This window comes from Bos grunniens, chromosome 3 (assembly GCF_055505025.1).
Source record: "Bos grunniens cultivar Pamir isolate PY7600 chromosome 3, Bosgru_T2T1.0, whole genome shotgun sequence".
Lineage (NCBI taxonomy): Eukaryota > Metazoa > Chordata > Mammalia > Artiodactyla > Bovidae > Bos > Bos grunniens.
This window is the reverse complement of record NC_141167.1, coordinates 108,588,322-108,732,500: the sequence shown is the minus strand read 5'-3', so window position 1 is coordinate 108,732,500 and position 144,179 is coordinate 108,588,322. Positions and strand designations below refer to the sequence as shown.

General features: G+C 42.1%; 1 protein-coding gene and 3 pseudogenes across 8 annotated transcripts; 3 read left to right on the top strand and 1 right to left on the bottom strand.

Annotated features, from left to right (window-relative positions):
• Positions 1–10,768: 10,768 nt before the first annotated feature.
• LOC147376731 (uncharacterized) lies at positions 10,769–67,220 on the bottom strand. Of its 5 annotated transcripts, none has more exons than XR_015161201.1 (5): positions 66,933–67,220; positions 66,133–66,317; positions 38,628–38,742; positions 28,412–28,700; positions 10,769–13,729 (listed from the first exon to the last, which is right to left on the bottom strand). XR_015161201.1 is itself a non-coding variant. In XM_086393470.1 (5 exons), the coding sequence occupies exons 2-5, from the start codon at positions 38,699–38,701 to the stop codon at positions 13,675–13,677; spliced, it is 492 nt and encodes a 163-aa protein (XP_086249596.1). In that variant the 5' UTR covers positions 38,702–38,742; positions 66,133–66,271; the 3' UTR covers positions 10,769–13,674. The 5 variants fall into 5 exon arrangements, 2 of the variants coding, with proteins under 2 accessions (XP_086249596.1, XP_086249597.1); XM_086393470.1 differs by lacking the exon at positions 66,933–67,220 and adding an exon at positions 37,345–37,418 and having other exon boundaries at positions 66,133–66,271; XM_086393471.1 differs by lacking the exons at positions 10,769–13,729; positions 66,933–67,220 and adding exons at positions 17,926–19,913; positions 37,345–37,418 and having other exon boundaries at positions 66,133–66,271.
• On the top strand, positions 46,021–48,290 carry LOC147376732 (eukaryotic initiation factor 4A-II-like; annotated as a pseudogene). Its single transcript, XR_015161686.1, has 2 exons — positions 46,021–47,120; positions 47,604–48,290. The product of XR_015161686.1 is annotated as a eukaryotic initiation factor 4A-II-like (transcript).
• Positions 67,221–78,757: 11,537 nt separating the features above from the next.
• On the top strand, positions 78,758–112,881 carry LOC147376730 (SLAM family member 8-like; annotated as a pseudogene). The gene is made up of 6 exons (XR_015161416.1): positions 78,758–78,812; positions 91,705–91,815; positions 101,787–102,167; positions 110,070–110,369; positions 111,946–112,058; positions 112,817–112,881. The product of XR_015161416.1 is annotated as an SLAM family member 8-like (transcript).
• A 317-nt stretch (positions 112,882–113,198) lies between these two features.
• Positions 113,199–136,300, top strand: LOC147376729 (SLAM family member 8-like; annotated as a pseudogene). Its single transcript, XR_015161415.1, has 5 exons — positions 113,199–113,202; positions 130,921–131,297; positions 132,882–133,178; positions 134,839–134,953; positions 135,118–136,300. The product of XR_015161415.1 is annotated as an SLAM family member 8-like (transcript).
• The last annotated feature ends 7,879 nt before the right edge of the window (positions 136,301–144,179 follow it).

Here is a 144,179-nt window from a genome sequence, read left to right as displayed (position 1 = left end):
TTGGCCACAGCAATCAGAGCCGAAAAAGAAATAAAAGGAATCCAAATTGGAAAAGAAGAAGTAAAACTCTCACTGTTTGCAGATGACATGATCCTCTACATACAAAATCCTAAAAACTCCACCAGAAAATTACTAGAGCTAAACAATGATTATAGTAAAGTTGCAGGATATAAAATCAACACACAGAAATCCCTTGCATTCCTATACACTAATAATGAGAAAATAGAAAGAGAAATTAAATAAACAATTCCACTCACCATTGCAATGAAAAGAATAAAATACTTAGGCATATATCTACCTAAAGAAACTAAAGACCTATATATAGAAAACTATAAAACACTGGTTAAAGAAGTCAAAGAGGACACTAATAGATGGAGAAATACACCATGTTCATGGATCAGAAGAATCAATATAGTGAAAATGAGTGTACTACCCAAAGCAATCTATAGATTCAATGCAATCGCTATCAAGCTATCAACGGTATTTTTCACAGAGCTAGAACAAATAATTTCACAATTTGTATGGAAATACAAGCAACCTCGAATAGCCAAAGCAATCTTGAGAAAGAAGAATGGAATTGGAAGAATCAACCTGCCCGACTTCAGGCTCTACTACAAAGCCACAGTCATCAGACAGTATGGTACTGGCACAAAGACAGAAATATAGATCAATGGAACAAAATAGAAAGCCCAGAGATAAATCCATGCACCTATGGACACCTTATCTTTGACAAAGGAGGCAAGAATATACAATGGAGAAAAGACAATCTCTCTAACAAGTGGTGCTGGGAAAACTGGTCAACCACTTGTAAGAGAATGAAACTAGAACACTTTCTAACACCATACACAAAAATGAACTCAAAATGGATTAAAGATCTAAATGTAGACCAGAAACTATAAAACTCCTAGAGAAGAACATAGGCAAAACACTCTCCGACATACATCACAGCAGGATCCTCTATGACCCACCTCCCAGAATATTGGAAATAAAAGCAAAAATAAACAAATGGGACCTAATTAAACTTAAAAGCTTCTGCACAACAAAGGAAACTATAAGCAAGGTGAAAAGACAGCCTTCAGAATGGGAGAAAATAATAGCAAATGAAGCAACTGACAAACAACTAATCTCAAAAATATATAAGCAACACCTGCAGCTCAATTCCAGAAAAATAAACGACCCAATCAAAAAATGGGCCAAAGACCTAAATAGACATTTCTCCAAAGAAGACATACAGATGGCTAACAAATACGTGAAAAGATGCTCAACATCACTCATTATCAGAGAAATTAGAATCAAAACCACAATGAGGTACCATTTCACGCCCGTCAGAATGGCTGCTATCCAAAAGTCTACAAGCAATAAAAACTGGAGAGGGTGTGGAGAAAAGGGAACCCCTTACACCGTTGGTGGGAATGCAAACTAGTACAGCCACTATGGAGAACAGTGTGGAGATTCCTTAAAAAACTGGAAATAGAACTGCCTTATGACCCAGCAATCCCACTGCTGGGCATACACATCGAGGAAACCAGAATTGAAAGAGACACGTGTACCCCAATGTGCATTTCAGCACTGTTTATAATAGCCAGGACATGGAAGCAACCTAGATGTCCATCAGCTGATAAATGGATAAGAAAGCAGTGGTAAATATACACAATGGAGTATTACTCAGCCATTAAAAAGAATACATTTGAATCAGTTCTAATGAGGTGGATGAAACTGGAGCCTATTGTACAGAGTGAAGTAAGCCAGAAAGAAAAACACCAATACATTATACTAACGCATATATATGAAATTTAGAAAGATGGTAATGATAACCCTGTATGCAAGACAGCAAAAGAGACACAGATGTACAGAACAGTCTTTTGAACTCTGTGGGAGAGGGAGAGGGGGGATGATTTGGGAGAATGGCATTGAAACAGGTATAATATCATACATGAAATGAATCGCCAGTCCAAGTTTGATGCATGATACAGGAAGCTTGGGGCTGGTACACTGAGATGACCCAGAGAGATGGTACGGGGAGGGAGTGGGAGGGGGTTCAAGATGGGGAACATGTGTACACCCGTGGTGGATTCATGTTGATATATGGCAAAACCAATACAATATTGTAAAGTAATTAGCCTCCAATTAAAATAAATACATTTATATTAAAAAATTGAACCAATAAATGTTGGATTGCTTTCAAATGGGTACTATTTGATGAATATTAATTTTACCACTGAGTCATATCTTATTTTATTTAATCATTACAATAATTAATGACTCCTGTCCTGTTAAGATCCTCATTAGGCTCATGAGAAATCAGAAGTTTGGGGTCACACAGCAGGGAAGGCAGGAACCCAATTGTGAGCACTCAGGGTGAGAACAAGACAGGAAGCACCCTACAAGTTCCAGAGTGCTGTGCATCCATCAGCCCAGGCTGTCTCCAAACTGACCTGAGAGGCAGGAGTGAACCTGTCCACATTCTATAGAAAAACAGGGCAAGTAAAACAAAAACAAAACTGCTCACAGAAGAAATGAAGTGAGGATTTACAGGGAGACAGAGATATAGTTGGGAAAGCCAGTCTCCCCACCCTCCTCTCTGTGGCAGCTCCACCTCAGAGCTCTCTTATCTGGATCAAGAGCTCAGATCTGAGACATGGGATTCTCAAGGGTCCCCCATATCCAGTGATACCCACCATATTCCCAAGCTGTACTATCTCCCACATGAATCTAAATCCCACCACAAAGTATTAACAATTCTCACCACCATAATCATGAATGTGAACCCTCCATGTAGGTTATCCCACTATGACTTCTCACCTAGGCTCATATTGCCCAGGGACCTCACCCCTAATGCCTGAATCCAGGCTGCGTCTTTACATCTGAATTAAGGCTTCACCTTCAATCCACCTCCCCACCCCCAACACATCTAGTTCTAACCACACCTATAAGCCCCTGACTGCTGCTGCTGCTGCTAAGTTGCTTCAGTCGTGTCCGACTTTGTGCCACCACATAGACGGCAACCCACAAGGCTCCCCCATCCCTGGGATTCTCTAGGCAAGAATACCGGAGTGGGTTGCCATTTCCTTCTCCAGTGCATGAAAGTGAAAAGTCAAAATGAAGTCGCTCAGTCGTGTCCAACTCTTAGCGACCCCATGGACTGCAGCCTACCAGGCTCCTCTGTCCATGGGATTTTCCAGGCAAGAGTACTGGAATGGGGTTCCATTGCCTTCTCATAAGCCCCTGAAGGCAGTGTTAAAGGCTGAATATTTGTATCCCCACACAATTTATATGTTGAAGCCATAACCCACAATGTGGTGGTTTTAGGAGGTGGCCCTTTGGAAGGTGGTTGCTTTATGATCAAGTCATGAGGGTATAGCCCCAAGGATGAGATTAGTTCCCTCATTAGAAGAGGAGGGGAGAGCAGAGTTTTCCCGGTCCCTCATGTAAAGATACAGCGAGAAGACAGCAATCCTGGAAGAGGGCCCTCGCCAAAAAATACATCAAACAGCAGCTTGATTTTGGAATTCATAGCCTCCAGGTCTATAAGAAAAGTAATTACTATAGTTTATGCCATCCAGTCTATGGGATTTTGAAATAGTCTTCTCAGAAGACCAAGCAGTAAGTCTTGGAGAGAAAAGGGAATGACTTCACGACCCACCAGAACCAGTTGCAACCAACATTCAAGCATCCCTCAAAGCATCTTCCTTCCCAACTGTCTAGCTTCCCTGGTGGTTCAGAGGGTAAAGAATCTGCCTGCCATGAAGGAAACACAGTTTCTCTCCCTGGGTCAGGAAAATACCCAAAAGAAGGGAAAGGCTACCCACTCCAGTATTCTTGCCTAGAGAATTCCATGGACAGAGGAGCGTGGCAGGCTATAGTCCAGGGGGTCACAAAGAGTCTGACACCACTGAGCGACTATCACTTTTGCTTTCACTTTTCCCAACTCTCCCACAGCACTTGAGCATTGGTGCCATCTGGCAGCTGAAGATCAAACTGTCCTAGAGATTTCCTGAGTGTGTCTTCTAATATTAGGTCAACATTCAACAGATGTATAACATGTGTCAACTGTGTGCAACTGTTTGTCTTTGGGATACAGAAACGGGAGGAAAAGTCATTGTATTAGGGGAGTCCAAACTTCAGTGGGGGAAGATGGAAGCAGAAATCACTTCACTGCTGATTGTAAGTGCCACAGTACAGAGGCTCTTAAGAAACATTTTCTTTCACCAAAGATAACAAAACAGAACATGTGAAAACTGAAGGAAAAAAAAAAAAAAAACTAGAAGGCTTCTTGGAGAAGGCATGCGGGATGACCTTCAGAAGACAAGCAGAACACACACAGCCACAAAGAGGGGAAGGGGTTACAGAAATCACAAGTGATGCAATTTGGGGGAGGGGGGCGTGTGAACAGGGTGTCTGTTCCTGACAGAGACCACAGCAGGTACAAACTGGAGGAGACTGGTCCAACATGTGGAAATCAGGCTCCTGGGTCTGCATGTAAGTGCTCTAGGGATATGAGAAATAGCCGAAGCAGAGGATTTAGAGTTAATTTAAAAACAGGGGGAGAAGTCAAGATGGAAGATTAGGAGGCAGGACAAGTAAGAACTACACACAGGGTTTATAACCACAGCTCTGTGCATCCCAGTCTGAGTTGTGAATTGCTTGCTGTAGAGGTGGTCTAGGTGCTGAAAAGTAGAATTTGGAGTGTGGACTCAGGGAGGGGACAGCTGCTGGCTATGGAAACATAGCTTGAAAGGACAGGAGTAAGTAGCTTCACAACCAAAAAAGAATGTGAAAAAAGCCTGGGACCCCATAGAAGTTAGGCATCATTGTTGAGTGGTATGCAAGTGGCAGGTCCACCATTACTACCCATTTCTCCACCTTCCAGCTTCTTCGGCCTCCCAGGCACCTAGAGGGCACCCATCTGAGCTGGCTGGCCTGCTCCTCAAGCCAAGGCCTACTCCAACAGTGTAGGCTCTGGGGTCCTGAGCACCATCCATCCCAAAGCCTCCTTGTGAATCTGCCCTGAGTGCCTCTGCCTGAGATGGAAATCCGTCAGTGCATGCAGGGACTGAGCGCTAAAGTGTTGGGTTAAGAGACAGAATCCTGGGAGAGGACTGTTGTTTGCTACATAGACACAACAGAGGGGATGGGAGTGAGGGGCTCCATGGCTGGGAATGGTCCTGGAGGAACCTTGGTCTGCTTAGGAAATGAGGCACCACTGTTGAATGGTGCATGGGGGGCGGGGGGCAACACTGCTCCCCACTCTCCAGCCCCAGCCTCCAAGGCACTGGGAGGGATTCCACCCAAAGTGAGCAACTGCAGTCTGTTTCAACTTTCTACCAGTCCCCACCACAACTCGCCTCCACTGCAAGCTAGTTGTGGCCACCTTGTGCTAGCCAACTGCCTGCCTGTAAGTGTGCCTCATGCAGTCCCTGCTTTGACTCCCTTCCACCAGAGCAGGAAAAAGATACTTGAGGGTGCATACATTAAAAGGTTTGGTCAAAACCAAAGCTGAGCCTTGGGGGTGGTGCAACTAAGAAAGAAGAAAGGAAATCTTTCCATGCAGCTGCACAAGTCATGGAGTAAATCCCACAGGTCAGCTTGGCAAATCTTGCATATGTGGAATACCTGAACAGACAAAGAGTATTCCCACAATTCAAAGCTATTTATACTTAAGAGCAGGGAACTTTGAGGGCAAGTACATGTGGGAGCTGGGCCAGATCAGAGTGTAAGCTGGTCCCAAAGTGCCTACAGCAGGTGCACAGACTTATCTAGAGATATTGGAGGGCCTTCTGGGGAAGCAAGAATTGGCTCTGTGTCACTGAGAAACTGACTGAGGAAGCCCCAGGAAAATATTCTTATTAGTATTATTCTTTCCTTTATTTTATTTTATTTTTTTTTCATTCGCTGGTGTTGTTTCTGTTTTCTTATTTTGTTAAATCAGATCAGATCAGTTGCTCAGTCGCTCTTTGCGACCCCATGAACTGCAGCACGCCAGGCCTCCCTGTCCATCACCAACTCCCAGAGTACACTGAGACTCACATACATCGAGTCAGTGATGCCATCCAGCCATTTCATCCTCTGTCGTCCCCTTCTCCTCTTGCCCCCAATCCCTCCCAGCATCAGAGTCTTTTCCAATGAGTCAACTCTTCCCATGAGGTGGCCAAAGAACCCCCAGGGCTGATCTCCTTCAGAATGGACTGGTTGGATCTCCTTGCAGTCCAAGGGACTCTCAAGAGTTTTCTCCAACACCACAGTTCAAAAGCATCAATTCTTCAGTGCTCAACCTTCTTCACAGTCCAACTCTCACATCCATACATGACCCTGGGTAAAACCATAGCCTTGACTAGACGAACCTTTGTTGGCAAAGTAATGTCTCTGCTTTTGAATATGCTATCTAGGTTGGTCATAACTTTCCTTCCAAGGAGTAAGCATTTTTTAATTTCATGGCTGCAGTCACCATCTGTAGTGATTTTGGAGCTCAAAAAAATAAAGTCTGACACTGTTCCCACTGTTTCCCCATCTATTTGCCATGAAGTGATGGGACCGGATGCCATGATCTTCGTTTTCTGAATGTTGAGCTTGAAGCCAACTTTTTCACTCTCCACTTTCACTTTCATCAAGAGGCTTTTGAGTTCCTCTTCACTTTCTGCCATAAGGGTGGTGTCATCTGCATATCTGAGGTTATTGATATTTCTCCCAGCAATCTTGATTCCAGCTTGTGTTTCTTCCAGGCCAGCGTTTCTCATGATGTCCTCTGCATAGAAGTTAAATAAGCAGGGTGACAATATACAGCCTTGACATACTCCTTTTCCTATTTGGAACCAGTCTGTTGTTCCAAGTCCAGTTCTAACTGTTGCTTTCTGACCTGCATACAGGTTTCTCAAGAGGCAGATCAGGTGGTCTGGTATTCCCATCTCTTTCAGAATTTTCCACAGTTTATTGTGATCCACACAGTCGAAGGCTTTGGCATAGTCAACAAAGCAGAAATACATGTTTTTCTGGAGCTCTCTTGCTTTTTCCATGATCCAGTAGATGTTGGCATTTTGATCTCTGGTTCCTCTGCCTTTTCTAAAACCAGCTTGAACATCAGGAAGTTCACGGTTCACATATTGCTGAAGCCTGGCTTGGAGAATTTTGAGCATTACTTTACTAGCATGTGAGATGAGTGCAATTGTGCGGTAGTTTGAGCATTCTTTGGCATTGCCTTTCTTTGGGATTGGAATGAAAACTGACCTTTTCCAGTCCTGTGGCCACTGCTGAGTTTTCCAAATTTGCTGGTATATTGAGTGCAGCACTTTCACAGCATCATCTTTCAGGATTTGGAATAGCTCAACTGGAATTCCATCACCTCCACCAGCTTTGTTCATAGTGATGCTTTCTAAGGCCCTCTTGACTTCACATTCCAGGATGTCTGGCTCTAGGTGAGTGATCACACCATCGTGATTATCTGGGTCATGAAGATCTGTTTTGTACAGTTCTTCTGTGTATCCTTGCCATCTCTTCTTAATATCTTCTGCTTCTATTAGGTCCATACCATTTCTGTCCTTTATCGAGCCCATCTTTGCATGAAATGTTCCTTTGGTACCTCTTATTTTCTTGAAGAGCTCTCTAGTCTTTCCCATTCTGTTGTTTTCCTCTATTTCTTTGCATTGATCGCTGAAGAAGGCTTTCTTATCTCTTCTTGCTATTCTTTGGAACTCTGCATTCAGATGTTTATATCTTTCCTTTTCTCCTTTGCTTTTCGCTTCTCTTCTTTTCACAGCTATTTGTAAGGCCTCCCCAGACAGCCATTTTGCTTTTTTGCATTTTTTTCCATGGGGATGGTCTTGATCACTGTCTCCTGTACAATGTCACGAACCTCATTCCATAGTTCATCAGGCACTCTATCTATCAGATCTAGTCCCTTAAATCTATTTCTCACTTCCACTGTATAATCATAAGGAATTTGATTTAGGTCATACCTGAATGCTCTAGTGGTTTCCCCTACTTTCTTCAATTTAAGTCTGAATTTGGCAATAAGGAGTTCATGGTTTGAGCCACAGTCAGCTCCTGGTCTTGTTTTTGCTGACTGTATAGAGCTTCTCCATCTTTGGCTACAAAGAATATAATCAATCTGATTTTGATGTTGACCATCTGGTGATGTCCATGTGTAGAGTCTTCTCTTGTGTTGTTTGAAGAGGGTGTTTGTTATGGCCAGTGCATTTTCTTGACAAAACTCTATTATTCTTTGCCCTGCTTCATTCCGTATTCCAAGGCCAAATTTGCCTGTTACTCCAGGTGTTTCTTGACTTCCTACTTTTGCATTTCAGTCCCCTATAATGAAAAGGACATCTTTTTGGGGTGTTACTCCAAAGAGTCTTGTAGGTCTTCATAGAACCGTTCAACTTCAGCGTCTTCAGCATTACTGGTTTTTAATATATATATTTTTAAATGTTTTATTTTTATCTTATATTTTATTTGTGTTTTTTGCTTGCTTTTAACTTTATTGTTTCTTTTTTATTGTTTTTGTGAGTTTGTTTTCTTCCATTTTTCCCTTATCTTTTTATTTTCCTCTTTTTGTTTTGTTTTGTTAGTTTGCCTGCATGCGAAGTTTGTTCTGTTAGTGTACCTGCATGCTAAGTTGCTTCAGTTATGTCCAGCTCTGTGCAGTCCTATAGACTGCAGCCTGCCTCGCTTCTCTGTCAATGAGATTCTCCTGACAAGAATACTGGAGTGAGTTGCCATGCCCTCCTCCCAGGGGACCTTCCAACCCAGGGATCCATCCCACATCTCTATGTCTACTTGCATTGACAAGTGGGTTCCTCACCACTAGCGCCACCTTGGAAGCTCTTTTGTTAGTTTAGCACTTACTGATTGTTCTCATTTTTTAAAATATATTTATTTTTCTATAAAGGATAACTGCTTTATAATATTGTGTTGGTTTCTGCCATACATCAACATGAATCAGCCTTTGGTATACATATGTCTCCTCCCTCTTGAACCTCCTTCCTACCTCCCACCCCATCCCATCCCTCTAGGTTCACAGAGCCCCAGGGTGAGTTCCCTGAGTCATACAGCAAATTCCCACTGGTAATATATTTTACATATGGCAGTGTATATATTTCCATGCTACTCTCTCCATTTGTCCCACCGTCTTCTTCTCCCCACCCCACCCCCAAGTCCATAAGTCTGTTCTCTATGTCTGTGTCTCAATTGCTGCCCTCCAAATAGGTTCATCAGTACCATCTTTCTAGATGCCATATATATGTGTTAATATACGATATTTGCTTTTCTCTTTCTGACTTACTTCACTCTATATAGTAGGCTCTGGGTTCATCCACCTCATTGGTACTGACTCAAATGTGTTCATTTACATGGTTGAGTAACATTCCATTGTGTATATATACTACAGCTTCTTTATCCATTCACCTGTCAATGGACGTCTAGGTTGCCTCCATGGCCTAGCTATTGTAAATACTGCTGCAATGAATATTGAGGTACATGTGTTTTTTCGATTATGATTTTCTCAGGGTATATAACCAGTAGTGGGATTATTGGGTCATATGGTAGTTTTATTCCAGTTTTTAAAGGAATCTCTATATTGTCTTCCATAGTGTCTGTTTGAATTTACATTCCCACCAACAGTGCAAGAGGGTTCCCTTTTCATTGCATCTTCTCCAGCTTTTAATGACAGCCTTTCTGACTGGTGTGAGGTGGTATTTCACTGTAGTTTTGATTTGCATTTCTCTAATAATAAGCGAAAATTAACAGAGTCAGACACAACTGAGCGACTGAACTGAATAAAGAGCAATGTTGAGCATCCTTTCACGTGTTTATTAGCCATCTATACTTCTTTTTTGGAGATATGTCTGTTTAGGTCTTTTGCCCACTTTTTGACTGGGTTTTTCTTTTTTATGGTATTGAACTGCATGAGATGCTTGCACATTTTGGAAATTGGTCCTTTGCCTCTTGTTTCATTGGCTATCATATTCTCCCATTCTGAGGGTTTTCTTTTCACCTTGTTTATAGTTTCCTTTGCTGTGCAAAAACTTTTAAGTTTAATTATAATCCACTTGTTTATTCTCATTTTTATTTCCATTACTCTAGGAGATGGGTCATAGAGGATCCCTTTGCTGTGATTTATGTCATAGAGGGTTCTGCCTATGTTTTCCCATAAGAGTTTATAGTTTCTGATCTTACATTTAGGTCGTTAATCCATTTTGAGTTTACCTTTGTGTGTGGTGTTAGGAAGTGCTCTAATTTTATTCTTTACACATAGTTGTCCAGTTTTCCCAGCACCACTTGTTGAAGAGGTTGCCTTTTCCACATTGTATATTCTTGCCTCCCTTTTCAAAGACAAGATCCCCATAGGTGCATGGGTCTATCTCTGGTCTTTCTATCTTGTTCCATTGGTCTATATCTCTGCTTTTGTGCCAGTACCATACTGTCTCGATGACGGAGCTTTATAGTATAATCTGAAGTCAAGAAGGTTGATTCATCCAGCTCCAATCTTATATCCCAAGATTGCTTTGGCTATTCAGAGTCTTTTGTGTTTCCATACAAATTGTGGATTTTTTTGTTCTAGTTCTGTGGAAAATGTCGTTGGTAATTTGATAGGGATTGCATTGAATCTGTAGATTGCATTTGGTAGTATAGTCATTTTCACAATATTGACTCTTGCAACCCAGAAGCATGGAACACATCTTCATCTGTTTATGTCATCTTTGATTTCTTTCATCAGTGTCTTACAGTTTTCTGTATACAGCCCTTTTGTCTGCTTAGGTAGGTTTATTCCTAGATATTTTATTCTTTTTGTTACAGTGGTAAATGAGATTGATTCCTTAATTTCTTTTTCATTGTTAGTGTTCAGGGATGCAAGTGATTTCTGTGCATTAATTTTTTATCTTGTGACTTTACTAAATTCATTGATTAGCTTTAGTAATTTTCTGATAGTATCTTTAGGGTTTTCTATGTATAGTATCATGTCATTTGCAGACAGTGAGAGTTTTGCTTCTTCTTTTCCAATCTGGATTCCTTTTATTTCTTTTTCTTTTCTGATTGGTGTAGCTAGGACTTCCAAAACTATGTTGAATAACAGTTGCAACAGCGGGCACCCTTGTCTTGTTCCTTAGAAAAAAATCTTTCAGTTTTTCACCATTGAGACTATTGTTTTCTGTGGGATTATCATATGTGGCCTTTATTATGTTAAGGTAGGTTCCTTTCATGACCACTTTTTGAAGATATATTATCATAAGTGGGAGCTGACTTTTGTCAAAAGCTTTTTCTGCCTCTATTGAGATTATCATATAGCTTTCATCTTTTTATTTGTTAATATGGTGTATCACACTGATCGATTTGCATATACTGAAGATTTCTTGCATCCCTGGGATGAACCCAACTTGATCATGGTGTATGATCTTTTTAATATGTTGTTGAATTCTGTTTGCTAGAATTTTATTGAGGATTTTGAAACTATGTTCATCGGTGATATTGGCCTGTAATTTTATTTTTTTTCTGATGTCTCTGTCTGGTTTTGGTATCAGGATGATTGTTGCCTCATAAAATGAGTTTGGAATTGTTCCTTTCTCTGCAATTTTTTGAAAGAGTTTCAGAAGGACAGGCATTATGCTTTCTCTAAATGTTTGATAGAATTCATTTGTGAAGCCATCTGGCCCTGGTCTTTTGTTTTTGGGGAGATTTTTGATCACTGTTTCTATTCCAGTGCTTATAATTATAGTGTTCATAATTTCTATTTCTTCCGGGTTCAATCTTGGGAGGTTGAACTTTTCTAAGAATCTGTACATTTCTTCCAGGTTGTCCATTTTATTGCCATATTTTGCTCATAATAGTCTCTTTGTATTTATGCATTGTCTAATATAACCTCTCCTTTTTCATTCTTAATTTTTTTGATTTGATTTTTCTCTCTTTTTTTTCTTGATGAGTCTGGCTAGTGATTTGTCAATTTTGCTTATCTTCTCAAAGAAACAGATTTTAGTTTCATTAATCTTTACTATCATTTCCTTCATTTCTTTTTCATTTGTATCTGCTCTGGTCCTTGTGATTTCTTTCCTTTTACAAATTTTGGGGGGTTTTGGTTCTTCTTCCAGTTGTTTTAGATGTAAAGTTAGGTTGTCTTTTCTACATTTTTCTTGTTTCTTGAGGTAGGATTTTATTGCTACAAACTTCCCTCTTAAAACTGCTTTTGCTGCATCCCATAGATTTTGGAACATTGTGTTTTCATTGACATTTGTTTCTAGAGATTTTTTTTTTCCCTTTTATTTCTTCAGTAACCTGTCCATTATTTAGAAACAATTGATTTAATTTCCATGTGCTTGTGTTTTTTACATTTTTTTTTTTCCTGTAATTGATACCTAGTCTCATAGCATTGTGGTCAGAAAAGATGCTTGATATAATTTCAGTTTCCTTAAATTTACTGAGGCTTGATTTGTTTTCCAAGTGTGGTCTATCCTGGAGAATGTTCCATGTGCACATGAGAAGAAAGTGTATTCTTCTGCATTTGGATGGAATGTCCTGAAGATAACAATTAGGTCAGCCAGTCAGTCAGTTCAGTCACTCAGTCATGTCCGACTCTTTGCAACCCCATGAACTGCAGAATGCCAAGCCTCCCTGTCCATCACCAATTGCAGGAGTGTACCCAAATTCATGTCCGTTGAGTCCATTGATGTCATCCAACCATCTCATCTTCTGTCATCCCCTTCTCCTCCTGCCTTCAATCTTTCCCAGCATCAGGGTCTTTTCAAATGAGTCAGCTCTTCGCATGAGGTGGCCAAAGTATTGGAGTTTCAGCTTCAACATCAGTCCTTCCACTGAACATCCAGGACTGATCTGCTTTAGGATGGACTGGTTGGATCTCCTTGCAGTCAAGGGACTCTCAAGAGTCTTTCCCAACACCACAGTTCAAAAGCATCAATTCTAATTTATCTGATACGAGTATTGTGACTCCTGCTTTCTTTTGGTCCCAATTTGCCTGGAAAATCTTTTTCCAGCCCTTCACTTTCAGTCTGTATGTGTCCCCTGTTTTGAGGTGGGTCTCTTGTAGACAGCATATGTAGGGGTCTTGTTTTTGTATCCATTCAGCCAGTCTTTGTCTTTTGATTGGGGCATTCAACCCATTTACGTTTAAGGTAATTACTAATAAGTATGATCCCATTGCCATTTACTTTATTGTTTTGGGTTCGAGTTTATACACCATTTTTGTGTTTCCTGTCTAGAGAATATCCTTTAGTATTTGTTGGAGAGCTGGTTTGGTGGTGCAGAATTCTCTCAGCTTTTGCTTGTCTGAAAAGCTTTTGATTTCTCCTTCATACTTGAATGAAATCCTTGCTGGGTACAATAATCTGGGCTGTAGGTTATTTTCTTTCATCATTTTAAGTATGTCTTGCCATTCCCTCCTGGCTTGAAGAGTTTCTATTGAAAGATCAGCTGTTATCCTTATGGGAATTCCCTTGTGTGTTATTTGTTGTTTTTCCCTTGCTGCTTTTAATATTTGTTCTTTGTGTTTGATCTTTGTTAATTTGATTAGTATGTGTCTTGGGGTGTTTCGCCTTGGGTTTATCCTGTTTGGGACTCTCTGGCTTTCTTGGACTTGGGTGATTATTTCCTTCCCCATTTTAGGGAAGTTTTCAACTATTATCTCCTCAAGTATTTTCTCATGGTCTTTCTTTTTGTCTTCTTCTTCTGGAATCCCTATGATTTGAATGTTGTAGCGTTTAATATTGTCCTGGAGGTCTCTGTGAAAAGGCTGTGAAAAGAGACAAAGAAGGTCACTACATAATGATCAAAGTATCAATCCAAGAAGAAGATATAACAATTATAAATATATATCCACCCAACATGGGAGCACCGCAGTGTAAGACAAATCCTAACAAGTAATATCATAAAAAACAAAGAAATGCTGTAAAAGTGTTCCAGATTAAAAGAGACTTTATCAACATGACAATGAAATGCAATATCTGATCCTGGACTAGATCTTGTACTAGAAGGAAAAAGTGCTAAAAAGGACACTGAGGGTCAGTTAACAGTATTAGAATACAGACAGTAGATTTAATAAAAGTATTTTATCCATGTTAAAAAAAAAAAAAAAGAAATAAGACCCAAAGACATAAAACATATATTGGTGTTTTATAATTATGTTTGAATTTTACAAATGGTTTATGTTATTTCAGGTAATCATAGTATTAAGTATATTAAATGAAGAAACTTCAAATCGAGGTTACATACTTTAGTTGTATTATAAAATGTAATACAAATGTAACAAAATGTATACAAATGGTAAAAAAAATAAATAAATAAAGGCTTTACCTGGCACCAAAAAAAAAAAAAAAAGCATCAATTCTTCTGTGCTCAGTTTTCTTTATAGTCCAACTCTCACATCCATATATGACTACTGGAAAAACCATAGCCTTGACTAGATGAACCTTTGTTGACAAAGTAATGTCTCTTCTTTTTAATATGCTGTCTATGTTGGTCATAACTTTCCTTCCAAGGAGTAAGCATCTTTTAATTTCATGGCTGCAGTCACCATCTGCAGTGATTTTGGAGCCCCCCAAAATAAAGTCAGCCACTGTTTCCAGTGTTTCCCCATCTATTTGCCATGAAGTGATGGGACTAGATGCCATGATCTTAGTTTTCTGAATGTTGAGCTTTAAGCCAACTTTTTCACTCTCCTCTTTCACTTTCATCAAGAGGCTCTGTAGCTCTTCTTCACTTTCTGCCATAAGGGTGGTGTCATCTGCATATCTGAGGTTATTGATATTTCTCCTGGCAATCTTGATTCCAGCTTGTGCTTCTTCCAGCTCAGTGTTTCTCATGATGTACTCTGCATATAAGTTAAATAAGCAGGATGACAGTACACAGCCTTGACGTACTCCTTTTCCTATTTGGAACCAGTCTGTTGTTCCATGTCCAGGTCTGTTGCTTCCTGACTTGCGTACAGTTTTCTCAAGAGGCAGATCATCTGGTCTAATGTGTCACTAAAGGCTTGTATTTCCTTATTAATTTTCTATTTTGATGACCTGTCCATTGGTGTAAGTGGGGAGTGAAAGTTGTTTACTAATACTGTGTTACTGTCAGTTTCTTCTTTTATGTTTGTTAGTGTTTGCATTTGTATTGAGATACTCCTATGATGGGTGCATAAATATTTACAATTGTTATAGCTTCTTCTTGGATTGATACTTTGATCATTGTGTAATGTCCTTCCTTATCTCTTCTAATGTTCATTTTTAAGGTATATTTTGTCTGATATGAGAATTTCTACTCTAGCTTTGTTTTGATTTCCATTTGAATGGAACATCTTTCTCCATCTTCTCACTTTCAGCCTGTATGCGTCTCTCAGTCTGAAGAGGGTCTCTTGTAGACAGCATATACATGGGTCTTGTTTTTGAATCCATTCAGCCAGTCTGTGTCTTTTGGTTGGAGTGTTAAGTCCATTTACATTTAAAGTAATTATTGATACACATGTTTCTACTGGAATTTTCTTGTTTTGTTTGTTTTGATAGGTCTTTTGCTTCTCTTGTGCTTCCTGTCTATAAAAGGCCCCTTTAGTATTTGTTGTAAAGCTAGTTTAATGTGAAAGTCGTTCAGTCGTGTCCAATTCTTTGCCACTCCATGGACTTCTCTCAGTCCACGGAATTCCCCAGGCCATAATACTGGAATGGGTAGCCATTCCCTTCCCCAGGCGATCTTCCTGACCCAGGAATTGACCAATGTCTCCTGGATTGCCTCCGGATTTTTGTTTTTAACAACTGAGTTATCAGAGAAGCCCTGAGAAAACTAGTTTGGTGCTAAATACTCTTAACTTTTTCCTACTGAATAGTTTTGATTTCTCCGTTAATTTTGAATGAGATTCTTGCCAGGTAGAGTAATCTTGGTTGTACATTTTTTCCTTTTCAGTACTTTAAATATATCCTACCATTCCCTACTTGTCTGCAGAGTTTCTGCTCAAAGATCAGCTGTTAATTGTATGGGGTTTCCCTTGTATATTACTTATTGCTTTTTTATATTAAAATTTCAGCTTTATTGAGATACAGTTGACATGAAACATATTGAAAGTTTAAGGTGTTTAGTATGATTTGATACTCATATATATTATGAAATGATTACAACAATAAGTTTAGTTAACACCATACAAGCAGTTTTCTTTTTAATATAATAGATGTACATTTAATTAATTTTATTAATCTTATATCCTATGCAAATATATTTAAAATTTTGTATTTCATACATTGCTATTAAATGTCCATAGGGCATTTAGAAAACCTGGCAACAAGATAAACATTACTAAATTTCAAAAACTAGAATTCTTTTTTTGTGTGTGTGATTCAGTTATACATATACACATATATTATTTTGGAAATTATTTTCCATTATAGATTATTATAAGATATTGACTATAATTCTGTGCTATAGAGTAAACATCTGTTGCTTGTTTCATATATTATTTTTAATTTAGAAATTTAATGTTCTATTTACACTGAATCAAACATATGGAATCAAAATGTCATAAATTTTTTAGTTATGCAAAAATTCATGTTTTCTAAATATATAGAATACATATTATTTATATATGTACATACAAAGCTTTTCTACTACACTGGATGAAGGCTTGAGACAGAACATTTTTTTTTAAAAAGAGATGGAAAAACTGGAAAACATAAACCAAATGAAAAGGGAGTACTGAATATGAACTAGGAAAAATGAAACAAACTAGATAAAAGTAAAAGACTCTCATATAGCCCAGTTGTTTTTAAACATATCTGTTCATTGGAAACATATCTGAAGCTTTGGCAAAAAAAAAAAAAAAAAAGAATACCAGGCATTTGTATTTTTCAAAAAAATTCCAAGATACTCTGATATGCATCTGGGTTCAAAAAAGTGATAACGGGTTTTTCTGTTAATTGGTAGTTTTGATGATATGTGCTGTGCTGTATTTAGTCACTCAGTTGCATCTGACTCTGTGAACCCATGGAATGTAACCCACCTGGTTCCTCTGTCTATAGGGATTCTTCAGGCAAGAATACTGAAGTGGGTTGCTTTGCTCTCCTCCAAGCGATCTTCTCAACCCAGGGATTGAACCCATGTGTCCCACATTGCAGGTGGATTCTTTATTGTCTGAGCCACCAGGGAAGCCCTAGAATACTGGAGTGGGTAGCCTATCCCTTCCCCAGGGGAACTTCCAGTTCCAGGAATCAAATTAGGGTCTCCTGCATTGCAAACGGATTCTTTACTAGCTGAGCTATCAGGGAAGCCCTTTGATGATAGAGAATTCTATTATTTTTCTGTTGACCAATCATGATACGATGGTATTAACTAATAGTTACATAATCACAATAGTAAAAGATGTTTATCAGTTTTCACAATCAATAGCTAGATAAAAATTAACAGACAATTACAGTTGCAAGCCATAATGGAAACAATTAACCTAACAATATAAAATAATTATGTACAATTTGGGGGATCAAACAGAGTGATGTGGTAAGAGCATACATTTACATGTCTTCATCCTCTCTGCCAGTCTATGTCTTTTGTTTGGTGCATTTAATCAATTTACATTTAAGGTAATAATTGAGATGTATGATCCTATTACCATTTTCTTGATTGCTTTGGGTTTATTTTCTGTAGGTATGTCTCTTCCTTCTTTCTTCTTGCCTAGAGAAATTCCTTTAGCATTGTTGTAAAGCTTGTTTGGTGGTGCTAAATTCTCTTAACTGTTGCTTCTCTGGAAAGCTTTTGATTTCACCAACAAATATGAAGAAGAGTCATGCTGAGCAGAGTATTCATGATTGTAGGTTCTTTCCTTTCACCCTTAAATGTGTCATGCCATTCCCTTTTGGCTTCTAGTTTCTATTGAGACATCAGCTGATAGCCTGATGGAAGTTCCTTTGTATGTTATTTGCTGCTTTTCCCAAGTTGCTCTTAATATTTTATCTCTGTCTTTAATTTTTGTCATTTTGATTACTATGTGTCTCAGTGTGTTCCTCCTTGGTCTTACCCTGCCTGGGACTCTCTATGCTTCCTAGACTTGGTTGACTATTTCCTTTTCATGTTAGGGAAGTTTTCAGCTATTATCTCTTCAAATATTTTCTTAGATCTTTTCTCTCACTCTTCTCCTTCTGGCACCCCTCTAACACAAATGTTCATGCATTTAATGCTGTCCCTTAGGCCTCGTAGAGTCTCTTCATTTCTTTTTTTCTGTATTCTGTTCTATGGCAGTGATCTCCACCATCCTGTCCAGGTCATTTATTTGTACTTCTGCCTCATTATTCTGCTATGGATTCCTTCTAGCATATTATTCATCTCTGTTTACTTATTTTTTAGTTCTTCTGGGTATTTGCTAAACATTTCTTGTATCTTCTCAATCTTTGCCTCCATTCTTTTTCCAAGATCTTGAATTATATTCACTATCATTATCCTGAATTATTTTTCTGGGAAGCTGCCTATCTCTGCTTCATTTAGTTGTTTTTCTGGGAATTTATCTTGTCCCTTCATTTGGGACATAACTTTCTGCTTTTTCATACTGATTAATTTTCTGTAATGATTGTTTTAGTCACTATGGGATTGTGGCTCTTCTTGCTTTTTCTGCCTGCCCTCTGATGGATGAGGTTAAGAGGCTTGTGTAATGTTCCTGATGGGAGGAACTGGTCTGGTGGGCAGCACCTTGCTGAGTAAAACTTTAATTCAATTATCTGCTGATGGGTGGGGTCGCACTCCTGCCATGAGGAAACCCAACCCTTGAGTCTATAGCTCTATTGGTTCAATTCAGTCTCTCAGTCGTGTCTGACTCTTTGCGACCCCACGGACGGCAGCATACCAGGCTTCCCTGTCCATCACAAGCTCCTGGAGCTTGCTCAAACTCATGTCTATCAAGTCAGTGATGCCATTCAACTATCTTATCCTCTGTCTCCCCATTCTCCTCCTGCCTTCTATCTTTCCCAGCATCGGGGTCTTTTCCAGTGAGTCAGTTCTTTGCATCAGGTGGTCAAAGTACTGGAGCCTTACCTTCAGCATCAGTCCTTCCAATGAATATTCAGGACTGATTCCCTTTAAGATTGACTGATTGGATCTTCTTTCAGTCCAAGAAACTCTCAAGAGTCTTCTCCAACACCAAAGTTCAAAAGCATCAATTCTTCAGTGCTCAGTTTTATTTATGGTCCAAGTCTCACATCCATACATAACTGCTAGAAAAACCATAGCTTTGACTAGATGGACCTTTGTCAGCAAAGTAATGTCTCTGATTTTTAATATGTTGTCTAGGTTGATCAAAGAGTTTCTTCCAAGGATCAAGCATCTTTTAATTTCATGGCTGCAGTCACCATCTGCAGTGATTTTGGAGCCCAAGAAGATAAAGTCTGGCATTGTTTCCCCAACTATTTGCCATGAAGTGATGCTCCAAAACAGATACCATGATCTTTGTTTTTTGAATGTTGAGTTTTAAGCCAGAGTTTTCACTCTCCTCTTTCACTTTCATCAAGAGGCTCTTTAGTTTTTCACTTTCTGCCGTAAGGGTGGTGTTATCTTCATATCTGAGGTTATTGATATTTCTCCTGGCAGTCTTGGTTCCAGCTTGTGCTTCATCTAGACTGGCATTTCTCATGATGCACTTTGCATATAAATTAAATAAGCAGGGTGACAATAGACAGCCTTGGCATACTTTTTTTTGTGTAGGTGGTTTTTTTTGGGGGGTGTCCATGGGAATCCTCTCTGTTGATGACTGGATTTATGTTTCTGTCTCACTTGTTGTTTGAGTGAGGCTTCCTGTACTGGGTGCTGCTGGAAATTGGGCAATGTTAGGTCTTGTATACAGGTGGAAGCCTTCATGGGAATTCTTACTATTTAATACTTTCTGGGGTTTGGAGTTCTGTGGCAGTCAGGGTCCTGGATTCAGTGCTCCTGCTCCAAAAACTCAGGACTGATCTCTGGCTAGAAAACTGAAATTGCACAAGTCATTTATTATGGCATTAAAGGGGGTTAAAACACACACACACACACACACACAAAATGAGAAGCAAAAGACAAACCCCAGATAAATGGTACATACAAAGTCAGACATTAAAAACAAAAACAATGGAACATACACACACATACACACACCCAAAGAATACCAAAACAATCCAAAGAAAAGAAAGTACAAGATAGTGACCTGGCAAACAAAGAAAACCAAAAATGATATAAACCAATTAAAAACAAAACTGACTAAAACACAAACTAGAAAGCAAAACCAAAACAAAGTGCCAACTGAGGAATAAAGCAAAGAAAACTAAACAAACTAACAAACATGTTGAAAAAAAGAAAGCAAGGAAGGAAAATAGAAAAGCAAAGTTAAATAGAAGTATATAAAAAAGATATATATATATATATATATATATATATATATATATATATATGAATAACTACAGCAGGAAAAGAACAATAAGAAAAAACAAAACCAAGGGGAAACTTTTAAATTAGGAAAAAGATTTTTAAAATAAAATTATATATTAAAAAAAAAAACAACCCAAAGAACTGCAAAAGGCCAACATAGATGTAGAAGTATATGAAGGAAATAAAAAGTGCTATTTAAAAACAGTTCTCAAAAGCTTAAATATGCTAATAGTAACAATCAAATCAACAACCACAGCAACAGAGGAAGAAGAAAAATCCAGAACCAACTGCAGAACAAATCAAAATATAAGAATAATAATAGATGTTTTTCTCAGATATCATCTGCCAGTGTCCTTTCCCTTGCTGTGATCACAGTCCACCTCTGTGTCCCTAGGATGCCCTCCTATACTGGGCTGCTCTCTGGACCTGCTATGGGGACAGCTCAGACTGTAATGTGGTCACACTTTGCCTCGAAAGTGCATATCTGCCAGAGCTACTGCTTTTTCTTTTGTGGGGCCTCGCATTGTCCTTTTATATATTCCATAGACACAGAGTCTACCTAGTTGGTCATGTGGATTTAATCTGTAACTTGTACAGCTGGTGAGAAGGTTTTCTATTCTCTCCCTTATCCACACTGCCCCTGGATTTCAACTGTGGTTTTAACTCCACCTCTGCATTTGGATTCTCCACAGGAGTTTTCTCCTTAGGCTGCCCTGGAGGAGTTGGGTCTGACCCAGTGAGGACCTACAAAATGGACTATTGGGAAGAAATGGGTAAATTTTTGAAAAGGTACAGTTTTCAAAGATAAAATCAAGAAGAATTAATAATATAAATAGACCAATCACAAGTAATGAAATTAAATTTTAGTTAAATATCTTTCAACAAACAAAAGTCCTGAATCAGATGGCTTCACAGATGAATTCTCTCAGACATTTAGAGAAAAACTAACGCATATCCTTCTCAAACTCTTCCAAAAACTTGTAGAGAGAAGAACACAAGGCCAGACAAAGATATCACACACAAAAAAAATTACAAGTCAGTGTTAGAGACACAGTCACAAAAATCCTTAACAAAATACTAGCAAACTGAATCTGACAATGCACCAAAAAAAAATCATACAGTACAATCAAGAGAGATTTATGCTAGGGAAGCAAGGATTGTTGACTATATGGAGTTCAAGAGCTTTAGAATCCAACACTTAGATTTCAACTCCAGCTCTGCCACCTATTAGCTATGTGCCATTTTCTGGAAATAATAATGGTATTTGCATGATAGGATTGCAGTTTATTCTTTGAGGCCTCAATACCAACTGTCTTTAAACAACAGCCCAGAATAACTGTACCCTGTCACACAGCCTTGTGAAAGTACTACGGAGAAAAATAGAGCATTAAGGAGGAAAGAGGCCACCAGAAAGAGTTTGCAGTTTGATACAGGGTGGTTAGGGGTCTTACTGAGAAGTTAACATCTGAACAAAGGCCTGAAGTAGGTCAGGAAATGAGACATGTGGATACCTGGAGAGAAAGAATTCTAGAGAGGAAGGAGCATGCACAGAGTATTGGAGGAATAGCAGGAAGCCCAATATCCTAGAGTACATTAAGGAAGGAGAGGAGTAAGGAAGATGAGGTCAAATGATATAGGACCTTCCAGATAAAGGGAGCTAATGGGGTAGTTCCGAGCTCACGAGTAATGTGATGCAACTTAGGTTTTGAAAAGATTCATCTGGGTGATATTGTGAAAATAGACATTAAAGGATTAAGTACAAAAGTGAGAGACTCTGAGGCAACTGTGATAATCTAAGTGAGAAACCATGACCCAACTGGACCAAGGAGGTGGTGAGAGGCATTTTGTTATAAACATATTTTTTTTCATATAGATACACAAAAATAAGTATTCAAATATATATAGAATGCTGAAATATATTTTCTAATAGAGAGTGAAAAAGAAATGAAAATGAAAAAGAAGAATGAAGTCAAGGATAAACCAAGGTTTTATCACCAGAAAAAAAAAAATGGAAAGATTGAGGTGACATTTGGAAGGATGAGAAACTCTATAGGAAGAATGTTTGGGGAATTTGAGTTTAAACATGTCAAGATGGAGATACCTATTATACATGCACATGGAGATGTCAAGTAAACAGTTGCATATTCACACTATGGAGTCCAGGGATAGATTGCATCTCTAGTCCTTTTTGCCACAGAAGGTCACAGGATTACTGCATGGCCAGAGCATCAAAAAGAAATGAGTGTAGACAGTGAAGCGAGGTCATGGCTATGAACGTTGGCAATTCAAAAATTTAGAGGTTGGAATGATACTGATAAAGGAAACTTCAGAGCAACCATCCAGTAGGTAGAAAATAATGGTGACTGCAAAGTGAAAATAGTGTTTCAAGAAGTATAGGTCCACTGTGGCTGAGAACTTATGGGAAATAAGGACTGAAAATTGACCACTGGATTTAACAATATAAAGTCAGCATTGTGACCAGACACAAAAGCAGACTCAATGGAGAGGTAGGGCCAATGCATAGAAAAAGGGAGAACGAAATTGAGAGAAAGAAATTTCTTCAAATAAGGCATACAAATTATTAGTTCAACATGAACAGTTTAAGAAAAGCAATTCAGGACCACAAGCAGTTTCCACTTCATCAGCACTAGGATGGCTAAAATAAATAAATAAATAACGAGAGATTGAGATGAAGTGAAGAAATTCTCATATATTGCTGGTGGAAATGTAAAAGTGTTGCAGCTGCAGGTGGAAGATGGGAATAAGAGAAGAAGAGCAAGTAGAGGAAGATTTAGGAAGGGTAACACAACAGATGATAGTAACTGTTTGGGTGTCTAGAATGATAGACAAAAAGAATTAAAATGAGTGAAATTATTATACCCTCCCTGATATTATGCCTACATCACTTACAACTAGGGAGAGTATTTAACATCAATAGACTTTAATTTTACATTTGTATATTGGGGATTTCAGCATCACATAATTCTTGAATATTCATGAATAATAATGGAAAGGGAAGCTGACTTGAGAATAGGGATACTGAAATCCACAACACACATTGTATGAGAGGAAGGAACTCCCACAAGACCAAGAAGAAGCAGCATCTCTGCTTCAGGTGTCTTCTCTGAGCCAGAGGGCAGGACCTCTCATTGCACGTCTCCCACCCGCATCTACCATCTCATTGTTCCCCTGAGGAGCAGTTCCACTTTCAGCCACCAACTGTTTCATCCATCATCAGGGTGAACTCATTCCACTTTGAGGCACCTGAATCAGAAGCAGGATCCTTGGAAGAGGAGCAAATGGAAGATTATCTCTGAATACTCCAAGATTCCAAGGTCTTCAGTGACCATGTGGCAAAGGATAAGATATGAATGCTGGAATTATCTAACATTAGATTTAAGAATTTGCTCTGATACCAACTATATATTGTCCTGCAAAATAGGAACAGTAATATCTAAAGAGTTCTTATAAGAAGAAATAATATTTATTAAATTCACAGGACAAAACCTGGTTCAATACAGGCTTGGAATGTTGAGTTCTTTTTCTTTTTCTTTTTTGTCTAATGCTTTGAGAAGCGAGGTGGTTGGGAGGGGGTCAATGGGTCATCACACCTTACACTGCTTTTGGACTGGTGGCACTGATACAAGCCATGACCGATCACCTGGGATGCCAGTGAGAGAGGTCATCTTCTCTCTTAGCCTTCTGTTCAGCCTGAGCTAAACAGGCTAAAACAGCCTTATTATAGAAACTCTATTTCTTCATTATCCATGTACTACCCAGCAGGATACTAGCATTGGTTCCTAATGCTCAAGCTTTTAAGTCATAATCTTGCTCTCTACAGTCAAAAATGAAGCAGCTAAGCTTGCTGAGGTGAAAGTGGAATCAAGAGACCCAGACATCTAGATCAGCAGACAAGGGACCACAAATCATAGAACTACAGTGAATCTATCTCTGACTCAAGAGCTGGAACTCAAGACAGGAAGCAAAGGCTTTGATGAGGTGAGGACCCTCAGGAAGAGGAGAAGCTCCGACACAATTCAGTGCAGGCTGCCTCAGGTCATCAGGAGGCTGGAAGTGGAAAGGGAAGCCAGGCAGAGTGGTTGAAGGTCATCACGTTAATTTTGCTTCCTTGTGGACTTATTTTCAAAAAACTTCTGTAGACTGTGCTCTGGGTCTCAGTCTGCTGAGTCCTTGTGGGAGCTAGGTGGAGGGTTGCTTACACCCTTCACAGAGAGGGGTGCTTATCTCTTGGCACTGACCTCCTAAAGACACAGCACACTTCTGAGGGAGGTACAGGTGAGGTTAGCAGAGAAGAGTGATGACTAACCCAAGGCAAACTATGGTAGGGACTTGGTTTTGTCAATGCGTCTGAAAAGGTTAGATGTGGAAGAGACCATTTCCAAATTTTAAGGAACATATAGAACAGGTGACCTGGAAGGGGCTTTGGGTTGGATGGTAGAATTCAAACAACTGGGATGAGAGGAAGGGACAGGGCAGGCATCACCATTTCAGGCAGAAGGATGTGAGTGAGCAAAGAGGAGGCTAACTAGGATATGAAGCCAGCAGGTTGTGGGAGCTGAGCGTCAGAAGAGGCAGGAGAGGGCTGGTTTGGGTCTTCCTTAAACTTCACTGCTTACAGCAGCTTCATCAGTGTGTGTGTGTGGGGGAGCACCCTGCACTTCCATTCTAATGACCCCCACCCCAAACAAGAAAGGCCTGAGGCTGCTTTCCTAAGAATACAAATCCAGCCTGGGTCCTTCTCTGAGACACAGAAGGTTTGGAAGGGCTAGAAACAGTACAAATTCCTCTTCCCACTCCACAGGAGGTATATTTGAGGTCCATGAACTGAGGCTGAGGTTAGTACTAGTGATCAGGAACAAGGGTTGTGGCACAGGGTATAATGTACACTGGCTACTCCCCCAATGTACATACAGACACACAAACACAATGCCCAACACTCAACTTTTACCCTACACAGGGTGCAAAGCAAAACTCAGGACAGTCCTTTATGGACTCCCACCAACCCATGTGGCTTCCATAGACTTCCAAATCAGCACCCAGCACCAATGTCCTAACCTCTTCCTCCGTGGTCTGGTAAATATCTTCCACACAGTCCCCATGCCTGAGCTGATGTCTTCAGAAAGATATACACCACCACACAGGAGAGGCTGTGGGGATTATTATGTGTAGGAAGGTCCTCTTTGGAAAGCTTCAGGAGAAGAGGGGCTAGGCACTGAGTTGATGATGGAAGAAGAGGATTCATCCGGGACGGTGAGGATCCTGAGTGGCAGGGCAGCTTGGGGAGGTGTTAGAGGATGTCAGAAGGACACATATACCCAGAGAGTTGGCAGCAGGAAAGTCAGAGTAACAGACCAGGGGCAGCTGGAGCCAGACCAGAGCTGGGGGAGGCAGGTGCCTGCTGGAATCAGGCTGTGAGTGGAGGTGTCCTAGGAGTGCCGAGTCTCCTGCTTCCTCCAATTAAATTATCTATGTGGGCTCACTTTCTGGCTTGTGGACCTGACTGCACACTCTAAGCTCTTTTTCTTCTAACTATGTTCACCAATTACCTATGAATGGAAGACAGAGGGTTTCTAAAGAGCTGAGAGAGGCCCTAGAGTGATCCACATGGAACCAATGCTGCTGATATGAACTGCATGTGAATTCCCCCAAAGTGACCAGCTCTACATTGGCCCCAAGTTTGAAATGTTTTTCATAAATACCACTGACCACGTGCTGAGAGACAGCAGGGCCAGGAACAGCAGATGACTGGATTGACAGACCCAGGAGAAAGACCCATAAGAGCCCAGGCTGGGCACAGCTCCCAGTTCTCACTTTGTATGTGGCCTCTCCATATGCCTGCTGGCTCAGCTCTGCATACTGGTCTCCACCATCACTGTCCCTCAGATTCTCCTGAAATTCTATACCTGAGTCATACACAGAGTGAAGCTTGATCTTGGCCTTGAAAACATATACTTTCCCCCATGGCAATGAACCCCAAGGCCAAGCCTATACCCACCTTCCCCTTCCCCAGAGATAATTGTTTTGAGCAGCAAAATAAAGGAGGAAGGCAGCCAAAGGTTCAGTGGGGGAAGGACGGGATGTGGGGCCAGAAGGAAAAGTGAAACCTGCCTCTTCCAGTCTCTATCTCCCTCTTCTTCCCTCGTGTCTTCCAAAGGAACAGTCCAACTCCAGGGATCAACAGCATAACCACAACAGCCTTTATGATGCATGGCAGGGGGTCAGCACTGACCTGTCCATGTGAATCTGTTTTCCTCACACAGAGAGAATGAAGAAAGTTAAGGAAAGATACAGCTTGTAATACCTTTTGCCAAAGGGAGATATAGAGAGAGGAGATGGTGAAGTCTGAGCAAAAGAGGAAAGAGTGAGGCAGTATCATTCATTCACCCAGGTCCCGAGCTCCTGCTTGATGCCAGGGATGCTGAGAGGAGCAAGCTGGGGTCATACAGGGGGAAGACTGAAAATACCAAAGTCTTCCAGCCAGAGAGATGGCAGTGCCATAGAAGTTTATACCTTGTACACTGGCCTTCAAGGAGGGCCTCCCAGAGGAGGTGATGCAAAAACTCAGCCTTGAGGGAGGAATAGGAGTTTACCAGACATTCAGACTGGGCACAGCTTTCCAAGAAGGAGTGAAATGGCTGTTTCCACTTCCATTTGTTTGTTCCATGACAAATCTCCAGCCCTAGGGGTTGCAGTCGCCCTAGACCAGCAAGCAGGAGAGGATAGGGCACGGGCGAGCTGGGCAAGGAGGATCAGAGGGAGGAAGAGGCTCTTTCCAGAGGGTTTTATGGGTCATGCTGAGTGTTGAACTTTATCTGAGACTCCAGAATGGGACCAAGGGAAAGGTATAATGAGATTTTAAGTGATGCTGACATATCAGCTCCCACCAGCAGCTCATGGGAGACAGTTAGAGGTGCTGGACTGCACACAAGATACCAGGTCATTCATTCAGTGAAATATTAACTCAGCAGTGCTAAAAGTTTTGTTTGGTGTAAATTAAAAGAAGAACAGGACAAGTCCTCTGCCCTCAAGGTGTTCCAGGCTGTGGAGAAGACAAACCCATCAATAGCGTTGCTACTCAATGTGGGATGGCCATGGACTGCTCCTTAAAGGGGATGATGCCTGAGGTAGGACAGTTACAGCAGCTGCAACATGAGCTTGAGCCACCCTTAGTTTAACTTGATTCATAATGCTACTATAACCAAGTGCAGGACACTGGTTACAGGCCCGTGACCTGAGGAAAATCCTTCAATAGCAATAACTATGGACATGAGAAACTCTTGACTTGGGCGGTTTGATGGTAGAGGAAACAGCATTTCCAGAGGCTCAGAAGCTTGCAATTGCAGGACACATTCAGGGAAGCCAAGCAAACAATTCAGTGTGAAGTGTGTGAGGTAAGGAACATGGGCAGAGGAGCTTTGCAGCCCTGAATCCTTCAGGGAGTCCCTGGGTCAGACTCCTACAGATGATACAGACCAATCACAAAATCCGATTGCTTTTCAAAAGACTACAGTGGATGACACACTATGGATAATGAATGAGGTAGGAGAAGTGCTGGAAAACTATTGCCCTGGACCAGACCTGACACTGCCCTGCAGCATGTGGGAGGGAAGGAGCTCCCCAGAGGGCAACAGGCAGGCAGGTGCAGGCAGCAGGGAGCATGGGTCAGGAGAAGGGTGAGCCCTCAGAGAAATATATCTCTAGTGAATGCTTTTGATGTTGCAGCTCTAGTTCTCTTTGCCTCTCCCCCACCACCCCTGGTCTACCTCCAGGGCCAGCTAGGACAGGGAATAGATCATCTTCAGCTGGGTGGACAAGATTTTCATTAAAGAAATCCCTGTTTCTTGAGAGAAGTGTAGGAATGGAGTTGGACTGGCAGGCAAGGTCTTGAGAGACAGTTAAGCAGACATGCTACGGCTGTACCTATCAGACTCCTTTATCAGGTGACCCATTAAAAGGTGGGGCTAATAACATGGTAGGGAGAAAAGCCCATGACCCTCACCCCTGAGCTCTGACAGTGCCCCTCCCCTCTAGCAGGTGCACTCACCAGAGGCTCAGACTTCTCCCAGGTCTAAGATGGCAGTTTTTTGATCCACCTGATTGCTGACCACACAGGTCAAGCTGGCACTTGGTTGACTCAGGGGCAGGCTCAGAGTCAGGGTCGAGGAGTGTGAGGATGGATCCAGCGTTATTCTCTGCCCCCTGGGAAGGCCCGTGCTCCCCCAGGTCACCTTCAGGTCCTGTGTCCCCTGAGGCTGTGCACTCCAGGGTGGCATTGCACCAGCCTGGTGTGACAGATGCTGATTTGACCATAATCTGGGGAAGGGGTGCAGGATCTGGGAGAGAAGAGACAAAAGAATGGGGCTCACATGATTGGAGAACATTTCAGTCTGCACATTCTCATCTATTATCTCACTGAAACCCTGGCATTCTCCCCTTAATGATAGTGAACACATTTTACAGATAAAACACAATTTGCAGAACTAGAACAAATAATTTCACAATTTGTATGGAAATACAAAAAGCCTCGAATAGCCAAAGCAATCTTGAGAAAGAAGAATGAACTGGAGGAATCAACCTTCCTGACTTCAGGTTATACTACAAAGCCACAGTTCAAGACAATATGGTACTGGTCCCTAAACAGAAATATAGACCAATGGAACAAGATAGAAGGCTCAGAAATAAACCTAGGCACCTATGGGTACCTTATTTTTTAACAAAGGAGGCAAGAATATACAATGGGGCAAAGACAGCCTCTTCAGTAATGGTGCTGGGAAAACTGGTCAACCACCTGTAAAAGAATGAAACTAGAACACTTTCTAACACCATACACAAAAATAAACTCAAAATGGATTAAAGATCTAAACATAAGACCAGAAACTATAAAACTCCTAGAGGAAAACATAGGCAAAACACTCTCCAACATAAATCACAGCAAGATCCTCTATGACCCACCTCCCAGAGTAATGGAAATAAAAGTAAAAATAAACAAATGGTACCTAATTAAGTTTAAAAGCTTTTGCACAACGAAGGAAACTATAAGCACGGTGAAAAGACAACCCTCAGAATGGGAGAAAATAATAGCAAATGAAGCAACTGACAAAGAATTAATCTCAAAAATATACAAGCAGCTCCTGCAGCTCAATGCCAGAACAATAAACGACCCAATCAAAAAATGGGCCAAAGAACTAAACATTGGGCTGCAACAGCAAAAGCATTCACTAAAGAACTAAACTTCTTTCTCCAAAGACATACAGATGGCTAACAAACACATGAAAAGATGCTCAACATCACTCATTATCAGAGAAATGCAAATTAAAACCACAATGGGGTTCCATCTCACACCAGTCAGAATGGTTGCTATCAAAAAGTCTACAAACAATAAATGTTGGAGAGGGTGCAGAGAAAAGTGTAAAACTTTTCTTACACAGTGTAAAAACCCTCTTACACTGTTGGTGGGAATGCAAACTAGTACAGCCACAATGGAGAATAATGTGGAGATGCCTTAAAAAACTGGAAATAGAACTGCCATACCACCCAGGAATCTCACTGCTGGGGAAAACAGAATTGAAAGAGACACGTGTACCCCAATGTTCATCGCAGCACTGTTTACAATAGCCAGGACATAGAAGCAACCTAGATGTCCATGAGCAGATGAATGGATAAGAAAGCTGTGGCACATATACACAATGGAATATTACTCAGCCATTTAAAAGAATGCATTTGGATCAGTTCTAATGAGGTGAATGAAACTGGAGCCTACTATACAGAGTGAAGTAAGTCAGAAAGAAAAACACCAATGCGGTATACTAATGCATATATATGGAATTTAGAAAGATGGTAATGATGACCTGGAGAAGGCAATGGCACCCCACTCCAGTACTCTTTTGCCTGGAAAATCCCATGGATGGAGGAGCCTGGTAGCTTCAATCCATGGGGTCGCTAAGAATTGGACACGACTGAGCAACTTCACTTTCACTTTATACTTTCGTGCACTGGAGAAAGAAATGGCAACCCATTCCAGTGTTCTTGCCTGGAGAATCCCAGGGACATGGGAGTCTGGTGGACTGCCGTCTATGGGGTCGCACAGAGTCGGACATGACTGAAGCAATCTAGCAGAAGCAGCAGCAATGATGACCCTATATTCGAGACACCAAAAGAGACACAAATGTAAAGAACAGCCTTTTGGACTCTGTGGGAGAAGGCAAGGGTGGGATAATTTGAGAGAATAGCATTAAGACATATATTATCATATGTGAAACAGATTGCCAGTCCAGGTTCGATGCATGAGACAGGGTGCTCAGGGTTGGTGCACTGGAATGACCCTGAGGGATGGGATGGGGAGGGAGGTGGGAGGGGGGTTCAGGATGGGGAACACATGTACACCCATGGCTGATTCATGCCAATGTATGGCAAAAACCACTACAATATTGTAAAGTAATTAGCCTCCAATTAAAATAAATTAATTAATTTTTTTAAACCCATAATTTGCCAAATACTTAACACACAGCAAGTGACAATAAAGAGGGGAGCCACTGAGGTAAGTTGTATGTGATTTTACTAAATTGTGTGTATGTTTAGAAAGTCTTGAACATCTCCAACCAGAAAATAAAGCCTGATCCCACTTTCCCAAAACCCATTATTTCTAAGAAAACTGGGTTTCTCCTAGAAGCGGTAGAAGTCTGGTACAGAAGGCCTAGTCCTGGATCAGGATCTTGCCCTTCTCTCTTGCACAGATGATGCTTGAGATTGTATAGCCTCTAGAGAAGACAGACACCTGGTCAGCACTGGGACCCCAGAGAAATGTTCTGTGCTCACAGGGATGGACAACTTTGTGGAAGATGCAGCAGTAGCAACTACTATGATGAGTCTGAGTCTGGTTAGAACATGCCACTGAACTTGAGATGTGATATACTGATCAATTGGTCATAGAAATCACATGGGAACCTAAGGCAGCAACAGTCTCTCACAGCAGATATTTTCCTAGGCCGTTGGACTTTAGGGAAAAAAAGTGTTGACTAAGTGAGGGTATCTGGAAATGTTACAGAGTAATTTTTCTCCTACATCTACTGAAGGCTTCTAGTGCTGGATTGGTGGAATCTTTGCATGTAAGGCTGGTCTTGTGCTGGCTCTGAGTAAAAGGAGAAGGAGGTACAGACTACCCATGAATTTCTGAATTGTGATAGATGAATAATGGACCCCAAATAAGTCCACATCCAATCCTCAGAACCCGTGACTATGTTAGGTTACGTGGCAAGGTGAAATTAAGGTAACAGATGGAATTAAGGCTGCTACGTAGCTTGCTTTAAAATGAGGAGATTATTCTGATTACCTGGATGGGACCAACAGTAATCACAAGGGTCCTTAAACATGGAAGGAAGAAGAAGATGAGGTCAAAGGGATAAGATATGAGAAGAATTGCTCCCAATATTGCAGGCTTTTAAGATGGAGGAAGGTGATCCTGAGCCAAATAATATAAACAACCACTAGAAGGTGGAAAATACAAATAAATGAATCTCCTTCTGGAACCTCTAGTAAACAACACAGCCCTGCCAATACCTTGACTTTGGCCTGGTAAGACCCGTGTGTGACTTCTGACCTGTAGCTCAGAAAGATAATAAATTTGCTTTGTGTTAAGTCTCCAAATTAAAGCAGCAACAGACAACTAATACACACATTAAGTAAACCTGGACCTAAAAAGAACAATAATTGTTATGGCAATATCATTTCCCCAAATTTCCATTCTCCTCTCCCAAACTACTAAAGTGGTTTTATCCCTGGTATAAATCTCAACTCCTCTCACCATTTGCAGTAAACCACTTACTTCCTAATTCAAAGGCAAAAAAGAGTCTGAAGGTTGGTACCTGGAAGGGATCCTGAAGAATGGGGCCTGTGTGACATTCCTAGAACAAAAGAACAAGGGAAGCCATAGGGTGGAGTGAGGAGTGTCACTCACCATAGACAGTGAGGAAGAAAACCTGTTTAAATTCTATTCCTCCAGTGAAGCTGGCTTGAGCCCGGTACTGCCCACTGTCCTCTGGGGTCAGGTTATCAATCCTCAGGGACAGGATGTTAGGCACATGGACCCTGTGCTGGTAACTTGTCCTGGAGGCTGACCCAGGTTGGGGTGTCTGCCCCACGGTGGACTCACAGCAGGACACTGTAGTTTGACTCAGGACCAAAGCCCCACGAGACCTCCTCTGGGTCAGCTTCTTGATTCTTGGTCATCTAAAATAACACAGAACCTCCTTGGATCCCCTGCATGGGAACAAATCCAGCATCCTCAACTCTAGGACCATGTGCTCCATAACTCTTGACTCCAGTGCTGCAGATGCCTAGGGCATTGGAAACAGGAAACATATTTTTTTTCAGTAACAATAAAGGATAAAATTATACAGCCTATATTTTAAACGAAATTCATCCAATATACTTCCTTGATTCTTAGGAGGCAAACTAGTAACATGATTTTGAAGCAATTTCTACTTAGGAGGCAAACTAGTAACATGATTTTGAAGCAATTTCTACTATTAAACCCTAGTTCTAGTGAACTGTTACCTCAAGTAGGTAAGTTTAACTAATCTACAGTTTCCTCACCTACATTATAAATTGAATGAGATCATGGATCAAAAGCACCTAGCACACTTTCTATCCATACCAAATGCATAACTGTAGGAGGAGCTTCTTAATTGTCCCCTTATGTTCACATCCTTATGTAGTGCCCTCCCCTGGAATGGGGCTGAATCTAGAGAGTGGCTTAGGACTAGACTAGAGTAGATGTGATGGATGTCACTCAGTGATCCTAGGTTATACAAGACTGTGACTTCCCTCTTGCTCACACTCTCTCTTCTTCACGTTCACTCTTGTTTGCTCTGAGGAACTCAGCTGCCTGTTGTCAGCTACCCTAAGGAGTGTCCCACATGACAAGAAACTGAGGTTGCCTCTGGCCAACATCCAGGGAGGAAATGGCACCCTCAGTCCAATAGCCACAGGCACTGCCTCCCATCAGCAATCCACGAGAACTCTTGGGATCCTATCTTGCCCATTTGACCCTAAGCTGATGCAGCCAAGACTCTGATTTCAGTCTTGAAGACCCTGAGCCAGAGGACTCAGGTGATCCAACTCTAAGCCCTGAACCACAGAAACTGTGAGATTATATCTGATGGTGTTTAAGGCAGCAAGTTTTGGGATAACATGTAACACAGAAATAGATACCTAATACAAACTTGAAGACTGCTCTCCTTCCCAGCATCTTCAGGGCAATATAGTAGTCAGAACAAGCTAGACTGTGCTAGGTAACAAACAGTTACAGAACCTTAGTATCTCAGAACAAGCAGAGTTTATATCTCCTACCACTGGTCCCCTCAGAGAGTGAGGGAAGGATCCTAACTCAAATGTTGGAGGATTTACTACCTTGTAGCTGCACCCATGGAGCTCACAGCATACACATAGGCTCCCAGCCCCACTGCAGGGATGGAAGACAGGAGAATCACACAGGGGTTTCACTGCATCTGTCCAAAAGTAGTGTGCTCTCTGCTCATATTTTTTGGCCAGCACTCATCACAAGGCTAACTGCCAAGGACTAGAATATGAAGGGAAGACTGCTGGGGTCCAGCCCCAGCTGATTCAGGGTATTCAAAGGAGAGACGGCTTCGGCGACCTATTTATTTATTTATTTATCAAAGATATAAAGAGTAATAGAATTAAGGATAGCTTAGTAGGAAACTTCAGCGGAGAAAAGAAGCTGAGTAGCTTGGTTTACGCAGAAAATCAATATAACCTGTGACACCAGGTTAGCTCTGACCACGGAGGCCGCAGGCACCCTCTCGAATAGCGGAAGGTGCCCAACCTTAGACACCTTCTCGAGTGGGTCTTAGAAGCCCAGGCAAATAAATGGTAGCAGAGGATATCCGCGCTCCAGATGGAGACTCAGCTGGAAGTTAAGGAGAAAAATGACATGGGGAGACCAAGCTTTGGTGAGCAAGGCCCCTAGCTTTATTTTCAACAGGGGCTTATATACCCTAAGTTACACATAGAGGATAATAGGGTATGCAAAGTCAGCAGTCTTTGATCCTTATCAAAAACCAGGGTTTGTTTCCTGCACATTTATCGTATACAAATGGTTTAGGTGATTTACGTCATCTTCTGGCCAGAAGGCCTATTAACATTTTATGACTCTTTACAAAGACTTATTTTCTCTAAGAGTAATTATTTTAAGGTTTGGTGCCATCTTCCGAAGGTAAAATTGCATTCCTATAGGGCGGATGTGTAATGGGTTTACAACAAAGGAAAGAATTTATTACCTTAAGGGTCTAAAGTTACTAACACCAAGGCCACTACTTATTTTTTCTACACACCAACTATTAATTAATACATATTCAAGGATACAATACAGGGGATGTGAAAACTTGGCAACAAACATTGGCTCATCAATGAAATCTTTTACTAGTTTTATTCTGACAGTTTCTAACTCTCTGAGAGGCTCTAAGCTATTTGAATATCTTAAGCTTCCCATGCCTCTCGAGGCTGGGAGACTGTAAACAATCGTATGGGAGACTGTAAACAATCGTATGCATAGCTGTAGGAGTCCGGGTAAATTTGTCAGGCGAGTTAGAGAGCTATCTGAGGGGTTTGGATTTAAACACTCCTAGTTGCCCAGGAACTTTATTAATTGGAGCTGTAAGTTAACTTTTTGACAGAGAGAGTGAGATGGTGGTAGGAGACAGCCCCCAGTAAAGTCAGAGGTGAGAGCACAAAGCAATAAAGTAGGCAGACTCTGGTTTTTTGGGGGTAGATGCTCGAGAATATCCGGGGGGACTCCCAAGGCTCGATCCTGCCTTTGCGTATGCCGAGCCTCCATCCTCATGACCTTTGTCACGAGTGGAATGCCTCTCGCCGGCTCCTGGCAGGAGACCTAGTGATCACTTAATAAGCTCTACTGTCCTCGCTTATTTAACTTATATGCAGAGTACATCATGAGAAACGCTGGGCTGGAGGAAGCACAACCTGGAATCAAGATTGCCGGGAGAAATATCAATAACCTCAGATATGCAGATGACACCACCCTTATGGCAGAAAGTGAAGAAGAACTACAGAGCCTCTTGATGAAAGTGAAAGAGGAGAGTGAAAAAGTTGGCTTAAAGCTCAACATTCAGAAAACTAAGATCATGGCATCTAGTCCCATCACTTCATGGCAAATAGATGGGGAAACACTGGAAACAGTGGCTGACTTTATTTTGGGGGGCTCCAAAATCACTGCAGATGGTGACTGCAGCCATGAAATTAAAAGATGCTTACTCCTTGGAAGGAAAGTTATGACCAACATAGACAGCATATTAAAAAGAAGAGACATTACTTTGTCAACAAAGGTTCATCTAGTCAAGGCTATGGTTTTTCCAGTAGTCATATATGAATGTGAGAGTTGGACTATAAAGAAAACTGAGCACAGAAGAATTGATGCTTTTGAACTGTGGTGTTGGGAAAGACTCTTGAGAGTCCCTTGACTGCAAGGAGATCCAACCAGTCCATCCTAAAGCAGATCAGTCCTGGATGTTCAGTGGAAGGACTGATGTTGAAGCTGAAACTCCAATACTTTGGCCACCTCATGCGAAGAGCTGACTCATTTGAAAAGACCCTGATGCTGGGAAAGATTGAGGGCAGGAGGAGAAGGGGACAACAGAGGATGAGATGGTTGGATGGCATCACCGACTCAATGGACATGGGTTTGGGTGGACTCCAGGAGTTGGTGATGGACAGGAAGGCCTGGCATGCTGTGGTTCATGGGGTTGCAAAGAGTCAGACACGACTGAGAGACTGAATTGAACTGAACTGTCCTTGTGACCCTGAGTTGTGAACAGTGGGCACATTTGCTGCAGGGCTACCACCTCCTGAGCCCACCCTCCCTCTTCAGACATAGGCCCAAGGGATCTGACACCCTCTGTCCTTTCTGGGGACCAGGTAGGACAGAAAACAGAATGAGGGAAAGTGCCCTATTCTGAAAAGATGATCAATCTGCTTCTTCCAGCAAGTCAGGATTCATCTGCCGTGATTGGTCTCAGCCTTCCACGGTCCCAGTTTTCTTTCCAATTCAATAAAAGCTCATCATTTCAGACCTGTCTCCCTCCTGCTGCTGCTGCTGCTAAGTCGCTTCAGTCATGTTCGACTCTGTGCAACCCCATAGAAGGCAGCCCACCAGGCTCCCCTGTCCCTGGGATTCTCCAGGTAAGAACACTGGAGTGGGTTGCCATTTCCTTCTCCAATGCATGAAAGTGAAAAGTGAAAGTGAAGCTGCTCAGTCGTGTCCAACTCTTAGTGACCCCATGGACTGCAGCCTATTAGGCCCCTCCATCCATGGGGTTTTCCAGGAAAGAGTTCTGGAGTGGGTTACCATTGCCTTTTCCTCCTTTCCCTCCTACTGTACTTATTCTCATTCCTGGTTCTTGCTGGAAGCAAAGAATAGCACATGCTAGTGTTCATATGCCCAATGGTTTCAGATATTTCTTTGTATTCATTTAATCAGGCATCCCCTCCAGGTCAGGCTTCAGGGGACATCTGTCCAGACCCCTTGTCACAGAAGAGGAAGATTCTCAGGAGGTGAACTTGTGCTGGGCAAAGCCACACCTGGCACCAAGGCTCGTCTCTCCCAGCCCAGCGCTTCTCCCCTGCAGAAGCTCCCACCAGCTCCCTCACCCTCTCCCTATCCTCCCCAGGGGCTCCCATCCCAGCACTGTTGTCTCATCACCAGGATATGAGCAGCTCCTGGAGGCTTATCCTCCAGTTTCCCTCTCTTGAAATGAGGAAGCAAGAACTTTGACGGTCTTAGCAAGGCAGGAACTTCTTGCCAGCTAAGGGTTAAACAATAGCCCAGCCAGACTCCCCACTTGCTGGGGGAAAAATAAAAATAAAAAACAGGAACCAGGGAGAGAGGAAGCTCAGCCCTCAGGCTACAGAGAGGATCCCCTCAGAAGGGAATAATGAGCCCACCTGTGAGGATGATGAAAGAAGACTTTGAAAGGGAAGGAAGGGGGCAAGAGCTGTGATCTACCAAAGGTCTAATCCTAAAAGAGAAAAGAAAGTCAGGGAAAGTGTAGTTAAAAACAATATAGTGTAAAAGTTTATTTAAATAATGTAAAATTTAATATTAACAAATCAACTTAAAACTGTGTCTGTTTCTCCCTGTCTCTTATGTAATCTGCCAACCCAAAAGACTATGGACAAAACCCTAGATAACAGAACAGATTTTCCACTTAAAAAAAAACTAGAGTAGAGAAGGTCTACATTTTACTGTTGACATAGAGTTTTCTTGTTAAAAAGGAGGTAATGTTTTGCAAAGCTCATTCTTAATTCAAGACATCTCTTTACAAATGGTCTCTAATTCATTAATTTTCATATAATTCCTACAAGTTCATTTAGTGGCTGGGATACTAAAACAAAAAATTAAGACACAAAAAGCTTTCCAACTTTCTCCAGATTTCATAATTTAGTCGGCATTTCCTCATTAGTTTATATTTAATTTCCATATATATAATCATATAATCTTCCAGGAAGTCATGTATGTGATTAGGGTTTTGTCCAGTCTTCAGTTCACTTTTCACTTAATTCCCTGTAGTTTCTACATCCCTTTCTCTTCTCTTTTGCCCTAGTTCACCCACTTCAAGAGCCCACATTACCAGTCTATTGTTCCTTCCATAGTTTCACTATGTTCTTACAACAGGTAGATACACAGAAACCCTTAAACTTAAGAAGCTGTTGTTTCTTTTACAAAAGCAGAATTTCATTTCATTGTATTTAACATCCTGCATCTTTCCCAAGAAATCAAGACTACCGTTGCTTCCTCCATCTCAGACAGAGTTCTAGTCAACCTCCTCCTCCACAAGGCAGCTGCAGAGACTGTCAGGTTCCCTCTGAGTTGTTCCCCAGCCCGTCCAAGGCAAGGAGCCAGCTTCTTAGTCTCTCTCCCTCTCCACAGGAAGCTCTGGGCTCTCCGGACCTCCCATTACTGTTGCAGAGACAGCCTTATCTCCCTCAAATGTTTCCCTTAAAATAGTGAAGGCTGCCTGAGCTCAGGTGTCCTAGACTCACCACAACCAGAAGCTCATTTTGCTCTTCTATTCACCCCAGAACTCTAAACCAAATGCACTGCATTTGCTAAATAATTACAAAGCCGTTATTTCTTTTTGTTCACCAAGGACATTAGACACAGAAGAGGCACCCTGCCCCCCTGCTCCACCCAGAGGCCCTCCCTCCCAGAAGCCTGGGCCACTTACTGAGGAGGAGGCTGATGAATCCCAGGAACCTTGGAGGCCCAGCAGAGGTGGGGGTCTTCTGGGCAGGGCCCCATTTCAGTCTGCCTGACACCCTGTGCAATTGCAGAGGAAGCATCTAGAAGGAGCAGAAAGAGAGGAGAGAGTGTCACTCAAAGGGCACTTATGCTATTCTCACCCCTAGGGCGGGGCTAGCACGTTAATTCTTGTTTGCAGTTCACCAGCCCATATTTAGCCACTCAGAGGTTTCCTATTATTATTGCCAGCACCTACAGTAGGATGTCAATAAACAATTTCAGAGTATAATACTGCACTGCTTCACTATGTTGGAGGTGCCCATCCTGTGGTCATACCAGACTTGTAATCCCACACTCCCCATACTAATACTCCTTGGAATCCCCCTACCTGTTCCCCGTGGGAACAGCTCAGCCCAGATAGCCATGCTCATCCAAAGCAACCTGTGGTCAAGGCACAGAACTCATGCTATTTTAGCCAGGGTAGGCCACAAGTCTGCTGCTTTTGGTATTGTCTCCTATGTCTTCACACTATTTGGTGAGTTTGATTTTCCATAAGCTTCAACTCTCACTTGCCTAAGTAAGAAATTATCAGTAAAAGAACAAAGTTCTTTGAGTGTCATTTCCCGCATCACCAATGCAAATGTTGGCATTTATCTATTGCTTGCACCCTTATGGCTTTCCCTGCCTTATGGCTTTCACTAGTGCTAGGCATGTTCCCTACACACAGGGCAAAGCCAGACCCCACAGGATCTGATGGGCTCTTGTCTGCATCCCACCCACCACTTCCCTTAAGACTCTGCCAACCCTGTACCTGCTATCACAAAGGGGCAGGGAGAGATGTCTACACTCCCCTCCTAGGCACAGACTCAGCTGCCTCAGACTCACTGCTGTCTACTGAGGCTCAGGCTCTGGTCTCTTCTCTTGAGACTAAATACCCCACACCAGAGAACTGTCAGGTTCCACACCTCACAGGAGCAGCCCCACCTATCTAACTCCTGGTCTATAAAGCGGAATGCCAAGTCATTCATTTGAAATAAAAGTCTGAGGACAGATGCCAAACAGGGACTCAAGACATCCCCTTCCTGTGAACAGGGTCTCTCCCCAACAATAAGGTGGCTTGCTGGGCACAGACCTCACAATGGTCACAGTAGGGGGCTTTTCTCCCTCATTTTGAAACTTCCTACCGAATTAAAACACTTTTTTATGGGAAGATGATGTGACCCCAAACCTTTTCATGAAAAGTATAGAGAAAGGGAAGAAGTAACTTCACAGTGGATGAGCCTGGGGAACACTCCCTTCAGCCTGGTGATGAAGGTCAGCATCCTCCGTGGTATGTCATGTGGTAGCATATATCCTTGATATGATACAATGAAAATAGCACTTGCTTCAGTGGTCCTCTACCCAATATCCAAAACTCTAGTCTAATCATGAGAGAAACATTCAGTTCAGTTCAGTTAAGTCGCTCAGTCGTGTCCGACTCATTGCCACCCCATGAACCACAGCATGCCAGGCCTCCCTGTCCATCATCAACTCCCAGAGTTCACCCAGACTCAGGTCCATCGAGTCAGTGATGCCATCCAGCCATCTCATCCTCTGTCGTCCCCTTCTCCTCCTGCCCTCAATCTTTCCCAGCATCAGGGTCTTTTCAAATGAGTCAGCTCTTAACATCAGGTGGCCAAAGTACTGGAGTTTCAGTTTCAACATCAGTCCCACCAATGAACACCCAGGACTGATCTCCTTTAGTATGATTGGATCTCCTTGCACTCTAAGAGACTCTCAAGAGTCTTCTCCAACACCACAGTTCAAAAACATCAATTCTTCTGTGCTCAGCTTTCTTTACAGTCCAACTCTCACATCCATACATGACTACTGGAAAAATCATAGCCTTGATTAGATGGACCTTTGTTGACAAAGTAATGTCCTTGATTTTTAATATGCTGTCTAGGTTGGTCATAACTTTCCTTCCAAGGAGTAAGCGTCTTTTAATTTCATGGCTGCAATCGCCATCTTCAGTGATCTTGGAGCCAAAAAAATAAAGTCAACCACTGTTTACACTGTTTCCCCATCTATTTGCCACGAAGTGACGGGACCGAATGCCATGATCTTAGTTTTCTGAGTGTTGAGCTTTAAGGCAACTTTTTCACTCTCCTCTTTCCCTTTCATCAAGAGGCTCTTGAGTTCCTCTTCACTTTCTGCCATAAGGGTGGTGTCATCTGCATATCTGAGGTTACTGATATTTCTCCCGGAAATCTTGATTCTAGCTTGTGCTTCCTCCAGCCCAGTGTTTCTCATGATGTACTCTGCATATAAGTTAAATAAGCAGGGTGACAATATACAGCCCTGACATACTCCTTTTCCTATTTAGAACCAGTCTATCATTCCATATCCAGTTCTAACTGTTGCTTCCTGACCTGCATACAGGTTTCTCGAGAGGCTGGTCAGGTGGTCTGGTATTCCCATCTCTTTCAGAATTTTCCACAGTTGATTGTGATCCACATAGTGAAAGGGTTTGGCATAGTCAATAAAGAAGAAATAGATGTTTTTCTGGAACTCTCTTGCTTTTTTGATGATCCAGAGGATGTTGGCAATTTGATCTCTGGTTCTTCTGCCTTTTCTAAATTCAGCTTGAACATCTGGAAGTTCACGGTTCATGTATTGCTGAAGCCTGGCTTGGAGAATTTTGAGCATTACTTTACTAGCGTGTGAGATGAGTACAATTGTGCAGTAGTTTAAGCATTCTTTGGCATTGCCTTTCTTTAGGATTGGAATGAAAACTGACCTTTTCCAGTCCTGTGACCACTGCTGAATTTTCCAAACTTGCTGGCATATTGAGTGCAGCACTTTCCCAGCATCATCTTTTAGGATTTGAAATAGCTCAACTGGAATTCCATCACCTCCACTAGCTTTGTTCATAGTGATGCTTCCTAAGGCCTACTTGACTTCACATTTCAGGATGTCTGGCTCTAGGTGAGTGTGAGTGACCACACCATCGTGATTATCTGGGTCATGAGGATCTTTTTTGTACAGTTCTTTTGTGTATTCTTGCCATCTCTTCTTAATATCTTCTGCTTCTGTTAGGTCCATACCACTTCTGTCCCTTATCGAGCCTGTCTTTGCATGAAATGTTCCGTTGCTATCTCTAATTTTCTTGAAGAGATCTCGTCTTTCCCATTCAATATTTTTCCTCTATTTCTTTGCACTGATCGCTGAGGAAGGCTTTCTTATCTCTCCTTGCTGTTCTTTGGAACTCTGCATTCAAATGGGTATATTTTCCTCCTTTGCCTTTTGCTTCTCTTCTTTTCACAGCTATGAAACATTAGACAAATCCTAATTCAGGAAAATGTTGCCAAATACCCTACTGCTACTGCTGCTAAGTCACTTCAGTCGTGTCCAACTCTGTGTGACCCCATAGACGGCAGCCCACCAGGCTGAACCATCCCTGGGCTTCTCCAGGCATGAACACTGGAGTGAGTTGCCATTTCTTTTCCAACGCATGAAAGTGAAAAGTGAAAGTGAAGTCACTCAGTCGTATCCGACTTTTAGTGACCCCGTGGACTGCAGCCTACCAGGCCTCTCCATCCATAGGATTTTCCAGGCAAGAGTACTGGAGTGGAGTGCCATTGCCTTCTCTGAAATACCCTACAGACTCTCCTTAAAACTGTCATGAGAAAAAGGAACAGCCAACAAACTGTCAGAGCCCAGAGGAGACCAAGGACACAGGATGACTAAATGCAAGATGAGATCCAGGACACTGGGTAAAAATTGAAGGACAACTGAATTAAAGTAGAACTTTCAATACTTACCAATGTTTCCATATTATAACGCTGATATGTCATCAAGGCTCCTCTGCCCTTGGACTTTTCCAGGCAAGAATACTAGAGTGGGTTGCCATTTCCTATTCCATAGGATCTTCTCAGCCTAGGCATTGAACAGACATCTTCTGTGTCTCCTACACTAGCAGCCAGATCCTTTACCACTAAGCCACTTGGGAAGTCCTAACATATTGATATCACTCTATTAATTGCAACAAATATTAGGAGTATAAGATGTTGATAATGTTGCAGGAAATGAGACCCATCCAGGGCCCAAGAGTGGGATCATGTCTAACACTCAGGCATGAATTGTTCGAGGAGACACATGTGCTGACAATGCAAGAGATTTTATTGTGAAGGTGCACTTAGGTAGAGAGCAGCAGGGTAAGGGAACCCAGAACTGCTCTGCCACATGGCTTGTAGTCTTGGGTTTCATGATGATGTGGGTTTCTGGCCCTTCATTCTGACTCTGGGTCCTTCCTGGTGGCACACTCATCACTCAGTCAAGATGGATTTCCAATGAGGAGGATTCTGGGAGGTTGGTAGGACATATGGATTGGTGTCTCCTCTCTTCTTTTGACCTTTCTTGAATTCTTCCAGATGGTAATGGCTTGTTAGTTCCAGGTTCCTTACCAGGAGCTCCTGTCATAAAGTAACTCATGCAAATAGTTACTGTGATGCCTGGTCAGGGTTTCAGCCAGTGTTTCCTTTAACAATAATAGGGGAGACTGTATGTGGAGTATATGGCAACTCTCTGTACCATCTTGCCATTTTTTCTGTAAATCTAATATAGTTTTTTAAAACTTTTTTTTCTTTTTTTAAAGTACTACTTGTCTTGAGCTCATATCCCTTCTGGTTACAACTGCTCATGAGAGATATTCAGGAATGTCCATCACCCTTTCCACAAAGACCAGTGAGATCTATGTGTGACTTTCTTCTCCTATATACACAGAAACACTTGTTTCCAGATAAAACCTGTTCCCATTGCTGATCACACAAAAGCAGAATTGAAAACTATTTGGGTTCTGTCCCCAGGCCTGGCTCACAGATGCTCACACATTTATTAAGTAAATGTTTACTGAGCCCCTCCTGGATGCCTGTCATGTGCTAGATGCTCATAATGTACAGTAAACACAACTTCTCTGTTCCTTGTCTGAACAGAGGCCACACCACAGCGGGCAACAGGTGCTAAACCAGGAAATGCCTTATGTAGATATCATGCCAGTTACAGAGAAAGGAAAATACAGGGTGCCGGGAGGGGAGGAGGACACGAAAAAGGGCAGGGAGGCCCCTCTGAGGAAGGGTGACTAAGCTGAGGCCTATAGATTCTGGTGGCCATGAGCTCCACGTGAGCAAATCCAGTGGGCTGATCCCTGTCTTCACCTTACTGACTTTTGGCAGTTTCTTTTTCCAAGAAACCTTCTTTTTTTTTTTTTTTTTTCAGTTTTTTATTTATTTTTATTTTATTTTATTTTATTTTAAAACTTTACAATATTGTATTGGTTTTTTGCTGGACACCAGAGTCTCCTGACTTTCACTGGCCACTCCTTCTCAGCCTCCTCTTCCTGACTATGACCTTCTGAAGCCCAGACCTTGCTGCCTGGACCACTTGCCTGTCTACATAAGCCTTTTTCTGAATTCCAGACCCATGTATAAAATTGCCTACTTTAGAGTCCCACGTGACATTCCCATTGCATCTCAAACTCAAATTTCATGCCTGATCCTCAAGCCTGCTTCTTCCCTGGTGGTCCCTGTTTCCATGGTGCTCAGGCCAAAATCCTTATTCCTCTTTCACTCAGACTCATGTCTGACCTACCAGTAAATCCTGATACCTCTCCATAAATGTTCACGGATCCACCCCCTTCTCATCACATCCACCATTTTCACTTTTCTCTAGAATTCCTGGGGCCTTGCAACACATGCTCAGGCCCCAAACTTGCTGCACTGAACACACAACCAGAGTGGACCTTTAAACTATTGTCATGTCTTATTCCTCTCAAAACACTCTGATGTTAGCCTTCCCACTTAGAAAGAAACTCAAGCCCTGATCTTATCCTTCCAGGCCCACACCATCTTTTCCCCTGGCCACCTTTACCACCTCATCTCTCCAGGTTCCAGCCATCACTTCCCTCCAGCATCACATGCCATGTGTTTGTACCTCTAGTGCTTCACACAGGCTCCCAGCTCAGGACACTGGCACATGCATATTCTCGTCCTAGAATGTCCTTCCACCTATTAAAATGGCTGTCTCTCACAGTCACTCAGGTCTGTCAAAATACCACTTCCCCAAAGAGGTCTTCCTTATAGAGTTCTTGTTCTTCCTTATAGAGTTCTACTTGTCCTGTCTTCACACACTTGTCACCACCTGACCTTGCATATCTATTTCATCATTTATTGATTTCCATTATTCCCTTTATGGTGTGAGTTCTTGAGAGCTGGGAATTTATCCATCTTATTCTCTTCTGTATCCTTAGCACTGAGAAAAATAGTAAACATCTTGTAATTATTCTTTGGAGTTGGGATAGCCTAGTGATTAAAAGTGTGGACTCTGGAGCCAGACCATTTGGCTCAAAATCACAACCACAACCACAACAAAATAAAAAGGGTTTTGAAAAATTAAAAATAAAATAAAAAAAATTTTTAAGTGTAGAAAAACAGTCATTCTGGAACTTGGCTGGGAGTGACACAAAGTGGTAGAACCCATGGGGACAAAATTTGGCAACACCCAAAGAGTCAAAGTGCTATACTCAATACCAGCAAATTTGGTATTGAATATTCCCTGAATATTCATTGGAAGGATTGATGCTGAAGCTGAAACTCCAATTCTTTGGCCACCTGATGCAAACACTGACTCACTGGAAAAGACCTTGATGCTGGGGAAGATTGAGGGCAAGAAAACTCAGCAGTGGCCACAGGACTAGAAAAGATCAGCTTTCTTTCCAATCCCAAAGAAGGGCAATGCCAAAGAATGGTCAAACTACTATACAATTGTTCTCATTTCACATGCTAACAAGGTACTGTTCAAAATCCTTCAAGCTAGGCTTCAACAATACACGAACTGAGAACTTTCAGATGTACAAGTTGCATTTAGAAAAGGCAGAGGAACCAGAGATCAAATTGTCAACATTCATTAGATCATAGAGAAAACAAGGGAATTCCAAAAAAGATCTGCTTCGTTGACCATGCTAAAGCCTTTGATTGTGTGAATCACAACAAACTGTAGAAAATTCTTAAAGAGATGGGAATTCCAGACCATCTTACCTGCCTTCTGAGAAACCTGCATGCAGGTTAAGAAGAAAGAGTTAGAAGCAGACATGGAACAACTGACTGGTTCAAAATTGGGACAGGAGTACATTAAGGCAGTATTTTATCACCCTCCTTATTTAACATATTTTCAGGATACATCATGCAAAATGCTGAGCTGTTTGAATCACAAGCTGGAATCAAGATTGCCATAAGAAATATCAACAAACTCAGATATGCAGATAAGGCCACCCTAATGGCAGAAATTTAAGAGGAACTAAAGAGCCCCTTGATGAAGACGGAGGAGGAAAGTGAAAAAGCTGGCTTGAAATTCAGCACTCAAGCTTTTTAGTCTAGCACTGGGTGGTTCTTCGGATCATGTATGGTGGCTCCGCAGATTTTAACAGCAGAGAACATGGCGGCCCAGAGAGAATGGACCCCGATGGTGTCATCGAGAGCAACTGGAATGAGATTGTTGATAACTTTGATGATATGAACTTAAAGGAGTCTCTTCTTTGGAGCATCTATGCTTATGGTTTTGAGAAACCATCAGCTATTCAGCAGAGAGTTATTATTCCATGTATTAAAGGTATGATGTGATTGCTCAAGCTCAGTCAGGTACTGGCAAGACAGCCACATTTGCTATTTCCATCCTGCAACAGTTGGATATTGAGTTCAAGGAGACCCAAGCACTAGTATTGGCCTCCACTTTTGGATCAACAGATCCAAAAGGTAATTCTGGCACTTGGAGATTATATGAGAGCAACTTGTCATGCCTGCATTGGTGGAACAAATGTCCGAAATGAAATGCAAAAACTGCAGGCTGAAGCACCACATATTGTTGTTGGAACACCAGGGAGAGTGTTTGATATGTTAAACAGAAGATATCTCTCTCCAAAATAGATCAAAATGTTCGTTTTGCATGAAGCAGATGAAATGCTGAGCTGAGGGTTTAAGGATCAAATCTATGAGATTTTCCGAAAATTAAATACTAGTATTCGGGTGGTGTTGCTTTCTGCCACAATGCCAACGGATGTGTTGGAAGTGACCAAAAAATTCATGAGAGATCCAATTCGAATTTTGGTGAAAAAAGAAGAATTGACTTTTGAAGGAATCAAACAGTTTTATATTAATGTTGAAAGAGGGGAATGGAAGTTGGATACACTTTATGACTTGTACGAGACACTGACAATTACACAGGTTGTTATTTTTCTCAATACAAGGCGCAAGGTGGACTGGCTCACAGAGAAAATGCATGCCAGGTACTTCACAGTTTCCGCCCTGCGTGGTGACATGGACCAGAAAGAAAGAGATGTTATCATGAGGGAATTTCGACCAGGGTCAAGCCATGTTCTGATCACTACTGACTTGTTGGCTTGTGGAATTGATGTGCAACAAGTGTCATTGGTTATAAACTATGATCTACCTGCCAACAAAGGTTCGTCTAGTCAAGGCCATGGTTTTACCTGTGGTCAGGTATGGATGTGAGAGTTGGACTGTGAAGAAGGCTGAGTGCTGAAGAATTGATGCTTTTGAATTGTGGTGTTGGAGAAGACTCTTGAGAGTCCCTTGGACTGCAAGGAGATCCAACCAGTCCACTCTAAAGGAGATCAGCCCTGGGATTTCTTTGGAAGGGATGATGCTGAAGCTGAAACTCCAGTAGTTTGGCCACCTCATGCGAAGAGTTGACTCACTGGAAAAGACTCTGATGCTGGGAGGGATTGGGGGCAGGAGGAGAAGGGGACGACAGAGGATGAGATGACTAGATGGCATCACTGACTCAATGGACATGAGTCTGAGTGAACTCTGGGAGTTGGTGATGGACAGGGAGGCCTGGCATGCCGCAATTCATGGGGTCGCAAAGAGTCGGACGCGACTGAGCGATTGACCTGATCTGATCTGATCTGACCTACCAATCGTGAAGATTATATTCACAGAATTGGCAGAGGGGGTCGATTTGGGAGGAAAGGTGTGACTATAAACTTTGTTACTGAAGAAGACAAGATTTTTCATGACATTGAGAGTTTCTACAATACTACAGTGGAGGAAATGCCAATGAATGTGGCCGACCTTATTTAATTCCTGGGATGAGATAGTTTTCAATGCAGTGCTCACTGTTGCTGAATAGACGATCACAACGTGCATTGTGCTTCTTTCGTTGGGAATATTTGAATCTTGTCTCAATGCTCATAATGGATCAGAAATACAGATTTTGATAGCAAAGCATCATTAGTCATGAGCTCTTGTGAGGAAAGTCATTGGCTTTATCCTCTTTAGAGTTAGACTGTTGGGGTGGGTATAAAAGATGGGGTCTGTAAAATCTTTCTTTCTTAGAAATTTATTTCCTAGTTCTGTAGAAATGGTTGTATTAGATGTTCTCTATCATTTAATAATATACTTGTGGACTAAAAGATATAACTGCTGTATAAAATCAGCCAATTATGTTAAACTAGCATATCTGCCTTTATTGTGTTTGTCATTAGCCTGAATAGAAAGGCCTTTAAAATTGATTTTTTTTTTTTAGCATTTGAATGCATTTTGTTTGGTATTATATTTATTCAATAAAGTATTTAATTAGTGAAAAAACAAAGAAATTCATCACTCAATAAACTAGGATCATGGCATACAGTCCCATCACTTCATGGCATACAGATGGGGAAAAAATGGAAACTGGCAAGTTTTATTTTCTTGAGCTCCAAAATCAGTGCAGACTGTGACTGCAGCCATGTAATTAAAAGATGTTTGCTCCTTGAAGAAAAGCTACGACAAACCTAGGCAGTGTATTAAAAAGCAGAGACATCACTTTGCTGACAAACATCCTTATAGTCAAAGCTATGGCTTTTCCAGTAGTCATGTATGGATGTGACTGTTGGACCATTAAAAGGTTGAGTACTGAAGAAATAATGCTTTCAAAGTGTGGTACTAGGGAAGACTCCAGAGTCTGTTGGACAGCAAAGAGATCAAACCACTCAATTAAAGGAAATCAACCCTGAATATTCATTGGAAGGACTAACGCTGAAACTGAAACTCCAATTCTTTGGCCACCTGATGCAAACACCAACTCATTGGAAAAGACCATGATGCTGGGGAAGACTGAGGGCAAGAAGAGAATGGAGTGGCAGAGAATAAGATGGTTGGATGGCATCACCAAACTAATGGACATGAATTTGACTAAACTCCAGCAGATAATGAAGGTCAGGGAAGCCTGGCCTGCTACAGTCCACTGGGTTGCGTAGAGTCAGACATGACTTAGTGACTGAGCAAAAACAACAGCAGAGTCAAAATCCTACTTCCCCTGCTTTGCATTTCCTATCTATAAAACTTTGTCCCATATTGATTGCTGAATTATTTCTGAGAACAAATGATAGAAACTAATCTAAAGATTTGTAAGTTGTTATTGTTCTTGTTTAGTTGATAAGTGATGTCTGACTCTTTTGAGACCCTATTGACTATAGCTTTCCAGGCTCTTCTGTCCCTGGGATTTCCCAGACAAGAAGAATACTGAAGTGGGTTGCCATTTCATTCTCCAGGTGATCTTCCTGATCCAGGGATTGAACCTGTGTCTCCTGCATTGTAGGTGGATTCTTTACTGCTGCTTCACCAGGGAAATCCAAGATTTTCTCAGTGCTGCTGCTGCTGCTAAGTCGCTTCAGTCATGTCTGACTCTGTGCAACCCCAGAGATGGCAGCCCACCAGGCTCCCCCATTCCTGGGATTCTCCAGGCAAGAACACTGGAGTGGGTTGCCATTTCCTTCTCCAATGCAGGAAAGTGAAAAGTGAAAGTGAAGTCATCCAGTCGTGTCTGACTCTTAGTGACCCCATGGACTGCAGCCTACCAGGCTCCTCCATCCATGGGATTTTCCAGGGAAGAGTACTAGAGTGGGGTGCCATTGCCTTCTCTGAGTTTTCTGAGTAGGGTCAGCTTAATTGTTCCATGGAATGTTCCCATGGTGGGATACTGTACTTCTATATAAATATCAGGAAGCACTATAGACACTAGTTGAAAAGATTTCTAGAATAATGTTCCATGAAAAAAAAGCAAACTGCCAGTATATATGTACATTTATAAAGTCTTCTATTACTGACCCTTCTTAGCCCTTGACAATGCCTCTGTATTTACAAAAATGAGTTTGTAAATAGTTTTATTTACCCAGCACCTGTCTCTGACCACAGCCTTGACCACATTTTAGAGAAATGTCAGCACAGTGCTCTTAGTGCCTCGCTACTAATATTGAGAGTCATTGCCAATAGCTTGGTGGTCACTCAGAACCTACCAGGTTCGATGCATGATACTGGATGCTTGGGGCTGGTGCACTGGGATGACCCAGAGGGATGGTATGGGGAGGGAGGAGGGTGGAGGGCTCAGGATGGGGAACACATGTATACCTGTGGCAGATTCATTTCGATATTTGGCAAAACCAATACAATATTGTAAAGTTTAAAAATAAAATAAAATTAAAAAAAAAAAGAACCTGCTGATAGACTTCACTACCACTGCCCTCACACAGCTAGTCCAACAGGCTCATGCCTCACTTTCCTAGATCCCTACCACCACCCCTCACTGCCTTCTTCCATGTAGTGTGAGGCGTTACATCACAATCATGGTTTCAGCTAAAATGTTTCACTTGTCAGAAGAGCATTTGTTGGTTGTTTGGAGCCATTGCTGAGCCTCAGGCACCTTTGTTAAGTTGTAGACATGTGTGTCTGATTCTTCATCAGTCTCTTGTTATTTTCAGTTCTCATCAATTTTCAGAGGAACAAATCCTCTAGTTCTTTATTGAGGTCCAGACTGCTTCTATCATCATCCTTCCTGACTCAATCCCCAGCAGCAGCAAAGTCCCCAATCCAGTTCCAGGCTCTGGAAAATGGCCTTTATCAGTCCAAGTACACGATGCCCACACTAACTTCTGCATCTTGGCTCTACTACACTCCCTTTATTGGAAAACCTTCCTCCTTCCCTCCAAACCCATGAAATATATACCCTACCAAGACTGAATCATGAAAAAATAAAAATTCTGAATAGACCAATAATGAGTTATGAAATTGGATCAATATCCAAGCTACTTCCAAAAACAAAAGTCCAGGACCAGATGGTTTCACTGGTAAATTCTACCAAATATTTAAAGAACTAACACCCTCATTCACTTACATTACCAAAAAATAGAAGAGAAGGGAACACTTCTAAAACTCATTTTATGAGGCCAACATTACTGTGACACAAAAACTAGTTATGGACACCACAAGAAAAAAGTTATGGACCAATATCCCTGATAAACATAGATGTGAAACTCCTTAACAGAATAAATACTACCATGCTATACTCAGCAATACAACAAAAGGATTACATATCATGATCAGGCAGCATTTATCCCAGGAATGCAAGAATGTTTCAGTGTCCACAAATCAATCAGTGTGATATAGCACATGAATAAAATGCAGGATAAAAATTGTATGATCATTTCAGTAGATACAGGAAAAGTGGCAAAATTCAATATTTATTTATGAAAATATCTCAACAGGATGGGTATAGAGGAAAAGTACCTCAATGTATTAATAATAAAAGCCATAGATACCAAGCCCACAGCTAACATCACACTCAATAGTGAAAAGCCAAAGGCTTGCAATTAGGCAATGAACATAAAGAAAAGGCAACCAGATCAGAAAATAAGAAGTAAAACAGTCATTACTTGAAGATGACATGATGTTACATATAGAAAACCCTAAAGATTCCACCAAAAAAAATATAGTTAGAACTAATAAACAAACTTATTAAAGTTATCAGATAGGAAATCGATGTACAAAAATCTGTTGTGTTTCTGTATATATCAGAAAGAGAAATTAAGAAAGAAATCCCATTTACTATTGCATCAAAAGAATAAAATACCTACGAATAAATTCAGCTAAGGAATGGGAACACCTGTACACTGAAAGCTGTAAGATACTGATGATATAAACTGAAGATACAAATAAACTTAAAAGTATTCCACTTTTATTGATTGGAAGAATTAATAGTGCTAAAATGTTCATACTATTCAAAGCAACCTACAGATTCAATGCAATCTTTACCAACCTTCTAATAGCTTTTTTCAGAAATAAAATCATCCTCAAATTTGTATGGAATCACAAAAGACCTCAAATAACTAAAGCAACTTTGAGAAAGAAGAAAAAAGCTGGGACCATAACGCCCTCTGATTTCAAATAATATTACAAAGCTATAGTGGTCAAAACAGTATGCTATCATAGTAGAAACAAGTACATAAGTCAATGGAACAAAATAAAGAGCACAGAAATAAACCAACACATATATAGTCAACTATTTTATGACAAAGTGGTCAATGGGGAAAGAACAGTCTCTTCAATAAATGATGTTGGGAAAACTGAATTAGATCAGATCAGTCGCTCAGTCGTGTCCGACTCTTTGAGACCCCATGAATTGCAGCACGCCAGGCCTCCCTGTGCATCACCAACTCCCAGAGTTCACTCAGACTCACATCCATCGAGTCAGTGATGCCATCCAGCCATCTCATCCTCTGTCGTCCCCTTCTCCTCTTGCCCCCAATCACTCCCAGAATCAGAGTATTTTCCAATGAGTCAACTCTTCGCATGAGGTGGCCTAAGTACTGGAGTTTCAGCTTTAGCATCATTCCTTCCAAAGAAATCCCAGGGCTGATCTCCTTCAGAATGGACTGGTTGGATCTCCTTGAAGTCCAAGGGACTCTCAAGAGTCTTCTCCAACACCAGACACATACAAAGTAATGAAATTGCCTGAGTAATATTTCATTGTATGAACCGCATCCTTTTTATCCATTTATCTGTTGATGAACATTTAGGTAGTTTCCATGTCCTGGCTATTGTGAACAGTGCTGCAATGAACATTGGGGTACCACTCAGCCATTATAATGGAGAAGGCAATGGCAACCCACTCCAGTACTCTTGCCTGGAAAATCTCATGGGCAGAGGACCCTGGTAGGCTGCAGTCCATGGGGTCGCTAAGAGTCGGACATGACTGAGCAATTTCACTTTCACTTTTCACTTTCATGCAATGGAGAAGGAAATGGCAACCCACTCAAGTGTTCTTACCTGGAGAATCCCAGGGACGGTGGAGCCTGGTGGGCTGCCATCTATGAGGCTACACAGAGTCGGACACAACTGAAGCGACTTAGCAGCAGTAGCAGCAACTATTATAAAGGATGAAATAATGGCATTTGCAGCAACATGGATGGAGCTATCGTCATACTGATTAAAGTAAGTCAGACAGAGAAAGACAAATATATGATATTGCTTATATGTGGAATCTAAAAAATGATGCAAATGGGTTTATTTACAAAATAGAAACAGATTCATAGACTTAGAGAATGATATGGTTACCAGGGGCAAAGGGAAGAAGGGACAGTTAAAGAGTTTGGAATTAACCTGTAAACACTAAAAAGGGATAACCAATAAGGACCTGTTGTAGCACAGGGAACTCTGCTCAAAGTTACATGGCAGATGGATGGGAGGAGAGTTTGGGGGAGAATGGTTACATGTATATACGGCAGATTCCCTTTGCTGTCCACCTGAAATTACCGCAATATTGTTAATTGTCTATACTCCAATACAAAATATAGATTTTAAAAAACTAAAAATTAAAACTTCAATTAACTTTTTTCAATTTAATCAACATTTATTGGACATGTACTGGATGTTTGAAAGTTAAAAATTTGAATGAGAAAAGGTCTCTCTCCAAAGCAGATTATTGTTTTAAAAGATGCGGCTTTAGCTTGTTCTTTATTTTTATCTTTAAACATTTTATTTTATATTGAAGTATAGCAAATTTGGAAAACTCATCAGTGGCCACAGGACTGGAAAAAGTCAGTTTTCATTCCGATCCCAAAGAAAGGCAATGCCAAAGAAGGCTCAAACTACCACACAATTGCACTCATGTCACATGCTAGTAAAGGAATGCTTAAAATTCTCCAAGCCAGGCTTCAGCAGTATGTGAACCGTGAACTTCCTGATGTTCAAGCTGGTTTTAGAAAAGGCAGAGGAACCAGAGATCAAATTGCCAACATCTGCTGGATCATGGAAAAAGCAAGAGAGTTCCAGAAAAACATCTATTTCTGCTTTGTTGACTATGCCAAAGCCTTTGACTGTGTGGATAACAAGAAACTGTGGAAAATTCTGAAAGAGATGGGAATACCAGACCACCTGACCTGCCTCTTGAGAAATCTGTATGCAGGTCAGGAAGCAACAGTTAGAACTGGACATGGAACAACAGACTGGTTCCAAATAGAAAAAGGAGTACGTCAAGGCTGTATATTGTCACCCTGCTTATTTAACTTATATACAGAGTACATCATGAGAAACACTGGACTTGAAGAAACACAAGCTGGAATGAAGATAGCCGGGAGAAATATCAATAACCTCAGATATGCAGATGACACCATCCTTATGGCAGAAAGTGAAGAGGAACTAAAGAGCCTCTTGGTGAAAGTGAAAGAGGAGAGTGGAAAAGCTGGCTTAAAGCTCAACATTCAGAAAACTAAGATCATGGCATCTGGTCCTATCACTTCATGGCAAATAGATGGGGAAACAATGGTTGATTTTATTTTTCTGGGCTCCAAAATCTCTGCAGATGGTGATTTCAGCCATGAAATTAAAAGATGCTTGCTCCTTGGAAGGAAAGTTATGACCAACCTAGACAGCATATTAAAAAGCAGAGACATTATTTTCTCAGCAAAGTTCCATCTAGTCAAGGCTATGGGTTTCCAGTGGTCATGTGTGGATTGGAGAGTTGGACTATAAAGAAAAGCTGAGCATTGAAGAATTGGTGCTTTTGAACTGTGGTGTTGGAGAAGACTCTTGAGAGTCCCTTGGACTGCAAGGAGATCCACCCAGTCCATTCTAAAGGAGATCAGTCCTGGGTGTTCATTGGAAGGACTGATGCTGAAGCTGAAACTCCAATACTTTGGCCATCTGATGTGAAGAGCTGACTCACTAGAAAAGACCCCGAAACTGGGAAAGACTGAGGGCAGGAGGAGAAGGAGACGACAGAGGATGAGATGGTTGGATGGCATCACCGACTCTATGGACATGGGTTTGGGCGGACTCCAGGAGTTGGTGATGGACAGGCAGGCCTGGCGTGCTGCGGTTCATGGGATCGCAAAGAGTCGGACACAACTGAGTGAGTGAACTGAACTGAACTGAGTCGGTAATGCTATCAAACTATCTCATCTTCTGCCGCCACCTTCTCATTTTGCCTTCAATCTTTCCCAGCATCAAGGTCTTTTCCAATGAGTCAGCTCTTTGCATCAGATAGCCACAGTATTAGCACTTCAGTTTCAGCATCAGTCCTTCTAATGAATAGTCAAGGTTGATTTCCTTTAGGATTAACTGGTTTGATCTCCTCGCATTTCAAGGGACTCTCAAGAGTCTTCCCCAGCTCCACAATTCGAAAGCATCAATTCTTCAGCACTCAGCCTTCTTTATGGTCCAACTCTCACATCCATACATAACTACTTGAAAAACCACAGCGCTAACTATATGGATCTTTATCGACAAAGTGATAGCTCTGATTTGTTTGTTTGTTTAATTAGTTACTTTATTTTAATTGGAGGCTAATTATTTACAATACTGAGGTGGTTTTTGCCATACATTGACATGAGTCAGCCATGGGTGTACATGTGTCCCATGGACCTGAAACCCCCTCTCACCTCCCTCCCTATCCCATTCCTCTGAGTTGTCCCAGTTCACTGGCTTTGAGTGCCCTGTTTCCTGCATCAAACTTGGACTGGTGATCTATTTCACATATGGTAATATACATGTTTCAATGCTATTCTCTCAAATCATCCCACTCTCTCCTTTTCCCACAGAGTCCAAAACTGTTCTTTACATCTGTGTCTCTTTTGCTATCTCGCACATAGAGTCATCATTACCATCTTTCTAAATTCCATATATATGTGTTAATATACTGTATTGGTGTTTTTCTTTCTGACTTACTTCACTCTGTATAGTAGGCTCCAGTTTCATCCATCTCATTAGAATTGACTCAATTGTGTTCTTTTTAATAGCTGAGTAATATTTCATTCTGTATATGTACCACAACTTTCTTATCCATTCATCTGCTGATGGACATCTAGGCTGCTGCGATGAACATTGGGGTACACGTGTCTGTTTCAATTCTGTTTTCCTTGGTGTGAAATCCCACTTCTGGGTGATATGGCAGTTCTATTTGCAGTTTTTTAAGGAATCTCCACACTGTTCTCCATAGTGGCTGTACTAGTTTGCATTCCCACCAACAGGTGGATATCTTTGCTTTTTAATATGCTATCTAGGTTTGTCACAGCTTTCCTTCCAAGGAGCAAGAGTTGTTTAATTTCATGGCTACAGTCACTGTCCTCAGTGATTTTGGAGCCCATGAAAATAAAATTTGCCACTGCTTTCAGTTTTTCCCCTTGTATTTGCCAGGAAGTGATGGGACTGGATGTCATGATCTTCGCTTTTTGAATGTTGAGTTTCAAGCCATATTTTTCACTCTCATCTTTCATCTTCATTAAGAAGCTCTTTAGTTCCTCTTCATTTCCTGTCATTGGAGTGGAATCATCTGTATATATGAAGTTGTTGATATTTCTTGTGGCAATTTTGATTTCAGCTTGATTCATTCAGCCAAACATTTTGCATGATGTACTCTGCATATAGGGCTCCATTGGTGGCTCAGCGGTAAAAAATCTTCCTGTAATGCAGGAGCCACAGGAGATGCAGATTCTATCCCTGAGTCAGGAAGATCCCCTGGAGAAGGGCATGGAAACCCACTCCAGTATTTCTGCCTGGAGAATCCCATGGACACAGGAGCCTCGTGGGCTACAGACCATAGGGTTGAAAAGAGTCAAACATGACTGAAGCGACTTAGCATGTGTGCACTCTACAGATAAGTTAAATATGTAGAGTGACAATGTACAGCCTTGCACTCCTTTCCCAATTTTGAATCAGTCAGTTGTTCCATCTGCAATTCTAACTACTGGTTCTTGACCTGCATATAGGTTTCTCAGGAAACTGGCAAGGTAATCTGATATTCCCATCTCTTTAAGAGTTTGTTGAGAGCCACACAGTCATAGGATTTAGTGTAGTCAGTGAAGCAGAAATAGCTGTTTTTCTGGAATTCTCTTCCTTTCTCTATGATCCAACGAAGGTTGGCAATTTGATCTCTGTTTCCTCTGCCTCTTCAAAACCCAGCTTGTATATCTGAAAGTCTTCAGTGCATGTACTGCTGAAGCCTAGCTTGAAGGATTTTGAGCATAAGTTTGCTAGCATGTGAAATGAGAGCAATAGTACAGTAGTTTCAACATTCTTTGGTATTGTCTTTCTTTGGGATTGGAATGCAAACTGAACTTTTATAGTCCTGTGGGGACTGCTGAGTTTTCTAAATTTGCTGACATATTGAATGCAGTAATTTAACAGTATCATCTTTTAGGATTTTAAATAGCTCAGCTGGAATTTAATCACATTTACTAATTTTGTTCATAGAAATTCTTCCTAAGGCCCACTCCAGGATGTCTGGCTCTAGGTGAGTGACCACACCACCATGGTTATCTCAGTCATTAAGACAATTTTTGTATAGTTCTTCTTTGTATTCTTGCCACCTCTCCTTAATATCTTCTGCTTCTGTTAGATATTCTGTTGATATTTCTTATGACAATTTTGATTCCAGCTTGTGATTCATTCAGCCAAACATTTTGCATGATGAACTCTGCATATAGGGCTTCGCTGGTGGCTCAGTAATAAAGAATCTGCCTGTAATCCAGGAGCCACAGGAGAAGCAGATTCGATCCCTGAGTCAGAAAAAGCCCCTGGAGGAGGGCATGGAGACTCACTCCAGTATTCCTGCATGGATTCTCCAAGCAGGATTTCAGTCCTTAATCATGCCCATTCTTGCAAGCAATGTTCTCTTGATGTATCCCTATTTTCTTGAAGAGATCACTAGTCTTTCCCACTCCATTGTTTTCCTCTCTTTCTTTGCACTGTTCATTTAAGAAGGCCTTCTTATCTCTCCTTGGTATTCTCTGGATCTCTGCATTCAGTAGGATATATCTTTCCTTTATTCCCTTGCCTTTCACGTCTCTTCTTTCCTCAACTATTTAGAAAGCCTCCTCAGACAACTACTTTGCCTTCTTGTATTTCTTTTTCTTTGGAATGGTTTTGGTCACTGTCTCCTGTACTATGTTAAAAACCTCTGTCCATATGAAATAGAGACATATTCTAATAGCCTTTAATAGAGTTTAATCTTTGTCTTAATCTGTTTGGGACCTAGTGTTAAGAATATCCAATTCTAAAACTGACGTGTCACTCTGTAATATTGTATCGAGCAGGAAACCATCATTGTTTGCTGTTCTGCAACACCAACATTCATCCGGTTTGTGCAGAATATCCTATTAATATCCAGCATCTGGGTATTAATTTAATTTAATTAATCCTATTAATTAAAGTTTAATTAGCTAGTGAAGAAGAAATATGAGTAATTAGACAGTAAATGCTAATTAGTAAGTTATTCAAAAGCCTCCATTATATACAAATTCAAGCCACATTTTACAACCCTAGTTAGTAGTATAATCCAAATCCTATCAGGGCAACTGTTCAGTTCAGTTCAGTCACTCAGTCGTGTCCGATTCTCTGCGACCCCATGAATCGCAGCATGCCAGGCCTCCCTGTGCATCACCAACTCCCAGAGTTCACTCAGACTCACGGCCATCGAGTCAGTGATGCCATCCAGCCATCTCATCCTCTGTCGTCCCCTTCTCCTCTTGCCCCCAATCCCTCCCAGCATCAGAGTTTTTCCAGTGAGTCAACTCTTCGCATGAGGTGGCCAAAGTACTGGAGTTTCAGCTTTAGAATCATTCCTTCCAAAGAAATCCCAGGGCTGATCTCCTTCAGAATGGACTGGTTGGATCTTGCAGTCCAAGGGACTCTCAAGAGTCTTCTACAACACCACAGTTCAAAAGCATCAATTCTTCAGCACTCAGCCTTCTTCACAGTCCAACTCTCACATCCATATATGACCACAGAAAAAACCATAGCCTTTACCAGACGGACCTTTGTTGGCAAAGTAATGTCTCTGTTTTTGAATATGCTGTCTAGGTTGGTTATAACTTTCCTTCCAAGGAGTAAGCGTCTTTTAATTTCATGGCTGCAGTCACCATCTGCAGTGATTTTGGAGCTCAAAAAAATAAAGTCTGACACTGTTTCCACTGTTTCCCCATCTATTTCCCATGAAGTGATGGGACCGGATGCCATGATCTTCATTTTCTGAATGTTGAGCTTTAAGCCAACTCTTTCACTCTCCACTTTCACTTTCATCAAGAGGCTTTTTAGTTCCTCTTCACTTTCTGCCATAAGGGTGGTGTCATCTGCATATCTAAGGTTATTGATATTTCTCCTGGCAATCTTCATTCCAGCTTGTGCTTCTTCCAATCCAGTGTTTCTCATGATGTACTCTGCACATAAGTTAAATAAGCAGGGTGACAATATACAGCCTTGACGTACTCCTTTTCCTATTCGGAACGAGTCTGTTGTTCCATGTCCAGTTCTAACTGTTGCTTCCTGACCTGCACACAGATTTCTCAAGAGGCAAGTCAGGTGGTCTGGTATTCCCATCTCTTTCAGAATTTTCCACAGTTTATTGTGAGCCACACAGTCAAAGGCTTAGGCATAATCAACAAAGCAGAAATAGATGTTTTTCTGGAACTCTCTTGCTTTTTCCATGATCCAGTGGATGTTGGCAATTTGATCTCTGGTTCCTCTGCCTTTTCTAAAACCAGCTTGAACATCAGGAAGTTCATGGTTCACATATTGCTGAAGCCTGGCTTGAACAATTTTGAGCATTACTTTACTAGCATGTGACATGAGTGCAATTGTGTGGTAGTTTGAGCCTTCTTTGGCATTGCCTTTCTTTGGGATTGGAATGAAAACTGACCTTTTCTAGTCCTGTGGCCACTGCTGAGTTTTCCAAATTTACTGGCATATTGAGTGCAGCACTTTCACAGCATCATCTTTCAGGATTTGAAATAGCTCAACTGGAATTTCATCACCTCCACTAGCTTTGTTCATAGTGATGCTTCCTAAGGCCCACTTGACTTCACATTCCAGGATGTCTAGCTCTAGGTGAGTGATCACACCATCGTGATTATCTGGGTCCTGAAGATCTTTTTTGTACAGTTCTTCTGTGTATTCTTGCCACCTCTTCTTAATATCTTCTGCTTCTGTTAGGTCCATACCATTTCTGTCCTTTATCGAGCCCATCTTTGCATGAAATGTTCCCTTGGTATGTCTAATTTTCTTGAAGAGATCTCTAGTCTTTCCCATTCTGTTTTTTCCTCTATTTCTTTGTATTGATCACTGAGGAAGGCTTTCTTATCTCTCCTTGCTATTCTTTGGAACTCTGCATTCAGATGCTTATATCTTTCCTTTTCTCCTCTGCTTTTCACGTCTTTTCACAGCTATTTGTAAGTCCTTCCCAGACAGCCATTTTGATTTTTTGCATTTCTTTTCCATGGGGATGGTCTTGATCCCTGTCTCCTGTACAATGTCACGAACCTCATTCCATAGTTCATCAGGTACTCTATCTATCAGATCTAGGCCCTTAAATCCATTTCTCACTTCCACTGTATAATCATAAGCGATTTGATTTAGGTCACTCCTGAATGGTTCAATTGTAGTTTCTGTAATTTAGGTGTATGCATTGGCTTTGCCTGACAGACAGCTCTGTTTGCTTCAATTTATAGCTAGAAAAATAATAATTCCATTTTCTGGCCAAAAGAATATTAACTCTAAGGTTTTGGCCATTTCAGTCAGTCTTCCTGCCAGCAGAACCTATTAACATACAAGGATTGTATTTTTAAGGAAATTGAAGGATCTGGAAGATGTGACTATCTATTCACCCTTTAAAAAAACAAATGAACAAATTCAACAGAACAGAAGCAGACTCACAGATATAGAGAACAGACTAGTGGTTATGAGAGAGAAGAGGGTAAGGGGAAGGACACGGTGGAGAAGGAGATTAAAAAGCATAAACTACTGGGCATATTATTTAATAATTTGGAAGCATATGATGCATATCACAGTAAATATGGTCAGTATTTTTAATAGCTTTGGAGTATAGTCTGTAAAAATATCAAATCACTGTGTTGTACATCTAAAACTAACATAATATTATACTTCAATTATACTTCAATAAAGATAAAAGAAAAATTTACCTTTAACTCTGTGCTCCTTTCTCCTCTTTTCTCTTGTAGCATTAAGCAATCTTTTCTTAAAATCTGAGACAAATAATTGAGGTTTCTCCAGAACAAAGGAGCTGTGCAAACAAGGTACAGCAGTTTGCAACTTGTGTGCATTCATTTCCTGCCTTTGTACCTGATGAGTTTGAACGTGCTCATCAGCAGTCAGAATTTTGACTTACCCAGGGGCAGATGCTGGCTGCAGTGCGCTGTTCCTTCTGTGATGGATGTGTTCAGTGTTGCCAGAAATAATTATGCAGGGAGGGATTGTGAGACATTGGAGAGAGGTCTTCATTTAGATGTATTATGCAACTCAAATGATGAAAGGCAAATCACTAGAAAGTGATTTTTGCACAGACCAATTGATGCATTTAAGAGTTCAAAATTAAAGTTTAAGAGTATTTGTAACTTAATGTACAAATAAACTGTTAACTGCATGATATGGCTTCAATGTACAAAGAATAAGGGAGAAAATGTATGCCAAAACTTTGGGAAAGGCTTTCCAACCTAGTTAATGTTCTAAATCCTAATAGGTTAATTGTGAGTCCTAAGACATATCTCTTCCTGGGTTTCTTTAATGCCCTCTTTAAGTTGTAGGCTGCAGGAGGCTCATGGATAACAAACTATCTAAAAGGAACTTAAATTATTTAAGTATTTGCTTCTATGCACACACACACACACACACACACACCCTTACACCCTTAATTAAATGTGAACCAAATGCTCCACTTATATCCTATTAGCTGGGTTCAATGATTACTCCATCAAATTCTGGACAATGACAAGTCTATCAAATCTTTTCTCCTTGCCTTTTTAAATAATTTCATTAAATTAAAACAATGGGTAACTGAATCACCCAAGACCTACCTTGTGAAATTGTTGGGAATATTGTGAGCCCATCAGTTTGTTAGACCATACCTTTGTCTGCATTCCTAACTCTCAAGGTATCCCTTCCTTAGTTGTATTGCCTTTCAACATGTAAATAAATATGGTGGCATTAAAATTGGGGGGGGGGACTATTTACTGAACCTGGATTAAGGCCTCATGGGGGTTACAGGTGATGGAGATACAAGTGCTGCCCTCAAGCTGTAATCTTCCAGCAGAAGGAATATTGGGACAAGGTACTCTTTTTATTTTGGGGAATTTTAATACTGTATTTTAAGGGATTTGATTTAAGTCATACCTGAATGGTTTAGTGGTTTTCCCTACTTTCTTCAATTTAAGTCTGAATTTGGTAATAAGGAGTTCATGATCTGAGCCACAGTCAGCTCCTGGTCTTGTTTTTGTTGACTGTATAGAACTTCTCCATCTTTGGCTGCAAAGAATATAATCAATCTGATTTTGGTGTTGACCATCTGGTGATGTCCATGTATAGAGTCTTCTCTTGTGTTGTTGGAAGAGGGTGTTTGCTATGACTAGTGCCTTTTCTTGGCAAAACTCTATTAGTCTTTGCCCTGCTTCATTCCGTATTCCAAGGCCAAATTTCCCTGTTACTCCAGGTGTTTCTTGACTTCCTACTTTTGCATTCCAGTCCCCTATAATGAAAAGGACATCTTTTTTGGGTATTAGTTCTAAAAGGTCTTGTAGGTCTTCATAGAACCGTTCAACTTCAGCTTCTTCAGCATTACTGGTTGGGGCATAGACTTGGATTACTGTGATATTGAATGGTTTGCTTGGAAATGAACAGAGATCATTCTGTCCTTTTTGAGATTGCATCCAAGTACTGCATTTCGGACTCTTTTGTTGACCATGATGTCTACTCCATTTCTTCTGAGGGATTCCTGCCCTCAGTAGTAGATATAATGGTCATCTGAGTTAAATTCACCCATTCCAGTTCATTTCAGTTCGGTGATGCCTAGAATGTCGACATTCACTCTTGCCATCTCTTGTTTGACCACTTCCAATTTGCCTTGATTCATGGACCTGACATTCCAGGTTCCTATGCAATATTGCTATTTACAGCATTGGATCTTGCTTCTATCACCAGTCACACTCACAGCCGGGTATTCTTTTTGCTTTGAGTCCATCCCTTCAGTCTTTCTTTCATTCATTCATCAAGTGGAAGTTAGAAATAGATTTAAGGGCCTAGATCTGATAGATAGAGGGCCTGATGAACTATGGAATGAGGTTCGTGACATTGTACAGGAGACAGGGATCAAGACCATCCCCATGGAAAAGAAGTGCAAAAAAAACAAAATGGCTGTCTGGGGAGGCCTTACAAATAGCTGTGAAAAGAAGAGAAGTGAAAAGCAAAGGAGAAAAGGAAAGATATAAGCATCTGAATGCAGAGTTCCAAAGAATAGCAAGGAGAGATAAGAAAGCCTTCCTCAGCGATCAATACAAAAAATAGAGGAAAACAACTGAATGGGAAAGACTAGAGATCTCTTCAAGAAAAGTAGAGATACCAAGAGAACATTTCATGAAAAGATGGGCTCGATAAAGGACAGAAATGGCATGTACCTAACAGAAGCAGAAGATATTAAGAAGAGGTGGCAAGAATACACAGAAGAACTGTACAAAAAAGATCTTCAGGACCCAGATAACCACGATGGTGTGATCACTCACCTAGAGCCAGACATCCTGGAATGTGAAGTCAAGTGGGCCTTAGGAAGCATCACTATGAACAAAGCTAGTGGAGATGGTGGAATTCCAGTTGAGCTATTTCAAACCCTGAAAGATGATGCTGTGAAAGTGCTGCACTCAATATGCCAGCAAATTTGGAAATCTCAGCAGTGGCCACAGGACTAGAAAAGGTCAGTTTCAATTTCAAACCCAAAGAAAGGCAATGCCAAAGAAGGCTCAAACTACCACACAATTGCACTCATCTCACATGCTAGTAAAGTAATGCTCAAAATTCTCAAAGCCAGTCTTCAGCAATATGTGAACCATGAACTTCCTGATGTTCAAGCTGGTTTTACAAAAGGCAAAGGAACGAGAGATCAAATTGCCAACATCCGCTGGATCATGGAAAAAGCAAGAGAGTTCCAGAAAAACATCTATTTCTGCTTTGTTGATTATGCCAAAGCCTTTGACTGTGTGGCTCACAACAAACGGTGGAAAATTCTGAAAGAGATGGGAATATCAGACCACCTGACCTGCCTCTTGAGAAATCTGTGTGCAGGTCAGGAAGCAACAGTTAGAACTGGACATGGAACAACAGACTGGTTCCAAATAGGAAAAGGAGTACGTCAAGGCTGTATATTGTCACCCTGTTTATTTAACTTCTATACAGAGTACATCATGAGAAATGCTGGACTGGAAGAAACACAAGCTGGAATCAAGATTGCCAGGGGAAATATCAATAACCTTAGATATGCAGATGACACCACCTTATGGCAGAAAGTGAAGAGGAACTAAAAAGCCTCTTAATGAAAGTGAAAGAGGAGAGTCAAAAAGTTGGCTTAAAGCTCAACATTCACAAAACGAAGATTTTTTATGGTGTCCGGTCCCATCACTTCATGGGAAATAAATGGGGAAACAGTGGAAACAGTGTCAGACTTTATTTTTTTGAGCTCCAAAATCACTGCAGATGATGACTGCAGCCATGAAATTAAAAGACGCTTACTCCTTGGAAGGAAAGTTATGACCAACCTAGATAGCATATTCAAAAGCAGAGACATTACTTTGCCAAGAAAGGTCTGTCTAGTCAAGGCTATGGTTTTTCCCGTGGTCATGTATGGATGTGAGAGTTGGACTGTGAAGAAGGCTGAGGGCTGAAGAATTGATGCTTTTGAACTGTGGTGTTGGAGAAAACTCTTGAGAGTCGGACTGCAAGGACATCAAACCAGTCCATTCTGAAGGAGATCAGCCCTGGGATTTCTTTGGAGTGAATGAGACTGAAGCTGAAACTCTAGCACTTTGGCCACCTGTTGCAAAGAGTTGACTCATTGGAAAAGACTCTGATTCTGGGAGGGATTGGGGGCAAGAGGAGAAGGGGACGACAGAGGATGAGATGGCTGGATGGCATCACTGACACAATGGACATGAGTCTGAGTGAACTCCAGGAGTTTGTGATGGACAGGGAGGCCTGGTGTGCTGCGATTCATGGGGTTGCCAAGAGTTGGACACAACTGAGCGATTGAAAGGAACTGAATATTATATTTTATAGAGCCATGTATATATAAAGTAATATTTTAACATGTAATCAACACAGCAAGATTACCAATGAAATATTTTATCCTTTTCCTTTAAAAAAATATTTTAATTGGAGGCTAGTTACTTGGCAATATTGTGGTGGTTTTCTCCCCTACATTGACATGAATCAGCCACAGGTGTACATGTGTCCCCCATCCCATCCCTCTGGGTTGTCCCAGCGCACCAGCTTTGAGTGTCCTGTTTCATGCATCAAACTTGGACTGGTGATCTATTTCACATATCATAATATACATGATTCAATGGTATTCTCTCAAATCATCCCACTCTCACCTTCTACCACAGAATCCAAATATCTGTTCTTTATATCTGTGAGGAACAATGTACTCTTGAGGGGAGTCAACATCATTAACCATGGGAGCACAGAGTGGTCAAAGGAACAGTCTCGAAAACCTCAGAGACAAGTGAGGCCTTGAGTTAGATCTCAAGCCAGGGCCAGTATTTCAATAGGCTGACTTAGGAATGGGGAAAGACCACTCCTGGGGGATGAAGGAGCTTGAACTAAGACCCAGAGAGAAGACTGGGAAGGAAGTCGAATCTGCTGCTATGCAGGGTTCAGGGGAGAAGAGTGATGGTGTCTTGTGTGTCAAGAATCCCCTACATACGATTTTCACATTTAACACTTCTGAAATTGGGATACATCTTTGAATCATTTTATACTTACTAGTATAAAAAAGTTCAGGTTTACAAACATCCAACAGACATAGATTTAATAATATACGGTAGCTACTATTACTATTAATTGTAAGAAAACAAGAGAGGTTACCCTTGATGAGAGTGGCTGTTGGAAACAAAGGTGGAAAGGGTATTGACTTTCTCTTTAAACATTTGTTTGGCTTTTTAACAACATAGGTATATTATATGAGCTTTGTCATCAGGACTGTCTTCCACAGAGAATATAACACAAAGTGTTCTCTTTGTGTCACAGTTTTATTGAAAATTAAACCAATAAATGTTAGATTGTTTTCAAATAGGTATAATTTGATGAATATTTGTGTTAGGCACTGAGTGATACACTATTTCATTTGATCCTTACCATAGCTTGATGAGCTCAGTCCTGTTAATATCCACGTTGGACTCGTGAGAGATCAGAAGCCAGGGTCACACAGCAGGGAAGACAGGAGCCCAGCTGTGAGTGTGGAGGGCAAGAACAAGGTAGGAGATGCCCTACAAGTTCCAAAGTGCTGTGCGTCCTTCATCTCAGGCTGTCTCCAAACTGACCTGAGAGGCAGGAATGAGATGACTCACATTCTACAGAAAAAAACCAATAAAGCAAAGCAAAACCTGCTCCTAGTGGTAATGAAGTGAGAATGACAGGGATAGACAGAGATGTATTTGGGAAAGCCAGTTGTTGTCACTGTTGACTTGGGGTCTTTGCTCAATTCTTCAAAATAGATCCACTTCCAAGGATCAAAATAGTCTCTCTAGAGCTGGATATTTCCCCCTGAATGAGCCCCAGTCCCAGAAAGGTCCCTGGGCCTCATCTGCCCTGCCTCAGGCAACCTGCCTTCACTACTCAGAATCTGTCTCAAGAGGCGAATCAGAGCCTCCACCTCCTCTCTGAGACTGACTCACCTCATAAGTCTCTTATCTGGATCAAGAGCTCAGATGTGAGGCACAGAATTCTCAAGGGTCCCTCATACCCCTTGGTACCCAGCTATTTTTCTAAATATTTTAACTTTCTTTTCAAGTTCAAAGGATTCATTAACAAAGTAAAATGCTTATTACAAATAAGTAATTTTGATATTTGATAGAGAATTATCTAACTCACTTCCAAAATACAGTCACTAAAAGAATAGAGAAATAGAAACAGTAGAGGAGAGTAACAGCACATACATCACCTAACTGGGTAGACACTTCCAGACTCAAGCATTGCTGGGAAGTCCCGTGTAACAGCAACCTGGAGTCCCAGTTGGGGAAAAGTCCTGGGCAGAGCATCCACTCCCTGAGTGAGGATTCAAATTGCCATTCTGAGGGTTCCTGCTTACAAAACCAGGCCACAAACTGACAGCTTCATCGGTTTGTGACAAATTCCTGCTCTAGTTTCAAGTTAATCTTTTTATAATTCTATTTGTTTTATCTTTCAAGTCAAAGGATTTTGTTAAGTCCCAGGCACGGTTGGCCAAACCACCTCCAGAGGCTCAAGAATTCCAAGAATTCCAAGAACTTATTTATTGTGCCATGGCTTGTACTCGCAAGTAGGCACGTAATCAGGGCACTGTCCAGACAAGTCAGAAGCAAAGTCAGAAGGCCTGTTCTGCTTTCTTGTCTCTGAAACCTGTATAAGACTACTGCCATTTAATTTCTCTAGTACCACCCCTGTCCCAGCACTGGAAATGGTCAGTTTTCATTCCAATCCCAAAGAAAGGCAATGCCAAAGAATGCTCAAACTACCGCACAACTGCACTCATCTCTCAAGCTAGTAATGCTCAAAATTCTCCAAGCCAGTCTTCAGCAATAAGTGAACTACGAACTTCCAGATGTTCAAGCTTGTTTTAGAAAAGGCAGAGGAACCAGAGATCAAATTGCCAACACCCACTGGATCATGGAAAAAGCAAGAGAGTTCCAGAAAAACATCTATTTCTGCTTTATTGAATATGTCAAAGCCTTTGACTGTGTGGATCACAACAAACGATGGAAAATTCTGAAAGAGATGGGAATACCAGACCACCTGACCTGCCTCTTGAGAAATCTGTGTGCAGGTCAGGAAGCAACAGTTAGAACTGGACATGGAACAACAGACTGGTTCCAAATAGGAAAAGGAGTACGTCAAGGCTGTATATTGTCACCCTGTTTATTTAACTTCTCTGCAGAGTACATCATGAGAAATGCTGGACTGGAAGAAACACAAGCTGGAATCAAGATTGCCAGGAGAAATATCAATAACCTTAGATATGCAGATGACACCACCCTTATGGCAGAAAGTGAAGAGGAACTAAAAAGCCTCTTGATGAAAGTGAAACAGGAGAGTGAAAAAGTTGGCTTAAAGCTCAACATTCAGAAAACGAAGATTATGTGGTCTGATCCCATCACTTCATGGGAAATAAATGGGGAAACAGTGGAAGCAGTATCAGACTTTATTTTTTTGAGCTCCAAAATCACTGCAGATGATGACTGCAGCCACGAAATTAAAAGACGCCTATTCCTTGGAAGGAAAGTTATGACCAACCTAGATAGCATATTCAAAAGCAGAGACATTACTTTGCCAAGAAAGGTCTGTCTAGTCAAGGCTATGGTTTTTCCCGTGGTCATGTATGGGTGTGAGAGTTGGACTGTGAAGAAGGCTGAGGGCTGAAGAATTGATGCTTTTGAACTGTGGTGTTGGAGAAAACTCTTGAGAGTCGGACTGCAAGGACATCAAACCAGTCCATTCTGAAGGAGATCAGCCCTGGGATTTCTTCGGAGGGAATGAGGCTGAAGCTGAAACTCCAGTACTTTGGCCACCTGTTGCAAAGAGTTGACTCATTGGAAAAGACTCTGATGCTGGGAGGGATTGGGGGCAGGAAGAGAAGGGGATGACAAAGGATGAGATGGCTGGATTGTATCACTGATTCGATGGTCATGAGTCTGAGTGAACCCCAGGAGTTTGTGATGGACAGGGAGGCCTGGTGTGCTGCGATTCATGGGGTTGCCAAGAGTTGGACACAACTGAGTGACTGAAATGAACTGAATATTATATTTTATATAGTCATGTATATATAAAGTAATATTTTAACATGTAATCAACACAGCAATTGTCAATGAAATATTTTATCCTTTTCCTTTTAAAAAAATATTTTAATTGGAGGCTAGTTACTTGGCAATATTGTGGTGGTTTTCTCCCCTACATTGACATGAATCAGCCACAGGTGTACACGTGTCCCCCATCCCTTCCCTCTGGATTGTCCCAGCGCACCAGCTTTGAGTGTCCTGTTTCATGCATCAAACTTGGACTGGTGATCTATTTCACATATATAATACACATGTTTCAAGGCTATTCTCTCAAATCATCCCACTCTCACCTTCTACCACAGAATCCAAATATCTGTTCTTTATATCTGTGAGGAACAATGTACTCTTGAGGGGAGTCAACATCATTAACCATGGGAGCACAGAGTGGTCAAAGGAACAGTCTCGAAAACCTCAGAGACAAGTGAGGCCTTGAGTTAGATCTCAAGCCAGGGCCAGTATTTCAATAGGCTGACTTAGGAATGGGGAAAGACCACTCCTGGGGGATGAAGGAGCTTGAACTAAGACCCAGAGAGAAGACTGGGAAGGAAGACGAATCTGCTGCTATGCGGGGTTCAGGGGAGAAGAGTGATGGTGTCTTGTGTGTCAAGAATCCCCTACATACAATTTTCACATTTAACACTTCTGAAATTGGGATACATCTTTGAATCAATTTTATACTTACTAGTATAAAAATGTTCATGTTTACAAACATCCAACAGACATAGATTTAATAATATACGGTAGCTACTATTACTATTAATTGTAAGAAAACAAGAGAGGTTACCCTTGATGAGAGTGGCTACGGGAAACAAAGGTGGAAAGGGTATTGACTTTCTCTTTAAACATTTGTTTGGCTTTTTAACAACATAGGTATATTATATGAGCTTTGTCATCAGGACTGTCTTCCACAGAGAATATAACACAAAGTGTTCTCTTTGTGTCACAGTTTTATTGAAAATTAAACCAATAAATGTTAGATTGTTTTCAAATAGGTATAATTTGATGAATATTTGTGTTAGGCACTGAGTGATACACTATTTCATTTGATCCTTACCATAGCTTGATGAGCTCAGTCCTGTTAATATCCACGTTGGACTCGTGAGAGATCAGAAGCCAGGGTCACACAGCAGGGAAGACAGGAGCCCAGCTGTGAGTGTGGAGGGCAAGAACAAGGTAGGAGGTGCCCTACAAGTTCCAAAGTGCTGTGCGTCCTTCATCTCAGGCTGTCTCCAAACTGACCTGAGAGGCAGGAATAAGATGACTCACATTCTACAGAAAAAAACCAATATAGCAAAGCAAAAACTGCTCCTAGTGGTAATGAAGTGAGGATGACAGGGATAGACAGAGATGTAATGGGGAAAGCCAGTTGTTGTCACTGTTGACTTGGGGTCTTTTCTCAGTTCTTCAAAATAGATCCACTTCCAAGGATCAAAATAGTCTCTCTAGAGCTGGATATTTCCCCCTGAATGAGCCCCAGCCCCAGAAAGGTCCGTGGGCCTCATCTGCCCTGCCTCAGGCAACCTGCCTTCACTTCTCAGAATCTGTCTCAAGAGGCGAATCAGAGCCTCCACCTCCTCTCTGAGACTGACTCACCTCATAAGTCTCTTATCTGGATCAAGAGCTCAGATGTGAGGCACAGAATTCTCAAGGGTCCCTCATACCCCTTGGTACCCAGCTATTTTTCTAAATATTTTAACTTTCTTTTCAAGTTCAAAGGATTCATTAACAAAGTAAAATGCTTATTACAAATAAGCAATTTTGATATTTGATAGAGAATTATCTAACTCACTTCCAAAATACATGCATTCAAAGAATAGAGAAATAGAAACAGTAGAGGAGAGTAACAGCACATACATCACCTAACTGGGTAGACACTTCCAGACTCAAGCATTGCTGGGAAGTCCCGTGTAACAGCAATCTGGAGTCCCAGTTGGGGAAAAGTCCTGGGCAGAGCATCCACTCCCTGAGTGAGAATTCAAATTGCCATTCTGAGGGTTCCTGCTTACAAAACCCGGCCACAAACTGACAGCTTCATCGGTTTGTGACAAATTCCTGCTCTAGTTTCAAGTTAATCTTTTTATAATTCTATTTGTTTTATCTTTCAAGTCAAAGGATTTTGTTAAGTCCCAGGCACGGTTGGCCAAACCACCTCCAGAGGCTCAAGAATTCCAAGAATTCCAAGAACTTATTTATTGTGCCACGGCTTGTACTCGCAAGTAGGCACGTAATCAGGGCACTGTCCAGACAAGTCAGAAGCAAAGTCAGAAGGCCTGTTCTGCTTTCTTGTCTCTGAAACCTGTATAAGACTACTGCCATTTAATTTCTCTAGTACCACCCCTGTCCCAGCACTGGAAATGGTCAGTTTTCATTCCAATCCCAAAGAAAGGCAATGCCAAAGAGTGCTCAAACTACCGCACAACTGCACTCATCACTCAAGTTAGTAATGGTCAAAATTCTCCAAGCCAGTCTTCAGCAATAAGTGAACTACGAACTTCCAGATGTTCAAGCTTGTTTTAGAAAAGGCAGAGGAACCAGAGATCAAATTGCCAACACCCACTGGATCATGGAAAAAGTAAGAGCGCTCCAGGAAAACATCTATTTCTGCTTTTTTGAATATGTCAAAGCCTTTCACTGTGTGGATCACAACAAACGGTGGAAAATTCTGAAAGAGATGGGAATATCAGACCACCTGACCTGCCTCTTGAGAAATCTGTGTGCAGGTCAGGAAGCAACAGTTAGAACTGGACTTGGAACAACAGACTGGTTCCAAATAGGAAAGGGAGTACGTCAAGGCTGTATATTGTCAGCCTGTTTATTTAACTTCTATGCAGAGTACATCATGAGAAATGCTGGACTGGAAGAAGCACAAGCTGGAATCAAGATTGCCAGGAGAAATATCAATAACCTTAGATATGCAGATGACACCACCCTTATGGCGGAAAGTGAAGAGGAACTAAAAAGCCTCTTGATGAAAGTGAAAGAGGAGAGTCAAAAAGTTGGCTTAAAGCTCAGCATTCAGAAAACGAAGATTTTGGCATCTGGTCCCATCACTTCATAGGAAATAAATGGGGAAACAATGGAAACAGTGTGAGACTTTATTTTTTTGAGCTCCAAAATCACTGCAGATGATGACTGCAGCCATGAAATTAAAAGTCACTTACTCCTCGGAAGGAAAGTTATGACCAACCTAGATAGCATATTCAAAAGCAGAGACATTACTTTGCCAAGAAAGGTCTGTCTAGTCAAGGCTATATTTTTCCCGTGGTCATGTATGGATGTGAGAGTTGGACTCTGAAGAAGCCTGAGCACCGAAGAATTGATACTTTTGAACTGTGCTGTTGGAGAAAACTCTTGAGAGTCGGACTGCAAGGACATCAAACCAATCCATTCTGAAGGAGATCAGCCCTGGGATTTCTTTGGAGGGAATGAGGCTGAAGCTGAAACTCCAGTACTTTGGCCACCTGTTGCAAAGAGTTGACTCATTGGAAAAGACTCTGATGCTAGGAGGGATTGGGGGCAGTAAGAGAAGGGGATGACAAATGATGAGATGGCTGGATTGTATCACTGACTCGATGGTCATGAGTCTGAGTGAACTCCAGGAGTTTGTGATCGACGGGGAGGCCTGGCGCGCTGCGATTCATGGGGTTGCCAAGAGTTGGACACAACTGAGTGACTGAAATGAACTGAATATTATATTTTATAGAGCCATGTATATATAAAGTAATATTTTAACATGTAATCAACACAGCAAGATTATCAATGAAATATTTTATCCTTTTCTTTTAAAAAAATATTTTAATTGTAGGCTAGTTACTTGGCAATATTGTGGTGGTTTTCTCCCCTACATTGACATGAATCAGCCACAGGTGTACACGTGTCCCCCATCCCATCCCTCTGGGTTGTCCCAGCGCACCAGTTTTGAGTGTCCTGTTTCATGCATCAAACTTGGACTAGTGATCTATTTCACATATCATAATATACATGTTTCAATGGTATTCTCTCAAATCATCCCCCTCTCACCTTCTACCACAGAATCCAAAAATCTGTTCTTTATATCTGTGAGGAACAAGGTACTCTTGAGGGGAGTCAACATCATTAACCATGGGAGCACAGAGTGGTCAAAGGAACAGTCTCGAAAACCTCAGAGACAAGTGAGGCCTTGAGTTAGATCTCAAGCCAGGGCAAGTATTTCAATAGGCTGACTTAGGAATGGGGAAAGACCGCTCTTGGGGGATGAAGGAGCTTGAACTAAGACCCAGAGAGAAGACTGGGAAGGAAGACGAATCTGCTGCTATGCGGGGTTCAGGGGAGAAGAGTGATGGTGTCTTGTGTGTCAAGAATCCCCTACATACGATTTTCACATTTAACACTTCTGAAATTGGGATACATCTTTGATTCAATTTTATACTTACTAGTATAAAAATGTTCATGTTTACAAACATCCAACAGACATAGATTTAATAATATACGGTAGCTACTATTACTATTAATTGTAAGAAAACAAGAGAGGTTACCCTTGATGAGAGTGGCTGTGGGAAACAAAGGTGGAAAGGGTATTGACTTTCTCTTTAATCATTTGTTTGGATTTTTAACAACATAGGTATATTATATGAGCTTTGTCATCAGGACTGTCTTCCACAGAGAATATAACACAAAGTGTTCTCTTTGTGTCACAGTTTTATTGAAAATTAAACCAATAAATGTTAGATTGTTTTCAAATAGGTATAATTTGATGAATATTTGTGTTAGGCACTGAGTGATACACTATTTCATTTGATCCTTACCATAGCTTGATGAGCTCAGTCCTGTTAATATCCACGTTGGACTCGTGAGAGATCAGAAGCCAGGGTCACACAGCAGGGAAGACAGAAGCCCTGCTGTGAGTGTGGAGGGCAAGAACAAGGTAGGAGGTGCCCTACAAGTTCCAAAGTGCTGTGCGTCCTTCATCTCAGGCTGTCTCCAAACTGACCTGAGAGGCAGGAATAAGATGACTCACATTCTACAGAAAAAAACCAATATAGCAAAGCAAAAACTGCTCCTAGTGGTAATGAAGTGAGGATGACAGGGATAGACAGAGATGTAATGGGGAAAGCCAGTTGTTGTCACTGTTGACTTGGGGTCTTTGCTCAATTCTTCAAAATAGATCCACTTCCAAGGATCAAAATAGTCTCTCTAGAGCTGGATATTTCCCCCTGAATGAGCCCCAGCCCCAGAAAGGTCCGTGGGCCTCATCTGCCCTGCCTCAGGCAACCTGCCTTCACTACTCAGAATATGTCTCAAGAGGCGAATCAGAGCCTCCACCTCCTCTCTGAGACTGACTCACCTCATAAGTCTCTTATCTGGATCAAGAGCTCAGATGTGAGGCACAGAATTCTCAAGGGTCCCTCATACCCCTTGGTACCCAGCTATTTTTCTAAATATTTTAACTTTCTTTTCAAGTTCAAGGATTCATTAGCAAAGTAAAATGCTTATTACAAATAAGCAATTTTGATATGTGATAGAGAATTATCTAACTCACTTCCAAAATACAGTCACTAAAAGAATAGAGAAATAGAAACAGTAGAGGAGAGTAACAGCACATACATCACCTAACTGGGTAGACACTTCCAGACTCAAGCATTGCTGGGAAGTCCCGTGTAACAGCAACCTGGAGTCCCAGTTGGGGAAAAGTCCTGGGCAGAGCATCCACTCCCTGAGTGAGGATTCAAATTGCCATTCTGAGGGTTCCTGCTTACAAAACCAGGCCACAAACTGACAGCATCATCGGTTTGTGACAAATTCCTGCTCTAGTTTCAAGTTAATCTTTTTATAATTCTATTTGTTTTATCTTTCAAGTCAAAGGATTTTGTTAAGTCCCAGGCATGGTTGCCCAAACCACCTCCAGAGGCTCAAGAATTCCAAGAATTCCAAGAACTTATTTACTGTGCCATGGCTTGTACTCGCAAGTAGGCACGTAATCAGGGCACTGTCCAGACAAGTCAGAAGCAAAGTCAGAAGGCCTGTTCTGCTTTCTTGTCTCTGAAACCTGTATAAGACTACTGCCATTTAATTTCTCTAGTACTACCCCTGTCCCAGCACTGGAAATGGTCAGTTTTCATTCCAATCCCAAAGAAAGGCAATGCCAAAGAGTGCTCAAACTACCGCACAACTGCACTCATCTCTCAAGTTAGTAATGCTCAAAATTCTCCAAGCCAGTCTTCAGCAATAAGTGAACTACGAACTTCCAGATGTTCAAGCTTGTTTTAGAAAAGGCAGAGGAACCAGAGATCAAATTGCCAACACCCGCTGGATCATGGAATAAAGCAAAAGAGTTCCAGGAAAACATCTATTTCTGCTTTATTGAATACGTCAAAGCCTTTGACTGTGTGGATCACAACAAACGGTGGAAAATTCTGAAAGGGATGGGAATACCACACCACTTGACCTGCCTCTTGAGAAATCTGTGTGCAGGTTAGGAAGCAGCAGTTAGAAGTGGACATGGAAGAACAGAGTGGTTCCAAATAGGGAAAGGAGTACGTCAAGGCTGTATATTGTCACCCTGCTTATTTAACTTACATGCAGAATATATCATGAGGAACCCTGGGGTGGATGAAGCCCAAGCTGGAATCAAGATTGCCAGGAAAAGTATTAATAACCTCAGATATGCAGATGACACCACCCTTATGGCAGAAAGCAAAGAAGAACTAAAGAGCCTCTTGATGAAAGTGAAACAGGAGAATGAAAATATTGGCTTAAAACTCAATATTCACAAAAGTAAGATCATGGCATCTGGTCCCATCAGTTCGTTGCAAATAGATGGAGTAACAGTGGAAACAGTGACAGACTTTATTTTGGGGGGCTCCAAAATCACTGCAGATGGTGATTGCAGCCATGAAATTAAAAGATGCTTACTTCTTGGAAGAAAAGTTATGAGTTGTATCCGACTCCTTTGACCCCGTGGACTGGAGCCTACCAGGCTCCTCTGTCCATGGGATTCTCCAAGCAAGAATACTGGACTGTGCTGCCATTTCCTTCTCCAATGACCAACCTGCTGCTGCTAAGTTGCTTCAGTCGTGTCCAACTCTGTGGGACCCCATAGACGGCAGCCCACCAGGCTCCTGATCTACCTAAACAGCATTAAAAAGCAGAGACATTACTTTGCCAACAAAGGTCCATCTAGTCAAGGCTATGGTTTTTCCAGTAGTTATGTATGGATGTGAGAGTTGGACTATAAAGAAAGCTAAGTACCAGCTATTTAAAAGAATGCATTTGAATCAGTTCTAATGAAGTGGATGAAACTGGAGCCTATTATACAGAGTCAAGTAAATCAGAAAGAAAAACACCAATACAGTATATGAACACACATATATGGAATTTATCAGAGGAAGCAATGGCAACCCACTCCAGTACTCTTGCCTGGACAATCCCATGAATGGGGGAGCCTGGTAGGCTGCAGTCCATGGGGTCGCTAAGAGTTGGACACGACTGAGCGACTTCATTTTCACTTTTCACTTTCATGCCTTCGAGAAGGAAATGGCAACCCACTCCAGTGTTCTTGCCTGGAGAATCCCAGGAATGGGGAAGCCGGGTGGGCTGCCGTCTATGGGGTCGCACAGAGTCAGACATGACTAAAGCGACTTAGCAGCAGCAGCAGCAGCGTGGAATTTAGAAAGATGGTAATGATGACCCTATATGTGAGACAGCAAGAGACACAGATGTAAAGAACAGACTTTTGGACTCTGTGGGAGAAGGTGAGGGTGGGATGATTTGAGAGAATAACATTGAAACATGTATATTACCATATGTGAAATAGATCGCCAGTCCAGGTTCCATGCATGAGACAGGGTGCTCAGGGCTGGTTCAATGGGATGACTCTGAGGGATGGGATGGGGAGGGAGGTGGGAGGGGGGGTTTAAAAAGGGGAACACATGTACACCCATGGCTCATTCATGCCAATGTATGGCAAAATCCACTATAATATTATAAAGTAATTAGCCTCCAATTAAAATAAATTAATTTTTTTAAAAGCTGAGCATTGAAGGATTGATGTTTTTGAACTGTGGTGTTGGAGAAGACTATTGAGAGTCCCTTGGACTGCAAGGAGATCCAGCCAGTCCATCCTGAAGGAAATCAGTCCTGAATATTCATTGGAAGGATTGAAGTTGAAGCTGAAACTCCAATACTTTGGCCACCTAATACAAAGAACTGACTCATTGGAAAAAACCCTGATGTTGGGAGAGATTGAGGACAGGAGAAGGGGATGACAGAGGATGAGATGGTTGGATGGCATCTCCGACTCAATGGACATGAGTTTGAGTTGGTGATAGACAGGGAGGCCTGGCGTGCTGCAGTCCATGGGGTTGCAAAAAGTCGGACACGATTGAACCACTGAACTGAACTAAACTGAACTGAACCCCTGCCCCAGGCCTGTACTGTCTCTCACAAGGATCTAAATCCCACTCCAAGTAATTCTCACCACCATAATCATAAATATCAACCCTCCTATGTAGGTATCTCACTATGACTTCTCACCTGGGCTCATATTATCCAGGGACCTGACCCCTAATTGCTGAATCCTCAGCCACATTTTTACATTTGAATTGATGCTCCACAAATCAGTGTGCCCCTCTCCATAGTTCTAATCACTACTATATCACCCTGAGGTTCCCATGAAGGATGAATATTGTGTCCCCCCAAAATTCATATGTGGAAATCCTAACCCCAGTTGGAATGTGCTAGGAAGTGGGTCTTGGAAAGGCAGTTACTTTAAAATGAGGTCATGAGGGTAGAACTCCCAGGATGGAGTTAGTGTCCTTATAAGGAGAGAGAGAGATATCAGACCTGTCCTTAAGGAGACAGCAAGGCAGGAAGAAGTCCTTTGCCAGCAAGGACATCAAGCAGCACCATGATCTTGAACTTCACAGGCTCTAGAATTATAAGGAATCGAATTTGTATTGTTTAAGTCATATAATCTATGGTACTTTGTAATAAAACTCTGAGAAGACCAAGACAATCTGGAAGAAACAAAGCAAAATCTCCATGGCCCATTGGCGTGACCTGCAAGCAGCACCTAAACCTCCAAAGCATCTGCCTCCCTGCCCACCTGCAGCACCTGGGTGTCAGTGCCACCTGGTGGAAGATGATCAAACTGTCCTAGATAGTTCCTGAAAGGATATCTTCCAACATCAGGTAGCCCACAAACATGTAATGAGTGTCAGATGTGTGAAGCACCACTGGGATGCAAAGACAGGTGGCAAAGTCAATGTACTAGAGGAGTCCAAAGTCTAGTGGGTGAGCTGGAAGCACAAACCAATTTAGTGCCGATTGTATGTGCTATAGTAGAGGCTCTTAAGCATTTTCTTTCAACAAGAAGAACAAAATAAAGTATTTGAGGACTGAAAGAATACAGAAAAGCCTTTCAGAGGAGGAGTGCAGGAGGACCTGCAAAGATCAGGTGGACCTGGCCACCAGGAGGAGAAGGGGCTGCAGGAATGAGAAGAGATATAGCTCCAAAGTCCGTGGCTGTGTCTCCCTTCCTGACAGAGGCCAAGACAGGTGTAAACTGGAGGCAATTGGTCCAACATGCTGTGAGCTTCAGTTTTCTGAGTCTGCATGTGAGTACTCTAGGGATGTGAGAAATGGCCAAAGCAATGAACTTGGAGTTAATTTAAGAAGAAAAAAAGTCAGCTTCTTAGACATCAAAATTTACCAGGAATACAAGAGTCTGAGAGAGAAGGATGAAGGGGGAGTAAGTGAGCCCATTATCTGCCTAGGTGTTCTCCAGATCCCTCCTCACATGTCTCCAGGTGTTCAAGTAAGGTTGGGGGTCTCAGGATAGAGAATAGCATCAAAGAGGACTGAGGAGTGGAGAACTGACTCTCTCCACAGCCCCTTCCAACTGTACAACTCAGTGTGTGGAGGGCTGGTGTGAATGGGAGGGAGGGTGGGTCACAGGGACAGGCCCTAAGAGGATGGACTTTGACAACAGGATCCTGAAGGCAAAAGTGATGACTAAAGTTGGCAACAGTGAGTTCCTGGTAAACCATCCACTCAGTTCAAGACTCTGCCAGCCAAGAGGAGGGGTGTGGAGGAGCCCCACGTGCAGGGAGGCAGAGCCAGATCGAGGAGACTGGGGTGAGGCCGGGAGAGCAGGCCAGTGGGAGCCAGGGAATGCGGACAGAACCCAGTGTCACACCCAGATCCTCATGATGAAAATACAGTAGAGCAGTGAGACTAATATCCTCCTATGAAAACTTTGGTTCTTATGGGTGTGGGTCTGCAGCCTCCATAGGAAATGGAGCCCTGAAACCAGGACCGTCTTTTCCACTTCTGTCCTCAGGCTCCCCTCAGTCCCTTCTGGGAGTGGGTGCTGAATATACATTTGCTGGATGTGAGGATGACTCAACTTCCACCTGAAACAACCAGAGAATTCCTGAAACAGGTGTCACTGGAAATAAAGGACTCTGGCCTTCGAGCTAACTTTTCCCCCAAAGGAATTCCAGACTCCAGTCAGTGCTCAAAGGAGCCTGCCTGCTTTGAACTCTACTTCTCAGTCTGACAGCCACCCAGTTCCCAGAGGTTCTTACTGCCAAGGCTGCCTCCTCCCACCACCCCTGACCTAACCCCATGAAACCTACTTCATGCCTGTGCCAGCAAGGCCAAGATCAAGGACCTGTGCAGGCTCAGGACAGGAGACAGCAACTGCTGGCGAAGTGCCAGGTGTGCCTCTCACGCCTGCACACAGGACTTCATCCACAGATTCACTGAGCATCAGCTGAGCATTGCCCAGGTCTCCTAGAAAGCCAGGAGCAGAACTGAACCCTCTGGAGCTCATTCTGGCTTTCTGGGACATTATCCGAACTGGTATTGTGGGTTTCTTCTCCTCTTGGGAGAGTCTGCACCCACCCTCATGAGTTCCATCTATCCCAGGGCAGAGGCTTACAAATGTCCCACGTCTCAACTTCCTGGCGCTGGGCTGCCTGCACTCCCAGAAGACTATTATAATTTGCTTGTACCTAACTCGGACTCTTGAGGTCACTGATATGCCTGTCCCCTCGCCATCAAGGCTGCCCTCACCCATTGCTCTGTAAAAAGGGAGAATGACCTGGAAGCAAGGTCTTTGCTCTGGAGCATGGCTCCAATCTTTGCATCCAGCAAGTCACTGAGGCCCAGCCACTCCTTTTCATGGGATGATGAGAGAGCTGGGTTCACTTCGTATCCTCCCTTTGGCAACTTCTCTAGGTAAGTTTTTTTGATAAACTCTATTCCATAATCATATGAATTTTCAGGAACTCTGAGACCTGACTTACAGTAGTGGCAATGACAAAAAAAAAAAAAAAACCCTCTTTGAAAAATGGCATAAGATTACAGAACTGAGTAGTGGAGACACAACAGTGATTTTCTTAAAGCCAGAAAATCAAAGGCACCAGGGCTATTTCTTCAGACCCTACCCCACCCACCACCGCCCCTCCTCAGCCAGGCAGCTTCTCTGCTTCCCTACCACCCCTGCTTCCCACCCTGACATATTCATCTGGTTCCACTTTTCAGATTTTTTTCTCTTGCCTCAACTTCTTTGAAAAAATGTCCCCAAAGCCTGAATAATCACTTCCTCTGGAATACAGATTGAACCATCCCCATTTGTTATTTAAAGATCCACCTTCTGAAATGTGAAGCAGCACCATCTTGTCAAAGAAGGGTCTTTTTGAAGAAGGAGGGATGGCAGATAGAGGGGTGGGCTCCTCCTGGATTGACTTCATCTTGTTCCTGGAGGAAAATCCTAAGGAACCCTCATTCTCTCTGTGTGAGACAGAGAGAATAAAACACTGGCGCTGAGACTGCTCTGTCCTTGGTGGCCAGTGGGAGAGAATCTGGATTCAGGATGCTGGTAAGAGGTGGTGGTAGCAGAAAGGGAAGCAGATCAGTACTAGAGATGGGAGTTGGGAGAATCCTGTTTCAGAAATGGAGCAGGGCTCATGTCATACAGTGCAGTAGAGAATGACACTGTATTAAGTGCCCACCGTGTGCAGAGCACTATGCTAGGAGCTTATTTATGTTTTCCCAAACAATCCCTGCAACTCAGCAGTTCTACTCCTTACTACCTGGTCTACAGAAATGCATGCACCTGTCTCCAGGGCATACAAGAGAAAGGCTACTGTAATGTTGAGTGAAAGAAGCCAGAGAGGTAAGAACAGAAACTATGTGGCTTCTCTTGTGTGAATCCCTTCAAATGGCAAAGTAAATAACCATACTTGTAGATGTCTACAGAGGTGGTCAAATAATGGAGAAAAACAAGGAAGTACTCTTCTCTGGGGAAGGGGGACTTGTGATTTGTAAGGGATGCTTGGAGACTCCTGGGATGCAGGGGTGTTCCATCTCATGACCCATGTTGTTTATATTGAGCGGTTGTGGTTTAGTTGGTAAGTCAGACATCATCCTTGCAACCCCATGGACTGTAGCCGGCCAGACTCCTCTGTCCATGGGATTCTCCAGGCAAGAACACTGGAGTGGGCTACCATTTCCTCCTCCAGGGGATCTTCTCAACCCAGGGATTGAACCTGTGTCTCCTTAGTCTCTTGCATTGCAGGCAAATTCTTTACAGCTTAGCCACTGGGGAAGCCCCATCTCTTCTTGTATTTTATTCCTATTTTGGTTAGAGAGGCCACATAGGAGCATGCCATGCACTCAAAACTTCACCCAGAGGCTGTAAACCTGGGAAAACATTCATTCAGTTCCCCATGTTTTCCTCTGCAAATCTGAAGTAATTGCATTTCTTATTTTGTGACCTAATCCTTCTTGTCCTTTGGTCTCAATTATATAATCTACTCTGTTTATCCATATTCTTAAATTTACAACATTTCTTTCTTGTGGGTGAAACAACTACTTTTTGTGGGCAAATATGTTATGGAAACACATTCACATTTTTCATTAATCGTAAACACTGAAACAGTGGCTCACATTTTAAAATATAAAAGTGAGATGGGTGGAGGACTTAGTAGGTGCTTATCTTCAGTATTTACCATCCCCAGGACCATTTTATTTTTTATTGAAAATATAATGTCATGCAGGAGTGTCCCTGGAATTCTGGTCTGCTAGAAAAACCAACATATTCATAATGAAAGAAATAGTTCATATTTAAGGGGTTCAAATTAAAATAGGTATTTTTGTCAAATATCTATTGGGGATTTCACTAGTGGCATGAACAAGTCTTTTTAAATCTAGAGACTCCTAAAATAGATAAATATCCCCCATTGTAAAAAGCTTGCAGGTATATATAAGTGCAGCTATTTCTGGTGTTATTTAGATAATAAGTAAAGAAGATGAAACTCAGACATAACTCTCAAATTTTAAATACTTGGCTCTTCCAGGACAGGGAACTATGGTACCAGCACATCTAGATAAGGTTTATATTGATAACATGAAAGGCATTGGTCAGCACAGAAGCAGGTTAGTATGTGTCCTCAGGATAAGGGTCATCAGCAATCTGACCTCCAGGGAAGTGTGTCTAATCTGGTACGAAGTTTCCAGATACAGGGAAAATAGCTGCTTCCTGACCATCGCACAGTTTATGCTGAGTGAGCACCCTTGCTTTTAGGGAAGGACTTTGTTCATGAGAAGGTGATGCTCAGGTCCATGATTAGCCACCTGTCCCCAGACAGGGAGTCTTTTATTATTAATGAAAGCTTGCATTGTATATCATTGTATATCTCTACATTGTATATCATTGTTGACATAATTTTTTCAACATCAATGTGCATCAAGAGTCTAAAAGTTTTGAATATTGTAAGAAGAGAGTTTTCAGACTTGAATCACTGAAGGTGCTGTGCTTAGTTGCTCAGTCATGTCCAGCTTGTTGCAACCCCATGAACTGTTACCTGCCAGTCTTCTCTGACCATGGAGTTTTCCAGGCAAGAAAACTGGAGTCAGTTGCTATGCCTTCCTCCAGGGGAATTCCCCAAACTAGGGAATGAACTCACATCTCTTGCATCTCCTGCATTGGCAGACAGATTCTTTACAACCGAGCCACCTGGGAACCCTGTTGAAGTCAGGGTTCAGTTCAGCTCAGTCACTCAGTCATGTCCAACTCTTTGTGACGCCATGAACCGCAGCATGCCAGGCCTCCCTGTCCATCACCAACTCCCGGAGTTTACCCAAACTCATGTTCATCGAGTCAGTGATGCCATCCAACCATCTCATCCTCTGCTGTCCCCTTCTCCTCCTGCCCTCAATCTTTCCCATCATCAGGGTCTGTTCAAATGAGTTAGCTCTTCTCATCAGGTGGCCAAAGTATTGGAGTTTCAGCTTCAACATCAGTCCTTCCAATGAACACCCAGGACTGATCTCCTTTAGGATGGACTGGTTGGATCTCCTTGCAGTGCAAGAGGCTCACCCATAAACTGAGGTGGGGCAGGAGCTCTCACAGTAGGTGGGCACAAGCAAGGGCTGAGAGCAGTCACTCCACCAGGGGAGCGTCTCAGGTTTAAGAGGCGATGTAGTTGGCATGACTGATGGGATGGATGTTAGGACTAAGATTAAAAGACCCTGTGAAAACTAGAAGATTCCCTAGGAGGACAGTTCACTGATCCAAGGATGAGGGCAAGGTCCAACATCCTCCAGCTCACAGACAGTGAGAGTCCCAGGGCCCTGCTCGGAGACCAGTTGAGGCTTCTCAGGCCAACAGCCTTTGCAGGTCTGGGTTGTAGCTGGAGATTCAGGCCTGTTCATGACTCACTGAGAGCAAGGGAGGTGACTGTGGTTTACCAAGGGCTACTCAGATGCTGCAGAGATACAGCTACAAGACCTGTGCTCCTTTGCCTGGGCTGATGTGAGAGAGGTGAGGGGCAGCCCTGGGAAAGGCCTGGTCCTCCCTTCTTGTGGCTTCTCAGGGTCTGAAACCATCTTAGTGTGGGAGAGTCACTGCACTGAGAGGAACTTGGATCCAAAAAGAAAACTGGCAGCAGGTCGGGGGTGGGGAGGGCATTGGAGGCCTGGTCCTATTCCTGATTTTGTCAGGTACTGACTTTCCAGACCCTGGGCTTATCCATTAATATCTTTGGAGCCTCAGTTTCCCCATCTGTAAAATGGAAGGTAATCATATTTTTACCCATCTGTATCTCACAGGTGAAAGGATTTCATACTTTAGATATGTAGGAGGCATTGATGGTGATTTCACTGACTGACTATAGATCATAGGAAACACTTGTTATGTTGATTTAGCAGGAATAGATTAAGCAATGTCCTCATTTATCCATATCAAACTTCTCCCCTCCTTAACCCTTTAGAACTAAACCCTAGCAGAGCTCCTATTTCATTGTCATGGACTGCTACTGCTAAGTCACTTCAGTCGTGTCCGACTCTGTGCGACCCCATAGATGGCAGCCCACCTGGCTCCACTGTCCCTGGGACTCTCCAGGCAAGAACACTGGAATGGGTTGCCATTTCCTTCTCCAATGCATGAAAGTGAAAAGTGAAAGTGAAGTCGCTCAGTCGTGTCCGACTCTTAGCGACCCCATGGACCACAGCCCACCAGGCTCCTCCATCCATGGGATTTTCCAGGCAAGAGTACTGGAGTGGGGTACCATTGCCTTCTCCGATTATCATAGACACAGAAGAGCATTTCCTTAACCTGAGCACAGGACCTGTCATCACTCATGGTCTCTCTGAGACTCAGCCTCACAAAGTGGAGATATTTCCAGTTGTCATAGAGAACAATGTAGCTGTTTTATGTGTCTTTTCCTACTATGGGAAATAAGCTAACAGCCTGTTCAGATCCTAATGGCTTTAAAATCTACTTGAATCAGAGATTTCATATTCTTTCTTTAGATTCTCTTGCCTTCAACTGTCTTTGATGTGATTTATTTTATCTTAAATTCTTTAGCTGCAGACTACTCATACTCTTTAGCAGAATGTAGGGGAAAAAGATACACTAAACGGTGTATTTTAGGTCAAGGATTTTTTGGGTAGAGCTGAAGAAACAGTTTGGACTTTCCTTGGACCTTCTCTTGGACTACAAGATTAAACCAGTCAATCCTAAAGGAAATTAGTCCTGAATATTCATTGGAAGGACTGATGCTGAAGCTGAAACTCCAATACTTTGGCCACCTGATGCGAAGAACTGACTCATTTGAAAAGACCCTGCTGCTGGGAAAGATTGAAGGCAGAAGGGGACGACAAAGGATGAGATGATTGGATTTCATTATCGACTCTATGGACATGAGTTTGAGCAAACTCTGGGAGTTGGTGATGGACAGGGAAGCCTGGCATGCTGCAGTCCACAAAGAGTCAGACATGACTGAGTGACCAAATTGAACTGAGGAAACAAATTCAAGCCCGAGATTCCAGAAATGACATCTGGAGTCACACCGCAGAATAGGGTTGCTGAAAGAGCTGCTGCCTTTGCTGTGAACAGAAACCCACAAGATGCCTGCTGTAATCATGCTCTCTCTCAGCATTCTGTGCCATCAAAATAGATGCCCTGCATCCAGCCTAGACCCAAATATAGCTCTGTCTCAAATAAAAGTCTGTGAGCATAGAAACAGTGGTGGAACCGTATCCATAATATTTGGAAAATGTGATTTGAACTTTTCATCACTGCAGTGTAAAAAGGTGTACAAGCTCAGGAATGCCTTGGGTTTTGGATTAACCAGTTCCAACCACAAATTTTGTCCTCAGAGATCTATTTTATACTTTTTTAGCTCTCTCTTGTTTTTTTCAGAATGCAAGTTACCCCAAACCTTCTGTAATTATCCCGCTTTACTGTCTCATACTCCCCCTACTTCTTCTCCATCCTTCATTAATCCTCCACACTTGCGTTCACACCTGTGCTGTTGGTTCAGTTCTTTCCTGGTTTCCATGAAAAAAAATGAGTTGAGTCAAGAATGGGCTTGTTTGCTGACATTACTGTAAGTTTCGCTTATCCCTTATTTTAATTAGTTCTGTGAAACACACCTGTGCTGTTGGTTCAGTTCTTTCCTGGTTTCCATGAAAAAAATTGAGTTGAGTCAAGAATGGGCTTGTTTGCTGACATTACTGTAAGTTTCGCTTATCCCTTATTTTAATTAGTTCTGTGAAAGAACCACCCCAACAGATATTTAGCCCTCATCAACACCCTTTCTGGGTGAAACTGTCCTAACTTATAGTGATCATGAGCACAGTGAGATCCAAGGGTAAATGTGAGTGAGAACTGAATAAGTAGAAACAAAAAGAGTGTAGGTATTTCTTCCAAGAAGTCTGCCTGTGATGAGGAAGAAAGAGATGTATTAGGGGAAAGTCATAAATTAGTAAGTTTTTGCTCTTTTTCATGGAAGAGGTTCAGTCGTGTTTTCAAAAGAAAAGACAGGTGAGAGGGAGAAGTTCAAAACATGATACTAATGGGAATAATTGATAAAACAATGTGTCTGAGGGAGTAAGAAGCAAGAATATAGAGAGGCCTGTGGGGCATAAACATATTAAATATTTCATGTCTAGAAGCATAAAGCTAAATACAAAAATGAATACTTAAAATGACAAGAGTCTTTAAAATGACAAGAGATTTTCTTCTGGTGTCCTGAGGCCTGCATCACCTCCTCTTTGCCTCTACAGCCCTGTCCAACTCTTTGTGACCCCATGGACTATACAGTCCATGGAATTCTCCAGGCCAGAATACTGAACTGGGTAGCCTATCTGTTATCCAGGGGGTCTTCCCCACCCAGGAATTGAACCAAGGTCTCCTGCATTGAAGGCAGATTCTTTACCAACTGAACTATCAGGGAAGAGATAGTATAGGAGAAAAAGAAAAACTAAAAATGAGGTTTGAGAGAGAGGATCTCAGAAAAATTAGCAGTCAGGAAAACCAAAGGCCTTTTTATGTATAACATAGTGGTGAAATTTGTATAGGACTTTTCAACATACATCCTGGGATGGGGATAAAAGCAAGAAGACAACAGCTGTCTGAGGGAGCACCTCAGCTGGGGGAGCAGATAGGCAACCAGATACAGGGATAAAAGACCCTTTTAACCCAGCATCCACATTTTTTCATCCGCATGGTTTCAGTATTAATTATATAGGTAGGCTAAAATATAAGCATCTGAAGGCAGAGTTTCAAAGAATAGCAGAGATAAGAAAGCCTTCTTCAGCAATCAATGCAAAGAAATAGAGAAAAACAACAGAATGGGAAAGACTAGAGATCTCTTCAAGAAAATTAGAGATACCAAGGGAATATTTCATGCAAAGATGGGCTCGATAAAGGACAGAAATGGTATGGACCTAACAGAAGCAGAAGATATTAAGAAGAGATGTCAAGAATACACAAAAGAACTGTACAAAAAAGATCTTCACGATGCACATAATCACAATGGTGTGGTCACTGACCTAGAGCCAGACATCCTGGAATGTGAAGTCAAGTGGGCCTTAGAAAGCATCACTATGAACAAAGCTAGTGGAGGTGATGGAATTCCAGTTGAGCTCTTTCAAATCCTGAAAGATGATGCTGTGAAAGTGCTGCACTCAATATGCCAGCAAATTTGGAAAACTCAGCAGTGGCCACAGGACTGGAAAAGGTCAGTTTTCATTCCAATCCCAAAGAAAGGCCATGCCAAAGAATGCTCAAACTACCACACAATTGCACTCATCTCACACGCTCATAAAGTAATGCTCAAAATTGTTCAAGCCAGGCTTCAGCAATATGTGAACTGTGAACTTCCTGATGTTAAAGCTGGTTTGAGAAAAGGCAGAGGAACCAGAGATCAAATTGGCAACACCTGCTGGATCATGGAAAAAGCAAGAGAGTTCCAGAAAAGCATCTATTTTTGCTTTATTGACTATGCCAAAGCCTTTGACTGTGTGGGTCACAATAAACTGTGGAAAACTCTGAAAGAGATGGGAATATCAGACCACCTGACCTGCCTCTTGAGAAATTTGTATGCAGGTCAGGAAGCAACAGTTAGAACTGGACATGGAACAACAGACTGGTTCCAAATAGGAAAAGGAGTACTTCAAGGCCGTATATTGTCACCCTGTTTATTTAACTTCTCTGCAGAGTACATCATGAGAAATGCTGGACTGGAAGAAGCACAAGCTGGAATCAAGATTGCCAGGAGAAATATCAATAACCTTAGATATGCAGATGACACCACCCTTATGGCAGAAAGTGAAGAGGAACTAAAAAGCCTCTTGATGAAAGTCAAAGTGGAGAGTGAAAAAGTTGGCTGAAAGCTCAACATTCAGAAAATGAAGATCATGGCATCCGGTCCCGTCACTTCATGGGAAATAGATGGGGAAACAGTGGAAACAGTGTCAGACTTTATTTTTTTGAGCTCCAAAATCACTGCGGATGGTGATTGCAGCCATGAAATTAAAAGACGCTTACTCCTTGGAAGGAAAGTTATGACCAACCGAGATAGCATATTCAAAAGCAGAGACATTACTTTGCCAACAAAGGTCTGTCTAGTCAAGGCTATGGTTTTTCCTGTGGTCATGTATGGATGTGAGAGTTGGACTGTGAAGAAGGCTGAGCGCCGAAGAATTGATGCTTTTGAACTGTGGTGTTGGAGAAGACTCTTAAGAGTCCCTTGGACTGCAAGGAGATCCAACCAGTCCATTCTGAAGGAGATCAACCCTGGCATTTCTTTGGAAGGAATGATGCTAAAGCTGAAACTCCAGTACTTTGGCCACCTCATGCAAAGTGTTGACTCATTGGAAAAGACTCTGATGCTGGGAGGGATTGGGGGCAGGAGGAGAAGAGGACGACAGAGAATGAGATGGCTGGATGGCATCACTGACTTGATGGACATGAGTCTGGGTGAACTCTGGGAGTTGGTGATAGAGAGGGAGGCCTGGCATGCTGCGATTCATGAGGTCGCAAAGAGTTGGACACGACTGAGCAACAGAACTGAACTGAGGCTAAAATAAGAGAAGAGAAACAGATACACTATGCAAACACTAATTCAAAGAAATCTAGAATGGTTAAAAATCAGGGAATGTAGACTTCAGAACAGGGAAGTTATCAACATTAGTGATGCATGTCACATGATGAAGTGGTAAGTTCACCAACAAGTAATAACAATCCTAAATGTATGTACATCTAACAGAAGAGCTTCACAGTACAGAAAGGGAAAGCTCACAGAAATGGAATAGAACACAGACCAATCCACAGTTACAGTCAGGCGCTTTAACACTCCTATCTCAGTAATGGAACTAGGAGATGGGAAACAAGCAAAACTGGAAAAGATGTAAACACCACCATCAATGACTCTGATCTAACTGGCACTAATAGAACACCCCACCCAACAACAGACTACACTTCTTAAGTGCCTGTGGAGAGTTCACTAAGATATGTATTGAATCATAAGCAAACCTTGACAAAGGAAAACAACTGAAATGATAAAGCTTATTCTCTTGTCATAAAGGAATTTGACTGTAAACAATAATGAAAACAAAACAAAATAGCCAAAATCTTAGAAATTAAAGAAAGTGAAAGTCTCTCAGTCATGTCCAACTTTTGCGAGAGACTCTTTGCGATGTCATGGACTATACAGTCTATGGAATTCTCTAGGCCAGAATACTGGATTGGGGAGCCTTTCCCTTTTTCAGGGGATCTTCCCAACCCTGGGGAGATCTCAGGTCTCCCACATTGCAGGCGGATTCTTTACCAGCTGAGCCACAAGGGAAGCCCAAGAGTACTGGAGTGGGTAGCCTATCCCGTCTCCATCAAATCCCGATGCAGGCAGGAGTTGTCTCCTGCATTGCAGGTGGATTCTTTACTAACTGAGCTATCAGGAAAGTTAAAGAAGACTCTTATAAATAATCAGTGGACCAAAGAGAAAGTCTCAAATGAAATTAGAAAATATTTGCATTTAGTGAAAATGGAAATATAATGTATATTCTGTATATACATTAGGTAATGTATAATTGAAATATAAATTCAGCCCAAAATCATGGGCTTAATTTAAAGCAGTACTTAGATATTTATAGAATTGAAGGTTTATATTAGGAAAGAAAAATACATATGATTAATACTTTAAACTTTAGAAACCATCAAAAAATAAAAACAAAAGAAAAAAACACAGAGCAAGCAGAAAAATGAAAAGAATAAATACAAGATCAGAAAACAATAAAACTAATAAATCTAAAAACAGGTATGTGCAGTTTTGTGGTGGTGTTGATTTAGTTGGTAAGTCATGTCTGACTGCTGCAACCCCATGGACTGTAGCACATCAGGTTTCCCTGTCCATGAGATTTCTCAAGCAAGAATACTGGAGTGGGTTGCCGTTTCCTTCTCTGGGGAATCTTCCCAACCCAGGGATTGAACCCACATCTCCTACATTACAAGCGGATTCTTTATTGCTGAGCTATCAGCGGTTTCCATATATATTTTTAAATATAATTTAAAATCATACTTCATTGTGAAAATGGAAAGTTTTTACTTAGTTTGGAAACAAAAAAGATCTCCAATTAAGCCACTTCTATTCTACATTGTGCTGGATTTTCTATCTATCTATCTAGGTTAAAAAAAAAAAAAAAAACTACAAAGATTGGAAAGGGGAGGAGGAACCAATCATTATTGGTAGACTGCATGCTTGTCCATGTATAAAACTTTCTTGAACTAGTAAGGTTAGTAATACTACAAAAGGAAAGGTCAATGGAGGAAAAACATACTTTTATATACTAGTGAGAGACATGAACAAAAATTTTAAAAGTTTTAATGCAATGTTGAGGGAGTCTGTGGTTCTTGAAGAAGTCTATGGAGATGGAGATTCATCTAGCAAATTCTGCATAGTTGACAAGAGGGTACAGCCAGGCACTGGTGGAACAGAGCTCATTAGGCTTTGAGGGTTTATCCTGGCCTCATGTACTCACCTCCAGTCCCCCCTGATCCATCTCTATTATTTTTCAATCAACATATTAAAAATATGAATCATGTTTTTAATTAAAGTCATAGCACTTCTTCCAAACATTTCAGAGTATTTAATAATATCACCATGTACTTTAGTTAGGCCTTCCCTAGTGGCTCAGCAGTAAAGAATCTGCCTGCTAATGCAGGAGATGCAGGAGATGAGGGTTCGATTCCTGAGTGGGGAAGACCCCCTGGAGAAGGAAATGGCAGCCCACTTCAGTATTCTTGCCTGGGAAATCCTTTGGATAGAGGAGCCTGGCGGGCTACAGTCCATGGGTTTGCAAAGAGTCGGACACGACTGAGCGACTAAACAACAACAAAATAGTTAATGCATCTTATTTCCTGTGAAATGGTTCCTTCTTTTTCACTGTCCACTAGCTCAGCTTCTAGAAATCTATAGGGGGAAGAACTCAGTTTCGTATGTTTCCTGCACAATTCAGAGAAAAATTCTATTCTTCAGGCCTCAGGAAGATTACAGTCCTTTCAAGTCCTTCGAATCCTCCTTTTAACTTGTAATCTGGGTGTGTGGGGGTTGGCCTTAGTAATAATTCACACAAACTAGAGAGTCAGGCTAGAGAGAAAGAAAGGACTAAAGAAATGAAAAGACTAAAGAGACACACTTTGACTTCTTTGCATTTAAACATTGAGCAAATACCAGGCTGCTTTGTTTGTATTGGGGTGGTAATACTGGTGTGGGAGAAAGGAAGAGTTTGTTTTGTAGTAGAAGACAACTTTCAGTATTTGTTCTTAGACCCACGTAAAACAGCTGATACTACTTTAATCTCCACCAGAAAACAAAGAGCATGTACGTTGCCTAACTAAACATTTGATAAATACACTTCTCCATTATTTGCTTGGGGAGAAGAATCTATCTTCTTTTTCACTAAATTAAATACAATACCAAGAGGAAACAGGAATGCTAATATAGACTGTGATGAGAAAGTGTGGAGGATATAAGAGGAGCATCTCCACTGGTCAGAGGCCAGAGAGACGTGAGGATTGGGGAGCCTCTTCTAGACGGCTATTTCCTCTTGCATCTACCTCCATCAGTTTCCTCTGCACCTGAACAGGCTGGCGAGCAGCCTGCAATGGGGTTCTGCTCAGACAACCGCCACCTCTGCTGGGCCTTCTGGCTCCTGGGATTCACCAGCCTTCTCCTCAGTAAGTGACCTTGGCTCCTGGGAGGGAGGGATATTGGAGGGAGTGTTAGGCAGGGTATCCTTTCCTTGTCTGACATCTTTAGTGAACAGAAGATCAAAACAGCTCTGTTATAATTTAACAAGGAGAGTGCATTTGCTTTAGAGCCCTGGGGTGAATGAAAAAGCAAAGTGGCCTTGGGCTATAGTGAGGCTGGGACCCTTAGCTAGAACAGCTTTGGCTGCAGTAAAGGAAACATTTCCAAGGAGGTGAGTTGGCTTCAGCTGCAGTAACAGGGAGGCTAGTAATAGGGAGCTGCCTGGGTAGGAGGGACTGGAGATGGGGGTTTAGCTCCAAGCAGACCATCACAGAGGAGAGGGCCCCTTAAAGTCTTCCATTTATCTCAAAAGAGCTTATGAATTTTGCATTCCTCTTCTGAAAAAGTTTTAAAAGATTCCCTTCAGGTAAAAGAGTACCCGAGGAGGATGCCCTCTATAGAGTCAAAGCACTCTCTTAGGGCAAAACCCTGAAAACAAGGGACATGTCTATCATTCAGGAATGATTGAACAATATGGGAAGTATCTGTACCATGGAATATTATAAAACCTTTAAAAATGCATGTGTATCAGTTGGCTCAGAAGAATTTCCAATTTCCATAAGGTCAGATGCATGACTTTCCATCAGCAAGATGCAAAAATCTCTACATATTGAAACTCTGATCTTTTAAAGAAACAGTAGCTGTTGATATTTGTAAATATCTGCATTTCCACATGTTTATAAGAGTGTGGAGAAAATGCAGGAGAAATCATAATAATTAGCTAACTGGGGTATTTCATGGGGGAAAAGTTTACTGGGTGGGAGGTTAAGAAAAAGCAGACAGAATAAGTAGATGAGCAAAAATTGAAACTAAAAGAAAAAAAGAATCACATAAAGAAGGATGTGTGTATCTACAAATTTATGAAAGATTATATCATTGTATGTATAAATTAAGTAAAAAGTAATACAAAAGAAAATTTATGAATTCTGGCAAAAGCTTGGAAGTTTTATTATTATACATTTTTGTGTTAATATCCTAGACACTCAATTATCTTGCAATGAATGAAATTTAATAAATTGCAGAGCATTTGTAAAAGAGGATAACTGGAATTAGCAATGAGCATTGTAGTAAGGACTATATTTCATTGGCTAGGTTACTTTTGACACACTGAGGGGGCTTTAATGTCTGTCACGAGTGTATGCTCCTCGGTTTTTGTCTTGTCACTTTTATTTATAGTAATATGTTGGCTGTCTTCACTTCTCCAGTGTTGTTTAACTGGAAAAATATGTTTGATATTATAGTTTCCTCCATAGGCCCTGGGACTAGAAATTCACAATTAAAAAATAAAAAGAGAAAGAGTCAGAACGTGAGGTAAAAGGGCTACACAATGAGACAGAGAGAGGGAAAAAAACTTGTTAAAAGTTTTCAATTGAGACTAAGGCCATCTCACCCAGAAAAGGAAAGCAGCTTTCTCAAGGTCACACAGGAACTGGGAAGGAGTTGCATTGGTTGCACCCTTAACCCTAGCCCCCTTGGTACCAAATGAAGTGGACACTTTTCAGTAGAATTTTGGTGATCTAGAAGAGGCATCAGGAGAAGGAATTTCAACCCTAAATTCCTCTACATATCAGGGCAGGAGGGTGTTTGAAGAAATGATTCTGTCATGGTGCTGAAGTATTTGCCTTATCATTCTTAAAATCTTCAACACTTTCCAGGACATTAGCTTGCAAGGAGAAGAGGGAAAGGAAGCCAGCAATTCACACTGCAATTTCTCAGAGAAACAAAAGCTGCTAGTGAGGACAGTTCTTGTCCTGTGGGGACCCTAACCATAGCAATCATAACATTTACTCAATGTATTACTGTATCTGCTGGTAGGACCAGGAGGAGAAAGAGTCCCTGCCTTCATGGGCTCTAAACAGAGAGAGACAACACAAAAATGCAGTTGAGAGGGAATTATTGTAGGTTTCCTAGTGTGATGATGGGGGAACGATCAGAAATGTGGACAAAATTTTATCTTGATTATTGAGTTCTTAATTTTATATTATTAAAATAAATTTTTGCTCTATCTTGCTTACCAACTTCTCTCATTTTTTTTTTTCTCATATTTTTTTCAAGATTAGATGTTTGGTAGATCACAAAGCTTTGCTTCCATGCTTCTCTTTCTACATCTTCTTCCATCTTCCTCACAGCTGGGCTCACCATCCCTTTGGGGTGGATCCTCCCTTTAACCTGAGAGCTGAGCTTCCTCTGTCCCTGGTTCCCAAAATCTCTACATATTGAAAGCGGGGAGTCTGGCTGGACTGCTGTTTAACCCTCAGCTGGCCAGAAGTTCCTGCTCTGCTAATCCCCTCTAATTACTTGCTTCCCCTTTTCCCAGGAGTGGGAAGTTGGAGGATGAGACTTCAGGAGCTGCTCAGATCCTGGTGATGGGACAGCAGTGCTGGGAGGGGAGCCCCTGGGGAAGACAGGGACAAGATGGGGGAGTTGATGGGAGCTCCTTCAGGGGAGAAGCCCTGAGCTGGGAGAGGGGAGCCCTGGTGCCAGATGTGGCTCTGCCCTGTGTGACCCAGGACAGGTTCACCCGCTGGGGAGTTTCCTCCTCTGTGACAAGACGGACCAGAGAATATTCCCCAAGACTCCTCCAAGCTGTGACATTGTGGGATTTGGTGGCCCCACCCTGGCAGGCCTTTCTTGTGGTCCTTCATGGCCTGTACTCTGTCTCCTCACCTGGTCCTATCCTATTCTGGGTCCTGCTAGGGATTCACAGTTGGTGAGCCTGTTTAGGACACCTTCAAATAGAACACTTGGCCATGCTGTGGTCACTTTTTCACCCTACAAGCAGGGAACGATGCTCCTCTTCAAACCTCTCTTTGGAAATCCAGTCTGGCCCTCTGTTTTCTCTGCCTCTGCTCCAGGGAGGGGTCTTAGGACCCAGTGTCCCCATGCCTCCTGGTGAAGGACATAACCTCACTCCTCACAGTGTGTGGAAACTTGGTCTGCAAACCACCCTCAGCTGTGCTTTAGAAATCACTAACTGATAGCCTCAGCCAGAGGTTTGTAGTTCCTGTCTGTTTAGCAGAAAATACCAGCTTCTTCTCCCTGTCCCCCACAGAATGACCCCCACTTGCCTCTGCACTTGGGGAGTAACTAAAGAATTCTTTAGATCACAGTTGCCCAGTGAAAGTCCCTTAGGAAGGTATTACATTGAAGACTGAAATACAGTCCTTCAAGAGATCCAGATGGAGAGTTCCCCCTGTTGAAATAAAAACCTGTGCTTTGAGCCCCAGATTTAATATAGCACTTTGGTGTTCTTTGTTTTCCAAAAAATTCTATATTTAATGTTAGATTAAATCTGAATGTGATGTTGACTGAGACATTAAGAAATGCTTTTATCTTCCCCATTAATTCATGAAAAAACAAGCAGTAACATTACCACCAATTCAAAGGAGGGAAAAAAAGTCACCTAAATAGGCCATCAGGAGTGCTGAAATGATTTATACTAATCTCCTGAATTCAGGTGCATTTATAGTATTTGTGGCTACACAGATGAAGGACTGGAAGGGCACACATCAGTAACAGTGCTTACCTTTGGAGACAACACATTTCGAAACGACACATTTTTCTTGAAATGACTCCGTGAATCACATCGTTTCCCATAAACACAAAATACCTTTATAATTAAAGAACAACCGACTAGAGAAATGAAAAAGATGGCAACTTAACAATCCACAATAAGTAGTCCAGAAGTAGAATCACATGTAGAATGGTATACAGACATTAAATGAGTCACTTCTTTGTGTACAGACCTAGAGTAGGCTCCTTGTGTGTTAATAGAATAGGCAAGAGTAGAACAGCCCATGGGAAACATGCTCACATATGTGAAGATACAAGTATCTGTAGTATGTGCTTGTAAAACCATCATTATCTCTGGATGGATGCATAGGAAACTGGTGATAGTGCCTGCCCCTGGGAAGGGAAACGGACAGTGGGAGTCAGAGATAGGCAGATTCCATTTTCAGTCTCGATTTCCTTTTATTTAACCATATTAAAGCATAATCCACCTACATTTTTAAAATTAGAAAGCCACACAGTATAATTAAAATATTATCTGCTCTTCCTTGAGTGGGGATAACAATCTCAAACTGCCACCTTTGATGGGATGTCCTGAGGATTATGAGACATTCAGCGTTTGATGGAGCTGCTGAAATGACCAAAATCATGTTCAGGGGCTGGGCTACCTCTTCCCCTGGTGGTGCAAGCATCAGGTGAAATCCAGCTGACTGTGGAAATTCCACAATTAGTAGGTCCTAATAACAGTAATACAGTAATGGGAACTGAACATGCATTGCTGAGTCCCTTTATGTATCTTCATACTGAATCCTCACTGGAGCCCCATGAATGTTTGCAATTATTGTCCTGTTGTTCATACGCAGGAACTCAAGGATTAGACAGTGTAGGAACTTGCTAAATATTCCATCGGCAGGAAAGGGTGGTTTTAGGACACGGTGCAGGTATGTTTCAGTCCAGAGCCTACACCTCAGGGGTTAGCAGGCTTCAAAGGTTCAAAGTGTTGACAGGTTGGTGCTGCGAGCTGTGTGCTATGCTGGGATTCATGACCTCCAGAGTAGAAGAATTCGATCTGGGGCCAGAGACGAGGCTTGACCACTTGGAGCTTTTGTATAGCAAAGTTTTATTCAAGTATAATAGAGATAGGGAAAGCTTCTGACATAGACATCCGAAGGGGACAGAAAGAGTGCCTGCTTGCTAATTTTTAGCAAGGTGTTTTATGTCTGTTAGAGAGCTGCTAACCAGATAAGAGAGACACCTCAAGGCTGAGGCAGTTTCACCAGCCTCCTTTTCCACAATATGCCTTTTTGAGATAGGATGGCACAAGGTACATCACCCCTCTGGCCATAAAACAATTGACATAAATACCGGTTTGTTCAGCCCAATGTTTGAGAAAAGAAAAAAAGTTAGACAGGCAGAACCATTTTGAAGAAAGGCAGATTGCGAAGCAAATACATAATTTCATTAACATTGTTTAAGAAAAACATTTCCATCAGAAAAACACATTAGTTCAAGGCAGAACCAGGTGTCATCAACACAGAATTAAAAGAAGCCTCTTTTAATTTTGTGTAGAGAAAGAAAAAAATGTCTGCCACTTGCAGTTTATTTCCTCTTGCTGCTTGGAGACCTCTGGCCTTAATATCTATTACCCTCTCTGTGTGGACCCTGGGTTCCACATTTCTTAGGGTCCTGTATAACTTCCTTGGGTTGTCATATCAAAATACCAGACTTTGGATGACCTAGAAACAGCAGAACTTTACTATTTTATAATTCTGTTAACTAGGAGTCAGAAATCAAGGGTTTGTCAGAGTCAGGCTCCCTCTGAAACCTGTAACAGTGTATTAGCTCCGGCTACCATAACAAGATAGCATAGACTGGGTGATGGGTGTTAATTAACAGAAATTTATTTTCTCACTCTTCTGGTGGCTGAGAAGTTCCAGGTCAAGGTGCCCGTTGAATCAGTTTCTGGTAAGAGGCCACCTTCTAGCTGTATTCTCACATGGCCTTTCTCAGAATAAGCCTGTGGAGGGGGAGGGGAGAGAAAGGGAGAAGGGAGAGAGAAGGCTCCCTGATATCTCATCTTACAAGGACACTAATCTTATCAGGTCAGGCCTAAGACCTCATTTAACCTTAATTTCTTCCTAAGAGACCCCATCTCCAAACACAGCTACACTGGAGGTTAAGACCTCAGCGTATGAAGGTGAGAGATCACTCACTCAATCCATAACAGAGGAATCACCCTTCCCTTGGTCTTGCTTCTAGTGTTTGCTGCAATCTTTGGTGTTCCTTGACTTTAGGCTCATCATCTCAGTATCTGCATATGGCATTCTCTCTCTCTCTCTCTCTACTCACATCATCTTCCCTCTTTGTATGTCTATGTCTGTGTCAAGATTTCCTCTTTTTGTAAGGACACCAATCATATCACATTAGGGCCCAACCTAATTACCTCATGTTAACTACATACGAACAAACTCTATTTCCACATAAAATGACATCCTTAGGTACTAAGGATTAGGGTGTCAACATGTCTTTTTGAGGGGACATGACTTGACCCAGGAAAATTCTCCCTTACCTCATTCTCAAGAATACACCCTCCTGACTGGGGGACACTGGTAATTTATTCTACAACCTCACTTCAAACGCACGGTAGGGAATCCTACTGAAGACAATTTGTATTTTTTCCTCTTTATTAATAAATGTTATCAGATATATCTTAAAATAAAGAAACACAAAAATCACCTTGAAAGACATCACCAAAGAAAACTGCCAAATTCCATTGCCAGTGGCTGTCCCTTGGCTATGAAAATGTAATATGGGAAGGTCTCATTCGGGGGGGGAGGATGTAGAAACAGAATCTTAGGGTTTTGAATGAAAGTGCCTTTCTGTGGAGAGTGTTGAGTGTGTACTGGGGGAGGCATGTTAGGTATCAGAGTGTATGTGGAAGGTTCACTGTTGTGGAAGACAAGGTGACCCAAGGATCTGGGTCTATGAGGCAGGTGCCCATTGAAGAGGCCAAGTGTGACCTGAAAGGGGGATCTCACCCACAGTCACTGAGGCTTCAGCCTATTTGGGGCTTAGTCTGCCATTTGGATGAGACTCTAGAGGATGGGTGGTTTTTTCTCCATAGCCTCCAGCAACATATCCAGGACTGAGCTTTCAGGGATACCATGACCATTGTGTGGTCCTTGAGTCTCTCTTTTGGTCTCCACAAGAAAAACTTAAAGAAGGTCCTGAATAAGCTCAGCTCACCTGTGATGCCTTATTGCCTTCCTCTGCCTGTGCCCTGAAACCAAGGCACCTCTACACCATAAACAGGATTTCAGAGCTCAGGGACAATGTCACCCAGTGACAATGGCTGCCTTAAGTGTTGCTGCCTCACACTAACCTCTGTTCCATCACCTCTACCATGGGGAAGTCCCATGCCCCTTTCATGACATTCATTTAGGGATCCCAGGTCATTTTGTTGGGGAGGTCCCTTCATGTAGGGTGAATTTGGGGAGCAGGAGACAGCCTCAGTGTGTGGCAGTTACCAAAGAGTGCTGTGTACTCTTCCTCATCACAACTAGAGAATCAAGGGAATTCATGTGCCTTCTGTTCCAGGGAGAAGACCCACCAGGAGCAGCATCTACTCAGCAGTGGGTGCCACCCTCCCCTCCTCCCAGTGCATCACACTAGGACAGGCTGAACTGAGACACTACTATCCCCAAATGTCCATGATCCTGTGTGCATAAAAGGAGGTGGGATTTTGGAGCTTGGAAAGAAGTAGAGTACCCCTCTGATCCCTCCTTAAAATTGAGCACTTTTCCAATGGACGTACTGGCTATGGAATTTGTGTTGTGACTTGTTTAGAGAGACCTGGCAGCACAGCCTCACCCAGCTCTTCTCAGTCAACCTTCTGTGGGTTCTGTTGGGGAGTCCATCCTGTCTGTATGGTGTGTGCTCTGGAAGACAGCATGATGTCTGCACCAGACCTCTTCCAGGGAATCAGAGAGGAGTGAGGTGTGGAAGGAAGGAACAGAGGAAGAGCTCTTAGGAGCCAGAGAGGAGGATGAGTGAATATCTGTTACCCTTCTGGACATTCCCCACTGATACAGTGGGGAATGAAGGTTGTGGCCTTGAAACCAAGGTGGCACTAAGCTCAATTTGAGGGCTGTAGACCTGTGAGGGGACCTGAAAGGACTGGGGTGAAAGCCTGAGTCTGAGGATATGCCTGATTAAGTGAGTTAATAATGAACGGAATACAAAGAAATGTCTGAAATACTTGTATATATGAATACTACCATGAGCTATTCTCTGCTTCTAGTGAGACCAGGAATGGGTATAAGTACATCAGGAAGGAGGCAGGCTGGATATGAGAATTCACTGATTTGGAGAGAACACTGGGTCCCTAGCAGGCTCTTAAAGCAAATTATTCTTCCTTCCATGATAAGGTCATTCTGTGGCACTTTCCCTGGTCCTGTTCTGTGCTACCCTGGTTCCCAGAAATTATGAGTGTATTAATACCATGATGGGCTTCCCTAGTAGCTCAGACAGTAAAGCTTCTGCCTGCAGTACAGGAGACTGGGGTTCCATCCGTGGGTTGGGAAGACCCCTGGAGAAGGAAATGACAACCCACTCCAGTATTCTTGCCTGGGAAATACCATGGACAGAAGAGCCTGGTGGACGACAGTCCATGGAGTCACAAAGAGTCAGACACGACTGAGTGGCTAACACACACACACACACACACACACACACACACACACACACCCATTAATTCCGTGAGGGCTGGGCCTGATGGGGGAGGATGGACTCTAGAGTGTGTGGCCCTGATGGGGCTCTGTCCACTGATCATGGCTATGCAGCGTAGTGACTGAGGCCCATTTCACCTCTCAGGGACTGGCTAGGGAAGTGCTGACTTGGTAGCAGAGACAGCAGAGCTCACTAAATGATCACTTGCTTCCCACGTATTCTATTCCCTAGCAGTTAGGTAGGGCCTTGTGACAAGAGCTGGCCCAAAAGCATGAGCAGAGATAATGTTCTTTCTGTATAGAAGCAGTGAAATCCCTTGTGTGATTCTCCTGTCTCCTATCCCTGCTGTGGGGCTGGGAGCCTGTGAGGGTGCTGTGGGCTCCATGGGTGCAGCTACAAGGAGGTGGCACCTCCATCCTGTATGATAGGACCCCTCCTCACTCTCTCATGGGATTTGGGGTGGGGGATATAAACTCCCCTTGTTCTAGGACCCTGAGCTATTGTAACTGTTTGTCACACAGCACAGCCTAGGTTGTCCTGACTACTGCACTGCCTAGGAGCAGAAAGGATAGCAGCCCTTATATTTGTGTTAGGTATCTATGGGCTTCCCAAGTGGTGCAGTGGTAAAGGATTCACCTACCAAGGCAGAAGACATAGGAGATGTGGGTTTGATCCTTGGGTCCAGAAGATCCCCTGGAGAGGAAATGGCAACCCACTCCAGTATTATTGCCTGGGAAATCCGATACAGGAGCCTGTTAGGTTAAAGCCCATAGGGTTCCAAAGTGTCAGACATGACTGAGCAACTGAGCACAGAATAGCATCTATTGCTGCGTTTCCTGCAACCCCAAAACTTAATGCCTTAAACCCCACTAGACATGGTCTCACAGTTTCTTTAGGTCAGGGCCCAGGAGTGGTTTAGCTGGGTCCTCTGGCTCAGGGGCTCCCAGACTTAGATCAAGGTCTTGGCTGGGGCTGTGTCACCTCAGGATCTTCTGTGTAGAATATGCATCCAAGCTCACTCCTGTGGTTGCTGACAGGAGGCATTTCCCATGGCTGCTGGACTAAGGACCTCAGCTCCTCCCTGGATTTTGGCCAGAGGCTCCCTCAGTTCCTTGTCATGTTGGCCACCCCACTGGTCAGTTCACAACAAGGAATCTGGGTTTTTCAAAGCAAGCCAGAGAGTGAAGGAGAGAGAGTGCGGGCAAGATGGCAGTCAGTCTAGTATCACTGAGTGACATCATCATATCTGCTGTGTTCTATTCCTTAGAAGCCAGTCATTAGGTGAAGCCAACAGTCCAGGGGGAGAGGGTTACACAAGGGTGTGAACAGAAGGAGGGAGGGACTTAGGAGACACTTTGGAAGCTCCTCCCATGATTGTGCCTGAAAATATGATTTTGATCCATGATTACCTTTAATTCACACTATCATTATCAGTCAGATAAGGAAACTGCAGGTTAGCAAGCTTAGTATCTGTTCAAGGTCACATATCCCAGAAGCCAGAACTTGATTCCAGAAACGGTTTCAAATTCATTGTACTAGGCTATCTTACTAGAATCAAAGGATCATGTTGCGTGAATTTCTTTTTAAAAAGATTCTATGGTTCTGTCTTTCTCCTTTATTCTCAATGCAAAGCCACCTTTCTCTGTGTCCAGTCCTCTAGGTGGCTACAGCACTGGTATCAGGAGTTCTGGAATGCATAGTTCTCAAGTTCAGAATTTTGGAGCCCATGTTTCTATGGAGGGGATTCATGGAGGTTCTGTGTTGTTTTGTATGATCAAAAAGCAAGAAGCTGAGCTGGAGAGGGTCTCCTGGGGATTTGGCCCTGAGTCAAACTACACAGTTCTGCTAATGGTCCATCCTGGGGCAAAGGCTCCAACCTGGGTCAGCCTCCAGAACACATACCAGCAAAGGGTCCATGTACCCAATATGACATCCCTGAGGATTCAGAACCTGACCCCAGAGGACAGTGGGCAGTACCAGGCTCGAGCCAGCTTCACCGGAGGGATGGAACTTCACCAGGTTTTCTACCTCACTGTCTATGGTGAGTGACACCCCTTTACCCCTTTCCATCGCTCATCTCCTTGGTTTGTCCTGGGAGTGTCAATCGGTCCCATTTTACAGAATTCCACTTATACTCCAACCTTCAGACTCTCTTCTCTCCTCTGAGGAAAAGGTAAGTATGTTAGCTGCAAAAGGAGAGCAGAGTTGAAATTTACAATGGGGAGAAATCACTGCAGTATTTTGGGAGAGAAAAATGGAAATTTGGGCAAAATTTGAGTTTTTATAATAGTATTAATTATTCTTTCTAGAGCTAAGGTTATTTTATTATTAATAAATAATAATAGGATAGAATTGCATTACCAATACATCATTAATAAGTAAATAATAATTAACAAATAATTAATAAAATAATTAATTAATAAAAAATTGCATTGCTGTTAATAAATAATATTATAACATTACACTATTGATTTTTAATCACTACTGTAACTATTTAGCACAAACACAGTGCCATAAAACACTCATTTATTTTTCACCATTCTGTATGTTTAAGATGGGCACAGTCCTCAGAGGGCCAAATCAAGGTGTTGGCAGGGCTATGTTCCTTTCTAGTGGCTACAGGGGAGACTCTATTTCTTGCCCTTTCTACATGCAAGTGGCTGCCATTTCTTTCACTGCAACCCCCCTTCCTCCATCTTCAAATCAGCAAGAGTATGTCAAGTCCTTCTCACTTTGGATCCATCTGACCTGCTCATCTGCCTCTGTCTTCCACTTTAAGATGAGAAGATAATTTTTTTGAGTATGCCTTTTACTATAGTTCTGTGATAAATAATCATACTGAATGTTGTAGTTAACAATGAAAATAACAGCACAATAACAGCAATAGCAAATTAAGAAAGCCCTTGACTATTTGGAGCACCAAAATTCATAGGGATAAAATAAGGGATCTAGAAAGAAAAACAAGACATCAAACATTCATGCCATTAAGCAATGGTGACAGAAACAAACAGCTGAGATACTGGGAATGATAAGCTATTTAAAAAAAAAAACACTTTATTGAGGTATGATTGGCTTACAAAGAACTATACATATTTACTGTATACAATTTAACTGGATTTAATATACAATCATGAAACTATCACCATAATCTATTCCATAATAATATCCCCTCCAAAATTTTTCTCCCACTTCATTTATTTACTATTATTATTGGGTATTTTTTTGCTGATGTGATTTGCACATGTTGAACCATCATTTCATCCCTGTGTTAAATCCCATTTGGTCATGGTTTATGATACTTTTAATGTATTGCTGAATTCAGTTTGCTAGTACTTTGTTGAAGATTTTTACATCCATGTTCATCAGCCATATTGGCCTATAACTCATGTGTGTGTGTGTGTGTGTGTGTGTGTGTGTGTTAGGGCATCAGGACTAACTTTATCTGGTTTTGGTATTAAAATATGACAACATCATTAAATGAATTTGGTAGTATTCTCTCTCTTATTTTGTAGGAGAGTTCAGCAAAAATTAGTATTAATTCTTCTTTAACTGTTTGTTAGAATTCACCTCTGACTTTATCTGGTTTTAGGTCTTTTTTTGCTAGGAGGTTTTTGACTGCTGATTCAATCACCTTATTTGCTATTATCTGCTAAAACTTTCTATTTCTTTTTGATTTAGCCATGGAATGCATGTTTCTAGGAATGTATCTTTTTTTCCAAGTTGTCCAGTAATTGTATATAGTTGTTCATAATAACATCTTATGATCTTCTGTATTTCTATAGCATCAGCTGTAATATCTCCTCTTTCTTTTCTGATTTTCTTTGAGTCTTCTTTCTTTTTCTCTTAGTCTTGCTAAGGGCTTCTCAATTTTATCTTTAAAAAAAAAACAAGAAAGCCTTTTGTTTCATTGAATTTTTCTATTATCTTTCTGGTTTCTATTTTAGTTAAGTCAGCTATAGTCCTCATTACTTCCTTCTTTCTGCTAACTTTTGATTTGTTGTTTCCTAAGTTCCTTGAGATATAGTTTATTAGAGATATTTCTAATTTTTGATATGTTTATCACCATATATTTCCTCTTACTACTGTTTCTTCTACCCTTCATAAGTTTTATGGATTTTTTTCCTTTTCTTTTGACTCAAGGTATTTCCTTATTTTATTTCTTCTTCAATCCAATGATTGTTCAAATGGCAACCCACTCCAGTACTTTTGCCTGGCAAATCCCATGGATGGAGGAGCCTGGTAGGCGGCAGTCCATGGGGTCGCTAGGAGTCGGACATGACTGAGCGACTTCACTTTCACTATTCACTTTCATGCATTGGAGAAGAAAATGGCAACCCACTCCAGTGTTCTTGCCTGGAGAATCCCAGGGATGGGGGAGCCTGGTGGGCTGCCATCTATGGGGTTGTACAGAGTCAGACACGACTGAAGTGACTTAGCAGCAGCAGTAAATTTTGACATTTTATTTCATTCATTTTTCTAGTTTTGTAACACCATGTTTGGAAAAGACACTTGATATAATTCCAATCTTCTTAACTGTTAAGACTTGTTTTGTGACCTAATATATGATGTATCCTGAAAAATATTCTGTGTACACTTAAGAAGACAATGTAATCTGCTTTGTTGAGTATGTATTCTAAATATGTTTGTTAGGTTCATTTGGTCTATAGCGTTGTTCAAGCCTGCTGTTTCTTTCTTGATTTTCTGTCTACATGTTCTATCCAGTATTGAAAACAGGTGGATACTATCATTGAATTGCTATTCCTTCCTTTTTTCAATGTTCACTTTATATTTTCAGGTGCTTTAATAGTGGATGCATAAATATTTATAATTGCTATATTATCCTGTTGAATCAACCATTTTACTATTATGTCATTATCTTTTTTGTCTTTTGCGACAGTTTTTGCCTTAACGTCTACTTTGTCTGATATAAGTACAGCTACCTCTGATACTTTTCACTCGCATTTTCATGAAATGTCTTTTTTCATCCCCTCACCTTCAGCCTACGTGTACCCTTAGATCTAAAGCAAGCCTCTTTTAGACACTATATAGTTGAATCTTGTTCTTTTATCCATTCAGCCACTCTGTATTTTGATTAAGGAATTTAAATCATTTACATTTAAAGTAATCACTGATAGGTAAAGGCTTACAATTATCATATTGCTAATTGTTTTCTATTTTGTTGAAGTTCTTTGTTACTTCCTTTTTCCCTTACTGTCTTTCATTGTAATTTGGTGATTTTTTTTATATTGACATGCTTGAATTCCTTTCTCTTTTCCTCATGTGTGTCTTTTTTAGGTGTAAACTTTGTGGTTACGAAGACACACATGAAACATCTTATAAAGCCCATTTTAACCAAAGAACTTAATTTCAACTACATACAAAAACTCTACACTTCTATATTTATCCCCCACACACAAGCTTTATGTTATTGATATCACAATTTACATCTTTTATATTGTACACCTGAAAGGTTGTTGCTGACCCACGAAAAGACACCAGGATTCTTGGCTTCCAGAGGAGAAGAATTCAATCCGGGGCCAGAGACGAGGCTTGATCGCTCAGAGCTTTTGTGTAATAAAGTTTTATTAAAGTATAAAGGAGATAGAGAAAGCTTCTGACATAAGCATTGAAAGGGGCAGAAAGAGTACCCACTGCTAGTCTTCAACTGGATGTTATATAGTCACTGTTGCTGCTACTATTGCTAAGTCGCTTAAGTCGTGTCCAACTCTGTGCGACCCCATAGATGGCAGCCCACCAGGCTCCCCCATCCCTGGGATTCTCCAGGCAAGAACACTGGAGTTGCCATTTCCTTCTCCAATACATGAAAGTGAAAAGTGAAAGTGAAGTCGCTCAGTCGTGTCCGACTCTTTGCGATCCCATGGACTGTAATCTACCAGGCTTCTCTGTCCATGGGATCTTCCAGGCAAGAGTACTGGAGTGGGTTGCCATTTCCTTCTCCAGGGGATCTTCCTGACCCACGGATCAAACCCAGGTCTCCTGCATTGCAGGCAGACGCTTTACCCTCTGAGCCACCAGGGAAGCCCAATGAAAGAAAGGAATGTCTTAAAACTCAGAGTGGCACCAGGCCCCTCATCCATAAAATGTATTTTGGGATAATCTCAGCAGGAAAGGATTCATCCCGGGCCATAAAATGATTGACTTGAATCTTGTAGAAGGGCAGATTACCATACAAATAGTTTCATTTACATAGATTAGGGGAACAATAGGAGAAGGCAGTGGCAACCCACTTCAGTACTCTTGCTGGAACATCCCCTGGATGGAGGAGCCTGGTGGGCTGCAGTCCATGGGGTCACTAAGAGTTGGACAAGACTGAACGATTTCACTTTCACTTTTCACTTTCATGCATTGGAGAAGGAAATGGCAATCCACTCCAGTGTTCTTGCTTGGAGAATTCCAGGGACGGGGGAGCCTGGTGGGCTGCCATCTATGGGGTCGCACAGAGTCAGACACGACTGAAGCGACTTAGCAGCAGCACAGGAACAATATCTGAGTATAACATAATCGTTTGTCAAGTAAGTTCTGAGCCATTAGGCAGAACCGACTTGAAGACAGAGTCTGGGGTAAATGCATAGCACATTAACATAGCTTAAGACAAACATTTCCATAAGAAAAATGCATTGGTTAACTCAAGGTTTGAGAATAGTTAACTTCAGGTGAGACTAGGTGTCATTATGACAACACAGTATTTTAAGAGAAACCTTTTAAATTTCTATAGAGAAGGAAAAAAATATCACTAGTTTGTTTCCTGCTGCCACTGGGATGACCCAGAGGGATGGTACTACGGGGAGGGAGGTGGGAGGGGGGTTCAGGATGGGGAGCACATGTACACCCGTGGCAGATTCATGTTGATGTATGGCAAAACCAATATAATATTGTAAAGTAATTAGCCTCCAATTAAAATAAATAAATTTAAATTTTAAAATAATGTAAAAAAAAAGAGAGAGATAAAAATGTCTGACACTTGCAGCCTATTTCTTCCATTTGGAGACCCCTGGCCTTCCTGCCTGTTACCATCTCACACCCATTAACAATTTTTTCTTATAGCTATTCTTAATATTTTTGTCTTTTATACCAGAGTTAAAATAATTTATGCACCATGATTACAATAATACCATTACAGTATTACATTTTGTATTTATCTCTTTTTGTTAGGCTTATAATTTCATATATTTTTGCACATGTTTAGTATCCTTTCATTTCAACTTGAAGAACTCCCTCTAGTATTTCTTGGAAGATAAGCTTAGAGTTGGCATACTCCTTCAATTTTTGTTTGTCAGGGAAAGTATCCTTTTTTGGAAATGTCATTTTTTAATTTTTTAAAATGTATGTATTTATTTTAATTAAAGGATAATTACAATATTGTGATGGCCTCTGCCATACATCAACATGAATTGGCCATAGGCAAACATGTGTCCCCTCCCTCCTGAGCCCCCCTCCTGCCTCCCTCTCCATTTTAAAGGACATTCTTGCCAGGTATATAATTCTATGTTACAAAGGTTTTTTTCCTAATATTTTGTGTATATCGTGCCACTCTCTCCTGGCCTGCAAGATTTCTGCTGCATAATTTGATTATAGCCTTAGGAGGATTCCTTGTATGTGATGAGTAGTTTTCATTTTGCTGTTTTCAAAATTCTCTTTCTTTTTGAGTTTTAAATATATAATTATGATCTGTCTTGGTTTAGATTTATTTAAGAGTCTACCTTTTTCAGGTCCTGTGGGATTCATGAATCTGGATACTCATTTACTTCCACAGACTTGGGTAATTTTCAGCCATTATTTCTTTAAATAAGCTTTCTGCTCCTTTCTCTTGCTCTTCTCTTTCTGGAACTCTCATAATGTGTATATTGATTTCTTATAGTGTCCCATAGACTTTCTTCACTCTTTTTCCTTTTTGTTTTTCTGACTGTATAATTTTAAATGACCATCTTTGAGTTGGCTGACTTTTTTCTTCTGCTTGATAAAGTCTACTATTCAGGTCCTCTGTTGAATTGTTCAGTGCAGTCTTTGTATACTTCAGCTCTAGAATTTCTGCTTGATTCTTTTTGATGTTTTCTGTCTTTGAATTGAACATCTCATTTTGCTCATGTACTGTTTTCCAGGTTTCATTTCTTTGTCTGTGTTCTCTTGTAGCTCACTGAGCTCCTTTAAGATAATTATATCGAGCTCTTTGTTAGGCAACTTGCAGATCTTTGTTTCTTTGAAGTTGGTTATCTGAGCTTTATTTCTTTTTCCTTTGATAAATCAATCTCACATCTCCCTGATTTTTCATGATCCTTGAAGATTTTCATTGATTTCTGTGCAAGTAAATAAGCAAAATCTCTTCCATTCTTTAAGAACTGGCTTTGGTAGCAAAGATATTGATCAGAAAGTTCAAAAAGACTTCCTAGGGCTCTAGCTTTAGGAGCATTTAGGACAGTGGCTTCAGGAGCATGTAGGGTGCTTACTATAGGGTAGAATTGACTAACATCCGTGGCAATGTGGAAGGCATGATTTGCAGAAGCATGTGCATCAGTTGCAGTGAGCTCTTGTCACATATCTCTGTTCATGCCTACGCACAAACAATCCATCCTTGTTGATTTACTCACTGTTCTGGGCAGTGAGATAGAAGCAAACCTCCTGAGCAGAAGTTTCCCAAAAGTAAGGGGAAGCTGGTTTCTCACTTCACTCTTTCTTTCACCTGTGGGAGAAGTCATAGACCAAGGTATTTTTGCAGCACTGAACCATGCTGACATGTGGTTAAGGTGTTGAGGTAAGAAGAAACTATTCTTATGCTTTCACTGAAGCTGACAAGATTTTGTCATCTATTGCTATGCTGGAATGCTCCAACAGGGCTCTAGAACTCTTGTAAAGGTATTATTGACTGTTACAGTTTTTAAATGTTATGTCTTGTCATCTTGCTGGCATCATTGCTTTTTTTCATTTTTAAGGACCCTTGTGACTATATCTCACCCATCTGTATATTCAGAAAAACCTTCCCTACTTTAAGGTCAAATGATTAGCTAATTTAATTCTCTCTGCTATCATAATTCCTCTTTTCATGCAGCCTAACAAGTCTATCACTTTCAAGATTAAAATATGGACATCTTTGGAAATCCAAGTGTAGTTAGCCCTTCTTGTTCCCTGTCCTCTCACCCAGAACTAACCAATTGCCAGTCTTACTCAGAGAAGAAACCAAATACCAAGCTACTAAAAACTGTATTGGTATAGGAGAAAATTTATACTGCAACACTTATTAAGAAATCCCTTTAGTGTATTCTTTCCTCCCATAAATTTCCTCCCTACACTGAGAAATACCCATCTATGGATAAATTAGCTTTTTGGTCCCCATAGGATTTCCAAGGCCAGCTTGTACAACTGTCACTTCTCTGACAGTTTATACCACAGAGTCACTGATATGTTCTAACCACACTTGGAGTTGTCATTCCTAGTCGCTACCATTGCATTTCTCACAAATGTCTCTACTTTTGGAAGCATAGGACCTTTCTCTGGCCTCACAGAGCTCTCCAGATACCCTTGCCCTGAGGGCTGTACTGCCTCAGACATCATCTCAACTGGAAACACAAAGCAAGTCCATGGACCAGGAAAAGACCTTCTGTCCCAGGCTTCTATCCCTTCTAGGATAAACTCCAGTTTTTTAGAAATAGTAGATGCTAAGAAAATAGAGTCCAGTTTTTATTTTCTTCTGGATGACTTTTGTTCAAGAAATAAAATCATTTACAGCTTAACTCAGTGACTCCTTTCTTTATTATTTCTTGGTGAATATTTATCTTTAGAAAAATTGTGTTTATTTATAAAATGCACCCACTTCTCTTATAGGCTCCCTTATAAGTCTGGGCTTCAATAAGGTAATAGATACTAAACTGTGACATGTAATGTTTCCCACATATGTAATGTTCAATTCTTTTGTTGCTTCTGATCCCAGAGACTGTGCCCCTTCCCCAGATCCTGGTGGAGTCATTATTCATTACACCAGACTGGTGCAATGTCACCCTGGAGTGCAGAGCTCTGGAGCCACAGAAGAAGTGAATGTGATCTGGGAGACCAAAGGCCTCCCCAAGGAGTGGGAGCAGAGAAGGACATTGGAACCAGTCTCCAACTCTTGCATCTTGGCTGTGAGCCTGCCCCTAAGCTGCCCCCATGATAACCTCATCTGTGTGGTCAGCAACCACATGGACAAGAAAATTGTCTCCTTAGATCTTGGGGAAATCTGTGCCTATGCTGAGTGCAACCTGCCTGAGGAGAGGAGCACTTTCAGAGCTCAGTTAGCACTGAGGTCTGGGAGATCAGAGCTTTACTTCCCACCATATTATTAGCACTACCTTCCATCTAGTCACTTTACATAGGAATATAGAACACACAACCAATTTATTTTTGCCTTTAAATGTCTTTGAATACAAGCTTACCTCTAAATCCTTTGTCCCTGAAGTCCAGGTAGTAATCTTCTAATAACTCTCCCTGCCCGCATTGTTGTTCATGCATGATCTTTAGGAAACTAAATCATATTGGGTCATCTCTCTGCGCTCTTTCTCTGAGTCTGACTTCCATGATTCCCTATATGATTTGGTGTTCAGATTCTCCTCTGCACATGTTTCTTGTCTCACTTATGTATCCTAAATTCCCTGCTTGTAGTTCCAGAATGTGTCCTGCTATTATAAGCTACAGCATCTCTGTATATGCTGCTTCCCCATCGCTAGACCTTCTTCACCTCTGTTCTTGACTTCCTGTCTTATTCTCTATGAAGAATGCTCCTCAGTCACTGCCAGGTTCAGGGGCATGTGAATGTACATACACATACATGACTTTGCCCTTAGAGGAGTCCAATGATTGGTTTAAAATCTGTGCTGTTGTCTTGAAACTTTAATACATTTTCAACAAGCAGTCTATTTTTAATTTCTGCACAGAGCCCTACACTGATGTATTCACCCTCCCCTCCAGCATCACCTTCTTTAAGGAGCTGTCCTTAGCCACCCCCACAATAATGAGTGGTAATGTTCTGTTGTAGATTTATCTCCTCCATAGACAGGAATACCTTGATGACAAGAGCCACATTTTTCCTTCTTGGAATCCATGGACTAAGTACAATTTCTGGCCAAATTTTGCTTGTAATAAGCATTTTATTGAATTAATGAGTGATCTGGTAATCCTGCATGCAGCCTCATCCTCTTTAAACCATCCTCCATGATCTAATGTCTCAAGAAATTCTGATGTGTCAGCCTCGCTTAAAATGTCTATTACTTAGAGTCACTGCTAAATAAAGGCAGAAGTATCAGATAAATTTCAACACCCCGCATGATCAGCACTAGCCCTCTAACCCACCTTGATCACATCTCCTCCCTGCTCTATCATCCTGCCTGCCTCCGTGGGGTGCTGGCAACTCCGAGGGACTGACCTTTCGACACATTTTCTGAATGTGGTACTCCTCCTATCTGGAAGGCAATGGCCTACCAGGATGGTAAACTCCTACTCCTCCCTCAAGTCTCATGTTACACATTACTTTGTCTGAGAAGATCTCCAGAAAGTCCTGTGTACAAAGTATAAAGCTCTGCTGCACTGCAGTTTCTCTGGCTGGCAGACTTTGGCTGGTATCTTCTCAGTCTTCCCCGTGGGTGACCACATCTTGTTCATCTCAGTGTCTCTGGCATCAAGCAGAAGCTCAGGACCTGCTTGAGTGAATGCCATGTTCTCCCACTCAGCTTATGAACCAGGTCCTTTGACCTCTCCACCTGCTCTATATCTCCCCTCAACAACAGGTATCTCAAGTTCTCTCTTGTCTTATCATTCTTCATTCTCTCTGTGAGAGAAACAGGTTCACATAGAGAGACCAGTGCTGTGCCCCTGAGAGGCATCCTAGGTGCTGTCATGGTCACGCTGTTGATCCTTAAAGGTGGACTATACCTTTGGAAGACATGTGGTAAGAAAAAGAATTCAGAAACTGGAATGTGGAGGCAGTTTGCACTTCTTGCTCTGGTTCCAGATACCTGCCTTTTCCCACTGGACCCAGGGTTCCTCTCTCTTGCATTTTGCTGCACAGGGAATCCTTCTGCAGAGAGTGGTTGGTATGGTCCTGGCTTTAGAGGTCATAGCAATGGAAGAGGACTCAAGATCCACTCTGTGTATCACTCAGGAGCAGGATTGTGGGAGGACAACAGGGACCATGCTGGCGGCATCTGCTGTTTAGAGCGGGGTCAGCAAGACTCATGAGAGGGCAGGGGAAAGGTGGCAGCCTACAGCAGAGGCAAGACTGCACTCTCCCAGGTCCCTCAGTGCCCATGACTTGGCATGTCCAACTCAGTCACTGCTGAATCTAGTCTTACTGCCTCTTTACCTCTTTTCAGACAATGTAGTATTAGCTAAGAAAAGGTATAACTGGCACAGTGTAGTGTTAGATTTCTATGGGGAATTAGTAAGCAATGCATGTCAATGAGCATTGCTTCCATGTGGGTCCCTCTGGGCTACTCTATCCCTCAGTTGAACTAGGACCATATTGTCTTGCATCCCTAGGGTTTTGGTGAACAACACCTAGAAGAAAAGGAGCTGCTTACTAGTGTCCACAGTGAAGTCCATGACCCAAATCTTGCCATGAAGATAATTTATTTGGAGTGAGCAGAACTCGCATTCCTGGTACACCTCTGCTGTGAGCCTGATCATTTAGACACCTGCCTCTTCCAGCTCTGCTCCAGCTCCAGATGTTTTTGGTCTGCTCTACCTTGACCATCATGGGAACAGCGCTGTAGACATTTATGGTCTTGTCACTTCCTCTTCAAACTGCCTCCCTCTCAGGACCTTCACCTCTGCAGGACAAGAATTCTTCCTGTCACTGACTCTGCTCCTAACCCCTCTCCTCCTGAAACTTCATGAAGGACACTACTAACTGTGCACATGTTAATCCTCACAGCCTCTGCTCTGTGGCTGGAATGTAACTCTCTGAGAAAAGGAGACCAGGTTGGGTCAGGGGGCGGGGTGGTTTGTGTAGAAGTATTGACCACATCATGGAGAAAAGAGCTAGAAGAGGTATTGGATTCTGAGCTGGGAGTCCATAGAGGTAGCACGAATGGGTGAGAGTGCACAAAATAACTAGCCTCAGGCTTCCTTTGCACCTTGTATAGAGCCAAGGATAATGTGTCAGGCTGTATGTGTGTGTGCACATGTCTGTGTATTAGGAAGAGTGTCTAGTATACATTATGCACACACACACACACACACACACATATGGATTTCCCTGGTGGCTCAGATAGTAAAGAATATAACTTAAATGCAGGAAACCCAGGTTTGATCCCTTGGTTGGGAAAATCCCCTGGAGAGGGAAATGGCAACCCACTCCAATATTCTTGCCTGGGAAACCCCATGGACAGAGGAGCTTGGTGGTCTTCAGTCCATGATGTGGCAAAGAGACAGAGACTACTGAACAGCTAACACTTTCACTGTCTTTATATGTATATATAGATAGATAGATATAAATATATACACATATACATACACACAATATAACTAACTACTTGTCATCACCTACCTGATCCAATATGACCATCATCTCTTGTGTGGCTACTGAAATACCCTCACAGTCTCTTGGTTTCTGTCTTTGGCACCTTACAGACTATTTGCAAATCTGTGTCCAGAGTGATGCTTTCAAAGTTGTATTAAATCACTCTTTAATTCAGTACTCTTCCATACCCCCACCTTCCCTGCAAGGCCCTGCACCATCTGATCTCATCTCCCACACTCCATCCTTTCCTTAATCCACTCTGGGATACTGGGCTTTTTGTTGTGTCTTCAGCAAAACAAGCATGATCCTCCCTCAAACCCTTTTCTTCTACCTGGAGTTCTCTTCTTCTGTGTATCTGCATATGTCATTACCTCACTTTCTTAGGGTGTTTGCACATATTTCATCTTCCCTACCATCTTATTTAATACTGTGCCCTCCTCCTGGCATCTGTCACCCTCCTCCTTGCTTTACTGTATCCATAGTACTCATCACAAGGATATGAGACAGAGTGCATATAGCCTGGGCTGTTCTTTAAAGACCAACACACTAGTCAGGTCTCAAAGATAGATAGGAACATACGTATATGTTAACAAGATACTCATCATCTTGGAATCTAGTTACAGTATTCTTTTCTCTGATTCCCCATTTTATTTTCTATTATGTTCAATACCAGTATCTTTATTGAAATATCTTCACTCATTTCAACCTCCATTACCTTTAATGGAATCAACCTAAACATCTCTGGACCTGATTAGACTATACAGGCAAAGTGAAAATTTGGTCAGATCACCCCAAATAGACAATCCCTTTAAACTGTTCACAAATCTGGGTGCTTAGAAGATCACCTATAGAGCTTGCAAAAACAAAGATTCCCAGACCCACTGAGCAAACTGAGCATCATGTATCTACCTTTCCATAGTTTCCCGGGTGACGTGCCTACTGCAATTGTCTCTGAGTCTTCCAGCAACAAATATGGGAATCACATTTCCTGAGGTGGAGAGCACCAACACACCCCACTCCCAATCTCCCAGGGAGAAAGTATCCTAGGATCTAAGAACACTCAGTTTATTGAGCACTCTCTTGATCCCAACAGAATCCAGGTGGGATCCAGAATCCAATATCTCAGGTGACAGTTTTGTTATCTAGCTAGTTGCTGACCACACGGGTGCTGCTGGAGTTGGGCTGTCTCAGGGGCAGGCTCACAGTCAGGTATCAAGTGTTGGGGGCTGGTCCCAGTGTCAGTCTCTGCTCCAGTTCCCTGCAGAGGCACTTCACCCAGATCACCTTCAGGTCTTCCGTGGCCCCTGTGGCCCTGAACTCCAGGGTAATATTGTACCACTTTGGTATCATGGATCGTTGTTAGTTGGCCAATATCTGGGGAAGGGACACAGGATCTGGGATAGGAGGGAACAAAGGTATTAGTATATTTGCAGAGCATGTTACTCATTCATTATCATGTAGTTTCAGAGAAACCACGTGAGAAAAAACTGAACTTCACAACCAAAAAAAGTAAGGTAAAATTGTTTGCCAAAATGATACAAAATCCCAGAGAATAAAAGGCATCCAGAGCCTCTCAGCTTATTCCATCCCCCATAGTTCCTGCCTGCACCACACCGTTTGCTGTCCTGAGCTTAGTCACTCCATCATGTCCGACTCTTTGCTACGCCATGGGTTGTAGCCCACCAGGCTCCTCTGTCAGTGGGGATTCTCCAGGCCAGAATGCCTTCCTCCAGGAGATCTTCCCAACCCAGGGATCGAACCCAGGTCTCCCACATTGCAGGTAGATTCTTTACTATCACCAGGGAAGACCAAGAATACTGGAGTGGGTGGCCTATCCCTTCTGCAAGGGATCTTCCCTATCCAGGAACCAAACTGGGGTCTCCTGCATTGCAGGCTGATATTTTACCAGCTGAGCTACTAAGGAAGTCCATCACACAGCTTAATTCATACCAATCATCCTTCATGTACATCATCAGATCCTTCACAAACCCTCGAACACTTGGAGAGTATAACCAAACCTTTTGAGACAAATTCTTCTAGATGCAGAGTTTGCAAAGAGATTCTGAAAACTGGTGTTGAGACTTTTCATCTCTCACCTATATACTATAGTTGTACAAGAATAGAATTTGACAGTAAGGGGAAAGAGAATTTTGGGGGGGTGAGGTATGCTGGGAATTGACCCCCATGGGTACCCACTCTTAGTTTCACTGACCTACTATTTTAGTCTCTATTTTGTTTATTTCTACTCTGATCTTTATGATTTCTTCTCTATTTCTTCTTCACCATAATTTGGTGGTTTGTTTTATCTAACTAACATATCCCTCACCTTAAATTTTTTTTTGTTTTTTTGTGAGAACACTTTAAATTTTCTCTCATAGCATATTTCAAATATCTTGCAACTAAAATTTGTGCCCTTGCTAGTACAGTATTGATATTTTGTGGAATGTCCCTCATATGAATTTGTCTGATGGTTCTTTCATGATTTGACTGCAATTAAGAGTTTTTTGAAGGAAGACCACAGAGGGAATGTGCCATTTTCATCATCTCAGGGGTATATATTACCAACCTGATATCATTGTTGATTTTGACCTTGATCGTCTGCCTGAGGTAAGACCTTGTAGTAATTTTTAATTCTTGCTTTGTTTTCTTATCCACATTTCTGAGAACAATTTCATTTTCAGATTATTTTTTCTTGTGTTATTGGGAAAGTATGTGTATTTTTCTAGGAAGATATTCCTGAGCTTCCATCGGAACCTCCAAAGGGATGGAGCTTGAACTAAGACACAGTGAGAAGATAGGGAAGGAGGTTGCAGTCAAGTCAGGTGTGGTGTGGGTTTCAAGGGAGGGAAGTGATGATGTTCTGCCTATCGAGAACTCCCCACACAGTGTTTTTCTCATATAACATTTTGGAAATTGGGAGACAAATTTAGATCAATCTTACTTTCAGTTCAGTTCAGTCACTCAGTCATGTCCGACTCTTTGCAAACCCATGAATCACAGCACTCCAGGCCTCCCTGTCCATCACCAACTCCTGGAGTTCACTCAAACTCATGTCCATCGAGTCAGTGATGCCATCCAGCCATCTCATCCTCTGTCGTCCCCTTCTCCTTCTGCCCCCAATCCCTCCCAGCATCAAGATCTTTTCCAATGAGTCAATTCTTTGCATGAGGTGGCCAAAGTACTGGAGTTTCAGCTTTAGCATCATTCCTTCCAATGAACACCCAGGACTGATCTCCTTGAGGATGGACTGGTTGGATCTCCTTGCAGTCCAAGGGACCCTCAAGAGTCTTCTCCAATACCACAGTTCGAAAGCATCAATTCTTCGGGGCTCAGCTTTTTTCACAGTCCAACTCTCACATCCATACATGACTAGTGGAAAAACCATAGCCTTGACTAGACGGACCTTTGTTGGCAAAGTAATGTCTCTGCTTTTGAATATGCTATCTAGGTTGGTCATAACTTTCCTTCCAAGGAGTAAGCATCTTTTAATTTCATGGCTGCAATCACCATCTGCAGTGATTTGGAGCCCCCCAAAATAAAGTCTGACACTGTCTCCACTGTTTCCCCATCTATTTCCCATGAAGTGAAGGGACCAGATGCCATGATCTTCGTTTTCTGAATGTTGAGCTTTAAGCCAACTTTTTCACTCTCTTCTTTGACTTTCATCAAATGAAACGAATCGCCAGTCCAGGTTAGATGCATGATACTGGATGCTTGGGGATGGTGCACTGGGATGACCCAGAGGGATGGTACAGGGAGGGAGGAGGGTGGGAGGTTCAGGATGGGGAACACGTGTATACCTGTGGCGGATTCATGTTGATGTATGGCAAAACCAATACAATATTGTAAAGTAATTAACCTCCAATTAAAATAAATAAATTTATATTTATGTAAAAAAAAAATAAAAAGAAACAGGTAAAATTATGTAAGTATATTTTGTTAAATTGTGTCCAAATTATTATTTTGACATGTCATCAGTATATAAAGTTAGTAATGAAATATTTGACATTTCTTAACTAAATCTTCAAAATCTGTTATGTACTTTTATACTTATAGCACATCTCAATTCAGACCAGCCACATTTCAATTGATTAGTAGCGACACGTATATAGTGGCTACCATACTGAAAAATGGATTTCTTAAATATCCTTTAAATTGACTTTGTATGAACTTAGAAAACCCTTGTATCCCCAACCCCAGCTCAGAGCCTAGCAGATAATTAAATAAATGAATAAAATACAAAAAAAAAAAAAAAAAAAAGGCTTTTTAGTTCCTCTTCACTTTCTGCCATAAGGGTGGTATCATCTGCATGTCTGGGTTTATTGATATTTCTCCCAGCAATCTTGATTCCAGCTTGTGCTTCTTCCAGCCCAGCGTTTCTCATGATGTACTCTGTATAGAAGTTAAATAATCAGGGTGACAATATACAGTCTTGATGTACTCCTTTTCCTATTTGGAACCAGTCTGTTGTTCCATGTCCATTTCTAACTGTTGCTTCCTGACCTGCATACAGGTTTCTCAAGAGGCAGTTCAGGTGGTCTGGTATTCCCATCTCTTTCAGAATTTTCCACAGTTTATTGTGATCCACAAAGTCAAAGGCTTTGGCATAGTCAATAAAGCAGAAATAGTTCATAAAAATAATGATTATACAAATATTGATTCAATTACAGACTTGGCAAAAATACAGTAGTTACTATTAATTGTAAGAAACAAGGAGGAGTATCCTTGAGGAGAGTAGCTGTGGAAACAAAGGTGCAAAGGATACTTTTTCTTTTTTCTATAAACATCAGGTTGAATTTTAATCATATGTGTATTATCACATAATCATTGTAATCACAAAATATCTGCCAGAGATAACATGGCATAATTAGTTTTTTGTGTGTCAATTTCTTTTAATTGAACTAATAAATGTTATTTTTTAAAATATGAGTTAGTTGTTGAGTATTTATGTTATGCACGAGTGATACATTATTTATTTAATCCTTACAATACATTGTTGAAGTCTGTCATGTTAATATCCTCACTGAGATCATGAGAAATCTGAGGTGCACAGAGGTTGAGTGAGGTACTCAGGGTCACACAGTGTGGGAGAAGGTCCGACTTCCAACACCAGCATGCATGTTCCCTGTTGTGAGTGTACAGGATGAGAACAAGGAAGGAAGTGACCTACAGGTGCCAAAGTACTGTGCATTATTCATCTCAGGCTGTCTCCAAACTGACTTGAGACACATGGGTGACTATTCTGTAAAGAAAAGAAAACCAGCTCACAGAGGCGAAGTGAAGATGAAAGGATAACGGAGACCTAATTGTGGGAGCTGGACTTGCTGGGGCCTTCTCTTAGTCTTTCATATCAGTCGCCCTTCCAGGGACCAAAATAGTCTCTCCAGAGTCAGGCATCTTCTGTGAAAGAACCCTGCTTAGTCACTCAGTCATGTTCTACTCTTTGCAACACCGTGGACTGTAGCCTGCCATGCTCCTCTGTCCATGGGGGTTCTCCAGGCAAGAATACTGGAATGGGTTGCCATGCCCTCCTCCAAGGGATCTTGCAACCCAGGGATTGAACCCAGGTCTCCCACATTTCAGGAGGATTCTTTACCATCTAAGCCACCAGGAAAGAACTCTACTCCCAGGAAAACTCTGTCTGCCATGTCCTCCCCTCACCAAGCCTTCTGCCTTTACTTCTAAAAGTCTTTTGGGGAACACATGTATACCTGTGGTGGATTCATTTTGATATTTGGCAAAACTAATACAATTATGTAAAGTTTAAAAATAAAATAAAATTTAAAAAAATAAAAAATAAAATAAAAGTCTGTCTCAAGGGGTGGGGCAGAATACCACTCTCTTCTTTGAGGCAGTTTCACCTCAGAATCTGGATCAAGAGCTCAGATGTGAGACACAATATTCTCAAGTGTCCCGCATTCCCAGTGGTTCCCACCACACACCCACTGTACTGCCTCTCACACGCCTCCATATCATAGCCCAAAGTAACATTCAACACAATGGTCATGAACATGGGCCCCTCCTACATGGGAACTCCGCCCCTGACTTCTCATCTGGACTCATGTTGTCCAGGGACTTGGCCCCTAATCACCAACTTGTGGGACATGTTCTTACATCTGAATTGATGCTGCATCAATCTAGCAACCATCCTCTCCCAGTTTCTCTAGTTCTAACTGGACCTATAAGCTGGAGACTTCCAGTGTGGTGTGGGATGCTAGCTCCTGAGTCTGCACATAAGTGCTCTAAGGATGTGAGAAATGGCCAAAACAATGGATTTGAAGTTAATTTAAAAAGAAAAAAAAATCGAGTTTCCTGTGCATAAAAATTTATCAGGAACATGATTGTCTAAGAGAGAAAGATGAAAGGGGAGAAAGTGAATCCATTGCCTGCCTGAATTCTCCCCAGATCTCTCTTAACACATCTCTAGGGGTTCAAGTAAGGTGGGATCTCAGCATATGGAGTAGAAGCAAATGAGAGGTGGAAACTGACTCCCTCCATGGTCCCTTCTGGTAGAACCACATCAGTGTCCACAGCTTTGATGTAAGTGGGGAGGGGATAGTGGGTCAAGTGGCCAGGACCCAAGAGGATGGATTTAGACAGTAGGAGCTGAGGGAAAACTGATGATCAGAGTCAGCAGCAGTGAGTTCCTGGTAAACCATCCACTAGATTAAGACTCCATCAGCCAAGAGGGGGCCTGTGGAGAAGACCCACAAGAAGGGAGGCAAAGCCAGGTCGAGTAGACTAGGGGTGAGGCCAGGAGACCACGGCCAGCAGAATCCAGGGAATGTGGACAGAGCCAAGTGTCACAGCCAGATTCATATGAGGAAAACACAGTAGAGCATCAGAATATATCCTCCTATGAAGACTTTGGTCCTTATGGGTGTGGGCAGGATCTGTGGCTTCCCTTAGGAAGTGGAACACTGAGACCAGGACAGTCTTTTCCACTTGTGTCCTCAGGCTTCCCACAGCTCTTCAGGGAGTGAGTGCTGAATAAATGTTTGCTGGATATGAAGATGACTCAAGTTCATCCTGAAACAAACAGAATTCTTATAGCAGGTATCACTGAAGTTAAAGGGCTCTGGCCTCTGAGCTAAATTTTCCCCAGAAGGTATTCCTGACTCCAGTCAGGGCTCAGAGGAACCTGTGTGATTGAACTCTGTTCCTCAGAACTACCAACCACCCAGTTCACAGCGGCCCTTAAACCCAATTAGCCTTCTCCTACTAATCCAGTCCTAAACAAGCGAGTACCAACTTCATCCCTGCTCAGGCATAGCCAAGATCCAGCAACTATACAGATTCAGGATGGGGGACAATGGCTGAGGATTACATGCCAAGTTTCTCTCAAACCATTCATGGACTTAGTGAGCACTGGTTGACTATTGCTAACACCTCCTAGACGGCCAGGGGCAGAGGTAAACAAAAATGTCCCTGGAGCTCAGTCTAGATATTCTGGACACCACTCCAGATATCATTAGGGGCTCCCCATCCTCCCAGAAGAGACGGCACCCATGCTCAACTTCCCATGAAGTCCTTAGTTCTATGCCTGGTCCAGAGGGCTTACAAATGTCCCACTTCCCCCACCTCCTCAGCACTGGGCTGCCTGCACTCCCAGAAAACCCTTAAAAATTGCTGACACCTAACCTGAACGCTTAGGGCCCGTCCCCTTGCTGTCCAGGCTGCCATCACCCCTTGTCCTGTAAGGAGGGAGAATAATCTGGGAGCAGGGTCCTTCCTCTGAGCACAGACCCACTCTCTGTGTCCAGCAAATCATGGAGGCCCAGCCACTCCTTTCTCTGGGAGAAGGAGAGGACCAGGGTCACACTCCTCTCTTCTTGCCAACATCTCTTGGTAAATTATCTCAATAAAGCCTGTTCTTTAACCACGTGACTTTTTGGGAATTCTTTCTGAATTAGTGGTCATAACAAAAGAGTTTTTGACTTTTTTCTCATGTCTCAACGTCTTTTTTAAAAATGTCCGAAAAGCCTGAGGTCTTTTCCTCTGAAATATAGATTAAGTAGTTCCCATTTGTAGTGTAAAGATATACCTACTGAAAGGTGAAGTGGCACCATCTTGACAATGACGGCTCTTAGTGAAGAATGAGAAAGGGATTATAGAGGATTGGACTCCATCTGGATTGGCTTCATCTTTTTTCTGGAAGAAAATCCTAAGGAAACTTCACAAGAGTTGGGGTTCTCTCTGTGGGGAACAGAGAGAATAAAGCATTGTAGCTGAGACTGCTCTGGTCCCTGGCAGCCAAAGGTAGAGAATTTGGATTCAGGATGCTGGTAAGAAGTGAACTAGAGAGCCTCTTGATGAAGGTGAAAGAGGAGAGTGAAAAAGCTGGCTTGAAACTCAACATTCAAAAAACTAACATCATAGCAACAAGTTCCATCATTTCATGGCAAATAGAAGGCAAAAATTAGAAGCAGTGACAGATTTTATTTCCTTGGGATACAAAACCCTGAAGACAGCGACTGTAGCCATAAAATTAAAAGTCACTTGCTCCTTGGAAGGAAAGCTATGACAAACCTAAACAGCATATTAAAAAGCAGAGACATCGTGTTGTCAACAAACGTCCATATAGTAAAAGCTATGGTTTTTCCTGTAGTCATGTACGGATGTGAGTGGTGGACCATAAAGAAGGTTGAGTATCAAAAAACTGATGCTTTCAAATTGTGGTACTGGAGAACACTCTTGAACACTCCTTGGACAGCAAGGAGATCAAACCAGTCAGTCCTAAAGGAAATCAATCCTAAATATTCACTGGAAGGACTGATTATGAAGCTGAAGTTCCAATACTTTGGCCATCTGATGTGAAGAGCCAACTCACTGGAAAGACCCTAATGCTCAGAAAGATTGAGGGCAGGAGTAAAAGGGGGTGACAGAGGATGAAATGGTTGGATGTCATCACCAACTCACTCAATGGACATGAGTTTGGGCACTCTCCAGGAGATAGTGAAGGACAGGGAAGCCTGGTGTGCTGCACTTCATGGGGCTGCAAAGAATTGGACACAACTTAGCAACTGAATAATAACAACAACAAAACACTGAAACAGTGACTCATGTTAAAATATAGAAGTGAGTTGGATGAAGAATTTAGTAGGTGCCTATCTTCAGTATTTACCATCCTCAGGACCATTTTATTTTTTTAAAGAAAACTTAGTGCCTTGAAAGGATTCTCCTGGATTTCTGGAAAACAAACACTTTCATAATGAAAGAAATAGCTCATAGAAAAGGAATTCAAAATAAAATATGTGTTTTGCTGAACATCTGCCAGTGATCTCACTAACATGATTAATAAGAGTCTGTGTACTAAAGCTACACAATATGAAACAGAACGTTAGTCACTTAGTCATCTCCAACTCTCTGTGACCCCGTGGATTGTATCCAAGCTTTTCTGTCCATGGAATTCTCCAGGCAAGAATACTGGTGTTGAAAGCCATTCCCTTTTCCAGAGAATCTTCCCAAGTTAGAAATCTAACTGGGTTCCTGCCTTTCAGACTGATTCTTTACTATCTATGCCAATGATAGAGAAGCCCAATGATATCAACCCTCTTTTGAAAGCCCACAGGCTCAAATAAGTTAGGTAATTTCTGCCATTATTTGATAATAAATGAAGAAGATGAGATTCAGACAAAGTTATGTCAAGTCTAAAAGCCCCAGTTTTGCCCCAGAACAAGATATTATGGTACCTGTATATCTAAGGAGGGTTTTTAATGACAATGTGAAAGACATTGGTCAACACAGGAGCCATGCAAATTAGAATGTGTCCCCAAGATAAGGGTCATCAGCAGTTTGATCCCCAGAGAGGTAATTCCAGTCTGGTAGAAAGTTCCCAAACATGAGGAAAACAGCTACTTCCTAACCCCCACACAGTCTGTGCCAAGTAAACACCCTTGCTTTGGAGGAAGGACTTTGTTCATGAGAAGGTGATGCTCAGGTTCATGGTCTGACACTTATCCTCAGACTGGTGAGTCTTTTATTAAAAATGAGTACGTTTGCATTCCACATTTTACATCATTCTTGACATATATTTTTCAATTCAATGTACCATCAAGGGTCTGAAAGTTTTGAATATTGAGAGAATAGAGTTTATAGACTTCAATTACTACAGGTAAGACTGGAATTTGAGGTTGTTCTTCTAAAGGGATGTGTATCTTAGGTGAATTATTAGCACCCCTGAAGCAAGGTTGGGAAGATCACTTTCATATTCCCACAGAACACTTTACCCCAGGTCCTTGGGGACCAAATTTCTGTCAGAGGGGAAGTGCTTAATGAAACTTTTCTGCCTGGATGCAGCCACCTGGAGGTTCAGTGACCCCAGAAGATGGTGACTGGATGGTAAGAGAAGTCCTTAGAAGTGCCCAGGCACAAGTGTGCTTAACCAGTAATGGCTGCCATGTGTAGCTTAGCCAAAAGCTATTTGTCTTGCTTGAGAATAGGTATGATGCCCCATACACAGGTAAAATTGGAGCTAAGATCTTTCAAGAAACCCACACTCAAGTGCTGACACTGGACTTGCACCAACCTGAGAGTGGGACCTCCTTGCCTCCCCTCTTCACAGAGCCTGGGTTCTGAATCAGAAAGGGAAAAAGAACAGTGACCTGGTTATATCACAAAAGAGCTAGTTGCAATTTGCTGAAGCGCTTATGAGAAAGCCTTCCTCAGCAATCAATGCAAAGAAACAGAGGCAAACAATAGAATAGGAAACACCAGAGATCTCTTCAAGAAAATTAGAGATACCAAGGGAACATTTCATGCAAAGATGGGCTCAATAAATGACATAAATTTTATGGGCCTAACAGAAGCAGAAGATATTAAGAAGAGGTGGCAAGAATACACAGAAGAACGATACAAAAAAAGATCTTCATGACCCAGATAATCACAATGGTGTGATCACTCACCTAGAGCCAGACATCCTGGAATGTGAAGTCAAGTGGTCCTTAGGAAGCATCACTATGAACAAAGCTAGTAGAGGTGATGGAATTCCAGCTGAGCTATTTCAAATCCTGAAAGATGATATTGTGAAAGTGCTATACTCAATATGTCAGCAAATTTGGAAAACTCAGCAGTGGCCACAGGACTGGAAAAGGTCAGTTTTCATTCCAATCTCAAAGAAAGGCAATGCCAAAGAATGCTCAAACTACCACACAATTGCACTCATCTCACATGCTAGTAAATTAATGCTCAAAATTCTCCAAGCCAGGCTTCAGCAATACATGAACTGTGAACTTCCAGATGTACAAGCTGGTTTTAGAAAAGGCAGATGAACCAGAGAGCAAATTGCCAACATCTGCTGGATCATGCAAAAAGCAAGAGAGTTCCAGAAAAACATCTATTTCTGCTTTATTGACTATGCCAAAGCCTATGACTGTGTGGATCACAATAAACTGTGGAAAATTCTGAAAGATATGGGAATATCAGACTACCTGACCTGCTTCTTGAGAAACCTATATGCAGGTCAGGAAGCAACAGTTAGAACTGGACATGGAACAACAGACTGGTTCCAAATACGAAAAGGAGTATGTCAAGGCTGTATATTGTCACCCTGCTTATTTAACTTATATGCAGGGTACATCATGAGAAACACTGGACTGGAAGAAGCACAACTGGAATCAAGATTGCCGGGAGAAATATCAATAACCTCAGATATGCAGATGACACCACCCTTATGGCAGAAAGTGAAGAGGGCTAAAAAGCCACTTGATGAAGGTGAAAGTGGAGAGTGAAAAAGTTGGCTTAAAGCTCAACATTCAGAAAACGAAGATCATGGCATCTGGTCCCATCACTTCATGGGAAATAGATTGGGAAACAGTGGAAACAGTGTCAGACTTTATTTCTGGGGGCTCCAAAATCACTGGAGATGGTGATTGCAGCCATGAAATTAAAAGACGCTTACTCCTTGGAAGGAAAGTTATGACCAACCTAGATAGCATATTCAAAAGCAGAGACATTACTTTGCCAACAAAGGTCTGTCTAGTCAAGGCTATGGTTTTTCCTGTGGTCATGTATGGATGTGAGAGTTGGACTGTGAAGAAGGCTGAGCGCCGAAGAATTGATGCTTTTGAACTATGGTGTTGGAGAAGACTCTTGAGAGTCCCTTGGACTGCAAGGAGATCCAACCAGCCCATTCTGAAGGAGATCAGCCCTGGGATTTCTTTGGAAGGAATGATGCTAAAGCTGAAACTCCAGTACTTTGGCCACCTCATGCAAAGAGTTGACTCATTGGAAAAGACTCTGATTCTGGGAGGGATTGGGGGCAGGAGGAGAAGGGGATGACAGAGGATGAGATGGCTGGATGGCATCACTGACTTGATGGACGTGAGTCTGAGTGAACTCCAGGAGTTGGTGATGGACAGGAAGGCCTGGCATGCTGCAATTCATGGGGTTGCAAATAGTTGGACACGACTGATCGACTGAACTGAATGGAAATGAAGGCCCAGAAGGATACACGTCAGTAACAGTGCTTACCTTTGGGAAAAGGCACACTTTGACATTTTACTTGAAATGACTCCATAATGCACATAGTTTTTTTTGATAAACACATTATACTTTTATAATTACAAGTAACCTACCAGAGAAAGGGAAACAACTTAACTCTCCATAAGTAGCGTCACACGTGAGTAGTATGCAGACATTAAATGAGTCACTTCTATGTGTACAGACTGAGTGGGCTCCTGCTTGTGTTGTTGATAGAAAAAAAAGAGCAGAACAGCCCATGAGGAACACTTCGATGTATATGAAGATAGAAGTATCTCCATGTATGTACTTAAAAACCCACATTAAGTCTAGATGGATGCCTAGGAAGCTGTCGATAGTGCCTGCCTCTGGGAAGGGAGGAGAGACTCCATTTTCAATCTCTATTTCTCCTCTGTTTTAACCAAAGAATGTGTAACACATTTACATTTTTAGATTTAAAAAGTCACTTAGTGTAACTAAAATGCTATCTCCTCTTCCTTGAATGGGGTTATAATCTGAAACTGCCAGCGTGGCTGGCTTGTCCTGAGGCTTATGAGACACTCAGTGTTTGACGGAGCTGCTGAAATGACCGAAATCATGTTCAGGGGGCTGGGCTACCGCTTTCCCTGGTGGTGCAAGCATCAGGTGAAATCCAGCTGATTGTGGCAATTCCACAGCTGGTAGGTCCTAATAACAGTAATACAGTAATGGGAACTGAACATGTATTGCTGATTTCTTTTATGTATTTTCATACTCAATCCTCACTGGAGCCCCCTGAATGCCTTCAATTATTTTCCAGTTGTTCATATGTGGAAACTCAAGGCTTAGACACTATAGGAACTTGCTAAATATCACTCTCAGGAAAGGGTGGATCTAGGACACAACACAGGTAAGTTTCACTCTAGAGCTAACACCTCAGGGGTTTGCAGGCCTGAAAGGGCCAACCTGTGAGCCCTGGGTTCCACACTTCCTAAGGGTCCTGTATAACTTCCTAGGGTTGCCATAACAACATGCCAAATACTAGGTGACTTAAAAACAACAGAACTTACTGTCTCACAATTCTATTAACTAGGAGTCTAAAGCAAGGATTTGTCAGAGTCAGGCTCCCTCTGAAACCTGTAATGATGTCAGCTTGGGCTGCTATAACAAGATAACATAGACTGGGTGGGTGTTAATCAGCAGAAATTTATTTCCTCACACTTCTGGTGGCGGAGAAGTCCCGGATCAAGGTGCCAGTTGAATCAGTTTCTGGGAAGAGCTCTCTCCCTGGCTGTAGACTGCCACCTTCTAGCTCTATTCTCGAATGGCCTTTCTCAGAATACGCCTGTGGAGAGGGAGGGGAAAGAAACCGAGAAGGGAGAGAGGAAGCTCTCTGATATATCTTCTTACAAGGACACTAATCAGGTCAGAGAACTTCTCTTAAGACCTCATTTAACCTAATTGCTTCCTAAGAGGCCCCATCTCCAAACACAGCTACCTAGCAGGTAAGGCTTCACATAAAAATGGGGAAGGGCACACATTCAGCCCATAACAATGGGATCCTTCCAGCCTCCTTCTAGCTTCTAGTGTTGGCTGGCAATTGTGTTCCTTGACTTTTAGGTGCATCACTTCAATCCTCTGTTTTCACATGGTGTTCTCTCTCTGTCTCTTTACATACCCTTTGCATGTCAGTGCTGTGTCCAGTTTCCCTTTTTTGTAAAGACACCAATCACATCATATTGGGGCCCACCCTAACTACCTCCTCGTAACTGTGTATGCACATACCTTATTTCCACTTAAAATGACATCATTAGGTGCTAAAGGTTAGGGTGTCGATATGTCTTTTCCGGGGGAAACAACTTGACCCAGGAAGTTCTCCCTTATCTCATCCTCAATATCACACCCTCCTACTGGGGGACACTGGTAATTATATCTACAACCTCACACACACTGTAGGGAATCCTGCTGGAGACTACGTTTGTTTTGTTTTGTTTTCTTCTTCTTCTTTATTAATTAATGTTGACAGATACATATTAAAAAAGAAACACAAAAATCACTTTGCAAGACATCACCAATTTTAAATCCTTCACGTCTCTCCCCTGGTGATAAAAAGTTAACATAGGAAGGTCCAAGAAGGAATTCAGAACCAGACCTTAGGGTTTTGAGACGCTTAGAAGTGCCCTCCTATGAAGAGCATTGAGAGCATGTTGGGGAAAGGTGTTAGGTATCAGGTGTATCTGGAAGTTCATTGATATGCAAGGCAAAGTAGCCTAAAGTTCAGAGTCTGTGAGACAGATGCCACTGAAGTGGCCAACTATGAACTGAAAGGGGGATCTCGCCCACAGTCACTGAGACTTCAGGGTATCTGGGGCCAAGACTGCCATTTGGATGAGACCCTAGAATAAGGATGGTCTTTTCTCTAAGCTTCAACCACCATGTCCAAGACCCTCCTTTCAGGGATATTATGACCCTTGTGTGGTCCTTAAGTCTCTCTTGTGATCTCCATAAGGAAGATTTAAAGAAGGTCCTGAGCAAGCTCAACTCACTTGTGATGCCTGCCCTCCCTCTGCCTGCATCCTGACACCAAGGCACAACTGCCCCATAATGAGGGTTTCAGAGCCCAGTGACAGTGTCACTTGGTGACAACGGTCACTTTACATGCCTCACCCTAACCTCTGTACCGTCACCTTTACCTTAGGGAAGTCCCAAGAAACATGCATGGCATCTGCTTCTGGAACCAGGTCACTTTGTTGGGGGTCCCTTCTCGTAGGGTGGATTTAGGGAGGAGGAGAGAACCCCCAGTGTGTTGCAAACATATACTATAATGTGCTCTCACTCATCACAAATAGAGAAACAGGGGAACTTATGTGCCTTCTATTCCAGTGAGAAGATCTAAAATGAGGAATATCTCCTTAGCCATGGAGCCACCTTCCCCTTCTCCCAGCCAGCACATCCCACTAGGGCAGATTCCTGGATTAGATTCCTCCCAACTGAGAAAATAAGATGCCCAAATACTCAAGGTCCTGTGGGCATAAAAGGGACTGTGGTTTTGGAGCTTATAGAATATACTTCTGCTACCTCCTGACAATTGAGCCCAATGACTTATTTGGGCTTGATGACCATGAGATTCTCTGCAGACTTGTGTAGAGGGACCTGGTGGCACAGTCCCATCCAGCTTTCCTCAGTTGACCTTCTATGTATTGTGTTGGGGAATCCTTCATGCCTACAAGGTGTGTGCTCTGCAGGACAACATGGTGTCTGCACCAGACCTGTGCCTACCCTGGGGTATCAGAGGAGTGTCAGGAAGGAAGGAAAAGACCAAGGAGAACTGGCTATGAGACAGACAGGAGGCTGATTAGTGAAGATCTACTACTCCCTCGGACAGCCTAAGGAGGAAAGGACATTACACTGACAACTGCCCACATTGATACAAGTTTGAAGGCCTATGGCTCTGGGTCTAAGCAGGAGCTGAGGGCCCCAGTTCTATGAGGTGACCTGAAGAGACTGGACTGAAGGTCTGAGCCCAGAGGACATGCCTAATTAAGCAAGTTAGTGATTAAATTAATATAAAGACATATCTGAAATACTTGTGCCTATGAACACTGCCATGACCAATTCTCTGCTTTCAGTGAGAGTCAGGAATGGGGGTAAGTACATCAGAGGAAGGCAGAAAAATTTACCAGACTGGAGAGAGGACTGGATTCCTGGAGGGCAACTACTAAGCCAGAAGGATCCTGACCTTCTAAAAGAATCAAGTTGCTCTTCCTTTTAGGATAAGGTAGCACTTCCCCTGGTCCTGCTTTGTCCTACCCTGGTTTCCAGAAAGGACAAAGGGTATCAGTGCCTTGAAGCATGTGTCTTCAGTAGGAGAATGAGTTCAAGAAATGTTGGTCCTAAGGGGAATGTGCCCCCTTGTCACAGCTCTGCAGGAAAGTGACCGAGCAAGGCCCACTTCAGCCTCTCCAGGACTTACTAGGGATATGCTGTCTTGGTGGCAGGGACAGCAAAACTCAGTAAAGGATCACTAGACTAGAACTCAACATTCAAAAAACAAAGATCATGGCATCTGGTACCATGATTTCATGGCAAATAGATGGGGAAAAATGGAAACAGTGACAGATTTTACTTTCATGAGCTCCAAAATCATGGCAGATGGTGACTGCAGCCATAAAATTAAAAGATACATGCTCCTTGGAAGAGAAGCTATGACAAACCTAGACAGCATATTAAAAAGCAGAGACATTTATTTGCCAACAAAGAAATGTATAGTCAAAGTTAGGCTTTTCCAGTAGTCATGTACAGATCTGAGAGTTGGGCTGTAAAGAAGACTAAGCACCGAAGAACTGATGGCTTAGAATTGTGGTACTGGAGAAGACTCTTGTCCAAGAAGTCCCTTGGACAGCAGAGAGTCAAACCAGTCAATCCTAAAGGATATCTATCCTGAAGCTCCAGTACTCTGGCCAGCTGATGCAAAGAACCAACCTATTGGAAAAGACCCTACTGCTGGGAAAGATTGAGGGCAAGAGAAGAAGGGAGGGACAAAGGATAAGATGGTTGGATGGCATCACTGACTCAATGGGCATGAGTTTGCGCAATCTCCAGGAGATAGTGAAGGTCCGGGAAGCCTGGCATGCTGCAGTCATGTGTTTGCAAAGCTGGACATGACTTAGCAACTGAACAAAAACAAGAACCAAAATTGGATATCAGACATTGTTTGAAATTCATTGTACTAGCCTGCCTGCCTAGAATTAAAAGTGTATACTATATAAATTTGTTTAAAAGATGGGGTGTATCTTTTTCTCCTTTATTGTTACTAAGCAAAAAGTTGCATGTTCTGTTTCCATTGCCCTAGGTGTCTACAGCACTGGTGCCAGGAGTTCTGGAGCACACGGTTCTGAAGTTCAGGATTCTGAATTTGTTCCTCTTCAGGGGATCTGAGGAGGTTTTGTGTTGATTCATGTGATCAAGAAGCAAGAAGCTGAACCAGAGGAGGTCTCATGGGGCTTTGGCCCTGAGTCAAACTACAGAGTCCTGCTGCGAGTCTGCTGTTGGGCAGACACTCCCACCTGGGTCAGCCTCCAGCACAAGTACCAACAGAGGGTCTATGTGCCCAGTGAGATGTCCTTGAGGATTGAGAACCTGACCCAAGAGGACAGTGGGCAGTATCGGGCTCGAGCCAGCTTCCAGGGAGGAATAGATCTTACCCAGGTTTTCACCTCACTGTCTATGGTAAGTGACACCTCCTCACCCCACCGCATGGCTTCCCTCCTTTTGTGGTAGAAGTGTCACATATGCACCAATTTTCAGAATTAGTTCCAGACACCAGCCTTCAGACTCTTTTTTCTCCTTTGAAATTAGGGTAAGTGGATTTACTGCAAATGATAAACAGAGTTGTGATCCACACCACGGATAAAGCCACCTAAGTATTTTGGAAGAGGAGAATGGATATTTGGGGAAATGATATTGCCATAGCAATTATTATTCTTTATAGGCCTAGATTTACTTAAATGTGTGCATTAGTTGTCTATTGCTGCTATCATTTAGAAGCTTATCACACATGTATTTATCATCTTACTGGGCTGTAGATCACAACTCAGACACTGGGTCTCACTGGGCCACAGACAAGGTTTTGACAGGGCTGTATTGTTTTCTAGAGGTTCCAGAAGATTCATTTACTTGTATTTTCCACATCCTAGTGGTTGCTTACATTACTTGGCTCATGACCACCTTCCGACACCTTCAATGCCTGCAATAATGGGACCAATTCTTCTCACATTCTTATCCCTCTGATTCCTCTGCTTCTTCCTTCTTCCACATTTAAGGACCCTTTTCTTTAAATTGGTCCTTACACCGGGCCCATCCAGGTAATCAACAATCTTCTTATTTTAAGGTCAGCTTATTAGCAGCCTCAGTTCCCTCTGCTACCTTAATTCCACTTTGCCATGTAACCTAACATAGTCACAGGTTCTGAAGATTGCACATGGACATATTTGAGGTCAATTATTCACCTACTGCAGTTCTGAAATCCAAGTGTAGTCAGTGCCTCCTCTCCTGTTACTCAGCACCAGTCTCACTCACAAAGAGTCTACAAATCCAGCCCTAGAAGCCTCGGTAGATGGAGGAGAAAGATTACACTGCAACATTTACAAAGAACCTCGCTTAGCCAATACTTATTTCCCTGAAGTCCCTGCCTGAATGGAAAGTATCTGCTGTGAGACAGCAGCTCTTTAAGCTTTAGGCCCCGATGTGATTTCTGTGACCAGCTTATCAGTGTGTCAATTCTCAAGTTCAGTGGCATGTTCCAACCAGACTCAGAGTCATCATCCTAGTTGGTACCACTGCATCTCCAGCAACTGTGTGTCCACTACTGGGAGCACAGGGCCTTTCTCTGGGCTCTCAGCACTGGATAGTGTCCTTATTCTCTAGAGGCTATGCAATCCCAGGCACTGTCTCAGCAGAAGAAGAGGACAAGGTCCTGATCCAGGAATGACCCTGTGTTCCAGACTTCCTCCCTTCCAGGAGAAACCTCATTTTCTCAGAAATAATGGGCCTCATAGAGGTGGGACCCAGGCTTTATTTTCTTATTGGAAATTTTTAAGGCTTTTCCGTCTAGTGAAACCACATAGGGCTTAACTCATTAGCTCTCTGTTTATTGTCACTTGCTATATATTAAGTATTGGGCAAATTGTGTTTTACCCGTAAAACACACTTAAGGGATGATGGCATAGTTTCAATGAGATAATAGATGAGAATATGCATACTGGAATATTTTCCAATCATGTGAACTCCATTCTTTTGTCCATTTTCTCCCAGATCCTGTGCCCCTTCCACAGATCCTGGTCAAGTCCGCATCCATCACACCAGACTGGTGCAATGCCACCCTGGAGGGCACAGCCTCAGGTGACACAGAGGATCTGAAGGTGACCTGGGAGAGCAAGGGCCTGCTCAGGGAGCTGGAGCAGAGAGCAACATGGGGACAACCCTCCAACTCCTGGACTCTGTCTGTAAGCCTGCTCCTAAGCCAGCCCAGTGTCAGCTTGACCTGTGTGGTCAGCAACCAGGTGGACCAGAAAACTGCCACCTTAGACCTTGAAGAAGTATGTGCCCATGGTGAGTGTACCTTCCAGAGAGGACGGGTACCCTGAGAGCTCAGGTAACACTGAGTCCTTGATGTTCAGGGCTTTTCTCCCCATTGTTGTAATAGCAATGCCTTTTATCTGGTTATTTCTTACAATAGTCTGGGACACACATTCAAATTATTTTTGCTGCTAAATGTCTTCACATCCATGCCTTCCTGTAAATCCCTGGTCCCTGCAAGGCCAGATGGTTACAATACCCCTCACCACTCCCATTCATTGTTCATGCGTGGTCTTCAGAAAAGTAAATAATATTGGATCATTTCTCTCTGCTCTTCACTGAGTTCACTCTCCAGAATTCCTCCAGGGGTTAGATGGGCCTCTGCCCACGTTTACGGTCCTGCACATTTCACCGTGAATTTCTTGCTTGTAGTTCATAGAATGTGCCCTGGTATTTCAACTCTGGATATGCTGTTTCTCTATCACTAGCCCTTCTTCATCCTGTGTCTTTGATTTCTGTCTTATTTTGTATGAGGATTCTCCATAGTGACTGCAGACTTGTGATCATGTGAACATGCATACACCCGTGGCCCTACCCTAACAAGTGGCCCAATATTCATTTAGTATTTTATGTGTTGTCTTGAAGTAAGCCAGAAGGAAAAACATAAATACAGTATACTAACGCATATATATGGAATTTAGAAAGATGGTAACAATAACTCTGTATACGAGACAGCAAAAGAGACACTGATGTATAGAAATTTTAATAACTTTTTATAAACGTTTCTGATTGTTTTTGCACAGAGCCCTGCACTGGTTTAGCCATCCTGCCCTCTAGCATCACCTCCTTTAAGGACCTTTCCTTAGTCACCCCCACAAAGGGTAGTAGTGTTTTGTTTATGCATTTCTCTCCTCCATAGACAGGAATATCTTGAGAGCCACGTTTTGTCCTCCTTTGAATTCTTGGACAAAAAACAACTTCTATCCAAACTTTACTTGCAATCAGTGTTTTATTAAATCAGTGAATGACCTGATAACTGTATGTAGTCTCATCCTCTTTCTACCATCCTCTACACGTGAGCTGGTGGAGAGATCTGAATGTTAGCCTCAATGTTTGTTAGTCTCTAGACACAGGCTGAAAGGTCAGATAAATTTCAACACTCAGTATGACCAGCAAGAGCCCTCTGAACACCCTTGCCCACAGCTCCTCCCTACTCTGTCCCCCTGCCTGCCCTAGTTGGATGCAGGAACCTCCCAGGGCCTCCCCTTCTGAAACAGCCATTTTCTGATCAAGGTGCCCCTTCTACCTGGAATGCAATACCCATCCAACTGTACCTGGGAAACTCCTATTCCTTCCTAAAGTCTCGTTGTGCATTACTTTTTCTGAGAGGGCCTCCCCAAAGTCCTGTGTATAAGATGTAAATCTCGATTGCACTGCAGTCCCTCTGGCTGGCAGACCTTGGTATTTTCTCAGTCCTCCCCTCTAGATGACCATGTCATGTTCATCTCAGTATTCCTGGAACCAAGCAGGAGCTCAGGACCTGGTTGATTGAATTAACCTGCCATGCTCCTCCTTCTTCAGCTTCTGAACCAGGACCCTTAAACCTATTCACCTGCTTTCTCTCTATCTCCACTTGGCAATGGATATCTCATGTTCTCTCTTGTCTTAACATTCTTCACTCCCTCTGTGTGAGGGAAACAGGTCCACACAGGCATCCTAGGTGCTGTCATGGCTATGCTGTTGATCCTCGGAGGTGGACTGTACCTTTGGAAGACATGTGGTAAGAAAAAGAATAAGGAGACCGGAATGTGGAGACAGGTTGCCTTTCTCCCCCCCTCTCCAGATCCCTGCCCTCCCTCACTGGACTCAGAGTCCCTCTCTTTTGCATCTTGATACACAAGGAATCCCTCTGCAGAGGGAATGGCAGGTATCACCCTGGCCCTGGAGTTCATCGTGATGGATGAGGATTCAGGCTCCACTGTGTGTTTGGCACAGAAACAGGACTGGGGGAGGACCAGAAGGACCATGCTGGTGGCATCTACTATTTAGAGCTGAGTCAGTAGGGCTCTTGAGAGGGCATGGGCAAGATGACAACTGGGAGCAGAGGCAAGACTGGGATATACAAGATCCCTCACTGACTTTGCCTGGATTTGTCCAACTAATCACTGCTGCTTCTGAACCCTCTGGCCTCTAACTCTTTTCACACAATGCACTATTGACTAAGAAAATGTATTAGTAGGACAGTGAAGTGCTGGGTTTTTTAGAGGGAATTAGTAAGCGGTGCATGTCAATGGGAGTTGGTTCCATGTGAGTCCCTCTGGGCTTCTGTATCCCTCAGCTGACTCAGGAAACCTGTTTCTTGCATCACTAGGGTTTTTCTGAACAATATCTGGAGGAAAAGGAACCTTTTACTAGTGTCTTTGGTGAGGTCCATACCCAAGCCATGTCATGAAGATAATTTAATTGGAGGAAGTAGGAGAATTGACAAGCCTGGTACATTTTTGCTGTGAACCTGACCACTTAGATACCTGCCTCTTCCAGATGGTATCTGCTCCTCTTCTGCTCCAGTTCCAGATGCTCTTGGTCTGCTCTACCTTGACCCTCATGGCTTCAGCTCTTGGGGCACTGGTGGTCCTATTACTTCCTCTCCAAAATACCCTCCCTCTAAGGATTCTCACCCCTGCAGACAAAAATTCTTCCTTTCATGGACTCTGCTCCTAACCCTTCTCCTGCTGAAGCTTCTTGAAGAGGAAATTCCTGACTATGCTCATGTTAATCCCCCATCCTCAGCTCTGTGGCTGGAATGGGTCTTTCTGAGAACATGAGACCAGGCAGGGACTGTGTAGAAGTCTTGATCATGCCACAGAGAAAAGAGGCAGAATTGGTCCTGGATTCTGAGTTGGGAATCCATGGGGCAGCATGAATGGATGGGAGCCCCCAAGCCCAAGGTTCCTTTGCACCTCAATCAGGCCAAGAATCTGTGTTAGGCTGTGTGTGTGCACATGTCTGTGTACTGGGAAGAGTGTCTAGTTCAATCTTAAACCTTACTACTTATTTGACATCTCCATTTGGATGTCTAACATGTCTAAACTTGAACTCTCTTAACATGCTTCCCATACATGCAGTCCTCCCATTTAATAAATGTTATTTCTATCTTTCTTTTTCTTTTCATTACCAAACATTAGTGTCATCCTTGGTTTATTCTTTTTTTTTTCATATACCATGCTCTCTCAGAAAATATTTATATATTTTACATATATATGTTATATTATATATTTAATGTATATAATGCTGGAGAAGCCTCTTGAGAGCCTTGAGAGCAAGGAGATCAAACTGGTCAATCCTAAAGGAAAGCAACCCTGACTATTTATTGGAAGGACTTATGCCAAAGCTCTAATACTTCACTATGTGATGCAAAGAGCTGACTCACTGGAAAAGACCCTGATGCTGGGAAAGACAGGACAGGAGGAGAAGGGGGCGACAAAAGATGAGATGGTTGGATGGCATCACTGCCTCAATGGACATGAATTTGGGCAAACCCCGAGAGATAGTGAAGGACAGAGAAGCTGGGCATGCTGCATTCCACAGGGCCGCAAGAGTTGGATGACTTAATAACTGAACAATTATATTATATATGTATGTATATGTATACATACACACATACACATAATCCTGTCACCACTTCCCTGATTCAATATGACTATCATCTCCCATCTGACAATTGTAATAGCCTCACTGTCTCTGTTTCTATTCTTGGCTCCTCAGAGTCTATTTACAAATGTGTGTCCAGAGCAATCATTTCAAATAGGCATGCTTGCCTGTTAAGTTGCTTCAGTCTTGTCTGACTGTTTGTGACCCTGTGGACTGTAGCCCGTCAGGTTCCTCTGTCCAAGGGATTCTCCAGACAAGAATACTGGAATGGGTAACATTGCCTTCCTCCAGGGGATCTTCCGGAACCAGGGATCAAACCAGAGTCTCTTTATGTCTCCTGCATTGGCAGGTGGGTTCTTTATCTCTAGCACCACCTGGGAAGCCCTCTTTTAAATACAAATTGTATTAAATCACTCTAGCTCAGTACTCCTCCATCACTTCCACCTTCCCTGAGGGACCCTGCACCATCTGACCTCACCTCCCATGCTCCCTTCTTTCCTTAGTCTATTTTGTGCACTGGCTTTTTTGCTATGCCTTCAATAAAACAGGCAGGCTCATGCCTCAGAGTCTTTACTTTTCCATGGAATTCGCTTCTTCCATGCATCTATATGTGTCATTCCCTCACTTTCTTTGGGGGTTTGCACATATTGTATCTTCCCCTCTGCCCTATTTAATACTGCACCCTCCTTCTGGCATCCTCCTCACTCCTTGCTCTATTTTATCCATAGCACTCATTCACTCCAGGCTGTTCTTTAAAGACAAACATGTGAATCAGGTCTCAAAGAGTAACCTGGAAATGCTAGTTTAAAGATGTCTTCATTATTCCCAGGAAATTGCAACACTGAGAAGTTAATGCACTTTCCCTGGATCAGGTAGCCAATACATGGGCAGAGTTGTAGTCCAAAGTTGGAGTCAGATTCAGAGGTCACTGATCTTGACCACTAATTAAACTGACTTATAATGTATAATCTATCTACAAGATACTATTTAATTCATAAAAATATTAAAGCTCATTTTTATATATTTAAATTGGAAGGTGTGCATGAAATATTAAATGTTTTATAATTACATGTGCAGTATTACTCTACAATTATAGATATAAATGTATATATATTTATATGTATTTTTGTGTTATAAAGAATATCTAAATGTTGATGTGTCAAGAAGTCAGCAGTGGTTATCTTCTGGGGTATGTCTCTTTCTTTATATTATCAGATTTTTATAACTGTTACTAGACAAACCATCAACTATCACAAGTTTTGAGCAGAGCAGTGACATGATTAGAGTTCTGTTTCTGATAGATAAAACTATATCTATGTCAATACCAGACTTACAATCTTGGAATCTAAAGTATTTTTTTCTCAGACTCTACTTTTTATTGTGCTCAATATCAGTATCTTTATTGAAAGATCGTTCAAAGTAATTTCCAGTACTTTTATTGAAATCAGCCTAAATATCTCTAGACCCGTCTAGACCATACAAGAAAAGTGAAAATTTGGCTTAAAATAGAAAATTGTTCACAATCACCAATCGAACTCGCAAAAATAAAGATGCCTGGACCCTTTGAGCACACTTGGCATCATGTGTCCACACTTCCATAGTTTCCTGGATCACAAGCAAACTTTCATTGTCTTTTCCCCCAACTAATGTTGGCATCACATTTCCTAGGGTGGAGAGCCCTACACACCACACCCCAATCTCCAAGGGGAAAAGTATCCCAGGAGTCTAACACACTCACTTCTCTGAGCACTCTCTGCATCCCAACAGACTTCTCCAAGATCTCAGGTGACAGTTTTCTATTCCATCTGATTACTGATCACACAGGTGAGGTTGGAGTCAGGACAACTCAGAGGCCAGCTCACAGGGAGAGCCCAGGAGGGGGCTGGCCCCCATTTCACTTTCTGCTCCAGTTCCCTGGGGAAGCGCTTACTCACCCAGGTCACCTTCAGGTCCTCCGTGACCCCCGTGGCCCTGCACTCCGGGGCAGTTTTGCACAAGCTTGGTGTGATGGATGGTTATTTGGCCAAGATTTGGAGAGAAAAAGAGTTCATTAGTGCATTTGTAGAGCATGCTACACATCCATTATGTAGTTTCTGAGAAACCAAGTGGGATGAAACTGCATTTTACAGCCAAAAAATTGAAGCTTCAAGTGGTATAATTGCTTGCCAAAATCAAATAATAAGAAAGTGATACAAAATCTCTTTTTTTTTAAGAGAATGAAAGCCAGCCAGAGTCTCTCAGCTCCTTCTACCATCCATATCCCATGCCTGTGCCACACAGCTTAATTCACACCAAGTGTCCTTCACATACATCATCAGATCCTTCACAAATCCTATATCCCTTGGAGGGTATAATCAAATCTCTTGAGATAAAACTCCAGAAGTCGAGTTCGCAAAGAGGTCTGAAAACTGGTTTTCAAACTCAATCTCTCACCTATCCTAAGGCACACAAAAATAGAATTTGGTGGTAAGTGGGAAGAGAATTTCTTCGGGTGAGCCTCACTGGGAGTCCACTGCCAATGTTGCCCATTCTTAGTTTCACCGATCTATTCTTTTAGTCTCTATTTCATTTATTTCTACTCTGATCTTTATGATTTCTTCTCTTGACATAATTTTGGATTTTGTTTGTTCTATATCTAACTAGCATATTCCTTACCTCACTTTTTTTTCTTCTTTTTTTGGTTTGCTTTCAGGGAAAACACTTAAGATTTACTCTCATAGCAGATTTCAAGTATCTGCAACTAAAAGTTTGTACCTTTGCAATCAGATATTGACATTTTGTGGAACGCCTTGTGTTTGTGATTTGTATGATGGTTCTCTCACAACCAGACTGCAGTTAAAAGGTTTTTGAAGGAAGATCACAGAGGGAAAGTGCTATTTTCATTATCTCAACCATTAACATGACATGACTTGATTTTGACCATGACCTTCTGCCGGAGGTAGTACCTTGTAACAATTTTTATTTTCTTTCTTTGAGTTGTTATCTTCACTTCTGTGATCTTTTCTCAATTTTCAGATTATTCCTTTCTTGTGCTGTTGGGCAAGGGTGTATATTTTTCTAGGAAGGCATTCCTGTACTTCCATCAGAACCTCCAAAGGGAAGGAGCTTGAACTAAGTCCCAGGAGAAGACCAGGAAGGAGGCTGTAGTCCACTGCTATTTGTGGTTCAGAGGAGGGAAGGGATGGTGTTCTGCATGTCAAGAACCTCACACACAGTGCTTTCTATATATAACACTTTTGAATTTGATGTACAACTTTAAATCAATGTTACATAGTTCTACACTAAAATATTAAGGTATTAAAATATCCATACAATTATAGACTTGATGAAAGGCAATAGTTACTATTTGCAAGAAACAAGAGAGGTTACCCCTGAGGAGAGTGGCTATGGGAATCAAAGGTGAAAAGGATACGCTTTCTACAAACAGTGAATTAAACTTTTTAATCATATGTGTATTATCACATGATCTTTATTGCGCAATTTGTTTTCTTTGTGTCACTTTTTTAAATTAAACTAATAAATGTTAGTTTGTTTGTTTTTTTTTAATTGGAGGCTAATTACTTTACAATATTGTATTGGTTTTGCCATACATCAACATGAATCCGCCACGGGTATACACGTGTTCCCAATCCTGAACCCCCCTCCCACCTCCCTCCCTGTACCATCCCTCTGGGTCATCCCAGTGCACCAGCCCCAAGCATCCTGTATCCTGCATCCTGCATCGAACCTGGACTGACAATTCGTTTCTTATATGATAGATTGTTTTTAAGTAAGTGTTATTTGTTGACTATTTATATCAGGCATTGAGTGATACATCGTTCACTTAATCCTTACAATAAATAGATGAAGTCTGTCATGTTAAAATCCTCATTAGGATCATGAGAATCCTCATTAGGATCATGAGGTGCCCTGAGGCTGAATAAACTGACCAGGCTCACACAGTGGGGAAGAAGGTCAGATTCACAACCCCAGCAGGCAGGTGCTCAGTTGTGAGTGCTCAGGATGAGAAGGAGGCAGTAGGTGTCCTACAGGTTCCAAACACTGCACATCATTCGTCTCGGGCTGTCTCCAAACTGACCTGAGAGGCAGTGGTGACTAATCTCCACTCTGCAGAAAAGAAAACCAGCTCTCAGAGGGGAGAAAGTGATCATGGAAAAGGTAACAGAGATCTGACATGGAAACTGGACTTGCTGTTAATGTGCAGTCTTCTCTTAGTCTTTCAAATCAGTCGACCTTCCAGGGAACAAATAGTTTCTCCAGAGTCTGACATTTCTCCCCATGAATAAATTCTACTTCAAGGAAAATCCCGTGACCCATGTACTCCCTACCTGCAAGACACCTGCCTTTACTTCTAAGAGTCTGTCGCAAGGGTTGGGGCAGAATACCACTCTCTTCTCTGAAGCTGTTTTTCACTCAGAAGTTTCTTATCTGGATCAAGAGCTCCGATGAAAGACACAGAATTCTCAAGGGTTCCCCATTCCCAATGGTACCCACTCCACTCTCAGTCCTAAACTGTGTCCCACAAGGGTCTAAATTTTAGCCCAAATTCTCCCCACTATAATCACGAATATGGACTTCTCCTGCATAGGAACATCACCACTGACCTCTAACGTGGGATAATATTGTCCAGGGACTTAGGCCCTAATCACAAGGTCCTGAGATATGTTTTTGCATCTGAACTGATGGTCCACCAATATACTGGACACCTTCTCCCAGTCTCTAGTTCTAACCACACCTATCTTCTCTCCTGGTCTCTAGTTCTAACCACACCTATAAGTCTCTGAGGTCAATGTTAAGAGCTGAATATTTGTATACCCACAAAATTCATATTTGGAAACCCTAATCCCCAATGCTGGGTTTTTAGGAACTGGCCCTTTAGGGAGTGTTTATTTTATGATCAAATCATGAGGGTGGAGCCCCCAGGACAGGATTAGTTCCCTTATTAGAAGAGGAAGAGACGTCAGAACTTTCCCTCCACACCATGTAAGGAGACAGCAAGCCAAGAAGAGGGCCCTCGCCAGGAAGAGCATCAACCTGATCAACCTTGATCTTCAACCTTGATCTTGGACTTCACAACCTTCAGGACTATAAGAAAATTAATTTCTGTTGTTTAAGTCATCTAGTATATGGGATTTAGGAATAGTTCCCTGAGAAGATCAAGCAGTACTTCAGGAAGAGAAAAGGATTGACTCCATGACCCTCCAACCAGCATCCAAGCCTACCTCAAAGCATCTTTCTACCCTGTCTACTGAGCACTAGTGCCACCTGGTGGCTGAACACCAAACTGATGTTAGTGCTTTCCTCACCATTCAGCCATCAGTCAACAGTGAGAATCTACTGTGCGCAGCACCACTGAGATACAAAGACAAAAGGCAAAGTCACTGTTCTAAAGGAGTTCAAACTCTAGTGGGGAGACTTCTAGAAGCAGAAACTGTTGCAGTGTGGGTGTATGTATAGCTACAGTACAGAGGAGTTAAGAGGCATTTTCTTTCAAAGAGAAGTAAAGGGCAGCATGTGTCAAGCTGAAATAAAGGAGGAAGGCCTCCAGGAGGAGGACTTCAGGATGACCTTCAGGAGGCAGGTAGACCTGACTACCAGCAGGGGGACGGGCTGCTTCAGTAGAAAGAGCTGTAGCTGGGAAGCCTGTGGCCAGGGTCTCTGCCCCTTACAGAGGCCAAGGCAGGTGTAAACTGGGAGGAGACTGGTCCAACACTAGGGATGTGAGACATGGCCAATGCAATGGCCTTAAGGTTAATTTAAAAAGAAAAAAAATTGAGATTCTCATGAATAAAAATTTACCAGGAACTGACAGTCTGAGAGAGCAGGATACAAGGGAAGAAGTGAGTTCATTGTCTGCCTAGGTTTTCCCGAGATCCCTCTTTACATATCTCCAGGGGTTCAAGTAAGGCTGAGATCTCAGCATAGAGGGTCGGAGCCAACAGGACTGAGGAGGGCAAAACTGACCACCAACAGGCCACGTCCAACAGTGTCCAGACGTAGATGTGAGTAGGAGGGACGGTGGGTCCCATGGACAGGGCCTAAGAGGATGGACTTTGACAACGGGAGCCTGAAGGCAAAACTGATGAGCAGAGTCAGCCGCAGTGAGTTCCAGGTAAGCCATCCACTTAGATCAAGACTCCACCAACCATCAGGAGGGGTATAGAGAAGTCCCATATGCAGGGAGGCAGAAAAGGGGTGAGGCCAGGAGACCAGGGCCAGCAGGATCCAGGGAATGTGGACAGAGCCCAGTGTCACAGCCAGATCATGTGATGAAAATACAGGAGAGCAGCAAGACTGATAGCCCCCTCCCTGGAGACTTTGGTCTTTTATGGAGGCATATGGGGCCTGTGGCTTCCATTAGAAAATGGAGCCCAAGGACCAGGACAGTCTTTTTCACCAGTGTTCTCAGGCTTCCCACAGCCCTTCAGAGACTGCGTGCTGAATAAACATTTTCTGGATGTGAGGATGACTCAATTTCCACCTGAAACAAACAGAAAATTCCTATACTACCTATCACTGAAGATAAAGGGCCTTGATTTCTGAGCTAATCTTTCCCCAGAAGGTGTCCCAGACTCTAGTCAGTGCTCGGAGGTGCATGCCTGGCTGAATTCTGCTCCTCAGCCTGCCAACAACTCAGGTCCCAGAGGCCCTTACACACAAGGCTGCCTCCACCCACTAGCCCTGACCTAACCCATTGAGTACCAACTTCCCCCTGAACCAGTACAGCCAAGACACAGGACCTGTGCAGGTTCAGAATAAGGGACAGTGACTGTGGATGACACACCAGGAGTTTCTCTGAAACCATCCATGGACTTAGTGAGCACAGGTTGACTGTTGCTCATACCTTCTAGACAGCCTGGGACAGAACTGAACAAAAATGGCCCTGGATCTCAGACTATATATTCTGGACACCATCCCAAATAACATTAGATGTTTCTCCTTCTCCCAGAAGAGTCTGTAGCCAAACTCAACTTCCCATGAGATACTTAGCTCTATCCCTGGGCCAGAGGACTTACAAATGTCCCACTTCCTCAAGTCTCTGGTGCTGGTATGCCTGCAAAGAGAAAACCCTTAAAAATTGCTAACACCGAACCTGGACTCCACTGAACTGTGAACCATGAACTTCCAGATGTTCAAGCTGGTTTCAGAAAAGGCAGAGGAATCAGAGAGCAAATTACCAACATCCGCTGGATCACTGAAAAAGCAAGAGAGTTCCAGAAAAACATCTATTTCTGTTTTATTGACTATGCCAAAGCCTTTGACTGTGTGGATCACAATAAACTGTGGAAAATTCTGAAAGAGATGGGAATACCAGACCACTTGACCTGTCTCCTGAGAAACCTGTATGCAGGTCAGAAAGCAACAGTTAGAACTGGACATGAA

Bases quoted from the DNA above. Each gene is read 5' to 3' on its own strand.
- LOC147376731 (XM_086393470.1), bottom strand. From the start codon at position 38,701: ATGGGGCCCTGCCCAGAAGACCCCCACCTCTGCTGGGCCTCCAAGGTT. The intron at 37,419-38,627 runs GTAAGTGGCCCA...TTTCTCTTTTAG, and splicing joins ATTCATCAGCCTCCTCCTCA to GATTAGACCTTTGGTAGATC. The intron at 28,701-37,344 runs GTGGGCTCATTA...CTTCTCTCCCAG, and splicing joins TTCTTTCATCATCCTCACAG to ATCCTGCACCCCTTCCCCAG.